The following is a 107,200-nucleotide window of genomic DNA, read 5'->3' as shown; positions in this document are numbered from 1 at the left end:
CTTCGACAACGTCAATTTTCCCATTTTGTCGGGGATTACATTTTCTCATTTACTAACGTATCTGTCCCGTTCGAAAGATTAATAAAGAACAGTGTTAACATCTCTATGCTTTGAAAAATATGTATGGCTCTTTTTCATTAAATCAACGTTAAATCGTTTTCCTGTTTAATTCGCGGAGGGAAATTGTACAAAATATGTTTAAGCAGTTTATAGATTCCAATTCGTAAAGCATCGATGCGAAACCACCGATAAAACATCCAGACGTCTATATTTCGCTACATTCAGCAAATAAGCAACGGTAACGACCATTTTCTCGCGGTAACTCTAACTCGGACATTAAGAGATTTCAATATTTTACCTAAAAGAAAGAGAAATAGTCACGAATCTCCGAGTACTCGAAACATTTTGTAACTTGAAAACCATTCGAACCCATACAAAACCCAGAATATCAAGAAAACAAACTTTCGATTAGAACGACATATATTTTCTCGTCTCTTTCCAATTCTCTATTTCCTCTCGTTTGACCACAAAACAGTATACCATACAGTGACCACAGACATTATTTGCATAGCATTGTATGTATCGTAACATCGACGCGCTAATTAATCCGGACCAGCTATATTTTTCATATCGTTTAGTCGTACTTTCGTACGAATAGAAAAGTTACATACTGTGACGATAAAATGTAAGATCTGATAAAAAAAAAAAAAGAAAAAGCTTAAACGAGAAATAAAGATATGTAAACAAGGTATACCCGTAGCTGAAATTCCCAGACATTCAAGTTCCAAGATATAAATCCACTAATCTTGTTCGATTAAACTCTATTTCCGCTTGGTCAATGTATCCGCGATCGAAGCGAGGGTAATATCCTAATCGGCTGGCCACGGCACGCAACTAATCAAACGTATTTTTAGTTGTTCCGCCAGACGTTCCGATTTTACAATCAAATTAACCGTTAATGGAACATATCATCGAGCGCGTACGAGTCGATGGGAATTGGCGAGCACATAATACAGGTCCATGCGCCCGTTGCCTAAAGGGCAATCGATGCTATTTCTCTGTATACGTGACGTTATATGTACACGCGAACGCACTATAGCCGACAAGCAAACCAGAGACTATCTGTATGTAGAGAGAAACACGCGCGCATATACACACGGATAGTCGCAAGCTTCGGTTGCCTGGAGACGGGAAACACGGTGGGCGGAGGAGCACGGCGAAAGACAGAAATTGGGCTACAGTCATGGTTCCATTTGGACGGCACGCGGATTACGCGCAGGAAGTTTTCATCGTGCCTCGATGATTAACAACGCGATATTTATCGAGATTCCGTGCTTTGTATCTCTTTTGTTTTCTATCGCTCGTCAAGGATGATACAGCCAGCGCATACGAGCGGCGATGCGTTCTTCTCGCGATTGAACCGTGTAGTGCGTCATAACCTCTGCGTAGTCGCGAATGTTCGCGTCGAATCCACCACGCGAATCGTTCAACGACCACGTATATCGATGTACACGTAGAGCGATTGGCAACGTACCGCGTCGTGAGTTAAATTTTCTTCGTAACGTATAGGCGATTGAATAGAGGTCTAATTGGCGGTGGTATTTATGACAGACTCGTGAGGCAGGTGCTTGTGGACTTGTCGGAGAATTGGTGGCGATTTTTGTCGTGCAAACGATAGCCGTTGACCGGCCGTATCGGATATGCTTCTTTTTTATTTGCACGCGTCACGTGGACAATTTCGGGTGAGCTGTGTCTGCTGTGTCTCATCTGCAACAGCTGTGTAGTCACTGCGAAACGCGTTTCGCTCTTTGCTTCCTTGTTCATCCTCCGTACTTTTATTTCTACTTCATCTTTTGTTTCGTTTTATCATCGCTACCTTCGAATATCTGGACTCATGCAAGTATTTTCCAACGCTCGTAGATGTCTCTTACGAATATATTATTACGAGCGTGTAACAAGTATCGAATACGTTTTATTAATAGAACGAATAATCGACCGTTTAAATAGTCTCGTGTCTTCTACGAAATATGTACTCGTACCAAATTGCCCGTGTAACTCGTACGTAGGTAGGTTTTTAGATTCGTTTCAAGTTGTAGCGATGTAATCGCGGTGGTCGTATGTCATTACGGCGCTAAATGAAATATCAGAATGTTTTATACGACACGTGCGATATGGTTATAAAAGTTTTGTACGGTTAGTATTCAAATACTTTCGTGAGTCAGTGTATCATTATCTGCATACGTGCTTATCTACTGTTACGCAGTATAGTCCGTTACGATACACGAGGTTTGTCGTCAATTTCTCCGTAATGCGGGCTAGTTCCTTTCGTAATTATGATTGTAGCATTTATTATTGATATTATCATAACGCGGGGCTGCATATTGCGACCGTGTGTCGACCGCGTTCAGGACGCGGAATTATTTTCGATAATTATTTAACTTGTCCTCGTACAACGTACAAAAATAAAATTTTTATTGTAATAAAAATTATCATTCGCAACGAAAATTGTTGGCCACGCGCCGTTATCATTTGTTCGATGGTTTAATTTCGACTTGGTGCGTTTGATAGAAATTGTATTCAAATTGCGATCTTTTCGAATAATAACGCTTTGTTACGAATGAGGTTACGGTCGAGCGTTTTCATTGGTCCGTAAATTTCGACGATTATTATTTGACCGATATCGATTATATCAGGAGGCGTTTGTATTTTACATTTCCACGTAGGGATCGTTTCACCGTTCGTGGAAAAAAATCGCATGCGTGATTAGATGCGGTGAAAAAGTATCCCTTTCCAAGTAGATGCGCATAAACGACCGCAAAACAATTTGGCCGCGGTCCAGTCAAATCGGTGACACGTCGTATATTATTGGCGACGCACATGGACTCGAAAATTTGCGTGCGAGATTTTTGAACTGTTGCCTAACAACCGTGGGCACGATATCGATAAAAAGTCAAAATTCCGGTGAAAGAAATCCGACTATTTTTGTCGGTGCGTGTCAATTTTTAGAAAACCTATATATCGTAGACACAGACGCTCTTCGCTGTCGCGTTAAATATTTACACGTTACCGGCGATCACGAAATAAAAGCGAAAAAGAATGTAAAAAATTCTGCGTCAGAAATTTACGTCGTTTAATTTCGTACAACTTTTGTTGGCAATATCGAATCTTTCAACTGGAAGCGTAGAAATTTCGTTATACGTAAACTTCGAAGACATCGCTTGCGCGGCTGGTAACGCTAATACTTGCGAACTATCCAAGCAGAAATACGTAATGAGACTACATGTCAATGGATGGCACCACCGATGTATAAACTTGAGTAGCAGCCTCGTGCACTCCCGAGGCGTGTGACGCTCCTGCCAACGTAACATACAGCCGCGCTGTACTGCTTACTTTGCTTAAAAACGTTATCGTGCATTATGCGCCTTCGATACCGTGCACGAGATATTTCCATGTATCGAATAATTCGTCAGGGGAACGATTCAAAAATAATCTGTCGCTTGTTATCGTGAAATATTGACCCCGCCTCATTATTGATTCAGTCCCGTCAAACACACATGCTGACAAAACATTCGTGCTCTATTTTCATGGTTTGTTGTTACGTGTATCGTAACGGAGCATGCACCGTTCCCGTATACGTAGTCGATAAGTTTTCTGACGTATCGGTAATCTTTGTCGAAACGGATAATTCGCGTAGTCGAGCGTGAGGTATACGCGAGTATATCGCGTATGTAGATACTAGAGAGCAGATAAAAAGGTGAATCGATAAATGCGTCTGGCTGGTTCGTGTTCAATTTTTCAAACGTCCAGCCTTGCCGTGAGCTTCGCATTGTTATTCCACGGGACGAGTCCTCTTCGTAAATCGCACTCGATGGATTTATCATTCTAATTTTAATTCCACGGCGATGTTTACTTTCGCGAATATTTATAATGCGTATCAAATCCTCCCATATGTTATATTTTCTGGTTATATCCATTTCCATCGCCCAAGGAACCATTGCATTATGTATTCCGTATCGCTGCTCCAATGTCACGGACCGTCGATGTAACGACAAACTATCGATGTTCCCGTTTCGTACGTCGGAGGTCGCTGGATTCACTGTGACTATTCCTATATGTCTGTTCGAATACACGCGTATTTGGCTGCGATACCGCATAGAAATGACGCGTGCTCTCGGTACCAAGGAGGACGTTTGAGATTTAGAACTTTCGTATATCTTGTCTCCCAAGTGAAAGAAAAGATACAGCAAAGTACTCGAACGTTTCTTACGGATATATCGCGCGCTGGTATGCAAAACACTTTGGAAATTGACGCTATAACGAGACAGAATTGTCACAGTTGGAACGCGTCCGAGAAGAATCGGTTGGATCGATTGCTATCGCGAAAATAAATTACCAGATTCATGGTGTACGTTCAGCCAGCAAGATCTTTGTACGTGAATATGCTCGTACGTATTTCCGGTCCAGTTTCTTTTTTCTTCGAAAGGAAAAAAGCTCGTATAGTGCTTCGAAGAGTTCCATGTTCGTTCGAGACTTAACAAATTCGATAGCGATAGTGGCGTCTCGCAACGGTGCTAAGAAAATTTCCTATTTCCGTTTCCTATTTCTATCGCGATACGCGTAAGATCGGTACGTTACGGTTGACGAGTGCATGTTACCAGAAGCACCGCCATGTTACAGTCCTAATACCGAGAACTAAATTTCCCTACGGAATGATATTTTTTCGTGACAAGTAACTTCTCTATTTGCTCGACGTAATTTTCGCGGATCGTCTGGCCACTGGCCAGGATATGTGTGGGCGAGTCGCGGTTTAATCGAAAATTTATATTTAGCTTGAAAATTAGATTAAAAATTTTTGTTTCGCAAACTGTGTCATCGGATTAATTACTCCGCATGCCACGATACTATTTCGCGGTGAAAAATACATACGTTTCGACTTCTCCGTTCATCGAGATTCATGTTGCAGCGTGAATCATCGACAAAAATTCGTAAAACCAACGCCAATATCAACAAGTAGTAACGTACGTAAGGCTTCTTTCGTGTAAAATCGATGCAGATAATTATACTATACGGCCACGTGCACGCAATATGGTTACGTTCGGAGAAATATCTCTTTCGTTTTAGCGAAATCTTGTTATAGACGTTCGGTTGCATAATTTTATGTAATTCGTCACGCATCAAGGAAGCGTGGATAGGACGATAGTGTTCTGTTAATCGACGACACCGTCCTTCCGACATTGCGTGCGTAACAGTGCATCCTGTTCATGGATAAAAAATTCAACGCGTGAAGATCGTTCGGTGTTTAACTGATTCGTGTAAACAAGACACTCGTCAGAAATCAATAAGCTTCCTGATAGCGTATAATTTCTTCGTTGCAAAGATACTGACGGAACATGAAAGATATCGAAGCATTCGAAGACGTAAGAGAAACCAATTATTTTGCGATATATATACAGGGTGGTTGGTAACTGGTGGTACAAGCGGAAAGGGGGTGATTCTACGCGAAAAAAGAGTCGAAAATATAGAATAAAAATATAAAATTTAAAAATTTAAAAATTTGAAAATTTAAAATTTAAAAATTTAAAATTTAAAAATTCAAAATTTAAAAATTTAAAAATTTAAAAATTTAAAAATTTAAAATTTAAAAATTTAAAAATTTAAAAAATTTATAAAATAACGTCAATCGAGACAACGATCTAGATCCGTTATAACGAGACGCGATAAAGTGCACGCGTACCGAGCGAAAATTCAAAGTCGATTTTCTCGGAAACAAAGCTTCGAACGAAACATTTTTATTCTTTACTTTCGACTTCTTTTTTCGCGTAGAATCACCCCCTTTCCGCTTGTACCACTAGTTACCAACCACCCCGTATATACACTGGCACCGACGAACTATCTGGATACTTTGGTCGATTCGTAGCAGCATATAAATGTTAGTAGAAGATATAAATTAATGAAAAGCTAATGGCTAGAAGCAATATTTATTGCTTTATAAAGGCATCGAATAATAAACTCTAGATATTTGTTTAAACATTGTCCGACTCTACTTATCAACACACAGTTTTTACTTGCGACTCTGTAATCAAATTATATATTATCGAAAATAAGCAAATATCTGGATGCTGTCGAGCGGTACTGTACGCGTAGCGTAACAACTTTGTAAATACAACGTCGTATTTGATTAATTAAAACAATCGTGTTCCATGTACGTTTCAAGTATTATATTACCACATTATGCATTTTCTCGTGTACACCGAGACAGGTTAGTTTTAATTGAACGAGATATTTATGCATCGAAAAAAGAACACTATGAAAAAGCAAACTAAATCGCACTCCGGTTTCCGTTCCCATAAACCTTGTCGCTAGATCACCCTGGCGCTAAATAAAATATAGCGACATATTTTTACGTTCAAATTGGAAACAATATATAACGCGCCCCGTCATCGTTCCAGGAAATATCTTGCCGAAAAAGTTTTAAGAGAGAGTTATTCGGCGTTGATATTTCCGAGAATTTCCTGGCTCCAACAACGCTCGATCTCCTTAATTATTAAACGGATATACACGCGTATATAAAGAAAACCATGGTCTATCCGATACTCGACGGATAGAGAGAATAGTTTGAATTTGAATATCTGGTTCGAAGAAAAACAAGAGGAAGCCCATCGAAAGCCAGCAGGTACATTACCTAATAACCGCACTCGTCGAATCGACGAATTTCTCATCTGCAGTTTGCAACGACAAACACAATGGCGGTGGAGAACAACGGTGTCTGGGATCGCTCTAGAATTAATTCAATGCAAGTGGAATGAAAAGGAGGGATTGAAAACGAAGAAAACCTCGAGGGCCGTAGAAAGACATCGTTAATTTCTTCGGAAGCAAGATGCAGAGATATCTCGTCGGTGAAGCATCTTTTTCAATTTGGCGAAACGCTGAGCTTGTTCTATCGCCTCTCGAGGATGAAGTGGTACCGAATTATATAGGCTAGACGTTATTCGCCTGGCGTTCGTCCCCTGGCTATAAGTTTTTCTTGGGACCGTGTCTATTTCGCAGACACGGGTCGGCTAAAGTGCACCCGCGCGTCATCCATGCGATTTTTTTAAAAGTTCCTTCGTCCAGCGGTTGTATAATTAAAATAGACCGTGCCTCGAACAAAGCAGAATTTTTAACGAGTTATTTTTACGAGATAACTCCGACTCCCACTCGCTTTCAACCAGACAGCGGCAAACTTCTCTTTAATGCATTATTTCACGGTTCGAATGTATAAATTACGCGAAAGCGGATTCGGCGATACGAAACACCGTTGCTTTCTTAATTAACAGGCTACAAAGAAACGATCGTAAATTGAAACGAAAGAGCGTAATACAGACAAATGTTTAACAGAGCGTGAACCGAACAAAAATTCCGGTTACATATTTTGCTGGCAGATAGCCTTTTTTTTTTTTTTGCACGCTGCACCAAAATAGCGAAACATATTTATATCAATTTGTGCCAGAGCGAATGTGTTTCCCCTTTCTAGATATAATCTACGCAGTTCGTGGCGTGCCACGGTGGCTGCAATGCAATGCCGCTATGCAATCCTTATTACACGACATACTAATGCCAGTGAAAGTATTTCACGCGAAGACAGTTATTTCCAGCGTGTTTATTTCCCGTGGAAACGATTCTTATTTCATTCCGTGTTTATTATCGTTGTTCTTTCATATCAAGCAACTATCTATTCTCTCGGAATATAGTACGGAAAAATTGCACGAGGGCATCTCTGCTAATCGAATACGTATGTACGTACTTCTTTCGAAATCGCACGATATTCTATACATTTGATGCGATATATCGTTGGCACAAACACCTTTATCGAAAGAAATTACACCCGTAATTATCAACAACGCTATCGCGAAACTATTGCACAGCGACCAATATCGTTTTTTTCGTCGATCTTGTCCGCTGCCACTCGTCCATTTTTAAAATCTATCTATCCAATTTGTAGAAAACTTATCGAAATCCATGTTCTCGATTCCGACACAAAATCCATCGAAATATTTTCGAAAATTCGTATATTGTACGATACTAACTATCGAGAATTGAATATTCCTATTTATACACTCGCCGCTGTAGATATACCAGAAATATAATATCGTACTTGAAACGAGCTTGTTCGACTCTCGAATTATTCGCCATATTGGAGTACTTTAACCGCAGACGCAACAACTTGGTAAATTTATTTATCGATATGTAGTACCTATATCGTTTCCAACGATTTATCCATCGTCTAAAATCGTTCGGCGTGTTGCAACCATCCTACGGAACGCACAAACGCGGCTACCCAATTTCTCCGATAGGAAAACACAAGGAAAATGCGCGTTCCGTTGCAATGTCTTACAGAGGAGATTGACCTAATAATTACGCGTTGGCGAACCCACTGAAGGTAGAAGATAGAAGAAGCGCGAACATAGGCCAGAGTAACGAAGGAAAAGCAGCGTAGCGGCAAGCAGAGAAACGAAGAGCGAGCTCGTGTACAGTGTACGTGACAACGAATACAGCGAACTGTCGAGCAGAAAAGGAGGGATACCCGCACAGAGTATCGTTAACCGGTATACACGAGATTACGTTCTCCAGCGTGCAAAAGCGGCGAGGCACGAGTTAGTATCGCGAGCGAACTCGGTCGACACGCAAGTCGCGTCCTCGCGTTCTGCGAATCGTACGAATCGTTGGACGTCGATCGTCGCGAGCGGGAAAACCTACATGGAACGGTTCAAAGAGTCGCGACGTCCACACTGATACCGGCGTTTCTATTTCTGTGTTCCGTGTGGCTGGTCTATCGGAGCGACCAAGCGCAGGCTACGTAGCGTTTCGAACGAAAGGCGTAAAGAGCGTGTTGCGCGCAACGTGAGAGAGAAAGAAGGGGGATCCGTGGATCGGCCCCGTTAATCGACAGGAATCTAGGTGTAACAGAGGAAAGGTACGTGGTGTTCGGCGCAGTTTCCAGCGAACTCGTTACCGACGAGTTTCTCCATCGGCTGGAGAATCTTCTGCGAGTTGGCAAAGTTTCTCGGTTCGACGATGTTAATCGCGATGATACGAAGTAACGCGCGACTGAGAGACACCGCGACACAGGTCCAGTCGCACGTCCGTTGCGAGCTGTTTTCTCGATCGTCAGAACGAGAAGAAACGGTATCTCGTGCGGTGATCTCGTTCTACGGTTATCCGGATCGAGTTCGACGAAAGTCGTCGATTTTCTTTCATCGCAGACCCCGAGAGTACCAACTTCGTGCTGGCTGCCTCTCTTTCGGTAATTTCCTTCGACACGAGTTTCTCTGTGTACGAGTTTATTGACAGATCACGCGCTGCTTCTGGTTCTTTTTTCTTCTTCTCGTTTTTTTCTAACTTTTTCTCGGCGAGACCCAGGTGTTATCTTCGAATTGAACCGCGCGATCTTCGTAGACGATAAACCACTTTGCGAAGAATATCGACAGGCATGCTGGATTTCCACGCTCCTTTGTTTGTGCCGGATACAGCCTGCTATCTCGATCGACGTTGTTTATCGGTGAGAAAAGTTCACACGTGCTTTTGCACACGTGCGATTCTCCGCTGAATTCCATCGGTCGATCGCGAATACCTGCTACCGGATCTACTCTTTTGTGGAACCGTTTGCTCGAACCGTTTAATCGAGAATATCGTTCGATTACCCGGTAGAACGTGGTCTCGTCGGTGCACCGGCCATGTCCTTGAACGAAGGAAGCTACGAATTATCATCGCGACGGGATTTACGATTGCCAGAGCTCGGTTCAGCGGCACTCTGCGAGAATAATCCTGCGGTATGGCAGCCTCGATCTGGTGTAAGAACGTTGACACGTCGTGTTGGTGACTCATGACGCTTATTTTTACTGTGTCTGGCCTCTTTGTGGTTTCGCTCGTGAACACCGACTCGGGTCAACTGCATAGGGATTGCTAATCCCTCGCAACACCGTTCAAGGTTTGCTTTGACAGGAATTTTCAACGATAAAAAATACTTGTTCCACGTACGTACGCTGTAATTAGGTATTCGGTACTAAATCCAACGTGTCGCAGTTTCAACTTTGCTGCTACTAACCTAATTTGCAACTTGTATAATTGTCGCGCGATGTTTCCTCGTAGAGATTCCCCCCAAGTAACGCGCGATGAAACAAGATTCTAAGAAAAACGAACGATTTATCGATCGACGTCACCGGAAAACCTTCGCGGATAATCGTTGTCTACTTCTTTAGCTTCGTTCGCTCCTTGCGTCGATTCGACACGTACGATAAATGTGGCAAAGCGGAGCGAGCTACGCGTCGCTGTACTTCCGTATGGTACGAACGATTTTATTTCTGGAAATAGAGAAATTTCATTTTTCTATCTGTCGTAAAAGAATTTCGAAACTTATCTCGTTTCGTTGTGTCAATAGTTTGCCACTGTAAAATATTCGTATCGACTTCTTGTATATTTTCGAACGAATAAAAATGTACTGTTATTAACAGCGCGTAACATCGTTCTGCCTACGATTTTCTCCATTTATTCGAAGCGATAACGATCAACGATCGAAAGCGAAAGAGAACTCTTCCGTGTCTTGCTCTTGTCTCGCAGAGATTCGTAATTTATCGAGTCTCGGATTTCCATAAAATTCATCGACAGATTTCCATCGGCAAATATCTAATTTACCGGTTCGATCAGCAAATAATCCACTCACGACCACGATATACGTACGTCGACCGATCGAAATTCGCGTTTCGCTTGCTGAATCGCGAACCGCGCGGCACCCGCACTGTCTCCGACGAACTCGCGTCCAGTTTTATCGATATTACCTACGAAATAGGAAGAAAGCAGACTGTGTGCTGTTTCTGGTGCGTCGACAACTTTTGCCGGCCAATTGAGCTGACATGAAAGCCAAGAGGAGAAATTGCAGCCGCGGGTCAACGAATCGTCCACTTGCACGAACACAAAGGAACGATCCGAGCCACACACGGTCCACTGCCTTTTCTCTTTTTCGTCCAGCTGTCCGTCCGTCGTTCTTCGTTTTTCGTTCTTTCTGGTCGCTCCTCGACGTTTTCCTCGTTGTGTTCTTCCTCGTAACTCGTAACACGTTATTCCCTGCTTTTCGCGAAGTCAATTGTTTCCGTTGCCTCCTTCTCCTTCTCTTTCTCCTTCTCTTTCTCGCGATAGAGACCAAACGACTTCAGGGTAGTTCCGTTTACGATCGATTGCGTGCAATCAAATGGCCTCGTAAACAGTATTACCTGACGCGACGGATGCTTCAATTTGACGGGACGACGTTTAACGACGGAAAAAGTATTGTTTTACCGATCCTGTTACTCCCTTTCTTTCGCTTCGTTTTCTTTTGCATTCACGAGAGAACGTGTACACGCGATCGTGATGGATAAAGTTATTTTTTATAGATTACATCGACGGCGGAACCGTTTTAGCTTCTGCAGGGTAGAGTGCTTGGTAAACGATGGGCTGAATTATTAAACGATACAGCGTTAACGACGCGACGATGGAGAACCATGTAAGATGAAAAGTTTGCCGAGTTAACGTAGTATGGATCGTTGTATTCCGTTTCAACGCGAAGATCGCGATACAGAGATACAGAGAAAGTACGTCTTTTTTGATCTTTTAAATTGTGTATTCGTTGCGCGTGTTTCTTGTATTTCAAGGAGATACGAAGCAATTATTGGTATTAATCTGTGCGATTTTTCCTTTTAATCTCGTATTGAAAAAAAGGTTTCAAACATGAAAGGTACTTGTGTTCGTTGAAACGAGAACGATATCGAAACGTGAAAAGTTTCGACAGGGACTGTAAAGTTAAACGTATCATTATGTATTATTTGGTTGATCGGAAAGTTTTTGTTCGGTCATTTCTGTTCTCCGCGAAGAAAGAAATCGATCGTTTTGGTAATACAATTAATCCCTGGTATAAAATTCACCGTTACCCGGCGATTCATTTATTCTCCGTGGAATTTTTCGTTTTTATTATTAAAATATTCGTCGTGCAGCAGCAGCTTCGACATTTTTCCCGTCGAAAAGATTTTATAAAGATCTAAACGAGTTACCGATCTTCTAAGAAAGCCTGCGAAAATTGCCACCGTTGCAAATTTTATTACCGGCAACTCTTACAAAATCCAACGGCTGAGGCACACTTTGCTATACGACGATTTATCGATATAATTTATAACAACAGATAATTCCTCCGACACTGCTACGCGATCTTTTTACAGCTTTCGTTCCGATATTTAAAATATACATGTAAATGTAACGTTTCAGATGTACGTACTTTATCGTCGAACATTTTATCGATCAAATTTTCAACAACAGACACATTATATATCTTTTCCTAGAAATATTACGTCATTTACCTCGACGTATATTTTCAATATATTGGTTAAAATATGAGTATATTTGAATTAGGTATTTACAATTTATGGAAATTATGCAAAAATATGCAAAATTTTCGAATTACACGTATTACGTAATATTTTCTGTTTACTAATAGATCCTTTCGATTGTATTCTGACAATTCGGCTCGGCTGGGGAAAATTAACTCGCGGAATTACAAACTGTACATTCTGTTTCACATATTCGATCGTTTTGATTTAGGAAAAATCTATATTTGGGTGGTATTTTAATAAAATGACGTTATGCTAGAAAATATTCCAATTTCCTGTTTTTATTCAATCTTGTTCTTCGTTTTATTTTCTTCCGATTACTGGAAATATAAGTACAATGTATGATATTTCTGTTGGAAATATCAGAGTATCAGATATCCCACTGTTTGAATTTCCATCCGTGCAATAATTAAACGTTATAGGACCGAGAATGAAAGATTGGAACGATATATCGAAAGAAACTTACAACACCAAATATGGATTTCGTTTTGTATTTTCAACGCTCGTAGTTTTTAATCTTATAATTTATCGACGTAGGTAAACGTCAGCTATCTCATTAGGTGTAATTCCGTGGTTCCACGTCAAATGCAAATATAGTATCTTCAATTCTGATCTGCAAGTATGCCGTCGATTGTTTTATTAAAATATTAACGTGGATAGCGTGGAAAATAAATTTTGTTAAAAATTCAAGAAACAGTCCAGCTTGAAAGTAGGAAGATAAAAAGAAGCTCCATTTAACCTAATAAATATTCTACTATACTATACTATACTAGTATTCCTTCAGTACACTATCTTGGCAAAAAAAAAGTGCCACTTAACAACATAAACGATTTGATAATTATACGATTGCGCGGTTTAAAGCGATGAATTTTATCTGTTCAACGTAAGATTGGACCAATTCGTTTTACATAATGCCAAGGTCAACGCCAGCCTTGTATTTATTATTCTACAATCAACGTTCCATAATATCCACCGGAATACTAAATTTAAAACAAGAAATTTTACCTATCGTCTATGTTATTGTTTATATCGAAGCGGAATATCGATACCTTCGTATTTTCTTCTTATAATTAACCCCTTAATCTACAACTACGGCCATAGCCCGTAGTACGATGATCGAGCCAAACGTAAATATTACGGGTACATAATATAAATATAATATACAGGGTGATTGGTAACTGAACAAGCGGAAAGGGGGTGATTCTACGCGAAAAAAGAAGTTGAAAATATAGAATAAAATTTAAAAATTTAAAAATTTAAAATTTAAAAATTTAAAAATTTAAAATTTAAAAATTAAAAAATTCAAAATTTAAAAATTCAAAATTTAAAAATTTAAAAATTTAAAATTTAAAAATTTTTAAAATTTTGAAAATAACGTCAATCGAGACAACGATCTAACGAGACCCGTTATAACGAGACGCGATAAAGTGCACGCGTACCGAGCGAAAATTCAAAGTCGATTTTCTCGAAAACAAAGCCTCGAACGAAACATTTTTATTCTTTACTTTCGACTTCTTTTTTCGCGTAGAATCACCCCCTTTCCGCTTGTACCACCAGTTACCAACCACCCTGTATATGTCGGGTTGGCGTTAGACTTAGGGGCGTGTAACGTATCCTCATTAATCGTTGTTGTTCAATGGAGATTATATTTACAATTATACGTAGAAATGTCGATTTAACAGAGTTTGTCAATTAAACGTGGCGATTAGACACTCTCGATGTTAAAGACGACGTTTTTAGGTTCGATAACGAATCCACGGTGAACGGGAAAACTCTTTGTACAATTGAACCTATTTTGAAACACAAAGTGACGTTAGCTGTGACGCACGGGTTTTCCTACCGACCGACAAGACGATGTGCGTAAACTCTCCAAGGTGATCGCAAGAATAAAAGACCGATACGATCACGTTTGTCAATTGCATATTGACCGGAGATATCAGCAAAATTCCAGGCGCCGTTACCAGGCAGACCCGCGTAGAGCCGTCGTTGCTCCTGCCCGGGGCTCGTTTGTTAATCAGCGTGTGTCCCTCGATATTGGTACTTCTTCTGTTAGGTACAAACGTTCATCCCGTGACCGTGGCTACGTTCGGCGACCAATTGCGTCACCTCGAGCCCAAGCCCATTGTCGTAATCTTGGGCAAACGTAGTCAGATCGTATCGCAACGACTACTTCTTGGTTCTATCATTTAAGTACAGCTATAACAAATAGTTTAGACCAAAGTATCGGGGATCTTCCCAAAATTCCAAAAGGAAGGCCCTATGTCCCTACATCTTCGACATATAACGTAATATATAATAGCTTGTTTAGGTTTTCGGCCCAAAATTCTCGAACGTAAATCGTAGGTTAAGGGATTAAGACGTTACGATTAACATAGATAAATAATAATTATCTAACGTTTCAAACAATGTTATCCTACGTAGGGACAAATTCTCTTAATCCGGCAAGGCATCAACATAATCAATCTTTATTCCTACACGTGTACGTACACGCTATTGAAAACTTAAAGCAGCATCAAAGAATCAGAATATACATCGAGCACAAAAGATCAAGGGAACGCAATCACGATGCGTTTTCAACTCCGACAAGTAATCCTTGGCGCATGAATGATCCCCTTCCGTGGGTTCTGCTCGTGTAGGATTACAAGCGATCGCGTTACGCATTGCTACGTACACGTACAAAAGTAGTTGGTCGAGATTCGCGCAACGATCGCGGCCCAAGAAATCGAGCGGAATTGCAAAGGTTCTGCGGCTAAGAACGGACCGGTGTCACGTAGAATAAAAAGAAATTAAAAAAAAAGAAACTTTATTTTTTTCTGGTTTACAATACACTTCCGAGCTGTAGGCGTGACTGTTCGAGACTACTTTGGATGATTTTAGGGGGAGTATTTAAATTCTTTTATTCGTGGGAGTGGCAAAAAGGCTTCGATCATATATTTCGAAGAACGGATAGAGTGACCGGATGTTATCCCGATGGTCACTTATGCTAAGGCGCTTGGAATTTCGCTATTTTATCGCTTTGTTTAGTCGGATTTCGTCCGTGACACCAGCAACGGTTCTCGGAATAAATAACGGTGGAAAATTCAGCTTCCATTTACTTGGATTCGCGAACAAGCCGCCATCGCGCTATTCCAACGTAAAGCGGTTTTAATATTATCGCGAGATATCTTCGACGCGTTCCAGCAACGACCTAGATTTTTCTTTCGTCGCCTGGTGTTCACGCAGGCTACGCATTTTTCACAGCCTGTACGCGAGTGTCTCGACCGATTTTCTCGCCGCTCGGGATATTCGAGACACCGGTAGAATTTCGCGTTAAGTATCGTTGCTCTCGTAAACTAGAAATAGAAACGGCTTCCTGTTTCCGCCAATTCGGGTCAGGTTCTCGGTCGTTCTTTCATTTTATCCGTCCGAAAGATCGAATTTTCGGAAGCTATACGTAGTCTGTTCGTCGTTTATACCGTTCGTCGGATGCACGCGTGAATCCCGATAACTATGATAAATTCGCGGGATAAATTCGTCTGCTTCGTTTGTCATCGCAGCTATATCTTTTTTTATTCATATTTCATCCCGGTTTGTTTTTCAGAATCGTCAACATTTCACCGGTAATTTTACTTTATCACGAGAAGAGGATTTATCCCGACCAATTTCGCTTTTTCCGCGTATTTTTGATCGCACTTGAGCTACCGATGTAGATAACTTCTGTTTACCGTGTGCTTTCTTCTTATTGCGGCTGAAATCGCAATATCGGACGGGTACGTTAATCGCGTAAACTGTTTTTACAAACTGTCAATAATAGCTCGATACGTAAAATCGATATTTCCCATCTTGCTTTCCTCCTGCGATTCTGTGCTCTTGCGGAGCTTACAAATGCGGGATATTAATTTTCTTCGGTAACGAGGGCAATTTTTACAAAGAATCAATTGTATGGTTAATCGAATATCGTGGATACGTTTGTTTCGTAGAGGCAGACAATTTCTCACTACGGTCACGCGTGATCGCTAATCGCGCAAACGTTTTTGCCACAGACTCCATGTAAACAGCAGTTTTTTAGCGACTTTTTAATGCTTCCAAATGATCCGTACCCACGTAGCCTTTGGTTCGCGATTAATGGACATTCGATAATTTGCTACGAGGAATTTGCTACATCGCTAAATGTGCAATTTAAATATTCCGATGCTTGTGCACTGTGACGGATTCACGGAAAGTTTCGACCATCGGTCGACTAGTTTGGTAGTTCTATCGTCGAGACTGATAACTTAAGATTTATCAAATTTCATTAATGGCGCAACTTCGATCGTGCAAAATGCTTCTTCGACGATGAACTCCGTTGAATCGAACTTCTCTATAAGAAATGTACTTTAAAATTATTCGTTCGAACGTTCCACTCGATCCAAGCACGGGGACACTGCTGCGTAAATCGATAGCCAGAGAAAATTGGGATTAGTAAATGATTTTCTGGGAAGAGACGAGGTCGTAGCGCGATACAAAGCTGCAATTGCTTTGCACCTACGCGTAAAACGTGGGCGGAGATTATTAAAGTTCCACGGGAGCATGACGCGAAGCTGTTTTACGAAAAAAGAAAGGCGAAACAAAGGCATCGAGAAACGTCGTCGTCATCCGGCAAATTGCAATTTCGATCCCCTTCGAAGTCTTGAAAGCTTGAAATCTTAGAAAGAAGAACACGCGAGAAACGACCAATCGCGCTAATAATTAAAATGGACGCGACGCTCTTTCATCTTCCGTGATCGAATGCGTTTCAGACGAATGCACGTCGATCGCGTAAAATCGAGTCATTTTCAATCTCGCGTTTCCCGATAACGGAATCGTAACGAACCACTGGAAATAATTCACGTCGCTTCATTCGATTAGCGAATCGATCATCGGCCTTTCCACCGAGGCCTCTTCTCTTTTTAAGTTTCTATCCACAGATAGAGACGGCTCGAACGACGAGTGTTTTATCATTTTGTGATAAAGCTGATCCAAAGTGCTGATACGCAGCGTTTACTAGTAGATATAGTTGCACATACAGCGGTGACCAAATAGATAAGAATATTTATGTAACATTGACGATTAAAAAATTTGTAATAAATCGTAACAATTACTTGTTCCAATGGAAAATAAAATTACATCGGTACCCCGTTTCGTACCGCGCGTCGACAACTACAAAATCAGCCTACAGTTTTCAATTCTGATTACACAAAACCTGATTGGAGACACTTATGCAAAATCAAACGTTTGATCGTACAAATGTTGTCGATACGATTTCGTTTATCGTATGCTCTGCTTGCAGTTCTCCGACGAATATAATCTACCTCTTTTGAGAAGAATAGAACGAGTCGCTTTTCCACGCGTAATGCGGCATCTTGAAGACCAAACTAACGAGACAGCGTTGTTTCGTAAAAATACAGTATCGTCAACCTGATCTGGGAAAATCGAAGAATTAAACAGTCGATCGCCACTGTAATTGGCAGATAACGCGAAGTCAGTTGCACAACGCGCGATCATCTCCGTTGCATCGCGACGCAAAAACCTTCGGTGTTTCTACCTTGCGACGAACTCGTTGTCTGTGGATCATACGTGACAAGGATGTTATTATGAAACATTTGTTACGCGCCAACGTCCCCGTTTCGCGGCCTGGGTTTTTACGTTCCCCGCGGATGGTAAAAAAAAAAAAAAAAAAAAAAACCCCAGCAAGTGACTTCAACTTCCAACAGTGTATTTTGCCAGTACGTTTTATTGAAAATCTGCGCGAGGAACGATAGCAATTTAGCGGGATCGCATAGCAGTTTTGAACGAAATTCAACCTTTAAATTGGAAAACTGTTTGGAAACGTATCAAAGGCAGCGTAAACTCCTTTTCATTTTATAGAACTTCATATTACGTTATTTATTGGAGTCTTTATGCGCCGTTTCTGGTCCCTACATTCTTTCGTCAATGGTTATCGAACGTATCGATTTTATGAAGATTTTACGTAAAAGTATTCGCAGCATTTAATTAACGATCGTCGAATAAAGTGTTAACAAGTTGTGTGATAAGTTCGCCCGATTCTTGCACATCTTAAGGCAAGTTATAGAGAAACGTTACTTACGTTAATCGCAGTGGATAAGTAACGTTGTCGATCGTTGATCAATAACTGAAAATTATTCCGGTTTTCTTTGAGTTTACGAGATTCGAGATCATCGCAACATCTACTATATCGTTACCATCGAAACGTTAATTGTTTCAATATTTGGAGAATTGTAATATGTGCGAACATAAATATGTACTGGAATTTTTCGATGAAGCTTTGCAGCGATGGATGGCGTCCGAACGAAAGCTATTTAAAAGACTCGTGAAAGATTTAACACTTGTAAAATACATCGTATTTTTTAACGAAACCCTCGAATTTTACTTCATTGCCGTTTGGTTGTTTAAGCGAAAATGTTTATTAGACCCTTTACGATGCAAATCGTAATATCACGAATTTCATTTTACTGCCAATTTCTGCTGTCGCAAATAACGAGACAAACTGATCTACGCCGACGTTCATAAAGCTATCATTACCTCGTGTAGGTTACAAAGTTCCAAGTATATCGTATTCCTTCTTTAGTAAAACCGTCAATGTATCAGTATCGAACGAAGTAATATTTCTTCGTATCTCTCAACGATTACGTAATTCTGCTTGATTTTCTATCGCGCATAACAATAAAAAAATAAGAATTTGTAATTTGTTTCACGATCCTTCGTAAATCTCGTCACAGTTTCGGTGGAAACGAACAGCTGCGTACAAAAATAGGATACCGAATCAACGTAACGACCGAAACGGTCGTTTCAAAATCTTTCTCGGAAAAGGGACGTGGAAATACTTTGGTACGCCGAAGGTCGGTCCATTTTTCACAGAAGACGATCGATGCCTGCATTCGTGACTTTTTCATGGTCGATTCGGACGTGGGAAGAGCGCAAACAGAATGCAGGAACGGTCGTGCCAGCTGTCGTGCGTTATCCCACAGTTGCATTCTATGGAGCCTAGAATCTCATCTAGGCCCTTTAGCCGGCCTATGTTGAAAGAGTAGGGGCGCGGGGAGGGTTCGTTTAACCTGGAGAGCAAGCAGGTGCGTTCGTTCAACTCGCAACTAGCGTGCAGTTTACCTGCGGGAGCGTCTGCCAGCGCATCGTCGCGCGGAACGTTCGTGTCTCGCTCTGCTTCCTCGTGGTCGTGCTGTTCAACGCGTACATTCCATCGGAATTATCGTTTTGTAGCGATACAGTGTCGCGTCACCGGGGACCTCGATGCTTCGCCTCTGTCAGGTACGTTAGAATCGATTCTCGACAGTGTCGTGTCTAGGTTAACAGTTTTTTTAACCTGCATTCGCTGTCGCTGTAAATGCTTTACAGTTTTGCTCTTGTCAGAAATTTCTTTGCTTCGAACGTTTGGCCGAACACGCGTTGTCCGTTATTTGCTCCGTGTTCGTAGCTAATTTCGTCGAAGAAAAACGCGACGGTCGTAGTCGATAGCGTTACGCATTTACAATTAGACAACGAAGAAGATGCGAGTCAAGCCAGAGTTCACGTTGAACTTTGTTACGGATACGACCTCTCTTTATCGAATCGGTACTCCGATTCGTGGCATCAGTGTGACTCTGTGATATAACGTAATTGATTAATCGAGGAAATTGCTAAGGCTGGCTAAATTAATACGTATCGAGCGGTCAGCGTGCTTCGTTATCTATTTATAATCGTATCTGTATCGGACACGCGGCCGTTAGTCGACGATCGTACGACGTCTCGAGGTGCATGCAAATTTCGATAATTTGAAAAAATGACACGTAAATGCGCGTATACGTACGAGACGTTCGATACTTGTACGTTTTTGCATCGTCGGAGCCGATGTCGCAACGGATGTACAAAGTGTTTATTATGCAGTGAACAACTACAAAGAAAACTTGTTAAACGATATTTTTAAAAAGAAATATACCGTACATTTGTTCAAGTTCGCGGAACTGTCGAAGAAACGAAAGAAATACGTATTCGAATAGGAAGAACGTGTAATGAAAAGAGTAATAAAAATAAAAGCATAATAGCTCGGTATTCGGTTTAAATATGAATTTCAAAATGTAAATGCGTTTGACAGTCTGCGAACGAATATTTGGTTAGTCACGCGTATACGTTTTGTACGAAAGTCGAGCAACAATTTCCTTGTCGAAATTCCAAGAGTAGGAGGTAGGTAGCATTTGCAGTATCGTTCTTCCATAGAAACAAAGAACGCACGGTGAAAGTGCTTTTTCGAGTTTTCCCTCGTATCTAATGTAGAAAATAAAGGACGATCGTCAGCTAATTGAGAGAAAATACCGAACAACGACGTCTAGATCGATAAAGTTTCTACGCTGTAGATATTTTACTAATATTTTCCCAACTACGTAAAATATTCACGATTCGACCGGATTATCGATCAAGCTATCTATAGCGATTTAATTCGAGTTTTATTTCGAATTTTACGATTATTTCTGATTCGAAGAAACTCACTTACGTCGGTCGATCGAGCGTCGATATCGCGAGTAGCATGTTTACACGATATAGAGTGGGCCAGAACGAGGAATAGATCGTAAGATGATCGTTTCGCGCACAAAGTACGCCGTACTTGGAATATTTTCGCAGAAATCGGCGCGAATGAACGCGTTGAGAGTGCAACCGTTGTTCTCGGCCGTTGAATACGAAGCGACGCTGCCGTGAAAGCGTGAGTGCTCGTTTTTAATACGCCAGTCCGATGAATATTTCAAATGGAACTTTAATCACACGGGGAGGTCCGCGTGACAAGATAACGTTAGTTGTCTCCTTTCTCACTTTGCCAGTTCGTGCGACGCGCCGTCATACTACCTATCTTTTGAAAACGACCGAGCATTGAAATTCCCCGCCAAACAACATTACTCTAAACCCGCACGTCCTGTGCTTTGAACAGGCGATGCTGATTTTTATAAAGCTTGCCACGAAATATGCACATTGAAATATTTAAAAGGTGTTTCTCTTTCTTCTTTTGCGTCGGGTTGCACGATTAGTTTTCGAAAGATATTGTTTTGGGAAATTAAAATGACAACTACCGAATGGTCGTTGAATTGTGTAAGAGAAAGAAAATAGATGGAATGGAATTGGATTTCTGCGTTCCAATTCCACTGGATTGCCGTGGCTCTAATTTAATCGATGAATCTTTCATTAATAAAGTCTGCCGCGCGCGGCGCTATCTTTTTTTATTAATTCGATAAAATTCCCAGAGCACGTCGAAAAATCCTCCAGCTATAGATAAAAGTGGCGAGTTATTCTTCGATAATGTAATCTTTACGTTGTAAAATATCAGCCACTTTCGTCGATATCAGTTATACGGTTCTCTTTGCTATTGCAAAAAGAGCCTTTGTGCCATTCACCATGCATTTTCCACTCGTTTCTCGTATTCCTTTTCGGTTGCGCTGATTGAATTTTCTTTTAATCCTTTTCGCATAGAAACATGATTCGTTAAAACGAGCAAAGATACGATTTCAACACTTTCGTCGAATCTACCGAATTTCCAATCGATTAATATTGCTTTCGAGAAAAAGCAGAGTTTAACGGTTAATGTAAAACGCTGCAACATTTGCGAGTCTCGATCCTTTATGCGATCAACGAGATTTCAAACGTCAATCGTAAAAATCTATGGTCTTTCCACTCGATCCTACCGCTATGGTTTTTGAAATTTTTATATCTCGATCTACCTCCTGTTTCAGCAAACAAAAAACACTTTTAACGTTTCAACAAACGCTTTAGTTTGTCATTCTGTTTGCCAGACATTCTGAGATTTCAGAAATTTGTTCGGAATAAAAAGGCATGGTCGACTCGAAAATGAACGATCGTCTACCTACTTCGTTGTAACGCGAGAAAAAGTAACGATAAATCTTTTACCGGAAAGAACGAAAATTACAATTACAATGTTTAAACGTACAATTTGACCGCCCTGTTCTCCCCCAATTGTTTTGCCATTTCCACCTTTTGCGGAACACACGGCGTACCGTGAACGAGCTAAATCAACTCGCCAACTGGTCACACAAATGGTTATAGTATTCGATATTCTTCAACAACGATACCGCACCTATACGCGAAACTTGTTAGTACTACGATACTCGCGCAACTATGTACTCCTTCCATGAAAACGAAATAAAAGTAGAGTATGTGTGTCGAAGCGGTTAGAAAACAATTTTATTACTGCAACCACTTGTAACGAGTACAGTCCCGCGACTCGGCAGTCTTCGTCTTCCCACGCGAGAAAATCATTCTAGTTTTATTATAGTGCTTATGAAACTCCTTAATTCATCCGTACAAATTTTCCACGGTAGATGTTCAAATGCTTTCGTAATTCGATATACAGATTCGATATATGCGGTATGTGCAACAAAAAAAAAAGTTATACGATAAGAAATACGAAAAGACACCATAATCGTAGTGTCGTGGAAAAATCATTTGGAAAAAGCCCGATGAACTACAGTGCAGGGAAAAGTAAAAGTGCTGTCGGGCCGGAGAGCATGGAAAATTTTAATGGGCCATGTGACTCGGCAATGTGCGCGTGGACCTTTAGGACCATAGGGTACGTGAAAATGGCGTCCTTGACCATCTTGAGTCATCGATTGCTACAAAACTCGTATACCTGACAGGAGCACTAAAACTGGTTTAAAAGGATGTTTTGGTGGAGAAAGTTAGTCGTGAGTCAGTAAGTTGGAGTAGGTCGTGAGTTGCTTGTTACTCAGAAGTTGACCAGTTATACCAATTTAGTTGTTTCAGTTGTATTACGTTAGTACTTTAAGGAACAGCTTCGAGTTAAAAAATCATAGTTTTCTGTTTCAGTCGTTCTAAACGAATCCGTCAAATAAACAAGTCGCTATATAATTTTACAAAGTGGATTTACGTTTAATAAGACCAAGGAATAAATATGCAACGAAACGGATGATCGTTGCTAATATGGTAAACATCTTCGATACGTAAAAGCTATTAAAATTCATATCGTATCAATTTCAAGCTTTCTTCCACCCGCCACTGTGCGTCTCGCGAAAAACATTTGTAGCAAAAATCCAACGTATCGTTTCGAGCGTGACAACGACCATACCCAAATCCACGTCATTCCATACTATCTGACAGCGAACCGTTAGGTTTTCACTCGATCTTTTCACATGGCCCAACATTACACTTTCCCCGTTACGTAGAGCAATCAGGATGCTCCCCTTGCCCCTCGACACCTACAAACGCAACATACAAAAAGTGCAAGCATTCGACCACGAGTCTAGTTTTTAGTCTTTAGTGTCGAGTCTTGCGTACAGTTTGGCCGTGATTCGAACTTCGCTACTTCGTCGTAATATTATACTCGATCATTTTCGCGAGTAAAAGCCCACAAAATTGTAAAAACACGGTCAAGTGAAGTTACTGCTCGGCTACTGCCTTTTTTTTATCATTAATTTTACGCGACACGAGACACGTAGCTTCTAATCGTCGCAACAAATCGCTCGTTTCCATACTAATCGCCGCTAATAACCGAGCCGATGGCGATCGATGCGACGCAACATAAATATAAAAGGAGTACCGTGAAACAGCGAGAGTAGCGTAAAAAGAGACGAATTTATTATTAATTGCGCGTATATCGATCGAAGGCGATCGCGAAGGCCTTCGAAATAGGGTTTGCCAGGGCGCACAGGGGTAGTAAAAACTCGTCGAACCGATTGAAACGGCGACGTACGACGGTAAACGTAGACGTTGGACGTTTTTCACGGTATTAAACGTTGCGTAAATCCCGGCTTCTTGTTTAGTCACGCCCAGCCATTGTTACAACGAGATGGAGAGGGCGGAAGGGGGTGAGAGACCAGGATCGTTCGAGAAAATCGCTCGACATCGACATCCACTTCGCTCCACCTTTCAATTACGCGCGGCCTGTTTACTCGCCGGGGTTGGAGGGATGGTAAACAGAGTCATACGTTTCTTTTTAACGTTGCGTTGCTTCGGGCGATCCCTCTCTTCTTGCCTCTCTCTCCCCACCTCCCCCCCCGTTAATTAGCAGTTTAATTAAATGAAGTTTGCGTTCTTTTGGTCCCTTGCGGGACGAGAGATCGCGGATTCCGATACAAATTTCGTGCCAACGAATCCCGCGGGGAAATGAAGATGGCAAACCTGTATACGCACGTATATACAGTATGTATATATATAGAGAGAGAGAGAGAGAGACAGATATTTTCGTATTCGTATACGATATAGAGGACGGTGTTTGCGAGGATGTTCGATATTAAAGATTTGGCGAGTACAGGGATTATTATTGAATAAAAATGAATGGAAATTAGTTTTGCCGAGTAGTACGAGTTAAGTGACTTTTATGCGTCGTCCGTTGGACATTGGAATCTCGGAGAGTTGGAAATTTTTAGAATGCGTCTAAACACGATGCGTAGAACGTTTTCAAACGTTCTTCTACCGTGACGTTGGAGATACAGCGAGAGAATAATAACCTTTCGATCGAATTATACCGAACGTGCGAGTAACTTGTGCGTGACAGTGTATCAAAACGATCGTTCCAAGTATCGTTTCGACGCGATTCTTTCCTTTTTAACGTTCGAATGTCTGTCAGACCGAGTTTGGATTTTTGGATTTAATTAGACGTTACCGATAGCAAGTTACGCGGTAGCTGAAAATGGTTTAACCGGAATTACGATAAACGGATTAACGTCGAAAGTTGATAATAACAGAGGGAACGAAGCGCAGAAATTAGAAAGCCAAGGAGGTTGAGTTCGAGATGGCCATCTCGCGTAAATAACTTTCGTATCTCATTATGATTCGTTTGTTATATGTTTTTGTATTAAACGGAAGAAAGGCCGGTGTCATTAAGAATCCTGTTTTTCCTCCTTTTGATTTCTTAAGAACGACTTTAAATTCCTAAGCGTTTTTCTATAACAGTCTCTAATGAGATTTTAACGATCGTCTATTCGAGTTCTAATAAGTTTCTCGACATCCTACCGGCAACAAATAGGTTATGAACAAGAGGGATATCGAGTAATACGTTTTTTACCAAGTTTGTTTGCCCCGTCTATTTTCTTCGACGCGCAATGAATCGTTTCAAAGGCTGTATAAGACCAGAGGAAATATTGACCATGCAGTCGGTTAAGACCGAGCTCGATGCACGCTTCGTTCGCAAACGGTTCATCGCCAGCTACCGTACCAAGTGCAAGAACATAATTTTCTGGTGTATTATTCATGATGTAGAAAGAGGCGATGCTGCGGAAAGCGAGGTCGATCCGAATGAATAAGCGAGAGGTACGAATAAAGATGATATACAGGGCGTTCGTTTCAGCGTTTGCCACGATTTTTAAGCACCTCCTGTTATTTATAATTCCCTGATATCGCGTCAATTTGTAACCATCTATCTAGATCTTTATCTCGAACGGTAAAAAAGAAGAAAAGAAAACATTCGATCGCGTTTGTTCGACTTTGTTGGTTCTTCGAACGAAGATAAAAGGAAGATCGTGTTGGGAGGAAGTTTCACCCACGATAGCGTTAACGTGATATTTCTCTGATAATTGCCTGTATCTTTGTAAATAGAAAGTAACGAGCGACGACGAAACGATAGGACGTACCCGCGGTGGAAAAATTTTGTAGCATCGTTTGAAAAACTATAGATAACGTCGATTCGGTATTTCGGGCTAACGTTATTCAGAATATTCTTTTCCAGATTATGGGAAGTGTATCGGGTTAAACACCCAGTATATTAAGTTGAATCTATTACGATGCTAATCTTAAAGTTCTCTCGCTTGCCGCTCTACCTTGACCCTTTAACCCTTAACTGCACCACTTAACCCTTTCACAGCGATTTCGCTTTGTGCCCTTCGGCATTCTGATTTTCCTTTGTTCCGAGACTCCGAGACTCTTATTAAATGGAACTTCTCCGCTATTAATTCTAATTAGATTCGTTAAATCCCCGATTCCGAGCAGATACAATTATTTCTCCCCTCTATCTTTCTTACCTTCGAATTCTAATTGAACCGCGCTTCTCAAATTCTAAGAACTTTCGTTAAACTTTTCAAATGACACGCTTATACGTCTTTTAATCGGATAGGGGATCCGCTAGTTTTTCGACGTTCGATTAAATTTTTCAACGTTCTCGTCGTGCGTAACTCTCTGTGTCTTTCGGCGAAACGAGCAAATCCTTCGTCGAGCCTGTTTCGTTTTATCCTAAATCAACAGCTGAATTCGCGTGTTTAGATTCCAGCACGTTCGCGAAACAGGAGCTGTATTCGTATCATTCGTTTCTCTCTCGGCTAAAATTCCTGCCGCATTCCTCGAATTCATCCAGACACGCGTTCTCCGCTGAAACAGATTCCCGCATCCCAAGTAGCCACTCAATCTCTTTCATACTATCCCAAAATACTTGTCATTTGCATCTAACCTGACAAGACGTTTATTCGACGCTTCAATGTACACGTATTCCACTAGCCGTGATAACGCACATAATTTACATTACACCGTGATTAATATGCCATCGCGACTGCTCGAAATAATTAAGGAGTCACGTTCCTCCGTGATAGCATCGTTTAATTAGTTCTACCAATTATTCTGTGCGTTTGATCATCAAACGCGTACGCTTCGGCACACTGCTATTAAAGTCAATTAGCAATTAAGAATACGTCTGAGCCCTCGTTATTCGCAATTGTACCGTGTATCTGCTTCTACGTATCTTCTTGGTTTAGCCGCATGTACCAGAATTCCCACTTTTTTTCGTATTTCCCCTCGAGCGTGTTTCTTCGTGTACTTTGAAAATTATCGCTGCCAGGTAATCTCTTGTTGCTTCAAACAAAACGTGAGAAAAACGCCCGTTTCGCTCTAAAATCAGAAACGAATCGTTATATCCACTTGTCTACGGTAAAGATATTAAATCGTAATATACAGGGTGGTTGGTAACTGGTGGTACAAGCGGAAAGGGAGTGATTCTACGCGAAAAAAGAAGTCGAAAATATAGAATAAAAATTTAAAAATTTAAAAATTTAAAAATTTGAAATTTAAAAATTTAAAAATTTTAAAATTTAAAAATTTTAAAATTTGAAATTTAAAAATTTGAAATTTAAAATTTAAAAATTTAAAATTTAAAAATTTAAAAATTTAAAATTTAGAAGTTTTTAAAATTAAAAAAATAACGTCAATCGAGACAACGATAAAGTGCACGCGTACCGAGCGAAAATTCAAAGTCGATTTTCTCGAAAACAAAGCCTCGAACGAAAAATTTTTATTCTATATTTTCGACTTCTTTTTTCCGCTTGTACCACCAGTTACCAACCACCCTGTATATTTTCTTTCGGTGATGATGAAACATGCGATCCATAAATGTCACAAGCATAAATTTGTTAAGAACAATGCCGATTGACTTGTAAAGTGGAAAGTAGAAAATGAAAGGGGCAAAGTGACGACGTTACGAATACTCTTCTGAAATTTTTCTTGGAATTTACGTTGTATAAACGTTAATTAGTGTTAAGCTACGAAGAGAACGTGAAAGGTATCTAAAATGCCACGAGTTCTTCGCTTTCAAAGAAACGAATCCTAGAATATCGTCTAAAGAGGGCGACGTATCATCAAGATCCTCTTTCTTCGTCACATCTGACGTCACTTACACCTCCATTACTTTAATAATCCTAGAATCCATCTGCTCGGATTAATACACACGATGTTCTCGAGAATAGAGCGAGATAAAGCAAAGAACAGCGATAAAATTAACGAGCAGCAACTCGAGGAAATGGATCTGACATCAATTACGTCTGACCATCGTACAGTTCAAAATATTCACCACGTACTAAAAAAATCACGTACGAATCCTGCACCTCGGGAGCGCGGTGAAGCGAAGAGAAAAAAGCAGCGATAGAATTAAACAGGAACTCGAGAAAACTAATCTAACGTCACTTGCATCTCCATCCTACCATCGTCTCGAACAGCCGTCTTTGTGTAATCGATACGACGATGGATACCATTTGGAGAAAAATATTTTCCAATATAATACAGCACTTGCAAGCCTTTGCAAGTTCAACAAAACCGAATATCCGTACAGTGGTCTCCGATTGTAACCAAAGCCAAAAACTTTCATCTTCGGTAGAAGGAAAGAAGATAAGGAGTAGGACAACGAAAAAGATTAACAAAGAGCCGTTTTAAGAGTCGTTACTCTTCAAATGCGATTAATTTTACGTTTACTACTTTTTGCGATCTAACGTATCGCGGTAAACCTAAATTCACTGTTGTCGGATATAACGCGATGGTCCCAAGCATCCGACAATGCCAAAAATATTCGCTGTAACAGTGATCGGAATCTCGGCGTACAAAGTATCCGAAATAAAATCATAAAGTTTCCATCTTCGATAAAAGAAGAAGATAAAGGAGGAGGCAAGGAAAGAATTAACGAGCAGCTCTCGAGGAAAAGTAACGAAAGGTCCGAGAAGCGATGGCTGACGGAGAGTACACAATTGCAACTAGAGTGAATTGGCAATCGAGAATTCGAGCGAGGGCTCGTTATTTGGAAATATCCTGGCGCAGCTGGTATTCTCGCGGGATTTCCGCGATGATTTCGACGATAGGCGCGACCTCTGCTCGTTAGTAAGCGCCGAGGTCGCTGCACGAGGTTACCGGAAGTCGCGGGCATCCGACAATGGTGTCACGGCGAAGATTTCTCGTTACCGAGTCGCGGTGGCAATCGGCCAGTGAGTCACGATTCTGGTTAATTCCTCTCGCGTACGTTTGCAACGAGTTCACGGTGATTTCGTGCCCCGTTTCGACATCGTCCTCGCCATTGTCTCGATTCGACTCGAGGCGTTGCACGCTCGCGTCTCGTCTCGTATCGTCGCCTCCGATATAACACGGTTCTGCAAATTATACAAATTATACAAATACAAATTATGCAAATTATACAAATAGCCATTTCTCAGTTACTTTCTATTGCAGGGAGAATGCGATGGTCGTTAATTTTCTATAAATAAGGTGGAATGAAATGTGCGTACGTATTTTGATGGAAATTCAAAGTTATAGTTTTCGAAAGTTTAAAATAAATCGACGTTTTTATGAAAAATATGAGAATGCAACAATCTGCAGAATATACATAACGAGTGGAAATGTCGTATGTAACGTACCCAAAGTAAAATATTCGTTACGATTAGATCAAATATTTGTAGATGTAAAGGTACAATATGGCAAAATATATAAAACATGGTCAAAGTATTCGTTAAAATATCCTTCGTCAAAGTACTCATCGGAGCTTGTCAAGGAGTGGAACAAATTTTTAGTTCAGTTTCATTTCTTCTCGTGTATTCATGAAAATATAAGGTCTACATAATCTTGAATAAATCTTTTATCCTCTTTATTAATTATATATTTCCCCTCACGACCCTTCTTACGATTTCTTAGAATCTATATTCATCGATCTGTGACTTCTTTTCTTCCTCCTTACAGGTTTTTCAGGTCTTTTCTAGGTCTTTCCTCATTTTTTACAATCTTTTCGAATCCTTCCATCGACCTCTGACTTTCTATTATATCTCCTTAACTTTTACATTTTTAGCTTTTTATTAACCGACGCATTACGTCCCTTGTATGATTTATCGTTCACGTTTCCTTCTTATTGAAACAAAATTGGCAAACTTTAAAAGAGATTATAATTTTCGAGGGCAACGTTCGATAAATACTTTCCATTAAATCCTTGCGCAATCTTCGCAACTAATTTCCATTGAAATTTTTACCGAATAAAGCGCTAAAAATGGAAATGGTGTATATTATATAATAAGTAGCCTCTCACGCATTCGAATAACACGCTTCGAGATTTTATAATTTCATTCTTAACCACGATATTATCGTCCAAAGGTTATAAAAAATATTAAATCGCGAATTAAACGTCCAACTCTTTGTTCAAACTGTTCACTACGATTTACTGTTTCAGATTTAAATGGCATTAATAACAGGCACCGGGTCCTTATAAATAACGTTAAATACCTTTTACCAACGTTGACTAACGCTGCCTCGCGGTAGTGATAACAATTGTACAAAATTTCCTAGTGACAAAACTAAATTACCTCTTTGTTATTAACCGAATGAGAGTGGCGAATAAATCGATGCGATAATTCCATGGTATTCGTAAATAACGGTTATGGGCGGCAATATCCAAATTGATTAGCAATTCGTCTAATTGATTTCAAAGATATTAAATCGGCTATCGTATTACATAAAGTACATTCTCTAATTTGATATATTTTCTATAGATATCGCGTTAAAATTTCACTCGTCGCAAGTCCGTGAATCTTCTCCGAACCGATCGACAGAAGTTCGATTCTTATTAATTGATAAAGTTAACGAAACGACTATAATGGCAGATTGTAATCTTATCGTTTCGATTGGCTGGCGATAATTTACAGTATTGTTATTGTAGAATAAGGAAAAATTCACGACGTTGAAGATTTCGAGTCGTGAAAGACAATTCCTTTTTACAATAATGAGATACCAGTTGGTGAAATAGTCGATTACAAATAGCTGCCTGCTCTTTATTCCTTTGTTATTTATTACGACGTTCGAAGAGAATGGTAACAGAATTTTTTATGGATAGAAGAATCCTTTTCTATGCGACGATTGCAACACGTTTCGTTTAATAATTCTAAGATATAGATCCTTGCGTCGCTTTTACGACGACTGTTATTTCTTCCAGTTTATGAAAAATTGAGAAGACTTTTGGAAAAAGGATCCATAAGAGGAAACGATTAACTGCATTCGCCGAGTGAAGCGAGAGATTTTTAATTCGAATCTCGCGATATCATCTACCTTCGAATTGATAGTTACAATGGCTCTTGAAACACACTTTGTTATTTTCGTACTTAATACTTTTTCTATATCTAATATGTAAATTCAGAATAAACAAAAATTATATAACGATTGGAATATCTGACTGAAAGACACGCTGGGAGTGTCTATGTATTACCACGGACTTATTATAATTTATAATTTCCACTCTTTGGAAATACCGTTCTCCTAGTACTTGAATTTTATCGCAATATATTTTTAATGTCAATGTGAGCTGCAATATGGACAATAATTACGATAAACATGCCAAGTCAATTTATAAAATTTCCCTACGACGTTGCATTTAAAAATAACGCGAAAACCGAATTACAGAGATTTATTTCGCGCTCTTTTAACGCTTTCGCGTTTAATTTCTTCTTTTGTTTCAATTTTTAACAAAAGCCACAAAAGCTTATTAACGGTAAAGATTTCAAAGAAAGCACTTGATTTTAAAAGTTTTTCCTTGTATTCCAGTAACCACTCGACACGAATTCAATCATGTTTGTAGCCTAACAATTCTAATCACTACGAGTCATCGTTTATAGCGAGCTCGGACAAATACAAATTAGCAATCATCGTTCGATTACCGCAAAACGTTATCGCTGACATTTCCAGTAGCTAATCCTAATCATGCTAATCTATTTCGCGTTACAAATATATCCCGATAATAAATCCGCAATAGCCTCGATTGTTGATATCGAGAATAATCGTTAATGACCCTACGCGGCAATCGAAAGCCATTTTACTCCCAAGCTAATGAATGACGCGTCATTGTCTCGCACACAATGCTTCTTAGATTCACTGTGTATTTTTATATAAAAGAACAAGGGAAGGACATTTTTGTGTAATACGCAGGAGATCGCGTGAGACATAATTCTCTCATATACGACATGATTTTCCACAAAAAAAAATATATATATATGTCGGGTTTACATTAGAATTAGGGTTAGGGGCGTAAAGCGAATCTTTGTTTGGATTACACGTCGTCGTTATGCAATAGAGAAGACATTGGCTAGTGCAAATACGATTACCATAAAACCGGACAAGTAACCGTGGTGATTAGATACTCGAGAGACTAATGACAATGATCCTAGGTTCAATAACGAATCCGCGGACAACGGGACGGTAGTCGTACGCACTCGCAAAAAATCTAAGTCGGATTCTGTGTTAGTATTCGCTGACCGTAAGGAGTTAATCCTTTTTTTTTTGTCGATGAGACCGCAAGAGAGAATGACTTTCCGTCCCGGTGATACCCCAGAGGAAAACTATGACGGGGTGTGTCTAAGGACACGAGATCATCGGATTCGTCGGGGACATCCTACGTTCGGAAAGTAAGAGAAATTGACGTTGCTGCTAATTGGCCAATCTCCATATCGGTAGTTAGAAAAGGATGCTAACCGCCCTCGAGGGAGGGTTGCTAGTGGGAGACGTCGTTCGTGGAAAAATAGGTCTCTCCTGTCTTCCCGTAACTGGGACAAAGACTGTGTATCTGTTGAAGGATTTTAGGTAACTAGATATTAGTGTTTATAACGGTCCTCGGGCTAGCCGATCACGTACTGCGGAGACGCGTCGGCATCTGGTAAACATCCTGCCCGGAGAATAGGATCTGCGTGTGGCGAGCTACGGGACAGAAACCGTTGGAATGTTTACTGCCACGTGCCGCTACAAATCTTTCTTTTAAGGAGAGCTATAGGATTACTCAATGCGTTTGTTAGATGGAGAGTTCGTCCCGTTGACCGCGGCCACGTTCGGCGACTAATTGTCGCCTCGAGCCCAAGCTCATTGTCACAAGTCTCAAACAAATACAGTTGGTTAGAATGACGGCAAATCGTTTAGTTACAACTGTAGATTTTAATTACAATGTTTTTATGGATTTTTCCGAGGTTTCAGAGGGAAAGCACCGGTGTCCTCTTATCTCCGACATATATATATATATATATATATATATATATATATATATATATGTTGTAACTATATATACATATATACACAGATCAAAAATAAAGAATACAATTTTGTAATACCGTAATAATACTTCGTTGAGAAAATGGATCTTATGCAGCAAATATTAATCGATTTTGTACACGTACCTGACTCTGACATGGATAAACCAAAGATAATAAGTTGATAATCACTGATAATTCATATCCATAGCAAACCGGACAATAGTGGTAAACTACAAGGTGAATATCGTGTTTCATGGATACAAACGTTGTTATTTTTATAACAGACGGGAAGAGGGAGAGATATATTCCAGAGCTGATCCAGTTATTATTATACATAAGAATCACGTGCACGAGAACTTGGTGCATTTTCAAATTAAATTCCTTCGATAAATTGTATTCTTTATACGTCGTCTATTTTTGCATGGAGAACAGTATCCTATTCCATATTACTATACTCTGATGGAAAATAAGGGAAATAAAGTAAATGGAAGATATCGCAGGGTTTTCACAATTATCACGGTATTATATTAATAATTCCGAGACAATAAAGTTACATCGAATCACTTGGGGACTCAACGTTTCGAAAATCTATGCTCCATTCTTTCTAACAATTGGCGGTACTTAGCGTTAGCGAGATGGATTACAGTATGAAACTTTAAAAGTCCATAGATCCTTGAAATCCGGGCAGAAGCGTCTTAAAAGTTTCGCAAGTTTCGCAAGATCATTTGGAGCGCGGTGGTAATGACTTGAAAAGTTAAGCGATCCGAATCTCGCGCGTTATGACAGCAACTGGATTTTGTCACGATGTTTGTTCCAATTAAAATTTTGATAAAGCCACGGCTGAAAGAACTTCTCTCTTTTCTGTCCTGTAGAAATTATCACTCTTCCTTTCTTTTTACAAAAGTTTTAACGGATTCTTTCCACACGGCCATTTTCTCGAGATTCTTCTATTTTCAATTAAACAATTTTTTTTTAACAATTTCTTCTCGATTCTATTCCCGTCGAATACGGCGATACGAGGGATGAATATTTCTGGGTGAAAATAAAATTGTCGATATCAAGGGAGGAACAGGATTTTCGGAATAATCGATGAGACGAACGCTGCGATTTATCATTTCTCTGTTAATAAATTTCTATCGTACCATTGTTCTCCGGAGCTGTTCTTTCATCCTGTCATCACCATTAATTCCACCCACAGCCTCTGCAGCTGCTTCATGGATTCCTCTTCTTCCACGTGTCGCTTAACTGCCGGTCTGAATCGACGATAATATATTCGATCGACTTACATAAGTTTTATAATTAGAAAATCGATAATTATAATTATCCTCCTATCTACGTTAACTACTCCTACGTTCCAACCTCGAAGATTTATACAAATAGACTTCCAATACAGATTTTAACTGAATTCTAAAATAATTTGCTCATCTAGATTTTGCGAACAGCTAACATCCACGATTCGAAACGACGAAGCAAACGATCAAGTAAATAATAATTTTCTATTCTAAATCAAGTTTCTGAATGATTTGTTTTCGTCAATTTTCATCCATGTAAAAATCAAATTTATTACAAATCTTCGATAGAAGACTAGAAAATTCTTAACTTGCTTGTTTCTTCGATTCCTCCTTCAAATATATCCGAGTTAATATCTGAGATTATTTAGCTAGAAACCAGAAAACCGTCAATGGCTAACACCCGCGATTCTAAGCAATAATCTCCACCTTTCCACGCATTTTCCTCGTCCTCTGTCCAAAACCAATTTTCCCGATACAAAGAATTAAATGGTTATCACGTTCCGCAATCACGATGCCACAATTAATCCTCCTCTTTATACGTCGAGCGCTTTTACGCGATGATAAACAAACGGGCGATTTTCTATAAGAACACCATCGGACAAATGTTTGCCAACGTGTTCGATAAGAGAGCGACGCGTTCAGCACGCGGCGTAAACGGTATCCTCTCGATTTCGTTTTAACGATCGTCGTTAAAACGACGAAATAATCGTATCCAGGGACCCATGCGTGCGATCACAATAAAATAAATCCTAGGTAACCGTAGAGCGTGCTTGGATCGGTGTAAAAATGGCGAGCCAGTCGTCAACGCGTTCCAGGGTTTAGTAGCGTGTGGAGAAATCGGTAACCGGCTTCGAATCAAGAATAGGAAATAACGCGAATCGATAATAGTTGCGTCGAATCACAGCCGTACAGTCGTGTACCGATTTGCAAATAATGCGAAATTTACCGTTCGCCGACTGTGTCATTTGCCTGTGGAATATTTGATCGTTCGATTCAACGATTTTCAATCCCACTATGGGCATAGATAAAATATTCTGGGTGGACAACTGTCCACGATCGTCGATGAATCTAGCAGATATCGATCATAGCGTGTGCGCGTCAACGACGTATTCTTCAACCGATAATCGAGGAGTAAATGTCACCGATTAAACGATTAAGCGCTAGTTTCGCGATAACGCGGTTTTGTTCCTAATTTTTTAAATTAATCTACCGTATCATCGTTAGGATTACTGAAACGATCGAAATGACGAAAATGGACGATACAGCCTTGCCACTGTTAATTTTATTCGAATTCTAATTTGGCCAAGTTCGAACAAGTCGAAATACGTGCAAACGTATCGGTCAATTTACCACGGAGAGAGATGCCTACTTCTATAGGATATCGTAGCACGATTCGAACGCAGCGGAAAAAGATACTGCGAGTTATATAAAACGAGGTTTTCAAAATCTTTTCACCGCACAGTTTTAAACAATCTTCGGTAACCCAGTTTTAGTTATTCTGATAACTAGCCAGTATATGAGTTACCTCGTTTTATTTTTACCTCATTTCTCAACAAAATTACATTCACTCAACTTTTGCTGTTTGATATTCAATGGATTAGCCGAGGGAAGACTTTTATTTCGCATAAAAGCGTCGGCTTGGAACGAAGCGTTTCCTAATACTTTCTTTTTCCTAACGTGTATACATAAATGGGTTAGGAACTTTGAAATTATTGCCGTGGAAAAAGGGGAATTTGACCTGGTATTCGCGAGAGGATCGATGTCGCGGAATTTTCGTAAAGTATAATATTAGTTTCCGTATGGAGAACCTGTGAAAACACGAGCTCCTCCTCTGCGAAGTAAACACCTGCGTAAACGACTCCTTTTATTTCATCCCTCGTTATTTGAAATACTGTTCAAGAGAGCTCGTATGTCGCAATGTTTAAATAACGTACAGGTAAAGCTAGAAATCGAGAAGAGAGAAAAGAAGGAATACTCGTAACGAATTAATAACGTTTCTTGCTAATTTCCTTACGCGATAGAAGTCTTGGGTCGAAGATCTTATCGATGTTCGATGATCGAAAATGTTCATAAGGTGACATAACCTGCTCGATGTACGCAAGATAGTCTTTAGACTTATACTATCGATTAAGAAGAAAAGCAATTCCTTGAAATATCGATAAAAGGCAAAATTAATTGTCAATATAATATATATCAAGCTCGATAGAATTATCTTTTCATATGCGAAATTTATTTGTACATAATCTCGATATACAGGGTAATTGGTGGTACAAACGGAAAGGGGGTGATTCTACGCGAAAAAAGAAGTCGAAAATATAGAATAAAAATTTTTCGTTCGAGGCTCTGTTCTCGAGAAAATCGACTTTGAATTTTCGCTCGGTACGCGTGCACTTTATCGCGTCTCGTTATAACGGATCTCACTGTAGATCGTTGTCTCGAAGGAAAAATTAAAAAAAAAAAAAGAAAAAATTTATATTCTATATTTTCGACTTCTTTTTTCGCGTAGAATCATCCCCTTTCCGCTTGTATCACCAGTTACCAACCACCCTGTATATGTATAGCGTCTCGCATAATTATTCCAACAACAGTCGATAGACGGCTCTTGAATATTTTAACAACACTTTTATTACTCGTGTAATTTCTTATCGATAATACAATCGAAACAGTATCCATCGTCCCAATAAAGAATCAAATGTGTTAACAATAGCAAGAAATCATTAATAAGATCTTACAGTAGAAACATAAAGTGTCTATCGTTCGAGTAATTACAAATGGTACTGCATATGTGTTATATAGCGATAAACTTTGTTAGTTTTAATCCACTTTAATCTGTACGAATTAAATAATCATTACGATTTATTTACCTTTACCGCGCCCGATATAAAATCCGTTTCTACTTTATCGAAGGCTATCCTCGACTAAAATATCGCAAAACTAAATAGACGCAAACGGGTCACGATCGTTGATTAAATTTCAAGCGGTTAATTCCATGGGAAAAGAAACAAGCCCGCGAGAAACAAAGTTTCTAAATCTTGAAATCTCATTATCGTCATGGTAAAACGAGAACATTTAACCTATCAAACCACTTAATCAAGCTACTTCTAAAAAACGAACTAGCCCGTTAATTGGGACATTCGTTCCCCGTGGTACGGGCTCCGCGAAGTTCCCTAATTTCGCGAAATTCGATCAAGATACACGATATTCGCGTGCCCGACGCATTCCATTCGTTATCAAGGAAATATCGTGCCGCTGTTTAATTCCAGGTGACACGGTCTCGCTGTGGTTTCGAACGAGATTAACCGTACCTCCGTATTCCTCTGCAAACCCCGCCCGACCATTTTCTTTTCTTACCTCTCTTTTTCCTTCGCCATCCTTTCGTTCTCTTCGCCTCTTATCTGACGTACCCAATAACGAGGTATGTGTGTCGCTCGATAAGTTGTATTGTTCCTGGCTGGTTGGCTGGTTTGCGTCGAGCTTATCGACCTACTACCGGGGAAAAAGCAACTCCGGCGAAATTCGTCGCGCCAATCGTTTTTCGACCCCTGAAATGCTCTCTCCGTGTACGATCGATTCATCCAAGAAGCCTTCTTTGCTTCTCGTCTTCTTCTTTGTCGTCCTTTGCTTCGTTCCAGCTTATGTTGATTGAGACAGTGGTATAAGTAGTAAATAAGAAAGGATTGAATTTAACCGGCAAGTACGAAACTTCAACTTGATTCTGAAAATAAAATCTGTTATATCGCGTATTTGGATATATTTGGATAAATAGGAAGTCTAGAAATATGGGATTCGTCGTATAATTGTAAAATGTTAACCGAACGTTTGGATTTTAACATGGATTTGCAAGTAAAATTTATCGTATCTTGCACTTGTTTTAAAAATTATTTCGCAAAGATAGTTTGCCAGTAGATTAAAGCCATCCCCGACCGACACGCGAATGCCACAACTCGAAAGCATACAGGCGAAATTATTCCGTAAAAATAGTTCTACCACGAATTAAGCAGATACGCTGCGCGAAATCATCTTAAAACGCGAAAAATTATTCCGCGAAAGTAGTCTGCCTGCAAACGAACGCGCTAGGAGCCAACGCCACGTTACCTAACATTTTTTTAATATTCTAATTACGGAAGAGAATTTTGAAGATTTGCTACGTATATTTTTATCGTCATCTCTACTTTTATCCGGATTCTACGATTTTATAAAGTTGGAGAAAAAGTCAAAGTATCCATAGGAGATTACGGTAAACTATCTTTTCTTCTTTTTTTTTTTCTTTTTTTTTTGAAATCATGGAACTTCATTTCGTATTTCTGCCCGTTGCATAACGTCGCGATCGTGCAACTTTGGCGCATTTTTACAATTCGACCCTTGGGTGAAAGATGCGTACACCTAAGAAATAACGATACAAAGACGCGAGTAAAATTACTCGGGAAAAATAGTTTTTCTGCGAATTAAAAAGGCACGCCAGGTAAAGCTATGCCATAACTCGGCGGCAGGTAGACAAAATTATTCCGCAACGCGGCAATTGTTTCTACAAATTGAAAACCACATGCCGCGAATCTGTAATTTAATTTGCGAGGCGGCTATCTCGCAAGTGTATTTTATAACACGCGCCGTGCAAATTTATTTTTGTGGGATAATTTACCGTACGGTCTCCGATTCCGTTTGTGGCGACAACATTTTTCATGCATCGTTGAAAAAGCGGGGGTTTGGTATTCGGAAATAAGCAGGCCGAAGTAGGAAATGCGAAGATGGAAGTGGTCGTGAGCGAACGGCGCACATGTTCGATTTTTATCGCAGTCCGCGTTGATCGACTCCTACTCGCGTGAATTGCAGTTCGCCGGGATGCGTCGAAACACGTTCAAGGGTATATTTCTTAACCAAACTTGGCAAACTCGCGATGTGTGCTTCATTCTTTTTCTTCCCTACTTTCGGTCTTAACTTTTTATAGTGTGATATATGTATAGCGAATCGCAAAAATATTCTCCGCATTCGTCTTTCTTTTCCTTAGCGTTATTTATAGCCGCATAAATCGCTCGCATGGATTATTAGCAGAATAATGAAAAGTTACACGAGATTGTACTTACAGTGAGTGACTTACAAAAGTACTCGAGCGCTTACCTATAGAGAACCTTCGTATACATGTAGGTATATCGGTGTGTGTTGTTTAAAATATTTTGAAATTTCGTTAACACGTGTTTCCACGAGTCTACCGTAATTAGCAGAGTTAATCTATATATCGTTATATCGTAATTCCGAATATGTTAAATAATTCAATAGCTTTCGTATCGATCTATCGTGCTTTAAATTACCATTTATGACGAATCGTTAAACGTCGCTATCGAAGCGTTTATACGGAATATTTTGTAGGAAAAGCATAAGATTACATATCTGTTTTCATATTTAGATTACGTATTTTACACGACCCTCGAGGTGCCGGATCTTGTCCATCGAGAAGATCGATGAAGATGAGTGATATTTCCACGTCCTTCTCAAGCGACGTTTCGTTAGTTTATCTTCCTACGTTCTTTTTTCTATTCTTCGCGCTTCGTTCTTCTTTCCATGCGAAAGTTTTTATAATTTCTGTTCGTCAAAAATGGAGCATTCAGGGAGGTTCGTCTACGTGTCTTTATTACGTTCAAAAGTGCAGCAATTGCATAATTTATAGTGGCGTATGGTCGTCGAATACGAAAAAGAAGACAGGTGGCAAAACTGAGAAAGATATATCAGAATTTTCACGACTGTATAACAAGTTTGAAAGTTCAACGCGCACCATGTAAAATATTTAACGTCGACCTTAATGGCAATTCGATGTATAAAAGATGTAACTCGAGCAAACGTGGAAGAACCTCTGTACGTTTGCCCTGCGAACTTTCTTTCTGCCTCCTATCGCAATTAGTACATTCCAAAGAAGATGGTATACATTGTGTCGCGTTTCGCAACTGCTCAAAACGATTCGAGAGGATTAACCGACCATAATACGCGTTCATAACGAATAAATGGACAAACAACGCATTGATATTTCGCACAAAAGGTTAACAAAGAACGTACCTCGCCGTGCGCTTTGCTCCATTTTCGCTTTTCAATTACCGATGTTGTTGTTTCATAACCACAATCCTGATGATTAATCGGGACACAAAGTTTTAATAGGCTGTCTGCCCGGAAATTGCATCATCTCTTTCACTTTGCAACGAAATATTATGACGTTTCTCTCTTTTAACCTGCTTCTGTGCGTGTTGAAATTTCAAAATTACACGATTGCGCACCGACCACGTTATTAGATTTCCGAAAATTCCATATTTTTTTCATCGATCGAAGGATACCGTACACGGAACGACTGAAAATGTTCCAACAGGCGAAAAAGACGACAAACCAACAACCCCGTAGTCTCATGTACCAGTTATTTCGCTTATTCGTGTAGGCTTGCTCGATTAATCGATCGAAAGTGACGTGACTCGCGTCGAAAGAGGATGTTCCGGGAAATATTAATGTGACCAGGCGGAAAACATAAAAAAGGCGGAGTACATTTTCACGTAGACGATGATCGGCCATCTTGATCGTCATTAGTGGGGTTGTCGGACAGAGCTGTCCATTTACTTCCCAATTTTATCGTTATTATTCGATATTATGTTCCACTGTCTCTCGTTTCTGCTTATTCGCGGTTCTTGCCTGTAAACACGTTAGTATATCATAAAGAGAGGTTCGTGCGTTTTAAGCGACGTTCGTTTAAATAGAACGCAATTTTTACTTTGACGCAGAGTTAGTTTCGCAAAGGGTCGCAGAGAGAAAAAACATATTTAACTGTGAATCGCGAATCAAGAAATCAGAGTAACACCGTGATGCAATATGGTGGACGTATCCAGTGGTAGTTTTTAATCTGAACAATTTCGTAACCTAGTTTTTGAAGTCGGTCCATAGTTACTCATTTTTATTACTCGTTTTCAAGTATCGCGTTGAGCCAGTTTGGACAGCATCCGCAGTTCCGAATTGGTTTAATCCGCACGTAGAGCATATAGGTCAAAGCGTCCCAAGTGAGTCCAACTTTCGTTCACGTTATATTACGATTAGTTTCACATTTGCTTCACTTGTCGCGTAATAAAATTCCACTTTAAAACAGTGTTTCGTACCTGCCGCTGGCCACTGCACAAATCCATAAAAGCTATTCTATAATTAATGTCCACGTCAAAAACTAATATGCAACAGGGTAGCTATAAGTGCAGAAACGGATAACCTGGAAAATATTGTGTTTCACACCGAGCCGCGCGCTCTCGCGAACAGGAAAACATCCATCGGCATTAGTTTAAAACTAATACGTTGATCGACAAGTTACAAGTTGCGGGATTGCAGATTTCGGTGGTAAAGGCAATCCTTAAAATTTTGCGAGTCACGCCAATTAAATCCGTGATGCTATTAATACGATTTATGATTTCATACATCGTGGAAATTTACTTGTACGATTATTGTAGACTTTTCGAAGCTATCGGACGTGAAAATTAATTGAAATTAATTTTTCCTTTCGGATATAGCCATTCCTATTTTCTTTCCGTAACTCGCGATTCATAAATAAAATTGCAATCTGCTCCGAAGAAAAACGTCGAATCGATGTTTATATTCAACTATCCAGTGCGTGATATTTTCGACCAGTCGCGGGGAGACGCGATCTCGAGGTAGCGCGTCGACGGGAGTCGTAAATTCCCGTTACGATTATAATAATCGATACCACGAACAGATCGATCCCCTTATTTCTTTTGGGATAATAGGGACGGTTGATGCGGTATAAGACTGCGTTATAGTATCTATATTTCCAACAACTTAGTAGAAGAAAGAATTACGCCGTTGCGTAAGATGCAAGTGTCGTAGACGAAGGTTTGACGGGCGAAGACCCGGTAGAGAGACGTTGATTGTTCTCAGGTTAGAGAATCAGCGTAGAGACCCGGACTGATCTATAGATGGGATCGAGTCCGAGTAAATACGCTGACTGTCCTGTCGTAGTAGAACAAATCCCTCGCAGTTGAATATAGTAATGTAGTAGATGCAGTTCGAGATGTTGTCCGATCGGTAGGTGACTTGGCAGTTTTCGACTTGGTGCCAGAGTATCGACAGAGCTAAGTCGGTCCTCGTGTTATTACGGAGGAAAGCTCGGTATGGGTGTGCCTTTTGAACTAAGAATGCGGATTAGTCATTCACACTTTTCGTTAGGAAAGCGAGGGTAACGAACCTCCATGTCCATTGGTTGTAGCCAACGTCAATAAATGATAAAGCTGCTTTTCCGTTAGACAAATATCCGCTTTCTTCGTAATTTCTAAGAGGGTGTAATAAATCTAAGGACTGTTCTAAGGACCGTCCATAAACCGAAAATATTTCAAGGATTATAGATTAAGTTGAAAAGATTCTGTTTGCTTAGGTTTATCGAGGGTCTGTATAAACGGTACGTGGGCCTTGGAGGCCAGACCACGAGGGACCTCGTACGGACCATCTCACGCGACGTAACGTTAGTAGTTAGTGAACTGTCGTGCTGTACGTTCATCGTTGAGTTGCGATGTATAAAACAATTTCACTAGTATCGTTGTTAATCTAATAATCTCGCAGAAGATGATATACGCAGGCTCGAGGATCTGAGAAAACAGAGGAAAACGAGAACAGATTTTCGCACTCCGACTCTCCTTATAAAGATAGCGTGGATCGGCGATATTCCGACGCAAGAAAGAGTCTTATAAATACTCCTATTACACGAGTATTAACTGCTTCATTTTTGATATTATCGAGGAAATCGAGTAGTTTCTTATCTCCGTCTTATCGACCGCTATTATATCGGTACTTAAAGATATCGCGTATTCCTCGCGCACTATACTTATTATCGCGAAGTGTTGCGCCGCGACGCAAGAATCCTCGATGCGACGGTTGCTGCGGCCATTTTAAAGAACTTCCGTTTTAATTTATTCCCGGAAGCGGGCGCATCCGTGACATCGGACAGTGTGGAGCCAGGAAAGGATCAAGAGGAGCAATACACCGGCTGTTAGCGAGGATTAGCCAGTTCCTCGAGGATGAGCTGTTGCTGTTGCACGGACGAGCCATCGTCCAAAGTGGAGCCCGGGGTAAGGATTATTCTTTACGATTACGCTTGGTTGAAATTTCCGCTAGAGTATTTCAATATAAAAACTTCTGGTCTCGTCTCGTCGCCATGGCGGAAAAAGGAACAGAAGCCAGGTCAGGTCACTGATTTCGTTGAAATTTCGCGCGCAGTTCGCGCACGGGGTGCAATTCTTTTCGCGTAATGGCGGAGAAGAGCGATAATTATTCATGAGAAACGTATTGGCCTCACACACGCGCTTTAATTGTCGTATCCGTGTCTAAATTACGTTCGAGTATATTTAACCAAATAGGCTAGCGATGAATAAACGACCGTTCCGTCTAAAGTTTGCGTTTAGTTTGGCGATTATGTCGGATGGACTTTTACGTGAAACGTTTTCATTTTGGGTCCAATTGTTTATGAAACTGTCTCGACGAATATCTATTTTTCTTTCTCTTTCGCCGGGTTTCGGAAGATAAACACGTAGATAAACGTAGCTAGTAATAATAATACGAACGAAAATGAGAGATAGATGGAATTCGGAACATAGTTTGTTTTTAAATCCAGCTATATCGGTGACCTGTGTCTTGAATTACTTATGCTCGAGCTTTTCACGAACGTAAGTTTCTATGTTTTCGACAGTCGCGAAAATAAGAATCCCAGGTCTCTATTAAGAATCGTTAATTACGTAATATCGGACGTACAGATGCGCTTGTTGTTTGTTGTTTTGTTGTTTCTAATTAATGTGCGCGTGTGACGTTATAAAGCGTTAATTTCCGTTTTAAAATCACCCTTCGATCGACTAAGACTACGGCTTCAAACCGTTAAAAAGCTCATACGTACGAGGGTTAAACGTTTCATCTGGTTCGAAAAACGATACCTTTTAATATGTAACTGATCCATATATTGCTAAATCCGCTTACAGGAGTAATCGTATACTCAGCGAACACTTTCAAATTCTGAATTATACTTTTTAGCACGTTGTTATTACGTCCTTATTGCGAATTTTTATCACATTTTTACGAATACGTGTACAAACTTCCACTAATGAGACATGCTTTCTCTTTTTCGTTATTCAAATTCTTTTACATCAACTAAGAACAATTATACTAGTTTGAAAATGATAATCCCAAGTGCCATTAACGGATTACATCGAAGTTCACGAAATATTTCGCGTTCCATGTAATAAACTTTGGAATTCCGTCAGAAATAACAGAAAATTTGTTTTAAATATCGAAAGCGGGTGAAACGAACAACAAATAGGCCGGTGGAAAAGCTTTGCCTTTTTTATTATTCTCATCAACAAACGCACGAACACTTTTTTCTTTAGAAAACCATTTCAACCTGTGTCTTGCCATTTGCTTTAAAGCCGTTCAGACTGATTAATTCTATCGCGACTATTGCGAGCGCAACAACTGTAACAAATATTTCACTAGAAACTACTATTTTTTTCATAAATAAGATTCGGTGTAAAGTGGATTTAGTTGATTTACAAAGTCTACTAAACGGGATATAAATGATTATTAGAACGCGCGTAGCGAATATAAGCGTTTATGGAAATCTATGTTTGAGATGTACAAATAAATGTAAAATTACGGTAATTAAATGCTTTAAATACGGTGCTTACATATAGCCCATCAAAGTTAAATTTAGCACAGAGAACTCGTGCCGCCAAAATTCGTCATTTTCGTCCAAAGGGTTGAAAATAGAAAGACGTAAATACATTCAGTCAAAATAGCGCAATAAACAGATATTTCATTTCCAATGATAAAGCGAACGGGACAGAGTCAATCAAGAATATAAAGTTAAAAAGAAAGAGAGAAAATTCTGGAATGGATAATCCGTTTTGAAAAATGAGGATTGGAAAGCGATGGGAAAAACTTAAATTTAATACAACGAGCGAAGTTACAGTTCCAAGGTGGCGAATTCCAGAAATAACGCATCGTATGCAACGTGTTGGATAGCACTTTCTTACGACCATAAATGCGGATAAATGGTTTAATTATAACTGTTTGTTCTCCGTATTCCAAAATGTAATTGAGAAAGGGGTGGTCTTAAACGGGTGATCACTAGCGTGCATGGAAACCGTGTATTCACGCTGCGATGAAACCGCTGTTTTTGCGCTTATATGTATCCTCTAATTGTACGGTTATATACCGATGGTTCCGTTGATCTACAGGGTGATTTAGAAATAACGGGATGATTAAAATTTGATTTTCGCTAGAGACTCGAGCGAAAACCCGAATATCATCGTTATTATCACACGCGCGCGTTCAACGTTATCGAACGCGGACGAAACCAAGCGAATAAAACAGATATTTTTTTTGTTGCACCAACATGCTAATAGAGTGGAAATAAATAATCTCGGGATAATAATAGTGGTAACGTTGTAGTAGTTGGTAATTGCCGGTCTCTGTGATTACATTGTTTCGGTAATGAGAAATACGAAAGCAATAATTATCGGCTTTTCTATCTGTTTCGTAATTAACAATTAAACTAGCGGTGAATCGAGTTACAAAGTTGTTAATTGACAATGAGACACCGTCCAACGACTACTGTCTTCGTCATTGTTCTGTCGTTTCTTGAAATTCTCCCGCGCGATTGTTGAACTCTCTACCACGATCGAACTGATATTAGTCAAATTTTATACGATTCCAGTTAATAAAAGTTATCAGTGCTAATTAATTCTTCTGCATAACTGTAGCAAATTCGACGATAAAACAGTCAATTTCCGCAAGTATAATATGGTAATAATAATTTCTTACTGTGAAACAGTGTTGTAATATTATCAATAATTATCTTTCCGATTATCGATTAGGGATTATTATTAATATTAAGACTGTCGAGATTCGCTCGTTCGTTGCGCCACGCTTTGATGATATTAACGCATCATAACGCGATCAATATTACTCCATGTAATAACAAAATTTCCATTCGTGCGAGGAGAACGTGTCGAAAAAATGAACGGCTTAACGAAGCTTTTAATTTTGCTTGAAAAGCTTACGTACAAAAACGTGCGTATTAATTTCTCACGGTGAAGATTAACATATATTATCTACGTAGTATCGATCATGTTCCTAGACCGCCATCCTTTAGACGGAGTTCCGTTCTGAAATTTCAAGGTTTCCCTTTAAACTGAATGAAATTACAGAGATAGCGTTCAAACGGTAATTTAAAGCGACTAAAATATTTAAAAAGAAAGATGGGAATCACATCTTTTTCATAAGGTTCTAGTAGATCTCAATTTTTGTTATTACATATAGAAAAATATGTTCTTCTTAAATTACTTGACAGAATACAATTAACTAGATATCGTGTGATCGATAAGGTGCGGTAATTTTGTTAACATAATCTTTGACAGCTACCAAAACAAAATAAACGCATCGATCATTACACGAAGAGACTTGTTCCATTTGACTAATCATCTGCCTGAATATTGCTTTTTTTTTTTTTGTTAAATTCACAATCAAAAATATGCAATATTTGAAACCGTATGCTACTCTATTTATTACTATTTATTAGTTTAAACAAACAAAATAATAGAAAGAAGAGGAAAAATAAAATGCTCGAACGAAAAGATACAGACTTTCGCACAAATACCCGAGTTCAATTTCTTTTTAAATTTAAAAAAAAATTATACGATTGCAATAACTATTCATATACAATACACACGCATTTTCAAACGAAACCTGTCTGGGATCCCACTATATCTTCCTTTAACGTTTTTCTGGCCAAATCCGATCAAAACGTTTAACCAACCTCGTAATCCATTGCAAAACACGAATAGCATAAATTTCACGGTTCCGTTGTTCGTTCCACCGTGAAAATCGAGGATAAAGAGTTTCTAAGTTTATACTTCATCTAAAAGTAAAATTTTGTTAATAATATTCGTTCAATTGTGCGAGACGACTCGGGTAATTAAGTTGAGAGGTTGCGAAAGGGCCAAAAACAGTCAACTTCCATTTGACTGAAAATTTCCTCTACAAGGACGATTTTTAACGACGACTCGGACTTGATCAAGAGTTGCTTAATGTAAACGCGACTTTAACGAGAACGAGGCGTAAATAAATGTTGACAACGTGACACGATGATGTTATCAATGGAACGTAATGGCACGCCTTTAATAAGACGAGTCAAGAGAGAGAGAGAGAGAGGGGAATTTAATTACGAGAGGCACGCTAATGCAAGGTCACCGTCGAACAGTCTAATTAATTTAGGGTGATGTCTACTACGATCGTTCGACTCGTAACAGGGTTACCAACTGCGTTCTGCCGGTGAAACGACGCGGATTCTCGTCGAAAGCGTTTAGCTACGCTCGATTTCACCGGGCTGAAAATTTACCGGAATGCTGACCGCGACCAATAGATTCGACGTTTTCGATCGTTACGCGAAAAGACGTTCGCGTTCCACCGAGCAACTCCGTCTTTTTCTCTCTCTCTCTCTCGTTCGCCTACTCTCTGTTTTCTGATTCGAAACTAATTTTTCGTCTACGCGGTAAATTGGAAAAACGAACGACTCGAAAATGTAGAATTTAACCCTCGAACGCATGAGCATCTTTTCAAACACGTTTCGTTTAAAAAATTCGCGATTATCCATCTAATAACAGACGTTTTTAATAAAACAACTCGTCTATTCGTCCGAGTGAGAATACCGAACTGGAAGGGAAACCGGAATCTTACCTCGAATTTCGTTTGCTCGTTTGCGAACAAAATATCACCGATGATATTTATTCGGTGGAAAAAAAAGTGAAGCTTGACACACTCGCGATTTCGATAAAACAGTTACGATTTCCCATACTTTTTGTTTCAGACACCGGACCACGAGGGGATGTCGACGAGGCAGCCGGACCAGTTTTTCGTTACCGATCGATCGTGCACTGATATCCTGAGTTTGATCGTTCTGATCGGTTTGGTCATTGGTTTCGTACGTTCAACATTTTCTATTCTCTCTCTTTCTCTTCACTTTGTTTCGTTTCTCTTTTGAAACAACGTACGTAGAAAGTACAAAACGTTTTCCTGTTACCAATATAGGGTTTTCTTATGAGCATCGTCGCGCAGAAAGGAGACATTTACCGCGTTGTAAATGGCTACGATGACTGTGCGAACGTTTGCGGTCGTATCACGGAAAGAGAACGTTCGAATAATTCCGATTTCGCATGCAAGGGTAAAGACATGAGGAAAAACCGGTAAGCATAACCTGTTCATTGACTCAAGCATGTATAACACGAGATGTATATGCGAACAGCGTTAAAACTACGTTGGCCCCTTTTCGAATGACCGTTTCCACGTTTCATCGCCCCATTCAATTTTAACTCGATGGGAGATGTCGGAGGATTAATTGATATATATCGTTATCCACAGTCACATACACACGATGAAATTAATTAATCGTCACAGAGAATACGATAAATTTTGATTCAAAATTTCCTGTTTGCTGTTCATGAATATAATACTGCTACTAGATCACTCTAATCTTACATTCACGGTAAAATTATTCTATATTTATTAGCAGACCCTTGTCATTTGGAAAAACAAAATTTCATCGTATATAAATCATTCGACCACTAGAATCGTTTCAATCGTTTTACCGACTATTTCGAATATTCCTGTTTCTTTCAGAGAAATTTATCTTTCTGAATTAAGTGCCCCGAGTTAAGAAAGTCAAATCTTTAATCATACACAAGCTGGTGAAAAGAACTTTAAAACCTCTATAAACTCGTTTTCGAAATTAACAGCAACTGTTCCCCGCCGACTTCCAATCTATTCTATCCCCATAAACATCGATGATAATCTATATAGCAACGATCTATCGAAATACATACGTGTGTACGTGCAAGCAGCACACCCGGTCACCGTGTAGATGTTCAAGCCTCGCCAAATACGGTGCCATTGCTCCCGAAGGATTAATAATTCGTCGACGGATTAACATCGAACCTCATAGCTGCGACAACAACGCGAAATTCAATATTCCGTGCGTCGACGACTGAATGAATGAAACAAGTTCGCGACAATGGGATCCGCTATACGATATTAATATTTTCTAGGCAGCGAGGCGTTCGCGATGGTGGTTGAGCGCGCGAATACGTCAAATTATACAGGAACGTGTTCACGCTATTATAGTTTTTCTTCGCGTCTCAAATAATCGATTTGTGGAAAGAGATAGAAAGGAGGCGAAAGAATTTCCCTATTCTGTCTGAGATTTGATTTGTAAAAATCTGTCAAGGCTTTAATTGGTAGACATAATTTTCTTGATTAGAAGGAAAACGCGAACCAACTCTTAACCAGCTACAGAAGTATAAATTCATACTAAACTATCTAAAAATGTGAAATCGCTTCTCCATGACCTTATTACGATTTTATTATTAATTTGAGATTAACGTTACAAATACCGATAACGACGTCAAGCTGCTCAAAGCTATTCCTTATCAACAAATTTTCTAAAGTAACAGAATTCCGAACTGACCGTTTCCCTAAATTTTTCCATTTCATTTTTAATTTTTAATATTAGCGAGTACTAGTTCTGGCCATTTAAACTGTTATACAGCGTGAATACGTACCATCCTGAATACGTTTGTGTAGACTCTCGATCGAGACTCACCTTGCTACCGATCTATTTCATCCCACCCCGATCTCCAATTCTTTATGCTATGCGTGAAATCTCGGTGGAGAACTTAGCCGGGCCGTGTGAAATAATGCGGTTAATTAGTGTGAATGTTGCGTGTAAATTCGATACCCGGTCCGGGTGGAAAACGCGCTGCAACTTGCCAATTTCCGACGACACTTTTCGCGCAATCGTTCATTAGCACCGTTACTCATTCGTTATTCATTTCCCTCAGGTACCTGCAGATTACGGTGGACACACGAGGGGTGAGAACTCGCACGTGCGTGGAAAAATGCGGCCCTCAGTTAGTATCACCATGATGCAAGGGATCCCGTACGCCACTTCCAGTTGCGGGATCGTAAAGAACGATGTCTGCATTGCACGAAAATTGCCATTACCTATATTTGTATTTTATTCTCTTTAATTCAGGCGTGATTTCAACAAATACGATCAGCGCGAAATGTTTTCGCGGATAGCTCGTCTTAACTCTGCCGCATCGTTTGGTTCATTTTCGACCGAATCGAATTTTTCTCTGTATCAACGAATTTCCTAGATTTGAGGAAAATATGAAATAATATGAATGCTTTGATATCATAATACATGATTCTTACGTATGATGGGTTTGATCGTATCTATGTTAATGGCTTTTTTAAAACATTAAAATTTAAACAGTAGCGTTAACGCTATGAGAAAAGTTAATACTATACTGTCATAGAGTGTTCTGCGGTGGAAAGAATTATTTCTCTTAAAAAATTTGTCTTTCAAAATGTCAGTTATAATCGTATAAAATGTCACGCGTTCTAGCATAAATAAATTCGTGCAATGTTCGACACATCCATGCTTTATTCCCGAATGATTTTGATCGTTCTAATATTTCATTTTGCTCGTAGGGATACGGTGTTTTTAAATCGCTGCGTGAAGAACGAAACGATGGAGTCGATCACTTCTTTGATCACGAAACTCGGTCTCGATAATTTTTACAAGGTTTGTAAATTTCTTTTTTAATAGCAATTAAACAGCCGTTAATCGAAGTTTCGCCAAATCCATATACCTTGCTACGTTAAATCATAGTAAGTTTACGACATTTTCCGTCGGTATAGATCGTCACCAACAGGTAAATACAATCTTTGTAGCGTGTAAACTAAGCAACTTATGTAAACTTAAAGGAACAGCGTAGATATTTAGTTTGAACTTTATCGTCTTCTTGCCTCGGGTTGATTTTACTCTCTGAAACGTGTTCAGAAACGGATTCCTTCTTTTTCAGGAAGCCTCCAGGGATCTTAGCGTTGCTTCGAGAGAGATAGTTTACTTATTACTGATCGCTTTAGGTACGTACTACGTCTTCTTTTTCTTACAAAATTTTCTTTCTTTCGCGTGAACATTTTTTCACATTTCTTCGTTCTTTATCCTCAGCTATTTCATTCGGCATTTTAATCGCTTTCCGCTACATGGTGCAATGGATTGTTTACATTGTTTTAACAGCCGTTATTTTGGCGTCCATCGGTGGTTCGGCATTTCTTTGGTAAGATTTCGATTGATATTCTTTTTTTTTTTTCCTTAGATTCGTTTAAATATGAATATCACGGCCGAAGAATACACGATTTTTATGCTTTACGGTGGAACAATTTTCAAATTTCTTTCTTTTCTTATTTGATTTTGGTATTAGATATATGTATGTGTATAAAAAATATTAATTGTCACAACATTATACCGTTTTTCTTTTTTACAAAACCCTAAATTTATCAGCTATTTTCGAAAGATGTGTACTATTGTATTTAACGAGTCATCTTTCCAACTCGGTAAGTATAGAATCAGAATATTCTCTTCTAGCCGTTAAGGCGGAGATCAATGATCGTCGTTACTTCTGACGAAGACGATTCATGGTTAAAGGTTGTCATCATCATCGTGTGTTCTAAGTGGAGACATTGTGTTTGCGCAGGCTAACGTGGTACTGGGAGAAAAAAGCGGTGCAAACGCACGAAATAGACGTGGAAGATTCGAGCGAGCAGGCTTACATAGTCTACGCGATCATACTGACTGCTGTTACGGTAATGAGTCTTGATATTTTGAAGATTCTTCCTCATTGTCCTGCCATCGAATTTGTCGACATTTTATTTAAAAAATTTGTTAACGACCAGATATATCATATAATTAAGGAATTTTCATAGACCATCCGTTGAACGATTTTTCCATATAAATTAGAGATGTCGTTTGTCGGCTATTCGTAAATATTTTAGTCACTAAATTTGTCGAAAAAATAACCGAAATACATTGATGTTATCGATTGGACATAATTTACAGGTCATCATTCTTCTGATCATTCTGGTGATGAGAAAACGAATCGCCCTGGTGATGCAGCTGTTCCATGAGGCAGGAAAGGCTGTCTACGCGATGCCAGTGCTCCTCCTTCAGCCTGTATATGTACGTAAATATTTGATAAAACTAACGTATACAGAGTGATGCAACATTTCTGCCCACTCGAACAACTTTTCCCTCTTTTCGATGAACAAACTCATAGCGTATCGAATAATCTAAAATTGCTTTCGGACTCCATGCTTTTTCCTCTTCACCCTCGTTTCAGGAATATCAAATTTTCTTATCTTTATATTTATCTATCGTTATGCTTCTTCTCACTCGGCATGTAAGTGAGAGAGGGCTACTACTTTATCTTCCTATCAATGTGCATTCTTTTCTTCCTATTTTTAAGTCACGTGATATACAGTTGAAAAATAGGAGATCGCACGACGTTGTGGTCGAACAACACGACGGAAGAAACGATTTACGCAATAAACTTGGAAGAACAAGGTTCGAGAATAAAAATCCGGACAAACTTTGAAATTTGCATCTTTTAATCGTTGTCATACTATTTTCTGTGATGTAACATCATATTAATTGTTTTTATATCGTACTTATTTTCGTTAACAGAAGCTCTAACAACTTTTTGCAGCAAATGCGTCGTAAGCTTCCGTTTTCGATTAATTTACTTCGAAGAATGCTTTAAACATGTACAGTCATCGGTTTCAGACTTATCTCCTGATCGGTCTCACCGTGTGCGGCTGGCTTTACTGCATGCTTTGGATCGAAAGCGCGGGGAACATTTACAAGAACCGGAAAAGTCACATCCATTTCAGGAAGGATAGTGTTCTGGTCGTAAGTGATGGAATTATGTAACGCAAAATTTAACAGAGGCAGAAACGACTAATATGTAACATTTTTCAGGCGACCAGATGGTACAATCTGTTCTTCTTCTTCGTCACCTGCGAATTCCTCTTGGGCTGCCAGCATATAGTCGTCGCTGGCGCCGTTGCACGTTGGTTCTTCACCAGGTGACACTGATCGATATCTTAATTCACACGTAGACACGATGGAAATTTCCATATTCCGTTTTTATTCCACTTACTCGACTAGTAGACTTTGCATTTTCATCGAGTAAAATAATATTATTCTTTACGATAGTAATCCAAAGAGAAGAATAGAGAACGAGATTTAATTTTCTAACGAAACACTTGCGATCACAAAAATCGCGAGTTTCGTCCAATAGTAAGAAAAAATAAAATTTTCTTTCGAACAGGGACAAGAAGCAGGTCTCTCTGCCAGTCGTAAAAAGCTTTGGTTATCTCATACGATATCATTTAGGCACTGTAGCATTTGGCGCACTGATTATTGGTATAGTTCGATTGATAAGGGCCATCATTTCCTTCGTGCAAAATCGCCTCAAGAAATACGACAATGATTGCGTACGATTAATCTTATGGTGCTGTCATTGTTGTTTCTGGTGTTTCGAGTGCGCTTTGAGGTTCCTCACGAGGAATGCTTACATCGAAACAGGTATGTACTACATGATATATACTAATTTTTTTTAGCAAGTATTCGTCACATCCTTCAATTTTCTTATCTTAATCTTTTAATCTGTTTGCTCGCTCAGCTATATACGGATGTAATTTTTGTACGGGAGGCAAAAAAGCTTTTCAGGCTTTAGCCAGCAACGTGCTAAGAGTCGCAGCTATCAACAGCGTTGGAGACTTTGTTCTATTCTTAGGAAAAGTAACGGTGGTCACGTTGACGGTTGTTTCAGGAATTTACTTACTACAGGTACGGATCTATGTTCATCCGTAAATCAATTTTTCCAACTTTAGATCTGTTAACCTCTTTGTCTGTTTAGAAAAAAGAAGGACTCCATTATCCATGGGTACCGATTGCGTTGGCCGGATTTTTCGCTATGTTGGTCGCGCATTGTTTTATTTCCATATACGAGGTAACTTTTGTAACAATTTTTAGAAATAAACTTGTATCTTCACGCGTGAAACAACATCGATTATCGTCCGTAATTGTGAAATTTATGTTCGTTACAGATGATCATAGATACGATATTCATCTGTTTCTGCGAAGATTACGCGAAGAACGATGGCATCAACAGGCCATACTTCATGAGCCGTGGATTAATGGTAATTAACTTTTTCTAATTAGCCGTGCATTATAGAACGATGCTTTATATCGAAATGTCTGTCTTTGTTTCAGGAATTCGTTGAAAACAGCAAGAAAGCTCTCCGATACGCGGATCATCACTCGTAACGACGTTTTATTGCTCGTTAAAATATTACACGGCATTTCGAAGATACCCGAACCTTCGGATCGTGTCTTCGAAACCATCGTGGCACGAAACACGCGAAAATGCCTGGCGAATGAACGTTATATTAAACTTCGAACGTTCCATTTCGCGAATTTTCCAAAAACACGTCGCGTGTTTCTTTACCTCTGTTTCTAAGTACAAGTACAGTATCACGTAGAAAAATGTAAGTGGTAGGCAATTTAGATCACGGATCTCTGCTGACTGTCTGTTCTAGATCCTAATTACAACTACAACTACTGTAACTATAAAGGAAGACATCCTATAGGTAGATTATCTATATTTTTTATAATAACGAATAAGAAAGATAAGCTTGAACAGACTTTTAAACGAACAATAAACGTAACTCAAATTACGACTGATCGACGAGTACAACGAAGAGCTGTCTGTATCTTAACGCGTAATTTTCACGTAACGCTGTATTTGTATTTAGTTGCGTAAATGCAGTGTACGCACAAATGTTCGCGTTCTTCCAATCGCAAGGATGAACGGAATTATAGTTATTGTTTTCACGTTACGAATTGCCACGAGTCATCTTCGTCAAAGAAATCCGTGTGCTAATCTAAGCCACCCAAAGTGTTATATCGTATTTATGTTATATTATATTCTGCGATTTTTGCAGCGGCGCAGCTTGTTGTACGTATACGAACAACAAATATGATAACATTCCGGTCCGTACGAAATCGTACGAGAAACATCGAACGAAATATTTCTTTTATACAAATCGATCGCTTCTCCATGACTCGTTCCAAGCGTACGTAGACGTACCGTTCGTGTGCATTTACTCGCGTCGATAATATATCGCGTAGAATATCTCTTCTATCGTGTGAAACATCTCGTTTGTATTGTATTAGCGTATAAATGTATTAGCGTATAAATAATAATCGAACAGTCGCGAAGAGATATCGCTGCAACATTGTCAATAGTCCAAACAAGCATCGTCTTGGAACACGTTCGAAACTTGGTAGCGCGTTTACCAAGAGCCTTTTGAACGCCTGCCAGCGATTTGAAAATTTATGAAAAGACGATACTGCGAGCGGAAGTGCACTTAATGCAGCGACGATAACGCTATCTCCGAGTAATTGCAGTCGCATCGACCATCGCGTGTCTAGGTATATATATCCACTCCCTTTCTTTCACGCAACGAAACCGCCCATCGATAATACGCGCATCTCCAGCGTCACACCTTTCGATGATCGATCGTCGACAATGAACAAGTACAACGTTATTTTTAAATATGGTCGCAGCTTTAAGTCACACGATCACCTCCGAAACATTATAGTATTATAATTTTAATAAAATTCGTATTTTATGAACGTTCTCGTGCGACGAACACGCAATTTATCTAATTTTACAAAACACGCTCCTTCTCTCCACTCCTCGAGCATCCATGTTCATCTCTTCTTCTGGTTAGTCGAGTTGCTTGCATTCGATCGGTAGTATTCGAATACACCTCGATCTGAATATTTATACGACTTGAAATATTCTTTCAAATTTCTTTATTTGCGGTTATTGGTCGAGTCACTTGGATCCGAGCAACGGGAAACGTTTCATCGAAGCGAACCTTGAATTTTACTTGACTTGAAACATCCTTTAAAGTTTCCAGTAAGACTGCGGTTCTTGCAACTATTCCCTGACTTGAACGAAATAACAATAGCCGGGCAAACTATTATTTCGAGTTCCATCCTCGTTGATATCAACTCTCCAAACTAAATCGAGTTTTCTGAACTTCTGCCACGTTCGAATACAGTTTTACAACGGTTCTCTGCAGGGTTCGATTTTAGTCCACGTGTCGCGTTCAAATTTATTCTCCTTCGTTCTGATCCTTCGATCAACAAGACTAGCAATAGACGTTAGTGACAAAAAAAAAAAAAAAAAAATAGAAAAGAAGACAGTCTAAATAAACATCTTTTTAAAAACCGAAATTTCTTTCGTGCTCTTTTAAAATTGAAATTTCTCCGACTTTAAATCACCAAACTAACGAGCTTTATTCCGGCCTAAAAATATCGACCACCCAAGGCCATTCTCTCCGCTGTATATTTTAAATACGATCCATTTAACGTACGTAAACGTGGCAAACCTCTTCCACTTTCTTCCAAAGGCTAGAGAAGGCAACGAACAGTAACGACTGTAAAGGATAACTAGTCAGGGAAGGATGGGGTTCGGTGGACTTCGATCTTTGCACCCACCTATGGTAACTATTATTAACTCTACTTCAACCATCTCCTGCTGCGATTTGAAAAGTAGGAGAGAAAAAGAATGAATCTTAAGGAGAGGGAGTCATCGTGGGAGAAACTTAAGACACAGCGTCAGCAGACTTGCTCCTCGTGGTTCATTTTTTTCTTTTCTCATTTATTCTGTTTCGGGCACACAGTTTATTGCATGAATGATTTATACGATTCCGGTATATCGCGACGACACACGGTCCTCGTCACCGGAGCACGCGAATGGATCTTTATTTTTTTTGTTTTTTTTTTTTTTCGTTTCCTTGTCTGTTTGTTACACTCAACTGGCAGTAAGTTGGGCCGACATTTACGAAATTTAAGCAGACACTTGTCTTGTATGTATATATATATACCTTTTTCTTATATATACATATACGTATATATTCTTTTTAATTATTTTTCCTTTTTTTTTTTCTTCGTTTATCATTCTCACTTAAAACTGAGATAGGGGCGCTCGATGAATGTGTACAGCATCGGTGGAAAAAAGGGGGACATACTTTGTTCACTTATACAAAAATCATCACGGGAACAATTGTACTCTATGCGTAGCGTTGTCCAGGGACAACTTCGACTGGACTAGCGAACGAGAATTAACGCGAAAACGACGCCTCGTTAAAGTTTACACCGAAGCGATATTTCCTAGAACACCACTTTCGATCGAATCCTCGTTATCTCGATCGTTTTTTCTTATTTTTATTTTCCTTCCTTCTACACACACACGCACACTGTCTCTCTCTCTCTCTCTCTCTTTCTCGTCGTTTCTTACAACGCACTCTAATCGTGCTGTATCGCTAAATGGATTCATTTACAACACGAAAAATACCTCTTATTTATCATAGATAGAGCATCCACTTGGGACAATATGGCGTCGCGCAGGAAGTTTCGTCGAGCGGATAGCTCGATGCAAGAATCGCAACGCTTCGCTAGGTTACTTGCAGCTGCAGGCATACATTCAACGATTTTATTTTATTATTATATTTTTTTTCCTTTTTTTTTTCTTTTACTCTTTTTTCGAATTTTCTCGTGTTTGGCAAAGATACCACTAATAACGCGTAAAAAGTGATCGAACTGAACGGACACACGGCGTACATTCTACGATTGTTCCAAAGGGAAAGAGTGTATACGTGTGTGAATGTGTACGTGTAATTGGTCAAGCTTGAATTCACCACCGTGACCCATAATGCCCGGCAACGAAGCATGTCACTCTGGTTCCGCGTAGCTTTAGCTAAATAGCAAAATTCGCGCGTCATGGTTTCCCTGCTCTCTCTTTTTCTCTCTTTCTATCTCTCTTTCTCTCTCTCTCACACACACACACACTTTCTTCTCTTTTTCTTCCTTTCCCTTTTCTTTTCTTCTTAAATTTCCATTGAACGGAAATAATCTTAATGCCCGTTTACACCTTGGTCGCGATTCGTTGGGACTCGAAACGAACGATGAACAAATTCGTTGAGTGTAAATTATCGTTATTATTATTATTCTTTAATATTACTTGTTTTTTTTTTTATTTATTCTTTAAAACCAACACTTCAGCCGTGATAAGGTGCACGTTTGATAACGTCGCGCTTTCAACGAAACATGACCGAAGAACGGTGATTTCTCGAGACATTATTCCAGTATGATTCGTTTTCTTTTCTTCCTTTTTGGTCTCGTCGAGTCATCGTCATCGTACGACACAAGGCATCCAAGCGATTATGGAAATTTATTGTACAATTTGCTCAGTCTTTGTGGAGGAAGCAAACGATCTCGTTCCCGAGGCGACGACACGAGGCGAGGATGAGAGAAGTGTTACAACGAGGAATAAAGCAGGTCGACGATCGTCGGCAGTGACGATTGGAAAGGATCGTCTCTCTCTCTCTTTCTCTCTCTCTCTTGCATTCCTTTTCTCAGGTTGTATAATAAATAAATTGTATTACGCTAAAAAATATCTGGCTCGGTACATACAGTTTATGCGCGGATTTAGTTTAGGTACATACAAACGCTCTTGGCCTACTCAGGAAACATAGAACGTCGCGATTGACGAGGTGCCATTAGGATTTGAAGAATCGAATTGCAAATTTACAGAAATATACGACTCGAATATTGCCTTTGTCAGATTGCTACCATACATCGTACTATAATGCAATACCTTGAGGCAACGTAAAAATGATATTAGATTGAAAAATTGATATTTTCCTGACTCGCAGTATCGTTAGAGAACTCTAAATGTAAGCAGTATTTTTTAAGAAAAAAAAAAAATAGTTTATTTCATTACAGGATTCTTATCGATACTAGCAGATATCGATACTCTTACTTTACTAGCATTAATTTTGAAAATTGTAAAAATGGAAGTTTCGTACAGTAATTGAAGAAGAAAGGAACGTTACACACAACTGTCTATTGTCTCTATCGCTAATTCTTCTATATTCTAACGATAAGACGACGAATTCTGGACTGCGATGACGTGTGGTCCCTGTTGCGATATTCAATTTCAATTCTAGCTTCACGAATATCTAGAAATAGTTTTGTCCCGTAGTAAGGAACGATAGTTACGCGCCGTATGCGGCGAATTTCACAAAAGCAAAGCCGATTCTTCGGATTTTCTACGTATCAAAAACACGTAGACGTAACGTTATAGATATGTCTTCAGAGTGTCGCAAGCGATCCAATCAACATATACTACGGCGAGGATACAGACAGTGACTCACAACTAGAGCGAACAGTTATTCATTCAGCGTTACTACCTATTAATTCCTTTTATGAGAACATCGATCAAGTAAGAATTGACATATCAGCGGTATCAATCTTTAAGCCTCGTTCGGATTAGCCAAGTTGCTTGAATTCAAGCGACTTAAGATCTGAATTTTATTAACGTAAACCTGTTATTTACTTGGCTTAAAATATCCTTTCAGGCTTCGATCGTCCTGCAAGAGAAATATAGATGATTTTTTCCAGAAAAATACCGCTCACGCAATAAATCTTAGAAATGTATATTTCAAAAACACTCGACCCTTTCTCTTTGACAATTTTTACGATAAAGGAACGTTTAATTTTTGAACATTTAGTCTTTCTCTAATACTACAAAAATTGTAAAAAATAGTTTGAAAAATTTAAGAAAAGTAAAGGAAAATAAATACGTTTCGAGTTTACACCTTCGATTAGTATAGCACCCCAATCATCGCGACAGATATATAAGAAAGTGGATGAAAAGCGCGTGCACGTACATCGCTCAGGTTCAGCGAGAGTTCTGCCGAATGGCTCGCGTTCGATCTACAGAGTTTCACAAAGTCGACCAAGTTCCTTCCGACCTACTTTTAACATCATCGATCGATGCAGGAAAAAAAGTGTATTTTGTCATGGATAATAGATTGCAGGTTCGCATTCTACAGCTTCTATTCTACCAAATATTTCGTTTCGCACAGCAACATACATATGTTTGTCCTACGTTCTCCAAGAAATGAACGCGCGCATTCGGCAACGACGATGACGATGACATTGGTGATGAATACGGCGAAGAATGAAGCGCGCGCTCAGCCGGCAAGCGCGCTGACACTCGCACCCAATTGCTTCAAAGGGCGAAGAGGATCGTCTCTTGAATTGTACGACGGGAAGAGAACATCGTGCACATCGTTCTATTACAGAGTTCTGTCCTAGGGGATCCTGTTCCTCTTTCGATGGTCCATTTTGTAAGTTTCGAATATTTCGATATTCAGTTAGGCTTTTCAAAACTTCGTATTGTCGCTTTGGCATCTGAACGTCGGCTTTTCTTCGACGACAGATATTCCTTAACGTCGTAGGGACGAGAACATTGGATTTTTTTGAACCTTGGTCTCTTGTTCAGAGATTTGACAGTGATCGATGCGCAGAACTTCCTGATTCTTGTACCCTTGTGACATAATTCCTCCGGACTTTATAGACCTTGCAAACTTCCGCTGTTCCTTGTCTTAGAATTTACAGAAGCAACTATTCTTTCACTGAATCCATTCTGTTTCTCACGCTCGTAAATTCTATAAATAAGAGTCTAGATTACGAACACCTTGTATCGGAACTTTTTTCTTCCGAGCAATTTCTACTCGTCTACGTGCACCTCTTTTTTTTTTTTTTTTTAGAATTACTATACCATCACTATACCATTTTACTTTCAATTTCGATTTATGGCATTTATCCCCCAGAACGTCGAAAAAAACAGTTACAAAAAAAGTTCGATATTCTCCATTTTCTTGGTGTTTCTTCCTCGTCACGTCAGATGTTTGCGTATAGCACCACAGAGTACGTTCCTCGATCGAAACGGTACACGCGTAAGCCTAATCGATTAGCGTGTTACATATATAAATACGGTCTCGCTTGTGTGCTTTGTTCCTCGTGAAGGAATTCCGTTCATCTCTTGAGAGAGCCACTGTGCGAGACCCAAGAACGCATGCTAATTCTTTATATGTAGGAAAATCGGTACAATAGTCGCGATTCGCGGGAGGAACAGAATTTTAAAAGGAGGATTAGAGGTAAAGGAATAGATAGATAAATAAAGGAGAACAAAAGGGAACAAATGGACACGAAGGGGAGCGAAGGGGAAGATCCTCCAAAATAGCAAAAAATGTCAATCCATTCTTGCGGATTCAACGGATCCTTCTTCTTGCGACTCTCGCATGATTCGGTCAATGTCTGCGTTACAATAATCAAGAGAGTGACGATAATATTAATAATTAGAGTCAATAATCATAATAATAAAATATTAAGAATAATAATATTAATAATGATATTAATAATAGTAATAAACTCTGTAATATTTAATATAGGTTTGTTCATACGGACTAGATACACTTCCCACAGAGCGAAAGATCGATCGATAACGCTCTCTCCCTTTCGACACGACCCTTAATATTATTTTGGTCTTTTTCTCGACTACGCATCGCGTTCGAAAGGTTACAGGATCAGGTTTTCTACTGATGCAGCATCGGTCTGATGGAGGGGACGTGACGTGATCGATTGAATACATTGACCATTGTGACGCGTGCTGTGTAATCTACCGAGAGGTCGCGGCTGTTAACGATCACCACAACGCGTTGCGTATAGGAGATCCTCCTCTTCGTCTTCCGTTTAATCGCGTCGCACTGCGTTGTCTCGCGCACCTTCTCTTTCATCATATTCCTCTCCTCTTCCTCTTCTACCTCGCTTTCCATCTCTACATGCGAAACGGCCGCCATAAGATTGATTGCACTTCGTGATAATCCCCTTACGTCTCGTTGCGTCTCTTCGCGCGTCCTCGCCGTTTCCTGATCACCAGCAGCGATCATTAGTCGCCACGGAACAGTGACGAAACAGAGACGAAACAGCGCCGAAACAGCGACGAAACAACGACGAAACAGCGACGAAGCATGGTTCATAGTCGCATGGACCACGATTTCAACGACTCCGGATTAAAGTTACGCGACCCATGCTGTCTTCTTCCGTCGTCGTTTGTACATCGACCTGCTCGTCGTGCGGATTCATCAACAGAGGCTGCAACACTTCGACGCATCGCCCAGGTGAATGTGGCAGACGGCAGGTAACGCGCTGCAGCCTTTTCCCACGACGCTCTCCTGGACCAAATGCGACAGACCCAAATTCTGATTGATATCCCCGTCGCTACCGCGATGCTGGTGCTTCGCGTCGCACCACTGTTTACGATCTCGCCACTTGTCATCCGCTGTGGCGCAGAATAACATGGACTTTGGTGACGGTGGACTGACACGATCTCGAGCAATGCTACCGCAAGATCGCGCTTTATAGAGGCGTCCTTTACCGAACAATCCTGGTAAAGGAACACAGAGTTTCTTATGCACGGCGAAATACCGACTAAGCAACCGGATCTTCCTGTTTTTGCAGTCGTTCCTATTCATCGACCCGTTCCTATTCTCCTTGTCGTTCGACGGTATCTGATTAACCGAGCGACCATTCAATTCCCTTTCGTCGCACATCCCGATCCTTTGACACGCGTCTCGTGGCGTCTCCTGTTTGCTACATCTGCCGTTGGAACTACAGTTGGTCTGTTTGTTCGACGATTGCGATAACGAGGACTTGCCGGTGCTGAGGGACCAACTTTGCAAAAGCCTCGCTCCAAAACCTTTGGCCTTTTGAACGGTCGCCGCCGCCTGAGATAACGTCTGTGGAATTCCATGCGAACCTGTACTGCTCTGAGATACCGAAGACGAAGACGAGGACATGCTTTGGACTCCTAGAACAGCAGAATTGCGAGACACGTGACAGTGACTGTGACACGACGAGGGTCCTTCCGCTTCCTGCACTTCTGTGATACGGTTCAGAGATTGACTCTCGCGTAGTCGGGTTTCTCCGGCTCTTCTCCTACCTGCACGATGCCTCCTACCGAATATAACTTGGTTCTCCGAACACCTATGCCTTCCCCCCGTTGTCGTAGTCGTTGTGGTTGTTGTATTCGTGCTATTTCCGTTATCCTTTCTACTTGTTTCGCTCGGCGGTGTTTCAGTTGTGTGTTCTCCGTTACCTACACCTCCTCCACCACCTCCACCACCTCTACCTCCACCACTCCCTCCTGGATCTTGCGAATCACTAGAATCGTCGTGACTATCGCGTCTCGAAGACATGGACTTGCTCGAAGATGTGCTCAATTTATGCGCCCTCTTCTTTCTACTCTCACTGTCATCGTCACTAGCGTCTGAACTCGAGCAGGAGGTTGTGCGTGTCTTGTGGAACTTGCTCTTCCTCTGTTCGTACCCGGTTCTCCTAACCACCCGACACTTGGAGCCGCTACTCTCGCTACCAGATACTGGTAACGCATCTCCGTCCTCCAAGATTTCGTTCAAAGGCGTAGACGTGGAACCAGTGCTGCCTGGCGAGGGCATGGTCTTATACTTAGGCGTCAACGACAGGTTATCGTTCAGACCGCTCAAAGGTCGTAGAGGAATCGATACCGTGGACGACTCCGTGAGAATAGTGGTCGTGGTAGTCGTCGTGCTGGTTTCGGACGGTTTCGACGGACCCATAGTCGACGAGGAATCCAAAGAGGCAGAGGATCGATGTTGCGACCCCATCCTCCACTTATTCACTGGAACAGGTCCCATCGACTTCAAGCAGTCAGACACCGACTTTGGCCTGTTTTCCGAGGATCCTTTCCTCGACCAGCCAGGCAATGATCCGTCGTCCAAACGGTTCTTCAGGTTCTCCTGGCTGGTGCAGTCGAGCATTGTTGCTGCAGGTACTTTGTCCACGAGCTGGTTGCCCGCTTGAGGCCTCACCGCTGTCTTTTGTTGGACAGACGACGAGGAATCGTTGATATTCCCACTCTTTGGACTAGACATCAGTCGCTCATCTCCGTCTGCAGTCACAGGAACCACGTTGATGTCCTTCTGCGAATTTCGCTGCGACGACATTGGTTTGAGGCTCGGCTTCTCCGGAAGCTGAGACAACCTCTCCTGTAGGATGTGCGACAGTTTACCCTCTGATCGAGATCCTCGACGGTTGAACGAGTTCAACGTGGAATTGCTACCGCGTTCATCGCGACCTGAGCACGAAGACACGTCGTCCTCGTCTTCCTCCTCTTGGACGATGCTGCACTTCCGCGTTCGAATATTCTGCAACGAAAACACATTTCTTTTGATCCTTTGGAAAGTTTACGTAATAAATCGACAAACAAATATCTGGTGTTATTACTATGCTCCGGATTTTCATGCAAATTTCTATTTTTATGAACACAATTATAGAAATGGAATCTAAGAAACGATGTACGTATTTTATCCACAAAGTATTACAATATTTATTTCAGGAATTTTACTTTAGCTATTTTATATATTTTTGCATATATACTACATATATACCACAGATTTTTGTACCTTTAAATTTTGCACAAATGCACAAAACTCGCAATTTAATTATTACGTTAGTTCGTTAAGTACGAATGTTAAAAGAAGAATTAATTGTTGAATACGTACTTGAGGTACGTCACCCGGCGTCCGTGGCACGCTCAGCAACGATTGGTTGACTGTGCTCAATGAATTTTGGTCGGCACGCATATTAGTGGCCGCGTCATCTTGCCGGCTGAAAATAACCAATGCTTAGGTGTATAGGTGATTGATATACGTTTGACTGTCTCTTTCAGTAAGTTGTATCGATATAGTGTATAATATGGTATACCTAGCCGAGACTTCGAGGATTTCCGGTCGAGTCTTCTGTACCTGTTCCTGACGATGAGTTCGTAACTTCCTTTCTGCCAGCAGGAAATACGTCGCCGTTATGTGATTGTACTCATTCTTGTCGAGGGCTCTACAATTAAATTAATTAACGATGATTTTAGTAGATATCGAATACTTATTAAACGATTCATCCTATTAGCTAGATTCTTGCGAGAGCCAATCAATACCAAAACTTGATTTATCATAGAATAAAAAATATACGTGACGTATTATAAAATCTATATTCTTTTTTAAATTACCATTCGTGAAAAAAGCTATAATGTAACAGTAAAATATAACGTAGCGTAAATTTTAATATTAGAAATATTAATCGCACACGTAAGTACCATAGATTTTGGCACGGGTATGCAACAGATTTATAAAAGTAGAATGCTCCCGATACTCTTTTTAATATCTTAAATATTTGATAAATATACTTACTCCAAAATTTCTTCTTTGGTGGCAATATTCCCGTTGACCATTTTGGTAACTATATGATTGTGATGATCATCGGACACCTGTTGCCTGGAGACCAGAGGCAACGCCTCCAGCGGCTCCGAGTCGGGTCCAATGGCCAGCCATGGATCAGCTGCTATTTCCTTCAGCGTCGCTCTGCCTTCTGGCTCCCTAACGAGCATCCTGGCTATCAGACGCTTGCAGCCCTCGGATACGTGCGGTGGTATCGAGTACTTGCAATCCATGATCATCGTCAAGGTCTCGCTGTCGTTCGCCTCTTGGAAAGGCGCTTGACCGCATACTAGCATGTACAAAATTACGCCTAGTGACCAAACATCTGAAAACCCCAATTTCGATGATGAATACAAGAAGAAAAGTCAGCGATGTATGAATAAACAAATACGAAGAAGAATCTAAATATACGCGGTATACAGCAGTATCATATAATTCGTTATCGATTGCAACACAGCATTGCAACGAAACGTTATAAAATTGATACACAAACAAAATCTCGGTGTCTCTGAATTAGCCCGTCAATGTCGATGTTTAACGCCTTGTACTATAATTATATTAAGTCATTCGAAACATCGATAAAAGTACAACGAGTTGATTTTATGGTACTCACCAACGGCAGGAGCGTCATAACTATCACCAAGTAAAATTTCCGGTGCCGAATATGCGAGGGACCCGCAGGAAGTCTCCAGCTTCTGACCAGGGCAGAATCTGTTGCTAAATCCGAAATCGGTAAGCTTCACGGTGCCGAGTTTCTCGAAGAACACCACGTTCTCGGGTTTCAGGTCCCTGTGTACCACGTGCAATCGATGGCAATACGATATGGCTCTGACTATCTGCCGGAAGTACGTCCTAGCCACCTGTGATCGATTAAAAGTCTATCAGCGGGCCTTGAGAATAACGTTACGGCCTTGGGACTCTACCAATCACGTCGAAAGACAATAAATAGAGGATGATATTCTCTGTCCCATAAAATCGAACGAACGAATCAAATCAATGTGCAACGAGTCGTTAGGTTGCGCAAGAATTCTTGATACATTTTCTCCGTTTCCGGCAATGAGTAAGGAGTGTTCCGATTTCAATGACTAGCACACACTAACACACACATTTGTTTGTGATTCGTAAGTGGCGCATGATAATTAGACTTTAATCGATAATAGAATTGTTATTAATAGAGTTGAAGATACAGTTAGGAGTTAGTCGAGTATTAACAGATATAGGATTGGTCTCGAACGAATGTAGCGAGCTGTTGTCTCACAATGAGTAAGGAATAACGAGGCATTAAAATCGCTTCAAGGTTTTTACGATGTTTGTATCGTGATTCAAGGATTGGAACGCTTAATGCTTTTAACCCTTTGGGATACGAGTGACATTCGACACGCTATAACCTCGAGTAGTCGTCGTTCAACGTTTACAATTACAAGTCGTTCATAATTCGAGAAATCTGCTTAAGCGTAACGTCGATCGTGACACCCGAACGAAGATTTCGTTGCAATCGAAGGACATATTACAAACATGCGCGTATCTTTCATCAAATGCTTCGAAAAGCAACGGAAAAATCTCCGGAATTACGTAATCAAGTTACGATGAAAAGAATTTTTACTACTTAATTCATTGATCTTTCATCAATTAATTCTATTCATTTACGTCCATCCAAAGCGTCATGATGGGCAAAAGAAAATGTGGCAAAGAAACAGCTCAAGAACTCCTGCGTGATGTCAACGCGTGTAAAATGACTCTTGCTCTTCCCTGGTAGAACAAGATCATTACGTGCAATACGCTCGAGCCATCGTATACATACCTCCTCGCTGAGCCCGCTATCGTGTCGCATGATGTAATCGTAGAGGTCGCCGCCATCGCCGAGCTCCAGGATCAAATAGAGCTTCGTCTGAGTGTCGATCACCTCGTAAAGCCTGACCACGTTAGGATGTTGCACCAACTTCATGCATCTCACCTGCAGACAGAGAAACAAAGAGGATAGTCGACATGGTGCAACAGCGTGGTTCGACGTTTGCCCTCGAACCACGCTGGTCAATGACCCTTTCTCCTTCCCCCTTGCGCCATTATCTCGTTGACCTTAACGAGATCTACAAGTTCGAAGCGGATCGTAGATATTACCTACGCGATGCTGGCCGTTGAGCGGATCTTACGCAATCGGTCGTTAATATTTAACACCGATGTCGCGAAACGATGAGATCGTAGGAAGCTGTTTGCGAGATCTCGCTTGTTCGCTTTAACGAGAAAGGTGAAGAATCATAGAGATCCTCTGTGATACGGATTGCCAGTGGTTTCAAGAGGATGGACCTTGGCGATGGTTCGATGGAAATCGAGATTCTTAGATCTGTACGTTAAGAAACTTTATTCCGTGTTACGTCGATGGATCATTGAGGACGATCAACGTTGCGTTAACGCAATATTTCATTTACAACTTCCTCCGATCAATTTACTCGCATTATCGAATTCTATCTTTAAACGTTGCGGCCATGGAGAAAACTCTAAGAATTCGCGTAACGCGTTTCCCACCGCTATATTCCTTCCACCTAGATATCTATGTCGTTAAGATAAACTACCGGTTGATCCTCATCGAGCGAAGAACGTATCGACGTTGGGTCGCTTGAAAATTGAAAACTTACGGACGAGGCTGTAATAAAAGTTCACCAATTCGATGCTTCGTTTAATTAACGACAAACTGAAATTCCAAAGAACCAAAACTCGGATAAATGGAGTTGCGCCGTAAACCTTCCGCTTCTGCATGCTTCGACGTCTGTTCCTTTGAGTAAAACCTCACCCAGTCTTTCAAACTTGTGCCCACTTTCACCGAAACGACCTTTAGCGTTAATCAAAGACTCTACTACTCAGAGCTGCCAATTAACTCCAAGTTACCACTATCTCTTCTATCAAAAATCTATTCAAAAAAGCTAAGGATCCCCTGGAATATCGTCGAACGAAAGAAGCAAAGGCCTGAAAGACTGGAGAGTCTGCGGTAAAAATTCGGTGCTATGGAGCACGATACTCGGCGCACGGCCATCGAGCGAACCAACGAAAAGAAGCGAGAGATTAGTACGCGTTCCATTTCCTTCGCGACCCGCTTTGTGCTCGACATATCCCCATTTACACGACGCATAGGGGGAACAGGAACAAAGGGACGAAGGATATGCGCAGTCGCTTCCGTCGACGAGACACGCGACGAGAGCGAACCGGGGAGAAGAAAAAAAAGAACGCCATCGTATCGTTTGTGTTCTCACCTCCTGGAAGAGGTGTGCTCTCGAGACCTCGTCGAGTTTGCTCTTGTCGATGACCTTCACTGCGACCTTCTCGCCGGTGAAAACATGCCTGGCGAGCTTCACGACGGCGAAATGACCGCGGCCAAGCGTCTCCTCGAGATCGTACAGGCCGGCGATCTTGCCGTCGTAGTTGCTGTACCCCACCCTCCGATGCATCTCGTGTAGCTGAAACAAGGAACAACTGTGAATGGTCGATCTGATCACACCACGGTGAAACTTGTTCCGTTTGGAAATGTTTACCGAGGTGCGATACCAATGCAACATTTATATGAATTTGTAATTTTACCAAAATAATTAACAGATATGAAACCTAGGTAGAGAATTGTTTTTTCTAGCGAATATTATGGCGGGTACTGTTACTTTGGATATTTTATATGTCGGGTTAGGGTTGGAATTTTGGGGCGATCGATGAATTTTACTCAACTTACCATCGCGGATATAGCTAATGTAGAAGTAATGGAGGCGATAGGATGGTCGGGATGTTAATGACAACTAATTCAAGTTCAATCATGAATTCACGGTCCACGGAATGACGAATGCGATGTGATACACGTACGACTGCACTTAAAAGTAAACTTATCTGCGTGAATTACAACAAGACTCCCAAGTCCAAGTGGAACTGCCCTTATATATTCCTGTCCCCACCTCTCGGGTCGATCTTTGCTTTAAGGAGAGCCATATAATCATTTCATACCTCTGTCAGGTACACGTCCCTTCCGTGACCGTGGCTAGGCCCAGTGACACGCTATGTCACTTCGAGCCCAAACCCATCGTCATAAAGCAAGATTGGAACATTAAAACTATTTCTTATTTTTATTACTTAACTGTAGCTATAGTAAAAGTCTGGACTAGGGTAGGGTATTTCCCAAAATTCCAAAAAGGAAGTCCCGATGTCCTTCCATCTCCGACATATATTTTTGTAACTTCGAATTTTCTATAAACTCGCGTGCTTATCCGTGATTTAGTAACGAATAAAGGAAATATTTTCAAATAGATTTCAGACAAAATTCGAATTTTCCAGTTTATTGGAATTTTCATCGTAAAAGCACTTAACGAGCATTTAACGTAAATGTATAATCCGAGTGTGATGGTATAGGGTACGGTAATAAGAAATATGACCATCTTTCAGTTCTCGTTATCGTCTAAATTTAGATTTTGACCGTGAAAAAGATAAAAATCAGTTTTTACTTTTAACGTTCTGACAAATGTGTAGTATCGGGAGAAAACCCTGAGTAATTAAGAAGGTCTACTAGACCATGGGACATGGGCGTGCCAGGTATACCGGAGCCAGGGTATAAAAGGTGACCGTTAATGAGTTTTTTTTTTTTTTAGTGTTGCCAGCGAGCTTTTAGTGCTGCCAGTGTGGTCGAAGAATGTCGTCCGCGTCGGGGGTGGTGTTGTCAACGTTGTCAAGGAGTGTGGTCGGCGTGAAAGAGAGCCGTTGTGACGAAACGAGTTAGTGACGAATGATGATTGTGTGCATATAAATTGACGGAGCGTCGTACTTGATTTTGTGTTGGCGTGAACGATATTGAAATAAATCATACCGTTGCCAAACCTACTAGCACGCTATTAATACGTTATTTCCTATAAATATTACACATTTATCGTAATAATCGAATACTAAGCATGTATAGCGTAATCAGATAGTGGCGAGGACAGTAATTGTTCAAATTTTTGTATGGTAGCGAAACAGATAAAGATCTGTTATTGTTATTGGTGTTTCGACTATATTAAATCTAAGCGTTTCGATTCTACGATATCAGGTAAAAAAGAAGATTTCAGTATTATAATGCTACATCTTTGAAAAGTGGCGACCTTTTTGCTATATATACATACTATGCGTTTCATGACTATTTTTAAGTATCCATTTCTTTCTTTAATGTTAAAGGTCCATGACTTGAAATAGAACCGTGAAAAACGCAAACTGAAGGTTACGTATCTTTTCATTAATAAGAAATCAGCATGGTTAAGACCTTTAAGAGAAAAATTCTCGCGCATGCAGTTACGAAAAAGACATTGAAAGGCTGAAAAACAGCTAAAACTGGAACGAACTAAACTCTTCTAATCGCTAAAAGACAATCTTAAATAACTAAACTGCGAATGTTTGTGCATTTATAGGAAACGTAAAGATTGCAGAAATATACACAACCTGCGTAATTGTGTGTCCAGAGATATATAAAATATTCCAAGCAATATATTCCCATCAAGTGGATAAAGCAAGTCTCCATCTACGTTTAGTTGCATTAATAAAACCATGAGAGTCTGTACAAATAATCGTTACATCCCCCATCGTCGAACAACTTTTATTAAAAATCAAGCTGTACCAATTAAAGGACTCTGTAGTCCTTTAATCATTCATTCATAAAGTAATCATTTTTGCCATAAACAACGTAACGTTTAGAACTTCATCTCTCCCCCTAATATATTCTTCCTAAGCGTAATAAATTTATTTCGCCATTTCAAACAATTCCATAGACAAACGTAACAAACGTTCCCACCGTTTACAAAGCGATGCGTGTCCACTCTGGCAAATCGCGGAAGGCAGTCGCGTTGTCCGGCGAAACAATTCGAGCACCGTGACTGCAATAACAACGTGCACGTGTTTCGTACGCGCGAACATCGCATCCGTAAGCAACACAACGATTCGATTGTCCGCCTTATATGGAAAATAAATTTCAACGCCTACTGAACGCGGAGGATCAGGCTCAAGGCAATCGTGTGTATAGTTACTCTCACTTTTGCGCTGCTTCTTCTCTATGGGAGTGGCGCTGCTCTGGTTCGCGTACGTAAGGGTAAACGGGTCTCGTTTCCGGCGTCCCTTCCGGAACACCGAAAACGGCATTTAACTTCGCTCGTTGCAAAATCGATCGATCCACTCTCTCGTTGACCGTTTTCCACTGCAACGGGATTGGCGGATCGGCAAAAGAGGGTCGGTGATTATTTTTAGAAGTGGTTGGAAGAAGTAATAATTAAGCGAACCTCGATCGACGAGAAACAGATCGATCGGTGAAAAAAAAGAAAAAAAAAAAAAGATTTCCGCAAGATCGACGAAGGCTTCCATCGAACGTGGTCACGTTCCGATTGCAATTTGCGATTCCGATTGTTTCAGCTGCACGCGAAATTGCTTTCTTATCGTTCGTTACTCTGTATACGCACGTCGAGAAAACCAGTCGTTCCCGGTAGACGAAAGGAGTCTTGAATAATTTATGGGCCGATCTGAATGCACCGGTCCCGATCTCGAATCGTAATGACCACGTTTACGAAGAAATTGAATCGTTAATAAATCAGACATCGCGTTGTCGTAAAAATCGGTAACGCAAAGTTTCATGGACGAGTGAATGAAATAGTATCACGGATAACTAAAGGACGTATCGTTATGTTATCTTTCTGCACGTGCGAAATAGATAGGAGATCGACGATGAAATATCGACGGAACGACCTTGAATGAAATTTTTATGATGTATATTTGCGACCTTTATTTAGCGCTACGATGTTTTTTTTTTTTTTTCTTCTTTTTAATGAAAAACTATATATTTTTGAGCGTGTGCAACGCTGATCAGATATCGAGAGCGCGGGAGTTAAATAACTAAGTATTACAATAATCTAGATTTATATAATGATTCTGTTGCAACACTTAAGCCCGAAACTACTATAATGCACAGCTGCTACGGAAAATAGCTCGATGAGTATCAGCCGCGAATAATGCACAGTGCAATGCATAGAGGGTGCACTCTGTCTGTACAGAATAAATAAAATAGGTAACATTAAAAATATCAACGCAGTGGTAATATATAAATCTAGAATCATTTATAAATCAAACGTAAAAAAATCATACTCGAACGACGTATGAGTCATCATCCCCTTCTTTCGATCAAACGGCGCCAGAAATACAAATTCATCAAAAAAATTCTATGTATAAAATGGTCTGCTTCTAACGAATCACGCTATCATCCCGTGTGCATCTAAACTGTTTAAGATTAGAACTCTTGATGCAGTTGTTTTGACTTAGTATTGTTACAGTCAGATCACTATTATTATATGCAGAGTTACTATTATTTGATTTTTTGTATCTTACAATTTGACGACCTTAATCCTAAGGTTTGAGGCATACTGACTTCCGTACGTACATAATTTTCCGATAGATTTCTAATTTACACGAAACGTGATACGTAAATAATCTGTAAAAGTCAATATAAAAAGTCTTTTCGTTATATACTTTACCAAATTAAAATCTCTTTGTGTCTATTTAAATTTATTATCCACTGCATTATAATTTAATATCAGATAGTTTACTATGCATGGAATTTTACACGAAACGTGTTAATTATTTCAGCCTTTGAAAATTACGTGCAGAACGGCTGATTACTTATTCTATGTATTTACATGATACACTTGGCCAAATATTAGTTAATTGATTATGAAAGCTAATGATCACAAATTGCAAATTAATAATAACAAAGCGGCACTAGCTATTCACTGCGATATAGTTCCGCGTGTAAAATATTGTCAGATATTTTGCATAATTTCCATTTAGCAATTTTCGGTGCAAAAATTTCAAACTAAACCTCGAAATACTTATAGATATAACGTTCCTCCTCTGTTCGTTACCGTAGAAACGAAAATGTGTACAACATTAAGAAAACTACGATTTACGTGTATAAAATCAAATAGATGCCAATGAAGTTTCAGCCTATATTTTTAGAATTTCAATTTTAAAATTACGATAAAGAAACTTTACAAAGTCTTAACTCAATTTTTTAGATGAGATGTAATTTATAATACTATTTTCTCTTTAATGTTTTGCGTCAAAATCACCGGCATATCGATTATAAGCTAAAATAAATAATCGATCACAACCTTTCTCTTTCGTGTGCTAACAAAATTACGATCACAGGAAGCTAAAGATACAGAGTTGGAGGTGTAAAGATCGTGTCTGTAGAAAAAGCGGATGCCCAATAAACGAACGAATGGAATGAAAAAGATACGCTTAATAAAATAAATTCCTTGCTAGCATATCTCACAGATAGCTGACCCGATATCTCGATAACAATAAATATTCTCTGTTACTGGCGATAAAACATGCAAGAGAAAAAGATGGAGTGTGTGAGAAGGAGGATATCGCGTACAGATAGTCACGATTATTCGTTCGACCGTCAGCCTCGCGTCAAGCCAGTTCCGGTTTCTTTTCGTGGCATCACGCTACGAAACACATTTGCGTCAGGACTACGTTCGCATACGCGACGTCAAACAGGAGACGATACATATCTCTAGGGGCTTCGTTCTACGACTCTCTTTCACAGTATACAACAACTGTATAGAGTCGATTCATGAACGAAATAGATGCAAAAATACATTTTCTTTGAAGAGCACGGAAGTATGAAAGGAACGAACAAAGACACGCGTACAGGGTAGGCACCCACGTTCTCGTACGCCGGTTTAAAATTAAACGCGCAACGTTGAGAATTTACGCGAGCAGCAGCAACGATCAAAGACACTCCGCGTCGCCTCTTCCGATCTCAAAAATATTCGACAGCAATTACGAACCCCTCGTGCCTTTCGTAACGCGACGATACGTTTCCATAATCCTTAACGCGTTCACCACCTTACATAAGAGAGTCGTATAACGCGTAACAAGTAAATTTATTCTTCCTCGCGAACATAGCGATTCGTTTCATCGATTCGAGATTTAACAGGCTTGTTTACTCGTTCGCTGAATAAATGACGTAAAAGAGAATTGTCCGTTGGTCGAGAAACGTACCAGACGTGATACACGATGGTGAGTTTACGTAATTGACGATTAATAATATTGTGAAATACGAGAGGGCGGTGATTCGACACGCGGAGCTTATATTATCGACCAATGATGTACGATGAATCAAGGAGGAATTAAAGGGATTGTGATAATGAACGGACAACTCCATTTTGTACAACTTGTAGAGGAAATTGTAACCTTTCGTTTGGTGCGAGAAAGGAACAAACTACGACGAGAAATCGTAAAGTTACTACGATATCATATACGTTATAATCCTTTATAAAACCACATAAAGTGGCATGTGGTTTTGCAATGGACTGAAACCAGATAACTTGGCACTAGTTGATTCCGACGACATTACGATACAGAAATCGAATTTGAAGATTGCCTATTATTTCCAAGAACATAATTTACATTTTCCATTAATCGGATTAGTAACAAATTTATTTGTTCTTTCCAACATTTCAATGATATTTACCAAAAGCGAAAATAAAAGATACAAATTTAATGTTAGTCGAAACTCTAAACTCGGCATAGAAAATGAGCTAAAGATCTACGAAACGATAGTAAAACCAATTTGGACGTACAGAATAGCGTTACGGGGGACAGCAGCAATGAGCCACTTAAACGAAAGTCGCTACAACCGAAGATACCGAAAACAATAGTCAACGTCCTATGGTATGTCAGAAGCGAGGATATAGCCAGACTTAAGAATACCAACGGTCAAAGAAGAAATCGGCAGATAAGCAGGTAAGCAGAAAAATACAAAAAAAGAAGGGCACTACATCCAACCAGCTGGCTACCGAAGAGAGCAAAACTCACAGCAAGAAGACTAAAAAGAAAACACCTCACTGACCTTGCTTAAGAAATAAAACAGTCAAACTCGAAGATGGTATCCCGCTGGGGATAGCCAACCCATGTTATTTGGCAATTAAGTCGGAAAAATTTATCAAATGTCCAGCTGGACAAATTGTAAAGTACAAATTAAATTAAAAAAAAAATTTAACGTTCAATGAAAACATTTATCGCCACTGATACTAGCTGAATTGCTACCACTCCATTATACGAATTTATAGCAAGATCCAAGGAAGATTCGCTGTTTAAAACGGTTTCTTTTCGACTTGGTAAAATTTCCAGAAAGCGAAGCTCGACTCCTTATAACCGCAGTTCCTTCGATTTTTCTTTGGAACGACCGGATAGTGGTGCATGCACACGTGTGCCAGAAAACTTCTTCGTATTGTCCGATCAGGCATTCTGAGAGGCAGAGGCAGAGGCAGAGACAGACAAAAGTACCGGTTCTAAGAAAAGCGAAGTATGGAGTGTTGAGTTAGGTCTCCGCTCTCGAGGCCAGTCTAGGTTACAGAGTTAGTCGACCATTATTTTTGGTCGGGTTGTCACGACGTGTATTTCCACCACCCTGCTCGACACAACAGACCAGGCAGACGTTTCGCCCCGATTAAAATGCACGGTATGCGGAAAGTAGTTTTACGATTGCTATCGACTCTGCCTCCTAATTGATTCGATGCACCGTTTAGTACTGCGATGTGCGTCATTATCGTTGGCCGGATATAAGAGAGGAAATAAAACCTCCGTCCTCGGTATTTTTACGTTTCAAACCAACGGATCTTTCCGATTCCCGTAGAAATAAATCAATCGCGACACTTTTTTCTTCCTTTATCGACCAAAGAATCAAAGAACGTAAAAAATTCGACATCAATAGACCACGTTATCTACGTATTAAAATGGAAATAGTTCCAATCGACCTACTATCCTGGCTTATCGACACGTAATTACTAAGTAATTAACAAACCATGTATAAATTCGAGTCCAAAGATTGAAGCGTAGCTGCGTATTTCCTCCATAAAATTAGGTCACCCCTTTTTCTCTAGATTTAACAATTACGGATAACAATAACGTAGACATAATTAAACACAGCGTATATCAATTAGAGTGTGAAAAAGGTCTCACACTTGAAGAACTTGTACGAGTCATTACATCATATCTGCAATGTGCACTAATAGCGAAACAAGATCAGTCGGAGCGTGTGCTCCCTTTAAAAGCCTATCTCCGCTCCTCTCCTCTTTGAAATACTCGAGGGTATCTTATGGAACTCGCTATTACCGTGTACCTAATTAATTTTATCGCGTTCATCAGTGGTTACCTGGATCTATCGAACGGCCGATATTCAGCAACTCGTGCCACCTTTGTTACACGGCAAACGACGAACCAACCAACGAGAGAGTATATATCGCTATTATATACATGTGCGTATACACACGGATGCTGTGTGCAGCCAGGCACGAAACGTTTCGCCAAAGTAGGCGTGAAAAACGTACAATACGTCGATTCGTCCAAATATCTAGCCACGACTGATTGGACTTGACATTTTCCCAATAACAACCTTACGTTCGTCCCAGTATCATCCACCTGCGCACGACGCGTATCTCTCGGTCGCCCGTTGACCTGGTTCCGTTCTACCGGCGCATTACGAGCCGCGGAGCCGCGTATCAAACGAAGATAAAACTTTCACGGCGTGTTGTCCCCCCCTCGAATCCCACCATGGAGGAACAACACCACAGTCCTCCCAACTTGGAAACTATGTTATCGACGCACCAACGTTGCATAACATTGGAGGAAGTGTAAACTCGCGTACCACGGGTCGCTGCATTCTTCCGCGAATCACCGACGCGACCAGTTTATCTCGAGGACAACCGAGTATCGATGATTCGAACACGGAGGAGAAAAAGTCACCGAGTGTTCGACGTTCGAGTAAATTATGGAAAAGAATAATCGTGTGTTTAATTAATTTCTGGATAATTGCAGGACCTTTGTCTCGAAATGCAATATCGTCACGAGCTGTACAATTTGATACAAGGCAGATCGTACTGTTTGTAGTGATTCTAACTTTAGAAGATCCAGTTCTTTCGTATTCCATATTTCACACACTAAGTGTAAAATATCTCTTCTTGTGCGACTGAATTGATATTACTATTGGAATTTGACGAGTTACGAGGCATACTAGTATTTGCAAATTCTCTCGCACAATAACAAGATACTTGCTGATAAAGCGTATGAAATTTGAAAAGTGTATTTCTATATTTCCTAGTTCATTTATTACTTTTAGCTTTCTATTCAAATATTCCAAGTTACTGAATGCTTCGACGAGCATGCGCAACTACAACTACGAAATATTTCGCTATTTCTTGGCGTGAAAATTACGTTCCAAACTAGACATCGTAGGTAGCGAGAACATAGTAAAGTCCACGTTGGCTCGTGAATAACGATCCGAATTGCGGTCTGGCCGTTATGATTCTTTGAATGGAAATAAGTTCGACGATGGATTTAGTAAGTTGATAACCACTGTTACAACATACTGACACGCACCGAAAACAGATAATCATAAACACGAGTAAATTGGATTCGGAAACGTGGCAACGGAGTTGCTTAATCCGGTCATGCCAGCGGAATCACACGCAGGATTATCCAAAGTAATTCGATTAGAATTCGTAGTCAATTTCACCGCAAGGACGCGCTATTTACGCCCCCTCTCCTTGTACAAATCTGTAAAATAATATTGCAGTTATTCTACTACCTCAGCGTGTTTTTTTCATATGTAAATTTAAAGCCTGCAGTTACATGTTCCGTAGCTCAATCATTCAACTTTATATTAGCTATAATTATCCTATGTAAGATTGTCCGCTAATTTACTTCGTTATTCAATTTGATACATTTGTTGGTTAATTTAATTTAATAAATTACATATTCAATAGGCAAATTATGAAGTTTTACGTATACGATCCACATTTACATATGCAAAATGGTTGATAATTTACTTTCTCGTTGAATTGATTATTTGATACGTTGTTATATAATTTAGTAAATTAATTTCATAAATTACATATTCGATAGATGGATCGCTTTACCGAATGAATGACCCGTAGAGTTTACCTTGCGTAGGCCTGTTCGATAATTTACTTCGGCGTTTATTTAAAATGAAAAAATAAAATTACATTTTAAATAATTCGTTTTATTCGTGAAAAGTCACCCGCCTGTTTCCAATTATACCACGATTACCGAATCACCTTGTGTCAGCCACGATATCGGTTAAAAATGATGCCACGTTTCGCCGTAATGTTCCAATTTAAACAAGAGAAGATCGGATTAATCTAATTTCTCGGTTTCTCGGTTAGTTAGAAATCAAGTAAACGGAGTGACGGCGATTCGTTGGAAAGTCAGGTAAAAAATTTCATTAGACTGCAATTTCTCGAAGGGGAAACGAGTTTCGTCGATGAAGCTCGTTAACACTGTCAGGAGAGATCAACACGATGATGCACGTACGAGGGACAACGAGGGACAACGAGGGACAACGAGGGACCATCGTCGAGCCTAAGGTCATCGTCATCGTTCGCGAGAGATTCTCCCATGAATTTCATCTCTATCGATGTCTCTGGGACGAGTGAAATGCCAACGATTCGCGTGACGCGCCGTTAATAAGTAAAACGAGCAACAGCTCTGCCTGCTTCTGCTTTAATGCGATAGAAATGAATTAATCGGTGATTCGGTTTCCCGTAAGAGCGTATATACGCTATACATATAATTTACACACTTGTGAAAGATGCGAATAACGCGATTTCCTTTTACCTTATTTCCATCGTTATCATCCGCGGATTGTCGATTGCATCATATCTCAGATAACGTGCATTCTAACATCAGAGGTTATCAGCGATAGCGATCGTTGTTATCCAGATATAAATAAATTGGCTACGTAGACATTTTGCATTTCACGTAAACAAAGAACGGTTATTCCTGACGATGTTTTTCATTATCATGACTTGACGACTTTCGCGATCCTTGAATTGTTTCACCATCGTCGTACGTCGAACGCTACGTGACCATGCTTTCGAACGTCGAACAGCTTCGAAGAAAAGAAAAGTGAAAGAAAGAAAGGAAGAAAGAAAGGAAGGAAAGAGGCGAGACAAAAATGCGAATTGCGCAACGATCTTTCGTGAAAACCATGTTTCACAACCGCCAGGCAAAAAGTAGGAGAAGAACAACGATCGTTGTACGCGTACGAGGCCCTACGCGAAAATTCCCTATTTAAGAGGCGATAACCTATTGTAATATGCAATGTAAACGCACCACCACGGGTGCGTAACAGGTAGTGCTCGCGTCCCGTTACCAAGATTCCTCGAGTCTTTGACACGCGGAAGATGCCGGGTGTGCCTCGACCGGAAACATCTAATATCTCTCGCCTTATAAAACGGTTACCAATATCTTTCTCTATTGTCTGACCGTCCGTCCTCCTACCGAGAACAATTAGGAGCGTTTACAGCGTTTCTCTTGTCGCGAATATAACGCTATAGAACGAGACAATTTCACGGCTGCAATGCGACCAAGTGCATGCGTTCCACGCTACACGTTGGAAAGAGCGAGATGGGTGCTGTGCGGAAAAAAAAAAGATAAACCATCGCGAAATAATGGTGCTTTGTTGACTGACTACGAATTGGCAGACTTTATCTGGTCAGTTATCGAGCGAGGTGTATTTCTCTATTGAATACAAGTGAGATACGGATATTCCTTTATTTTAGTTAAATCTAGACGGTGGATGAAGCTGCGAATTCACATTTTTAAGAATCAAAATCTCGTAAGACAAATTGATCCACTCCACTTTCTATCAAGTTATTAATTTCACACTACCTACCTACATATTTGGTATTCAACGCGTTAGAAAAGAAATCTTCATACGTTTGCTTCTTATAACGGAATAGCACGAATAATTGCAAATTCCAAGGAAAATTTAAAAAAACTAGTGTTTATAATTGTCTATAATTCTTTTATGAATTCTGATTTGTAGAGTTGATCAGCGTTGCTTCTGAGCGACTCGAATCTAACTAAAGAAACAGGATCTAGATAGACACGTTTTGTATATGTAGGCACGTAATGTACGCATCTTTATACATTCGAATTTCCAATAAATGTTATATGCTATTTATTTCATTGTATAGATATTTCGTTATATTTCTTTGCGACTAACCTTAGACATGCCCCAGTTATCGTTAGTTACATGTAATACTAGAAACGCATTCCACGGTGTTAGTTTTGAGAATTAGACGGGATAACGATGGTCAGTTAACAAAGCAAAATCCCGGCCGGTTAACGTGGCACTACGGTAGAGACTCTGTAATCTGTATCCGTGAGACGATGGTATACCGTGCCACGCCATTTTTAGTCGTCTCACACTCTTTTCCTCCTCCCTTTCCTTTCGTCTCTTTGACCCCTTTCTCTGACCACGGTAAACGAACGTGACGTAATAAGACATTAACATTTCACAGAGCTCCCGGTTCGTTAACCTACCGATAATATCGAGGACCACCCGTTTCTCTTTTTTTTCCTTTTTGGGTCACTTTTTTTCAAGCCAGCTAGTTCAGATTCGATCGAGAAATTTCGATCGATCATCGTATTGTTCGCGTTCCATTGTTAAATCGGAATTTAGAAAATAGGATATACGTGGCTCTGCCGCGTTTCTGTACGATAACGTTGCACTAGTTTTCTACCCGCAAGTATACAGCAAATACTTTCACAAATATTCTAAGCAGGTGTTCGAGATATATCAGCTTTTTTTTTCTTTTTTTTTTTCTCTTTCTAGAGATACTGTTACAGTGAAAATAACGAAACCTCCGTAATCTATGTCATCGAGAGTATACGAATGTAAGTATGTGTATGTTCGACTGTGTAACGCGTTCGATGATTGGTAATTCGTATTTTGTAGATAGGATAAAACACGTGACACGCATTTCGCACAAAATATTCGCAATTTACTAGACGTTTTTTATTCGTCCGATAAGTAGCGTTTCAAGGTCGTATCAGGTTATGTACCCACGAGAACTAAATATGGCGGAATGTCATTTACAAGTAATGTAAAAAGCTGGCTTTTAAAAGACATAACGGGTGTTCGAGCGGTAACGATACTATCTCCTGTTAATTACGTTTATCGCATGCAGGCTGCGCGCTAAATCGTTCAGGATAGGTCGCGAATGTTTATAAACGAATCACGTATCGACTTTATACTCGAGTCCTGTTCGCTGCACGGCATCGAAATTTTGGCATACCGAATGTAACGTCACGTAATGTGGAAAATATTCTCCGACTTAGGAATTATCTCCGTTACGACTAACCTTCGTCTTATAATATCAAAAATTTAATCGATAGAGTTCAAAGATAAAATAGATCCGATTTGGAAGATGCTTTTGGTCATAACGTGATAAGAATTTCACGCGAATTCCACGGAACGTTTCAACACGGTTGAAAAACAGAAAAGTGGGAGTGTACGATGTATATACGGAAGGAAGAAGCGTCAGGAGCCATTTTTACAGAAGAGTCCACTAAATGTACCGTTGAATAAAATTACACGTACCGCTTTGCCCGCTAGACAGACGAATCCAGCCAGCACTCGACTTCCCTTCTCATCCGATTGACTGTCATTTGTGATGAAGTTTCATACGCGTGTCAAATACCGCGACGATTGATACACGCACGGTACCTAGGGGCCGTTTGTTGCCCGATTTCTCGTACGTTTGCCTCAACGAGTTTAAACGTCTCCTCCTTCCTTGTTGTTACGAGGAAACGCGTCGACCACGTAGTTCTGTACAATCTAGACGATTACGACGACGTTCAACAACGAAGACGAAGACGACGAAGACGACGAAGACGACGACGACGACGACGACGATGGTTAAGCCGTCGTTGATTGCCACTCGCGCACGCACTCACGGCAATAGGATGTATGTTTACACACGGCACACTGCACTGTCTCTTTCTCGCACTCTCGTTTGTCGACACGATACTCTTTCCTCCCCGAGAGACACACGGCTCTCGTACACCCTTCGTGGCTGGATTACCTCTTCCTTTTTCGAGCTGCCTCCTCTCTGTTTCTCTCTTTTCGCCACCCAGCCACCCTCTGCCCCTTCGATCCAACCGTATGAAGAGGAAAAGCAAGATTTCCCTGCTCGTTCCTCCAAGTAGTGTGGCCGACACACTTCTAGCTTCTTCCCACTTCCACCATTTCGTTTCGCGTACTCTATCTTTCTCCCTCTATCGCTCGCGTCTCGTACCCTCCCCTCAGCCCGCTGTTTCTCTTTCTTTGTCTGTTCCCGTGGTTCGTCTCACACCGTCGACTGACTCGTCGAATCGTCGTCTTCTTCTTTCTCTTCGTTCCTCGGGCGACTCTTTCGATCTCGTGCACGCCACGCACGCCACGACTGAACACTCGCGACCACCGGTACTCACACTCTCGCGAAACTGAATTTTCCTCCACTGATTAGATAAAAACCGACGGACTCGACGAGCGTCAACGACAGACGCGCTCGCTCGACACCGTGACACGGGAAAGCTGAGAAAACGTACTCACCGAATTCGGCCTACCAACGATTCTCTCGCGTCCGCATGCTCATGCAGGCGCCACCTACTGGAGCACGTGGCACACTACTGGCGCCACTGAACCGCGCCAATGTTTGAAACGGGCAAATTTGTTTGCCGTGATGCTTCATGCCGTGATTAACTTGTAAACGTTTGTGCGTTTCTGGAAAGTTTGAAAGTGAACAAATATCCAGAAATATGTATGTATGTATGTACGTTAAGTATCCAATCTTCATTTATACGCATTATATCATGATTAATTATAGGAAATCCTCAAACGTTCGTGTCCATATTTCCTTCGTAGTAATAGAAAAGACTTCGATTTGTATATTGAAAATGCTTCCAATTTTGATGATTCCGTAATAAAAAAAAATTAAACAAACGTAAGACAATATATGACAGCGATTAAATACATGAAATATATGTATATTAATAGTATCGTTAATATATTTGTGTGATGATTACGCAATAAATAATTTTTGCGAATAAGGTATATACAGTTGAGTAATTATGCTAATTAATGCGAATACATACATATACGCATAATTTATTTAAAATCATCGTTACTTGGTAGTGTAGAAAAGTGGCATTTACCGACTGAGTCAAGCTAAAAGTATTCTACAGAAGAAGCGAAAAGTTGTTGGACGAAATCCCGATAGGTGTCCACGGCATATATCGCAATTATTTACGAAACAATTTTAATCACATCTATGCTATTAATTACATTAATTACATAACTCCTTGATAAAAAGTTACCTGATAATAAAGATAAACTTTTTACTCCAGTCTCTAGAAATCATTGGTCAACCGCGTGTCAAACGTTCCAACTTAACCAAAACTACAGAATACAATGTGCTAGCGTTTCTTATATACCCGAAAATTATTCTTATTCAATGACAAATCGTCTGACCGTGCATTTTCTCCGAAACCTGTCTAATAGAATTCCGCGAATGCAAACGCAATCTGTTAAATATTCGACTAAAATGAATTTTCCCCGATGGAAATGAAATTTTCTAGCAAAACCAACGATCCGATTGAAACAAATGCGTTCATCTCACTCAAAACAACGTTTGGCACATTCCACGCGAAGCATCTCTACCGTTGTTCCACTTTTCCCCGAGGGAGGTGTTTCCACACGTGGAAATAACTGCCCAATTAGTCAGCGTTCCCATAAAGCTCGCAGAAAGCTCGACGTGCCGCGACGCAGACGCATCAATTTTCCCGGGACTGCGATTATGCGTTCAGCTACCTCTAGCACGTGGTTACAACACGCAGAGATCGGAAAATTAACGATGGTCGGTGAACAGTCGTGAATCGCTTTGGAAATAAATCGCGTGTACGAGTAAATTTCGCTGAAAATTGACGATTCTTCGGCCGTTCGACGATGAACATCGTGATCCACGAAGACGACGTCCGCGTCGAGGCGTTAGCGCACGGCCAAGCCGGCTCGGCGCCAAAATCAGCTCGCCAGTCGTGCTTTCCGGTCGGTGTTTTATAAATACTGCAGACAGTCGAAGAGTGCAGCGTACACGGGAGTCGCTGTAAAATCACGAATCCCGGCAGGCACGTTTACGGTTAGAGCAGCAGAAAGAACCGAACTCGAGTTTCGTGTTTCAAAAGAGACAAAAGATTCCGGGCCGTTTCGATGAGATTTCGGCACATTATGAAGTTGTTCGTGAAGAAATAAGTGCGTGGTAGTGGTGCTGGTGACATTTTCACGGATTAATTGTAGCCCGGGTTGGCCGAGCGAATTCTTGGAACGAAGTGCCAAAAGTGCGAATGAACGCGAATGAGTGCGAATGAGCACGAATGAGTGCGAATAAGGGCGAGTGTGTGGTCGAAAGTTGGGAAAGAAGCATTTGGCGAAGCATATTATTCGGTCGGGGAAAGTGATAACCGAGCTATGCTCAGGGAAAGTGCGATAAGAGGCGGAGAAGTGATTGCTTAGGCGCCAGTTGGATCTTTTGTCGAAGATTACTCGTCGTTTGATATTTTCTTCTACCTGGACTTTTTGGCATTTTCTTCTACCTGGACTTTTCGATATTTTCTTCTACCTGGACTTTTCGGTGTTTTTCCTCTACCCGGATCTCTTGGCATTTCTTAGGTATGGGGCTAAGTATTCGAATCTATTTCTAATATTAATGAAAGACGATTATGTTCATACTAAAAGACAAGAAATTAGTAAATTATCTGAAAATTAAGGAAAATTATCGAATTATTAATCTCTTTCGTATCGGAGATATAAATTGTATTTCATTATAAATTACATTGACAAGCCAGCTATTTACTATTCGTAAATGTTATTTTAGGCGATAATACGTTTTTCTTCCTTGTCCTAATTACTTTGTTCCGACATTTATTAAGATAACCAATCTCATAAACTCATCTCCTTCCCACATACGTATACAGTTGTCATTTTTAACTGACGATTGTTTACACTTAATAAGAAATAGAATCGACGTAAATGCTAGCGAAAGAGTTTTATATCCGGTGAATATACGGCCGATATAGTTAACGTAATTTGGCCGAGGACGAGCGATCCCGTGTGTGTCGGAGGTTTGCGGGATTTCGTTGTGTTTCAACTTGCGCAACAAATATCGCGACTCGGAAATATAAGATCTTAAATCCCTCGTTAGAGAAGGAGTATCCCCTACCTGCGTGAAATCATAAACAGGAACAACTTATTCGAGCGAATAATACATAGCTATGAATTATAACCTGGAATCTGAGACGCTATTTCTGTCCTAGGCACGTGTACTTTGCTCTAACAACGATCTTTTCCGAACACCGCCGTTATTCCCTTTCTTAATTTTTCTTTCAACGTGAAAACCTCATCTAAACTACGCTGATCGTCATTTATCGATCAATTAATTCAATTTTTTTCCAAATATCAAGTTGATTAGAAAGCTTTTATTCCTCTCAAAGCTGAAAGATGATTAGTTAAATCAGGACGATCCGACAAAGATAATTCGGACAAACAACGAAGAAAAGCCGAAATTGGCGGACAGAAAGATTCGAAACACATCGCCTACGAACTTTTTCAAATTTCGCTACGCTACCTGATATTTCCAATCTCACTAAAAGTCGCTAGACCCAGTGAAAGGTAGCCAGAATCAAGTTCGATGCGTCTAATATCTCTTCGCGCGGTATCGTCTACCTTCGAGTCGCATTTTCACGTCCTTCGACGCTCTGCTTCGCCCCGCGTTATTTTTCTCTGCCGCATCGATACCTTTTTTTTTTCTCATCTCCGCGTCGGCATGAATGTTTCATGGTCTGAATACGCCGCTCCTGTATCGCGAAAACGCGTTCTCCATCGGAAGTAGCTGAACATCAAACGACGCGAGCTCGATTCTTTTCACGATTTCTGAACGCGATACGCCCGCGTTCAGAGTAAGTACATATCTTTTTCCTTCGAGACGAAGTGGCAGGCGAACCTTCCCCAACGCAAGGCGTCATTCACCAAACTTTTTTTTACTCCCTCCGCATTTTTCTTTCCCTCTCTGTTTCTGCATCGCCGTTTCTCTTTCTCTTCTCATTCACGAGCAGGCCGTGCCACTTACGAGCTTTGTAACTCCGTGAAAACGCGTCGTTACCCTGCACGGCCGCACAAAGGGCGCATTATCTAAAACTTGCGCTTTCGCTTTGCGGCTACGCGGAAGTACGTGATCGCGGTTTAAGTGGCTTTTGGCAAACTTTCCCCTACCACTTCGCCAGCACTTTGGCCCACGCTTTAATTCTCAACAGGATCTTGTTGTTACAAAATGCCGCTAGACTGTACGGAGCTTCTAATTCGAAGCCGTTTGCGTAACGTTCGCGAATCATAATAGGAACTAATCGGACAAATTATCGCAACTTCTTTAAAGAATCATGGCGAATGAGAATTGCAATCTTGTTTGCTTGATTTTCTTCGTCGCACGACGAAGGTAATGTGATAAATGTATCGGGAACTTGCAACTTTCTTTTAGAAATTTGCGAACGATGTAAATAGTTACAGTATCATGTGGCGTCATTTGCAATTCTAAATTAACGCTTTAACGAGCGGCCACGCCAATTGGCGATGTGGCGAAATAATCATATTGCAATGTGTAAACTCGTATTATAGATACTTTGAATAATATGCGATTTACGGAATTTCAAGTAAATAACGAAGAAATATACCTCGTAATATATGTATATATAGATATACACATACCTTTATATCTGCATATTGGTAAAGATATAATTTGAACAAAACCTCGTACAAAATTTTTCTACAAAATTTTTAAACGAAATGTTAAATCAGTTTCGACGAATCCTATATCATAATTTTCTATTCTCGCGTTATACACCCTTCCCGCTAGTTCTATACTTTTACTTGAATTTATGGCTGCGATCACCCTTTCCCAATACATAATCAGCCTACACACGTTCACAATACGAGGTGAAAACGCAATCCTCCCTGGTACAATTCAAGTAACCAATACACGTCTCGCCCATCCATCACTGGACATGATCGAGAGCTTGCGGCTGAAAAGATAGAAAAAATAAAAACCGAATGCGAAGTATGCAACAAACCACTGCATCAAGTGTTTTAAAACACAACGCTCGTAAAAACCATTCATCGTGATTTTTATCGCGTTGTCGAAGTAGCGATACTTCATATCCACGCGATCCTTCTCGTTTTGTTATAGAACGATGCGTAAGATTAATCCGAGCCATCTCGACGCGCATGAATTATGCTCGTAATTTAATTATTCCTGTACAAATTTAAATAGAATAATTATCGTTGAAGTCAACGGTATGTCCGAATATTAGCGCCATATCTACCATTCGAACTCCACAATTTCTATCAATCTAGTCGTCGACAACGAAAGAACCATCCATTACCAAATAAACAACGCAACCTTCAATTTCAATCGTTTCAGTCGTAAGATCCATCGACTTCGCGACAGGATCGAAGATTGATCGACGTAAAGGCCAAGACCAACGGACCAACATGTGACGAAAAGGAGCGTTCAGCGTGAGACGAGAGAATGTAAATCTCGCGATATCTGCGTCGATCACAGGGGACAGTTAAACGCAACTTTTGGCTCGAATTCGAGTTCGTGGCGCACGATTGACGACCGTCCGTCAGAATGAGCTTAATGAAGAAGGCCATTGGCGGATCCATTCACAGGATACGAGAGTTCGAGCTGGAGAAGGTAACTCGATTGGCGAATCAAATCTTCCTCGTGATACGAGCAACCCCTTTTTTACCCCTTTTTCACCTCTTTCCTTCGTTTGCGCGTTCGTTTCGGCGCGTTCGTTTCGATCGGTCCACCAGCCCTTTTGATACTCTTTTCAGGTAATATGATTTTTCGATCGACCAGATTGAACGAAGCTGTTGGTCTAATCGAAAGGGAAGGATGGACACGACGAACGTAAATTTAGAGTGCCATGGATGAACCGATTACTCGAGCTTTTACCGACTTTTCTCTGATTGCCAGTATATTGCAATCCAATTTAATTATTAATCTCTTGTCTCTGATTTTATAATATTTATCGCGGAGATCACGGAAATTACTTTTATTATTAGATCGTAATATACGGCATATTCCGTTCAAATTGAAATCAAATCATATTCGTTCAAGTTAAAAAATTAAAATCATATATGAAAGAAATTCGTTTTAAAATAACCTACAAGGGTAATAATATTTTTCAGAAATGAAAACTAAGGGAATTTATGAGGGAATTTATACAGTGAAATCGTACGTTACAACTCGATGCAAGTGTTTTCGCTTGCCTTGAAATTCTGCGCACAACGTTCGAGATAAATTCTTCGGTTCTCGAATATCTAGTAAAATTTCACATCTAATTAAGAAATTGACTGATGTATTTAAACGCTAGAACTATTATAGAATTATCGAAAACGCGCAGATGCTTTTGGCAAGTTCAATGTTGGACTCTCGATAAGATAAAAACGTTATAGATTGTATATATTCTGCATATTTCTTACATGTTTCGTAATATCGATAAACTCCATAGATTCGCAAATGCTCTTTATAACACATCGACTCGATGTATCCCAATAGCAGCTGAAAATAAGAGGCTCGAAATAAGAGGCACAAAAAGCTCGATACAATCCATCAACAAAGCTTTCTGACTCCTCTGACTTTTATTTCTCCTATAAAACACTTAAATAAAGAAGTTGGCATTCGACTCTACTTATGGACCAACGCAAGAACACTCTTTGACGTTTTTCCTTAACCGAACATCAAACAAAAGCGAACATTCTTAGCCACGATCTTCGCCTGCCGATGAGTCACGAATGGAACGAACAGGCTCCAAAACAACAGCTGCGATCATAACCTCAAATAACGCCGATAAATCGTTCGATAGGTCAAAAAGATCATCGAGATTAAGTGGCATTAACAATCATAATTCACGCGTTCCCACTCATTCATTGTTTGTCGAGATCCAGAAATAGTAGCTTGCATGCGCAATATTTATACAACCGTGTAAAAGTATTTGGACACCTGGCGCAACTTTTAACATATTTTCAAAGATCGAAGAACGTCTCTTTGCCGCGAATTCTTTTTCCCCTGTCTTATCTGGGGCCAGACGTTCCGTTCAATTTAAACTATAAGAAAGAATATATATGGCCACATCACTCGACAGTTCGACATTTGTGAGTGATGAAACATTTCGAATGTAGTTAGAAGAACACATTTCTAAGATAGATAGATCGATCAGATACAAAGTCACTCGAGTTAGATGTCTCCGCAGAACCAACGTCCATCCAGCATCGACGTTCTCGCTCTTTTACTTATACCAATTGAAGTTTAGGTCTTGATGAGATTTCAAAATATTTCATACACTCCCACTCCCCCTTACATACAAAATATATTCATAAATAATTTCGTTACGTAAAATGTTTCATAATATATTCATAATACATATGCAAATATTTATACAAGGTAGTGAACCTCGAAACGAAGCAAACGCGGACTCATCCGTTTTCTGGCACTAAACCAACTTTCTCGCTCAATGCCCACTTTACGATAGTGCGCGACGCGATTGTAACCTTTAACACCTCGACGAGTCTTGCGAACAGCCTGTCTGCGGCTGTTGGAGAGTAATAAACCGACACCGTTTTCATTGTTACGGAGGTTTGTGGCAAATCGTGTTTCTGCCAGGGTCTTTCTCTAACTTTGGGAAATCGGAGTATCCAGCAAACACCGACGACACTGCATCGTGGTGAAGTCTATGACTCTGTTGGCGCTTGCCTCTAAAGTTACCGGGTGAATATGTGTCGCCGTGAATGAGACAACTTCTTTTTTAGGTTTTTGGAACACGTTTCGTGCAAGTTATACGGAGTTTGAGTTCACGAGAATTACGACGTTAGCTCGGTTTCTTGTAGCTTCTCGGCTTTTGTAACGTGGAAATGGTAGACGATGACAGATGATGTGTTCGTTTTAAAGAAATAAGTTTCAAACAAAGACTGGGTCTCGAATGAAAATGTTTTACGAACGTACGTGCGTATAACGTATACGCAGACAGGTACACACCTGAATAAAAATCTTCAAATATTATTATTTTCGTTCCAAAACTGAAAAATGTCGAGTGATCGCTAAAATACACGTACGAAGAAAAATTATTTAACTCTATATTACAATGAAATTGTAAATGTAACGATCGTTTTAGTAAAAAAAAATATATAGAGATTCCATAATCTACGATCTAAATTCTACATCGGTGTTGAAATTTTTCCCGCAAAAATATTACTGGCAATAAATAAAGAAAAGAAAATCATTCATCCGATCCGATCCTTATCAGTGACTTTAGTTTTAGTAATTTACGACCGCATTACGATTTCCCGTAGTTCGACGTTTACAACGTATCGCACTAAATTATGCAACTTCGTGGATCCACGAGCAGTTTCTGGTCAGTGTAAAAGGAATCCTCTGCTTCCAAGAGGTATCTTCCGACGTTCGAAAACGATATCCATCGATCTTATAGCAGAATTAAGTCGCGTTCCGAAATAGAAATAGACTTCTCTCGCGTTCCTCTTTAATTCCGACCGACTCGAAGAAAATCCACGCAAAGCTAGAGACGCTGCTAGCCATTATTAATAAATGTCCTATCGTACAAGATAATTCTTTACTTGCAAACATCTCGTGTTTCAATGATTCAATTAATTACCAGATAATTATCAAATCAATTACACCTTATATTAAACATCTGGTTAAAGATTTGCCAAGATGAGAGCAAACTTGAAATAGAAATTCAAGGATCATGGCAAGGTTACGATATCTTAACAATGTTCTCGATATATCGAGCTATGGATAGCATTTTAACATCGATCGATAATATTTTCGTTAGCAGCACCTGTACCACAAACAGCAGCTGTTCTACGTCTTCGTAAAATTCATCATTCGCCTATCTCTCGTTCGAAGCAACAACACCTGAATTTGATGAATTTTTGCCGAACAGGTGAATTTGATCGACGAGTTTGATATTCTACAAATTGTTGGAGAAGGATGGTTCGGCAAGATCCTGCTAACCGAGCACCGAAGCACCCAGACCGAAATGGTACTGAAGGCGCTGCCAAAGGCGTACACCGGCATCTCGGACTTCTTTCGCGAGTTCCATTATGGACTGCACCTGGCCGCGCACAGGAACATCATCACCACCTACGATGTGGCCTTCGAGACCGCTGGCTTCTACGTTTTCAGCCAGGAGTACGCTCCTCTTGGTGAGTGTCCCTTTTACGCCATGCACGTGAATGTCGTTTATCGATCGACTTGCATCGTGCTTTCCAAGATTTTTCTTCGCTTAAGGAATTTCGAGCAAAAATGATAAAAACAATAAAAAGCAGCAAAAAAAAAAAAAAGAAAAAATATGTAATTCGAAGAATATCGCGAGAAATTTTACAAGAAAAATTTTTATGCTTCCAGATATGAATTCTTTCCACTGAGCAAATATTTTTAATATTCGGTTATATCGGTGTCATCTATGCGTTTCTTATGCAAATTTAATTGTCCAACGAGAAGTAAAATTTGTCCACCTTTCCACTCGGCTCTTTGCTCCTTTTATTACCATAAAATAAAATATTCGATGTTCGTAATAACAATGATTCATCCTTCAAGAACAACATTCATGTATGAAAGGTACAGTTGGAGTAGAACAAATAAATTTGGGTCACTTTTCCATTAAAACTCTTAAACGAGGGATGGCATCAAATGTCTAACCGTGTATAGCTTCTACCTAATAGTCTTTGACGACTTTACGAATGTGGATTTATAACGGTGTGGGATGACCATTGCGCCATGCGTGTATGATTAACGCCTTAAAAATGTTGTTCTCGGGGGCTGTGGGAGCTCAGATGTGTGGGATAATGGAATATTCGACGCGGAGGAATCTCGATAGATGCAGGAAAAAAGGGAATAAAGGCCAGCAGAAACGTCGAGATGATAAATTGGTGCTCTTTGAAATTTTAATTTGCTGTTTGCTGAGTAATCGCTGCTGATGCATACTACCTATTCCACACAGAGTATGGAAGTTCTATCGTTAATACTGGCTGCAAATTGTTTACCATATTCTGTAGAAATTTGGAACCATCTACCGATCGACCTAACCAACCCAACCAATTTAACTCCAACCTAACCCCAATCATAGGAGAAAAACACGGCTGTGGAAATTGTTTTGCTGCAAAACAGGATTGTTTCTTCAGGATTCTTGTCTTCGTTCTCCTTTGATTCCATTTTCGAAATAAGCCTCCTTCCTCACGCTTTTCAGATATTTCGAGTCGTACAAATTTGAAATACTCGAATAAGAAACATCTATTTTCGTACAATAAAGAAGCTTGATATTTCTACATTTCCTATAAAAGTTACGATATTACACCGTATACGACCCATCGTTTCAGGAGATTTAACGTCCAACGTAACGGAGACTGGGCTCGGCGAGCTTCACGCGAAAAGGGTAGTCAGACAATTGGCTGCAGCGGTGCATCATATTCACAGTCGCGAGTTGGTGCACCGTGACATCAAGCTCGACAATATTCTCGTGTTCAGGAGCGATTTCTCGCGGATCAAACTGTGCGACTTCGGCGAGACCAGAAGGGTGAACACGGTGGTGCGTCGGCACAACGAGTGGCTGCCATACTCGCCACCCGAGGTACTGCAGATCGACACTGACGAGACGTACAAGTAATTATACGATTGACCATTATTAGCAATTATCGCGGTTATTTTTCATTTTTGGGATTACCATAAATTTGATGCAAACAACGATTGTCCTACTTTTAAAACAGAAACACGTATGTGATAGAAACCGAATACTGTTATAAAATTACACCCACGATAGTATAAACATAATTTCTATCGACGAATTAAATTAGGATTCGATTAAGGATTGAATTTATGATAGAAACAAGATCGAATAGATATTAAATCTAGTCGACGTTAAACTTTCGATTTAACAACGTGCTCAAACGATAAACACCTTTTGGGAAGTAGTGTATTGAAATTGATTCGAGAATCGTGGCCAGAAGAAATATTTGGGTTAACATTTATACGGGAGAACATGATTTCGTTGTTGACGTAATCTGTTCTGTTTTGTTTAAACGTTTGATCGATCGACGATGCGGAAAGCGTATTTTCTATGTAACTTTTATTCTTTTTGCAACATCTTTTTATTGTCTCGGAAGATGATGAATGAATCGTTATATCGCGTGGGTATGTCATATTTTATGATATCAATAACAGGGTTTCGTTAATTTTATATCGTTGACAAGAGAAAATTTATAGCTCTTCCAAACCTAATTCAAAAATATATTTGTATAATATTTTATAACAATTTCCAATATTTACAGCCATTAATCTTCCGAAAGATTTATCTGATTTATTACAAATTTATAAACGTTCTATCGGATAGTTCCGCATTGAATTTTAGTAAAGAAAGGTTTGATCGTTTCGAGCTGGTTAAAATCACGATCATGAATGAGAAAATATGCACGCGTACGCGTGCAGCTTATTTACGTTTGACGTTTTCAGAGCTCTCACGTCGCACGATGTCTGGCAGTTCGGCATTGTCCTATTTGTCTGTCTGACCGGATGCTTACCGTGGCAGAAAGCGGCGTTGGACGACCCGCGTTACACCAGATATCAAAACTGGCACAACGCGACGCTCAACATAGCCAAGAAACCGAAATTATTTCAGCTGATCAGCTCACGAGCGCAAAGGTCAGTTTCTTCGAGAGAACCAGGCGCCGGCAAATGTTTAATCATATTTGAAGATTTCTATCTAACAATTTGATCGCTTTCAAGCATTTAATATCTGTCAAAAATTAACGCAAGACGTTTAATTTAAGTAATTAAATCATTTAAATTAAATAATCGAATAATCGAACAATTTTAATAACACAATGAAACCGATAAACTTCTATTTTCGTAAGAAATTATTTACATCGAGGGGAATTTTGAAATTTACATTTTTATGAAATAATCTTTAAAGTATCGAAATTTCGAGCTTTTTAGTTCAATAAGAAATTATTCGTACGTCGAGAAATTCTACTTACATCTACATGGTACAATTTCAATTCTAACGAACAGAAAGTTCAATCTGGCATATAGTAACCCGACTACAGAGAGTATAGAAAGAAAAATATAAATCGATGCATACCGAAATCGTTCGTTAAACACGCGGGGAGGAGAGTTCATAAAAAGGGTGGCGTTTTCAGGATCGATTCAGCGCGTTAAAACAAGCAAAAGGATTCACTGTACGACAGATTATATTCTGAGGTCGCGCAAAGAGTAATACCGAGAAATGTTTCCATTTTAGCTTTGGTTTGTTTTCGAAACAAGCACGAGTACGACTGAAAGCAAGCCAGCAACCCCCGAGTTAAATGGTTTATTGTCTCTGAGTGAACGGAATCATTAAACGTAGCGATATGACGGAATCTTATTCGTAGACCAAATTACAATCTATAGAATTTACAAAACTCGTTATATATTCTATTAAAATGATTCTCACAGAAGTTAGAAGTCTTGCTTTTTGTCCTTGCACGATACTCGAGAATGCTCGTAATATACGATACAAATGTCAGTTTCAAATTTTCTTTTGTTCACCGATCTACCTTCGTCAATTTATTCTAAAACTTGTACCAACGTTTTACTCGTCTATCAAACTCCTAATTTCTTTTCATCGATTCTTCTCGCTGTTACGAAGGATGTTCAAACGATTGCTGGACCCTAAAGCCGAGAAGCGTCCCGTTAGCGTGTTGGAGATAAACAAATACCTGGAGGACAGGTGGTTAGCGAAACTCGGCGCGGAGAAGGCTATGAACGGTAACGATCGATCCGAATTAAAGACCTTCTCTTCCTCTCGTTTTCCTATCCACCTCGTTGATTCGACGTTTGTACAGGTGGCGCCGACGAGAGGGACGAACTCTGCCCGTCCATGTACAGCTTCCACAGCTCTCTCGAGGAGAAGAATCAACTGCTTCACACTCTGACCACGTACGGGATCGAGACCACGGTGGACAGAGCTAAGAAGAAGGACCGAATCAGAGAATGGATTCAAGCGAGCGCTATAGTCGAAGAGTACGAGGAAGACGAGTCGGATCTGAACGAGGACATTCGTATCTACGAGGACGAAGACGAAGAACCGAGCTCGATGAAAGGCAGACACTTTCCGGAGACTCGTCCAGTGGTAAAGAACGAACCTAAGAGACATAGAAATAGAACGCACGCATCGTCAGCTAGAAAGAGACAGCCTATCAAAAGACAGCCAACCGAAAGGAAGATTCCGTTTGCACCTCAAGTAGCCGAGGAACGAAAAACTATCGCCCGATTCGCCAGTTTCCCCAACGGCGATCCTAACCTCGCGGTCCATGCCAATGGAATAAACGGCAACGCGATACTTCCTCTCGCGTTACCTCTGAAAACCGAGTCCAACATGGAGGATCAGAAGCCACTGGCGAACGATCGAATTAATAATTCACCAGTGAGCAGTTTGAACGCTTCTCAGGACGAGACTCTTGCAACGAGGAGTGGCAATGGGTTCAAATCTAATTTACCCGAGGGAACTCCCGAACTGGCAAAGCCCTCGCAAGATTTCCAGGATCGAACCTCGCGGGTAGACTTGGTCGGTAATGGAAGTTTGCCGAGGAGCCCGCAGATCCCTGCTAGGAGGCATCGTTCGCAAACCGCCCCGTTTCCGGCCTCGCCGGTGTCGAACGGAAACGAAGCAGAGTCTGCGAGAAGAACGCAATCGGCCACTGTATTGGCTGGCTCGACGCAGCCAGACAGATCCAACATGGCGATCGGTCGACCGGTGGAGAGGTCAAGTGTACCGGTAGCGAACGGCCAATCGTCGATGGCTCGGGGCGAGAGCTCGACCCCGAGAGCGGAGCATCGATCCCCGACGCAATCAATGTCTCGAGTAGAGAATGCACCGGTGGTAATGCTGCCTATGGCAGCGGCTCGAGTGGAGAATCAATCGAGTAATCTGACAGCGACCAGAAACGAGAAATCTGGGCAGGTTCCCCTTGCGTCGCAATCCGCCAACCCTCTCACTATGTCTGTTGCATCTCATTTGGTCATGCAGAGTTTCAACGCGCTACAAGGGATCAACGCAGTCGCCGCGGGGGACAACAATAATACCGTGACAGGTTCCACGTCGAATTTGCGAAACTCGCCGAAGAACAGTCCATCTTCCACGCCGAGTAAGACCCTGACACCGAAAAATAGTCCGACTACCACTCCCGCGAGAACGTCTACACCTCCAAAAAATAAGATTCACAGGGAGGAAACGATGATCTATAGGAAGGATCCATTTGAACAATATGGAATCGCTCAGGGAGTGATCCTGAGGACGGACAACACACGACGAGGTTCCATGGAGAGCGGCAACAGATCCGCTAGTAATTGAGGATCGATGTTTGATTTCGCTTTCGGGTGACACGGAGGTGGGTGGAGGCTGTCGAATCGATGGGATTGCGGATGGGATGTGATACCGTACATCGTGTCCTGGTTTGGCAACGGTTTATGCGTCGTGTATCTGGTTACGCAGCCGGAGATTCGAAGCAGGGAAAGTTGTGTTCTTGTTGTGATACTCGATTTGCGATCAGTGGTCGTACACCGATGGCGGTAGAATATGTTTTGAAATGAATTTCAGGACTTTGAGAAGAGGATGAAACGAGATATTTCTTTGAAGATATCCACTGAAAGACATAGAGTAGATCTTGCTTTAAATGAAAATAAACTGATCCGAGGATGGAGAGTACGACCGATAAAAGTTGCAGAAAAATCAAACGAATTTGGTTACTTTGCGAGAAAGACGAAATATATACCATAGAGACAAGTGAAATATTATTTGAAGAGGTTGCTGAGAGACATAGGCGTGGATCTTGTTCTAATTCAAGACACGTTCGTTTGGCTGTGGAGGTAGTTTTGTTTGAAACGTAATGATTTCTGGAACATAGCGCGATACAAAGAATCAAACGAATTTGATACTCCTCTGAACGGAAGATGAAACAACGAATAAGATACTTTTTGAGCATGCCTATTGGGAAATATAGATTAGATCTTGCGATAACTCGAAATAAATTGTTTTATCGTATTCCAAGATGTAATATCTATATCTATTTTACATAATGCCGAGAACGAGTACATAAATATTGAACGCATAGAATTACGATATAAATATAAGCAGATGCCCCGTTTTTTGAGAATATTTCCATCAAACGACTTGCCATAAAGAAACACACTTTATCCATGATAAATATCACGAACAGTATTAAGGTGATCCAAAGAGGACTAAAGAGGCCATAAATAAAAGGACGAATCAAAAACTACGAATTTATATACCATATAGAGTGATTGAGAAGGAAGAAGTTACATAAATTCAAGCTATTCGATCGTCGCGTCGTACCTATCGAACTTGTTATACTAATCGAAATGTAAATATTACATTGTACACCGTGGGCAGGTTCCTCCGCGTGCTTCGAAGTAATGGAAGGTGTGGTCGGCGGAATGTAACGTGAGTTCGATTAATTGCGATATAAAAGACTCGTAGGATCACGCTTGAATTCTTATTTCTTCGATTGAACCCGTTCCAAGCGATTGCCAATGTACGAAGAATGTACAATTTTATAGTTATGAATGGTGTTATACGTTCAATATGTATTACGTAAATAAGAAGTTGTAAAATTTGCGCGAGTATCTGTATTCGACGAATAAACGAGGATAGTACAAATAATACGACGATAGCGACGTTCAAATGCGTTTTATTTATAGTTTATATAGGTTTGATACGCTCGATCATATTACCGGCGTCGTTTTTTTCCACTGGGAATATCCTGGGAAATTTGTTTTTCAAAAATCAAAAATCCAATAAAAGCAGGGAGATTCGAGATACTTAGCAATTCCGAAGAATGATAACAGATGGCAGCCAAGGTTAGGAAGCATATAGGGTGAGATACACGTACACGAAAGACGCGCATATATGTTACGAGATATTTCCTCGACACTACTTGGCAATCATTCAATTAAATATAGACGTGCGATAAATCGTTTTGTCGTATTTTCAGATTTATAGGAAATAACGTACGACGTCGAGTATTCATTCGATAAATATTTATCATAATGATATGAAGAAAATTAAGCAACAAGCGAACAAAAATAATATAATGATAACGAACAAGATTAACGTATAAATATTTAATTAGTCTATAATTAACAGTTAATTAATTCTTCAATACCTCGTACTTAATTAAGGATGAGTACCTCCTTCGATATCTAACACCTAATTAGAAGTATCAAATTGACGCATTAATTATTCATTGCTCGACCCTATAAATGTAAATTTGGATTTCTTCTGAACCACGAAGTAAGAAGCTTCTCTAAAAGGAAAATACTCAAGAACTGTTTGCAAATTTATCGAGAGAAAAGATTCGTCCTATGTTACAAGATCATCACACAGAAGGGAGCGAAATCTCTGTTCGTTATCAACTCGATTGCTCGATAATTCCAATTCCATGTCCGTAAAAAGTAATCCATTCTGCGATTCGAGCCAATTTCCGTAAAATGAATCACTAAGCAAGCTCTAAAAACGGGCATCATTGACGAACGAAATCAGCGAGGCTAATAATATCTTCTCGATTAGCGAACTAGACGGACGAACCATGAGCAGAACGCTTAACGTAATCGTCTCGTGACGATAAGCATTCCTTTCTTTCTCGCCATCTCGTACAAACTAATCTCACTCTCTTGCCGTGTAATTAATTATGAACAAAGAAATAAAAAAACGAAGAATAAGACGGGGGAAAAGAAAGAAACGAGCGAAGCGATACGGTGACTGAGCTTGAAAATGCTCGATATTCTCGACGCGTGTGTCCGTGGTTCTCCACGCGTCGCTTTCGACCTCATCCTCGCCATAGTTGACGTAGACGTCGAGATAGACGTCGCCGAGGTCCTCATCGTAGTCGTCACGGTAGTCGTCGCCGAGGTCCTCGCCGTAGTCGTCGACGGAGGTACGTGTCTGGCGATATGGAAATAATTACCGGGCGGGGCGGAGGCACGAATTAATTAAGAGATACGTAAGTAGCGTATATTGCGCACGAGATGCAATTACGTCGTCTTTGAGTCCGCGGCGTAGCCAACGCCCCGACGAAATATAACGAAGTGCAAACCGGCAGCCAGCGATAGGCTTTGACACCGTTCTCTCGGATGCCAAATGACCCTTCGCCGTGGAATTCGCGTTTATCGATTTCTTATCGGATTAGGCTGTGGTTGCGAATTCACGTAAACGACCAAATAGGTAAATTAATTGGGCCATGATTCGGTGTATTAAAATTTTTAACGATTTTTACTATCTTATCAATTTTTCAATATCAGGGATTCTAACAGCTGTAATCCGAATGAAAATAGTTACAGCGCAAGTATCTTGGTTTAAGTGATTTTGGTCACGAATAGCCGTTATCCGCAATAAGAAGTTTCGATCGGTCTTGGTTACCGATAATCATTACCAGCATAAAACGGAATTTTCTTGATTACCAAGAGCAATTATCGTCGACGGAGATGTTTCGGTTGCTTTCGAGCTTGCAATTTCTATTGACATTACTGATGTTGGTCAAAGTCAAAGGGTCACACCTAAATGACCCACGTTCGTAAAAATTTATTTGATCGATTGGTCGCGTGTATACAAACAAATTCGCGTCCACTCTAAGTACAATGTTAGACGGCGCCGTGTCGCGACGCCGGCCATCGATAACGAAAATCATGCCATGCCGCGATCGTTAACGGGGTTCTAAGAGGAAGTCGAATAGATTGCACGAGGAGAAGGGAGAGTACAGTATTAGAGAGAAATGGAAGTCGAGCAAGCTTAATTGCTTGTGGCTTGGACGAATTCGGATGATTAATGGTATCGGGGATTGTCGCGTGGATTAGATGGATGGCGTTTCAAGGCTAGCAGAGTAACATGGGTTGTACTGTTTTAAACGGAGCTTTAAGTCCCCATGGCGTGCGTAATGGAATGTCGCGTTGCATAATGGAAGCGAGCGCATCGTGGTGGGTTTTGATGCTTTTACGATCGCTGCAATATTCCTGGTGATCGTAAAATTTCTCGGCTGTAGAGTTTCGTCATGTTTTACCTACGTTCTTAGCTCTTATGCCCTTTAACCAGCGTAATCTTTAAATTAGTTATGAAACTACGAATGCTATATTTATGAATTGTAAATCATGGTTTGTAGTGGTTATGTAGTAATTATGAAGGGCGATAAAATTTTAGAATCTTGTAGCGTATATCGAGAAGAGTAAAAGATGGTCAACAGAAATCTTAAAATGAATATTTTCAAGAGAATGAAAGATGAAAGCTTGTTTTCGCGTTTTTAGGGGATCTTTCTTCCTTTTCAATAGAAAATCTGTAAATTTTCCAGCAATCCTTCCGCAACTCTAATCTATATAATCTAGGGTTGTATAATTTGAATTTTATTATTCCATTACTATTCTACTATTGTATATTCCATGAATGTATTCTATTATTCTATTATGATAGAAATACATTTACGTGAATCTGCCGAGGTACAGACAATTCACATAACTAGCGCCCACATAATAGGAGTTTAATAATTCTTCCCACTAACTGCAACTTTCGTATAAATAATAGGAACTGATATTCCAATCTGTTGGCTCAATTTTCTCGGATTCGTTTCATCCAACACTGACTAAAATTTTGTTTCGGATAGATGAGATCCGACGGTATCGTTGCTCTATTAATAAGATAACGAGATTAATTGAAAAAATGACGGAGACAGGTGGTAATTAACCCACTTCAAGTTACTACTAGTTCAACCTGTATATTTGCTCTAAAGAAACTAGACACTCTAGCCATGAAAAAGTCAATTCCTGGATCAATTTCACATTATCGCTCTTCTCTCGCCAACTCGAAAAACCTCCCTTCGTCGAATTCACCTTCTAAACGCTCTTACAGCCCGACGAAGCTTCACTACCAACTATATTTCACATCCCAATTAAACTCTCTGTTCAAACGGAGCCACCCAAGCGCAGCGTTCGCGCGTTGGGTCCGCCCAGCACCCAATGCATCAATCCACCACCAAGCACGAGCAACACCCGAAGAAGCAAAAAAGCCATGCATACATTCAGACCGTCGACCTTGCTCGCCAAGCGAACCAGGTTCGCGTTCTCGTGAGGCCCCGGGGAACGGGTTGCCGATCAGGGATTCCCGAGCCGTCACCTTCGGCCAGCGAAAGCAAGGATGAAAATTAATGAAACCACAATTGGCGTTAATGGCTTCCCGTGGCACCAACCGACTCGAGAGAGTGAAAGAGAGAGCTTCTCGTTGCTCCTCGATGCTCGTGCATCCTCGTTACGGATAAACGTGGCGATTTTCGAGGGTCCAACACTGTGTTGCGATCTTACGATGAATGCAGAAACACGCGTGATACACATTCGTATTGACTTTGTTTCTATCCGAATATTTAAGAACTAAGAATAACTTCGGCAACTGACAGTTTACGCGTAGCAATCATGAGATCTTCCTACAGATTTTGGAGTCTATACGGGGTCTTAAGGAATTCCTGCAACTCTTTCGGAGGATCGATTCTAGACACCGAAACATATACCAAAACTAGTACGTAAAATCGCTGAAAATATACTTGTAATAATTATTAATGAGCACTAAAGCGATATAGGAAATCTTCAAAGGCGTTTTTCTGTAAACTCACCGTAACGTTTCTGTAATACTGTAAACTCACGTTAACGTTATTCTATATTTTTGATTCGTCTTATCGCGTGGAATCACCTTGCTCGATTATACCAGAAAATACTTTGACTTCGAATGAATTTTTTCAAAGTCAGTAGCCACTAAACAAGTTGCATTTTCGCAGATCTCCGAGTTGCATCGTTTACGTGACTGGCCGTTTGTGAATCATAGCTAAGAAAGAGGTAGTCACCACGTGACAGCCGATTTGTTTGAAAGGCTCGGAGGCAAGGGATATCCGCGGCTCGCGACACGATCCAGATCCGAATTGGTTGAAGAAGATCGTGGTTCTGCGTTGAACGTGTGGCTCTATTTATAAATGGGCGCCGCGTGTGCGGCCACCGGTAACACGCTCCGAATCACTCGTGCCCGATGTTAATTCATTCGATTCTCGGTATCGCGAGCTGGGATCTTGTCTTTAACGCGTTAAGCCCTCGGCCTTGACGTTCCGTGTAATTACACCGCGTGGTCGCCGCGCGGTGAATCGCGCATCCTGAAACGAGTCGAGCCGGAGTAGTAATATAACGTGGCGCGATGCCTTTTAATGAAACTTCTTCTCTCGAGTCCTGACGAGGCTTCAACGTCGCGTGGTTAACGATGTGAATGGTGAGATAGATAGGAAGATTGACCGGGTTGACGTGAGGTTTGTTATAAATACGCGAGTAGAAAAGGGCGCTCTTTCTCTTTCTCTTTCTATTTCTCCGGTTTAAAGATGGTAATTATAGTTAATGGGTAGAGTGCGAATTTTTATCCGTTCGTAAGAAACTCAAAGGCGCAAAAATCCAGAAAATGCATATAATATGCAAAAATATATAAAATATCCGAAATACGGTACTCGTTATAATATTTAGTAGATGAAATATTATATGTAGATGCCCTGCGTAGATGCCATTTATTTAATCGTATTTATTAAAACATGAATCTAGAGAAATACCCGCGGTCTATTAATAAAGGAGCAGTCGAGAATTTCCAATGTACATCAACGAATAGTCGTAGGAACCTGTTCGAAGAGTAATTTTGGGCGAATTCTATAGTAAGATAAATTTTATGTATCGTTCGAAGAGAATGTTTGAAATTATGTATAGTAATATCACTGTATCTGCGGAGGAGGTAAGCGATTGCGAGCGCTTGTGTACACGAACTTCCTGTTTCATTTTGGATGCCTCTATACGCTGCCAAAGTTTGCCTGGTGAAACCGGAAACACCCTGTATATAGCGTGTTTATCGAAGCGGATGTACATATAAGATATTACAATGTAGTCTCAACAAACAAATACTTAATCTATGGAGGGAGTTACGGCCATGTTGCGTTGAAAGACTTCGTGTGGATCGACTGTGGTCTGTACCAGATATACACATACATATGCGTTAGATCAATTTTACGGAATTCGTCGACAATTAGATCGATTCGAAAATAACTGGCTCGGTTACCCACTGGTTATTAATAAATGAATTCTTCAAAAATAAAATTGCTCTTTCACGTAGTACACTCGTCCTGCGGTAATTTAGAATTTTGTTACTTTCCACTTCCATAAATTTTACTTTATAACACGTTGCTCTACGATACGAAATATTTTTGGAACAAAGCATTTCTCTAAAAAGTCTTTATAAAAGATCGTCGAGTCTCCTATGCGTTAAATTCTTCCTGCAAACGCTTTACGTTTCTTTATTTTCTAAATCAACCAAGCACACCTGTTATACTTCCTTACTTGAACCAAACCTCGCCAAATAAACCCACGACAAAATAAATCGTAAAAACGCCAAGCACGTCATTAAACCGAGCCACAATCGCCTTCCGAGTAACACGGTTGTAATAGCAATTTTCGAAAAGGAACACGTGTACGTACGTGCGAGGGACGTTCGTGCGTCTTGTTAATTAACTCGCAATCCGGTAATTGGCCGCGATAATAAGTTGCAGTTCTGGCACGCGGGGTCGTTCTACGGCTCATCGTCGGATGCTATCTGGTTTGCCGATGTACATCGTCGACCCTAGGAAACGTTAGAACGATAAAGAGGTTGCAGGGTCAAATCGCTTTAATCCTCCTTCCTCTTCCTTCTCTTTTTCTTTTTTTTTCTTTTTTTTCTTTGAATGGGTTGTCTCGAGGCGCGGTCGCGTTAGCCAAGGATGAAGAGATTCGAGATACACGGCTGGGAAAATTCAGCCTCGAGATAATCTCCAACCCTTCGGGTTAATAGCCTGTTCTCCTCCGAAAAATTTACCTTAATTCTGGCCGGCTCTCTTCGCAGCCGGAAGTCGTGCCGGGCTACTGCGACTTCTCATCGAGAAGTCTGTTGATGTCTACGTGAAGCCTGTTCTCGCGTGTTTTATGTGGTGAAACGAAAAGTTTACCAGTCGTAGACTCCTTGGATTTGTTAATTGTAGGATGATATTGAGCTCAGTGTATTCGTAGTTGTAAATTTCCTAATTTAAACAGTATATGATGTTTAATGTTTATGGGAAAAATATACATTATTACTCGTTTATGCCAACAGTATACACTATGTGCAGCTTATGTAAGTAGATCTCTGTTAACAGTATGTTAATTTTAGCAAAATGTTTTAGCAAAACAAATTCATGGCAAATTGATGATTAGAAGCAGTTCTTGTTACCACTTTATGAAACCAACAGACTATAAATTTAAATTTTCTATCGAAAGACGTAGTAACAGTACGTAAGTACCGATGAAATGGCATAGATTTACCTTAAAACACTTTCCCTGATAATACATGCTACTAATTATTATAGTATCGATATCGCTTTACAGTTACAGCCTCCAGTTATCCTTATTATATCGTAGGTATTATTCAAATTTTTATTAACATTTTCCATTCTTACACCAAATGCGAGCAATTTTTCAAACTCGACGATGCAAACCTCCGAATGCAATTACAACGTAGAAACGATCGCGAAAATTTGTACGTCGACGGTGTCCAACCATAATCATCTCAAAGCCATCCAACTAAGCGCAAACATTACCCACAAAGATACGGAACCCTCTGTCACCCCCTACAGGTCTCGATAGCGCGATAAACATCCCCGAGCGTGTCATCGTCGACGCGAAGGGACGCGAATCGAAATAGGAACAGAGAGGACACGCGATGCCTGAATCTGATCTGCGAGCGGCGCGTCTCCCGGTCCTCCATTTTCATAAATCAGCAAGTAGCGATCCGGAATGATTAATCCTCGACTCGATAGGGAAAACAGGGGGAATGAAAATGCAAATTCCGATCAGGAGGTCCCCGGACGCGCGACACTGTACGCCGGCACCCGTCGAAAGTGGATGACGAGCCATCCGCGATTCCGCATGCAATCCATCCGCCGATCGGGGAACTCAGTCGCGAATAATGTCCTCCGGCTGTCGTGAAAGTAGGCGTCGCCAAAGCGTATGCGTACATTAGCATTTAGCAATTAGTAGGGAACGGTATTCCATCAGCGTCCCTCCGTTTCACCCCCGGTTTCACCCCAAGTTTCGTTCGTTCGGCTGCCTGCACGAGGATTAAGAGCGCGAAAACGCACCCGCGACCGTCTGCGCGATCGAGAAGGGTTGAAGACTCTGTGTGTGTGTGTGTGTATGTGTGTGTAAAAGTGGTGTACACGCTCGATCGTAATGGTATAAATATGGAGTACCTGCGAGTTAAAGGCGGCCGCCGTGTTTCGCACTTTCTGCAAGGAATTTCCGCTTTTCGTTGCGTTTGTCGCGCGAGACCCTGTGAGGCGGGCGTTTCTCAAACGCGGCCGTTTTTCATGTTAATGGCGAGGGTCTTCTTTCGCGAGGAAACTCGCGCCTTTCTCACGTCCATGCTTTCCGCGATATATCACAGACTTTAGTTTTTCTCCTTTTTTTCCTTTTCTTCTTTTTTTTTTCTTTTTTGTAAGGAAAATGTTTGCCGATAAACGGAAAGAGTTGGAGAAATATGTTTCTTTTTCCATCGTTTTGATGAAATGTCGCGAACAGAAACGTAAAGTTTCTTCGCGAACAGGTATCGAAATAAAAATGTTACGTTGTTACGTTTATGAACAAGTCATTTCCTATCTATCTGTACGCTATTGCATGTCTTAGCAGTATGTTTCAACGATCCTAATTAATATTTTTATTTAAAATCTAAAAAGTTCCAAAGCTTTTATTGCTTTGTCTTCGCTATCCTACTCTTTAAAAGCCTGAAACCGCATCCCTTCCTCGACTATCTTCGACATTGCCTTTCTACGCATCATTCCGCCATCGCAAAACCTACCCCATCGCTATCCACGCGTTGCGCCGTCTCTTTCCAGCGGATCGTAACCGTTTTCCCATCCAAACCACCGTTCTCCTTGACTTCAACCAGAACTTCAAGACATCCGTTCCGTTCCACGAACCACAAACCGCGCCATACATAAAAGGTTCCAGCATCTGCTCAAGAAAGATGTACGGAATAAGATATATGTATATTTCAATTTGCTCGCTCTTTTGCTTTGCTTAAGAATGCAGCAACCGTAAAGATCCCGTCCGCTCTTCCACATTCAGCTTTCGTACGCTCTACAAACAGGGATTTCTCCACCGTGCAACGATATGAAAATTCAAGTCAACGAGAGGTTGGTAAATATCTTAAGCCGTGTAATGGAATGTTCGCACATTAGCGACAGGCCATTAATATGGTAGTCGTATTCGCGGAGAGTGGCGTTTCGCTTTTTAGCGGACAGTAAGTGCCCGGTCACACGAGCCTTTTTATTACAAACCTACGGTGAAGTACACATTTGATCCAGAGAGGTATGAAAATTATTTTCTTGCTTTCAATGCATCTAAACGCTCTCACAAATAATGAAATGTGATTGTTTTGTAGAATTTTGCACGAGAAAGCATAGAAGAGTAACAAAAATCAAAAGTAATTTACAACCTATCATTTTCTTTACTTTTTTCTATAGAATCTTCACATCGAG

At 40.3% G+C, this 107,200-nt stretch overlaps 3 protein-coding genes across 5 annotated transcripts; 2 read left to right on the top strand and 1 right to left on the bottom strand.

The window, feature by feature from the left end:
• Nucleotides 1–1,473: 1,473 nt before the first annotated feature.
• Nucleotides 1,474–56,054, top strand: LOC117234617 (choline transporter-like protein 1). 2 transcript variants are annotated; one of them, XM_033496012.1, is made up of 17 exons: nucleotides 1,474–1,742; nucleotides 43,390–43,535; nucleotides 48,320–48,433; nucleotides 48,541–48,695; nucleotides 50,346–50,414; nucleotides 51,001–51,094; nucleotides 51,375–51,438; nucleotides 51,524–51,632; nucleotides 52,050–52,158; nucleotides 52,412–52,531; nucleotides 53,135–53,260; nucleotides 53,330–53,436; nucleotides 53,682–53,938; nucleotides 54,036–54,202; nucleotides 54,273–54,365; nucleotides 54,463–54,555; nucleotides 54,629–56,054. In XM_033496012.1, the coding sequence occupies exons 2-17, from the start codon at nucleotides 43,485–43,487 to the stop codon at nucleotides 54,680–54,682; spliced, it is 1,782 nt and encodes a 593-aa protein (XP_033351903.1). In that variant the 5' UTR covers nucleotides 1,474–1,742; nucleotides 43,390–43,484; the 3' UTR covers nucleotides 54,683–56,054. The 2 variants fall into 2 exon arrangements, with proteins under 2 accessions (XP_033351903.1, XP_033351902.1); XM_033496011.1 differs by lacking the exon at nucleotides 1,474–1,742 and adding an exon at nucleotides 8,496–8,953.
• Nucleotides 56,055–57,193: 1,139 nt separating this feature from the next.
• On the bottom strand, nucleotides 57,194–83,053 carry LOC117234616 (SNF-related serine/threonine-protein kinase). Its single transcript, XM_033496010.1, has 8 exons — nucleotides 82,043–83,053; nucleotides 68,835–69,038; nucleotides 67,391–67,543; nucleotides 66,203–66,449; nucleotides 65,563–65,914; nucleotides 65,084–65,212; nucleotides 64,882–64,987; nucleotides 57,194–64,524 (listed from the first exon to the last, which is right to left on the bottom strand). Exons 2-8 carry the CDS (start codon nucleotides 69,027–69,029, stop codon nucleotides 62,425–62,427), a joined length of 3,282 nt encoding a protein of 1,093 aa, XP_033351901.1. The 5' UTR covers nucleotides 69,030–69,038; nucleotides 82,043–83,053; the 3' UTR covers nucleotides 57,194–62,424.
• Nucleotides 83,054–84,470: 1,417 nt separating this feature from the next.
• LOC117234470 lies at nucleotides 84,471–97,957 on the top strand. Of its 2 annotated transcripts, XM_033495711.1 has the most exons (7): nucleotides 84,472–85,147; nucleotides 87,948–88,223; nucleotides 91,495–91,756; nucleotides 92,930–93,212; nucleotides 94,059–94,247; nucleotides 95,233–95,351; nucleotides 95,429–97,957. In XM_033495711.1, exons 2-7 carry the CDS (start codon nucleotides 88,158–88,160, stop codon nucleotides 96,934–96,936), a joined length of 2,427 nt encoding a protein of 808 aa, XP_033351602.1. In that variant the 5' UTR covers nucleotides 84,472–85,147; nucleotides 87,948–88,157; the 3' UTR covers nucleotides 96,937–97,957. The 2 variants fall into 2 exon arrangements, with proteins under 2 accessions (XP_033351603.1, XP_033351602.1); XM_033495712.1 differs by lacking the exon at nucleotides 87,948–88,223 and having other exon boundaries at nucleotides 84,471–85,147.
• Nucleotides 97,958–107,200: the final 9,243 nt, after the last annotated feature.

The sequence above is a fragment of the Bombus vosnesenskii genome, unplaced genomic scaffold (assembly GCF_011952255.1).
Source record: "Bombus vosnesenskii isolate JDL3184/JDL3185 unplaced genomic scaffold, Bvos_JDL3184-5_v1.1 scf7180000013305, whole genome shotgun sequence".
Classification (NCBI taxonomy): domain Eukaryota; kingdom Metazoa; phylum Arthropoda; class Insecta; order Hymenoptera; family Apidae; genus Bombus; species Bombus vosnesenskii.
The sequence above is the reverse complement of the archived record's forward strand: the minus strand, read 5'-3'. Positions and strand labels throughout refer to the sequence as shown.

Coding starts and splice junctions, on each gene's coding strand:
- LOC117234617 (XM_033496012.1), top strand. CDS start 43,485: ATGAGCTGTTGCTGTTGCACGGACGAGCCATCGTCCAAAGTGGAGCCC. Junction 53,437..53,681: donor GCACGTTGGTTCTTCACCAG/GTGACACTGATC, acceptor TCTTTCGAACAG/GGACAAGAAGCAGGTCTCTC. Junction 54,366..54,462: donor GTTTTATTTCCATATACGAG/GTAACTTTTGTA, acceptor TGTTCGTTACAG/ATGATCATAGATACGATATT.
- LOC117234616 (XM_033496010.1), bottom strand. CDS start 69,029: ATGCATCGGAGGGTGGGGTACAGCAACTACGACGGCAAGATCGCCGGC. Junction 67,544..68,834: donor GAGCACACCTCTTCCAGGAG/GTGAGAACACAA, acceptor CTCTGTCTGCAG/GTGAGATGCATGAAGTTGGT. Junction 66,450..67,390: donor ATAGCGGGCTCAGCGAGGAG/GTATGTATACGA, acceptor AATCGATCACAG/GTGGCTAGGACGTACTTCCG.
- LOC117234470 (XM_033495711.1), top strand. CDS start 88,158: ATGAGCTTAATGAAGAAGGCCATTGGCGGATCCATTCACAGGATACGA. Junction 93,213..94,058: donor GACACTGACGAGACGTACAA/GTAATTATACGA, acceptor TGACGTTTTCAG/AGCTCTCACGTCGCACGATG. Junction 95,352..95,428: donor CGCGGAGAAGGCTATGAACG/GTAACGATCGAT, acceptor ACGTTTGTACAG/GTGGCGCCGACGAGAGGGAC.